Genomic DNA, 144,179 nt, shown 5'->3' with positions numbered 1-144,179 from the left:
TTATGTTTCTGTTAAGGCTGGATTAACTCTTGATGTTTTTGTCGCTAGTTCGATTTTCACAATGTACTCCAAATGTGGAAGCCTCAATGAAGCTTTCCAATTGTTTGAACGAATGGTTGAAAGAGATGTTGTTTCCTGGACTTCCATGATTGCTGGATTTGCAGAACATGGCCAGTCAGAGAAAGCATTTGAATTGTTCAGAAACTCTGTCAGCTCTTTTCATTCTACTTCATCAATTGGTAGTTTTAGACTTTAGTTTAACTCATCAGTCTGAAGGCCAGTATGATTAGATAGGTTATTCGGGTTACTCGGGTCATTTATCATGTCTATATTATTGGGTTGACCCGTTTAATAAACGGGTCCCCGTGTTGTGTAAACGGGTCGTGTTGACCCGATCCGTTTATTAAACGGGTTAACCGGGTCGTGTCAGGTTACCCGTTTAATAAATGGGTTGGGTTCGTGTTTGCCATAGACGACCCGTTTAATAAACGAGTCGGGTTCGTGTTAAGGTATGTTGACCCGCCGACCCGACCCGCCAACACGCCAACCCAACCCGCCAACCCGACCCGATTGCCACCCCTATATTGAATCACTATGAAAGTTTTTTGACAACCTTAGAACACATATATAAGCATGATTTCATCACTATGAAATTGTTTGACTGCCTTATAACACATATATGCATGATTGAATCACTATGCAAGTTTTTTGACAACCTTAGAACACATATGAGCATGATTTTATCACTATGAAAGTTTTTTGATTGCCTTATAACACATATATGCATGATTGAATCACTGTGAAAGTTTTTTTATAACCTTAGAACACATATATAAGCATGATTTCATCACTATGACATTGTTTGGCTGTCTTATAATACATATATGCATGATTGAATCACTATGAGAGTTTTTTGACAACCTTAGAACACATATAAGCATGATTTCATCACTATGAAAGTTTTTTTACTGCTTTCTAAAACATATATGCATGATTGAATCACTATGAAAGTTTTTTTACAACCTTAGAACACATATAAGCATGATTTCATCACTATAAAAGTTTTTTGACTGCCTTATAACACATATATGCATGATTGAATCACTATGAATGTTTTTTTACAACCTTAGAATACATATAAGCATGATTTCATCACTATGAAAGTTTTTTGACTGACTTATAGCACATATATAAGCATGATTGAATCACTATGAAATTGTTTAACTTTCTTATAACACATATAAGCATGATTTCATCACTATAAAAGTTTTTTGACTGCTTTATAACACATATATGCATGATTGTGATACATAACACATTTATTTGACGGCCTTATAAACCATATATGCATGCTTGAATCACTATGACATTTTTTGGACAACCTTAGAACACATATCTGCATGATTGAATCACTATGATTTTTTTTTTGTTAGCCTTAGAACACATATCTGAATTCTGTTAATGTCTTTCACTTTATTGCTAGTCTATGTGTCATTCATTCATGTTACTTTGATTGCCTTAGATTAGGTTCATTGCATATAATTTATTTCATTATATTTTTTTTATCAATACTAACCTTTTGGTTCTCTTGTAGGATACTAGAGATAATCAGCGTACAGGAGCTGATAGAGGCATGGATGAAGGGGCAGATCGAGACAATGAAGAGGATGATGCTCTGAATCTTGGCGATGATTAGATTCATGTGTTGAATTTGTTGCACCTTATTGTTGTTTTAAATGAAACTTTTTGTATATGTTCACTTGTAAATAATTAGAACTTGGTGAGGATTATAATGGATCGATCAATTTTTTCCCCTTGTAACTTGTGTTAAATTTGTTTCACCTGCTTTGTATATGTATTTTTTATGTGTGCTTTATTTTTTATACACAAGATATATAAATTGTATAACGAGAAAATTTTTCTTGATATTTATATTTTAAACAAATTTTTTAAAATTTTTTAAATTTTTTTAAATTTTTGCGATGGATTAGCGATGGATAGTATCTGTCGCTAATTAGTATCAGCCTTCAATTTAGCGACAGATTAGGGATGGATATTTATCCATCACAAAACTGAATCGATCGATGTTTTGTGATGGATTGTAATCCATCGCAAATTTGTCGCTATAATAGCGACAGAATTAGTGACGGATGTGTATTTGTCGCAAAACCAAATCACTACAGATTAGCGATGGCCTCGCGATGGATCATGGCATTCGCTAATCCATCACAAATTAGCGATGGAAGTAGCGACATATATGTTCTGTCGCTAATTAGCGACTAGAAAATTGCGATGAAAGTTATCCATCACTAAATTATTCAGTGATGGATTTACGATGGATTAGCAACGAATTATGTCTGTCGCTAATCCACAGATTTCTTGTAGTGAGATGACACTACCTATTAGTGGACGACATAATTTGCAGACATGAGGGTCTGACATTACATGTCAGTGGACAACATAACCTTCATATGCGAGGATCTGCAGATGGCCCTGTCTGTCAGCAGATGGTGGTGTTGTCAGTCAGCAGACAGTCAAACTTGCATACGTTGAGGTCTATAAAGCGGCCAAACATAACTGGATAGTGTTGTCAGCAGACGACACTGTTTGGTAGAACTTTTCAGTAAACATTGTCGGACGGCAAAGTTCGGATGGCTAAAGGCCAACGGACGACAATTAGCGGATGACCAAATCTCAGTGGATGGCAAAACCGGGATTGTCGTCCGGACAGAGATAGAAAATCTGATAAACAAAGTTTTTAAAACAAAAAATTTATAATGCAATTCTATCTGCGAAAAAATAAGTAAAACCATCAAGGTCGCCAAAAACTTGTTGATGAATAAATATTTAAATGTTGAGAAGATGCGACTTACTTGGATTCGTTGAAATTGTATGAGATGTTATTACAAATTTTGACCATCCTTCGCTTGATGGGAAGGTAAGGACGAGAGAGGTCTTCTCAATCTTTGTGGCTCGAATCATGTCACTGCGGATTCTGATATGCAAATCAAAAGATATAAATGTGTATATGTAGCTAGTCTAAATATTAAATAAAATAGAAATAAATAGATTAGGGATCTGAGAAATACCATTTTCAGACTTGATGGTCTGTTTTATTATTCAAGCTCATTCTTTTGTCTGTTAGCTCTTTCGTGTATGTATGAGCGTGTTGGCAAGATTGAAGTAAGTGTGTTCTTGCATAGCCAGCACGTACGTATAGGATTTCTAGATAATTTTCAATTTTTTCAGATAATTTTCAGATACTTCAGAGTATAGGGGTGAGTTACTATTTATAGAGTTCAGCACACTCATCTAAAAGAGTTTTTTCCGTGCAGAAACTCGTCCAAAGAAGAGTGGTCTTGGGATACATACCAGGTAGTTAGAATTGGATAGGGATAAGCTCAGGCTTATCCACTCATATTCAGTACAGTAGACGGCAGACTGATTATGCCATTCCCTAACGAACGATACTCCTTATTCTACCGTCAGCAACGGGCGGAGTTCCTGGTTTGCCATCCAGTAATGGACGACAGTGCCTGTTCTGTTGTCCAGTAGGAGGGGGCCCAATTCTTGTACCTGCACACTTATCTTGAAAAGCATTAGCGCTTGGGCATCATAAAATTTTGGTGTCTACAATAGAGAAGAGAGAGAGGGTAGTCATGCTTGTCGAGAAACAAATTTTTTAAAATTTTTTTCCTCTCATCCATGTTATTTTTGTAACAGGGAGGTGAAACGATTTTAACAAGCATTTATAGACAGGATGAACGACATTACATGTGTCTGCTACATCCAATGTTTGCCACAAATTGTGGTCTTTTTGGCCTTTTCATCCGGCGGGACACGCCATCAAACAACGCCTTAATTACCAACTCATTGCAATTAGTTTCAAGGTGTAATTAACAAAGAAATTGAAAACAATTACAATGGGGCCTAGATGAAAGCAAGTGAGCTGGATCTGTATTTATATTCTAGTTTTCTTAAACTTAAAAGAAATGGCAATGAAGAAAAAATAGTCAAACATATTGCTAGGCACTCTACAAGGCTAATGTAAAAATAAGGAGGTTAAGGTTAGTTATAACGTCTTAAATTTTGGTTGGGATCTTTCAGTTGTTAACATCATCCTAGCACTTTTCACATGTCGTATCAATAATTATCTTCATGTTTCTGACATTCTCTTGGCAGACTGATAAATTAAATTCTAGTATGTTGTTCTTTGTCCTTGCTCATGTGCAAACATGGTGTCCTCTACTGAACAATAGCTCCAACTAGGGATTGACTCATATGCTTGGCTCGAGGATATCCAATTCCACAGTCCATCCATGGGTCTGAGATCTGCATCTATGAATTGAAGGGTCCGAATGATCAACTCTAGAACCAGTTAAGAGACTGTTAAATTGTTTATTTAAAAAAAATTGACTCACTTATAAGATAATAATTATATTCTTTAAAGATGAAAATTCTTAATCAATTAAAAAACAATATCACCATTTTTGCTCAATAACAAACCTATTATTCTGTTGTAACTCTATGGTAGAGGGTTAGTCGTTAATTTGATTGGTCGTAGGTTTCAATCCTATTTGAGAAGAACAATGAAGGAGCCTACTTTGACCACTACGAGTAGGTAACTCATTTTGTCTTTATTTTTATTACACTTTGTTAAGGTGACATTGGATTCATGTCTAATCCAAATGAATCCAATGACTCACTAAGATAAGGACAAGAGTCAAATGCTAATGAACAAGACTCAAGGATCCAATGATTCATCAAGATAAGGGTAGCATGCTAATCAATAAGGTTCAAGTCTACCCAAATGCTAAGACTCAAGGAAAATTGAGACAAGTCTAACATGGAGTCTATGACTAATGAGGATCAATTTCTATTAAAAGAGGACACCGACAAGGATGGGAAGTCCTTTTGGGCTGGGCTAGGCTGGGCTGTATTTAATTAAGGAAATTAAAATCTCCTAAAAATTCTATATAAAGGAAACTCTCCTCTCTAGAAATTATTGTAGAGAGAGAGTTGCATAAGGTCAAACCAAGTTAAAATCTAGTCTGTGTGTGCTTGTCAAATATGATTCATGTGTATGAGTGTTCATATTATCTTTCATGTGGTATTAGTGCTACCCGATCCACTGATCTAATCAAGCTCTCCCACCTAGTCATACACAGTCCTCACTTGCCTCAATGCGTTATTTTCATAAATCGATGTCAATGGTTGCACAAAACAATAATACCACAACAGGTGCAAATGACCATTTTCCTTTGCTCTCGGCTCTTACGAGCCTACAACACTTCCTTTCTGTGAAGTTGTCCGCATAATTTTCTTTTGTAAGAATCTCAATTTATCCCACTCTTGAAAAGCTATGATCTTATGAAATTTGTAGATGGAACAAAACTCTACCCTGAATATTTGAGTGTGCCTAAAAAAGAGGTCAAGAAAAACCCTTAATACATTAAGTGAAAACACATGGATTAGTTGCTACTAAGTATCCTCACTATCTGACACTATACATTGCCAAGTTATGGATTTAACCACCTTATACAGTGTGCAAAATACATTAAGAAAAATGTATGTTGCTCGTTCTAGAGTCAAAGTGCAATAACTTAAATCTCAATTACAAAACCTAAAAAAGGGATCGGACATTACCGGTTATTTTCATAAAGCCAAATGCATATTACATAAGCTTGCAATGGCTGGGAAACTCATTTCAAATGAGGACCTTAATATGCATATCCTTGTGGGTCTCCCTATGAGTGAATACGGGTCCTTGAGAACAATTTTGAACACTAGAGATGATCCCATCACCATTAAAGATCTTTTGGGCATGTTACTTGTTCATAAAGCTCAGTTGCATGAACTTGAAGAATCTAAACCACCCATAGCCAACTTGACCTATAAGTCACCCACTCAAGGGCAGTCTTAGGGAGGTCGTGGTAATCAAAATCACTTTAACCCCTCAAGTGGTAGAGAAGAGGGATGATATCCAAATCGATCTGGTCTAAACCATGGAGATAATCTCATGACTCCTAATAGTTCATGCAATCCAATAGTATGTCATACTTGCGGGAATCAAGGTCACATTATTGCATAGGGTCAAACCACATGCTAAGCATGTCGAAAGCAAGGACATGTTTGTCTTCCATGCAAGGTCTTCAAATTTCAAAAAGAATATGAAAATTCGAAAGCAAGGACATGTTTGTCTTTAGTACAAGGTCTTCAAATTTTAAAAAGAATTTGCAAATTTTGAAGCATATAATGCCACTATAATGAGTCCCATAGAAGACAATGCATGATTTTCTGGCTTCGAAGCTACTCATCATGTAACAACGAAACTGAATAATTTATCACTTCAGATACCATATCAGGGCAGCGCAAGTACATGAAAATCGGTAATGACTCTCACCTCCAAATAAAGCATATTGGTAATATAGTTTCAATACTTTAGATTATGAGTTTGCTTTGAATGATTTACTTCATGTTCCTGCTATTACTCATAATTTTTATCTGTCCAAAAATTTGCTAAAGACAATGATGTACTTTTTGAATTTAATTGTGATTTGTGTTATGTTAAGGATCACAAAATGGAAAAAGTAATGCTTTAGGGTATAAGTGATCAAGGGCTATACATACTGAACATTCCTAAGCTGACAAAGATAATGTGTGGGGCATCTGCTTATGTTGGTAAACAAGCATCCATTGAACAATGGCATAGAATGATGAGATCATGGGACATCCCATGTTTCACATAGTTCAGCAAGTTTTGAATAAGCATGGTCTTTCTTTTCTACATAATAATGACAACTTTATGTGTGAAGTGTGTCAAATGGGTAAAAGTCATTATTAACCCTTTGAAATGTCTACACATCAAGTTAAATGACCACTTGATTTGTTTATTCTGATGTGTGGGGCCATGCATTTGTCCTCAGCACTAGAGGACATTTATCTAATGTTAGTTTTGTGGATGCTTTCTCTATATTTATAAAGTTTTCAAGAACAAGTGAAGACAAAATTTGGTAGATAGATAAAATCTCTCTAGAGTGATTGGGGAAGTGAATATAGGTCAGTTTTCACCTTTTTGACATCCTGTGGTATTGAGCATTGTATCACTTGACCACACACACACGAACAAAATGAGTGTGTCGAACGCAAACATCGACACATTGTTGAAACTAGCCTTACCTTGTTGGATCAGTCTAGGTTACCACAAAGTATTGGGATTATGTCTTTTTAATTATTGTCTACTTGATTAATACACTCACATCTGACATCACACACAAGAAGTCTCCTTTCCAAATCATGCACAAAATTGGCTTTGATTATAATTTTTTCAAAATGTTTGAGCGTGCTTGTTATACTTGTCTCTGGCCTTTCAACAATCACAAACTTTAATTTAGGAACAAAAATGTCTTTTCTTGGGGATATAGTGATTATCACAAAGGATATATTGGCCTAGACTGAGAAAAATATTATCAATGGTAATGTGTAGTTTGATGAAACCAATTTTTCCTATAAAACCTTCTTTCATCCTCCTCCTCCTATATATACCTATGTCCCTCTTGTTCCAATTCCCCTCTGACCTACACAAGTATCCCCTACACCACTTGACACACTTAATCCCCCTTTACCAAATCCTCCACAGTTATTGCCCCCTATTGAGGATCCAGATTCGATCACTGGTCAAACCTGCTCAGGACTCACTACAGACTCCTCATGCTCCTGCATCTGGTCCTGCTCCTACTCCCACCAAGAATCAGCCCACTACCCATGCTCATCACATGATTATCTGTTCCCAAATCGACTCCCTGAAACCCAAGACTTACCTCTGCACCCAATATCCTCTCTCTCAAGTTTTTATCACTAAACTTTCTCAATATTATGAACCTACTTGTTTCACCCAAGCCCAAAAGGACCCCACTGGCATTAGTCTATGGCATATGAGTTTAGTGTTTTGTTAAAGAATGGCACCTAGAGCTTAGTTTTTTTCAATCTCAATACTAATGTGATCATGTGTAAATGGTTTTTTAAAATCAAGTGTCATGTAGACAGTTTCATGGAACGGTAAAAATCTTGGTTGGTTGCTAAAGGTTATAGTCAGGAGAAAGGATTGATTACTATAAAACTTTCAACCCCATAGTAAAATCCTCTACTGTTTGTTTTGTCCTCACTATTGTTGTTTCCTTAGGATAGACTATTAGACAACTGCACAATGTGTTCCTACATAGAATTTTAACTAAAGAGGTCTACATGACTCAACCACACGATTTCATTGATTATCCGTTTTCTAACCATGCATGTAAACTACACAAGGCTCTATATGACCTCAAACAAGCCCCGCGCACTTGGTACCAGAGTTTAAGTTTTCTTATGAGTCTTGGCTTTGTGGGGGTCATGGGTCGACACTTCGTTATTCGTGCTTCACAAGGACTCTCTTTTGGTATATGTCTTCATTTATGTTGATGATATCATCATTATAGACAACTCTAATAGCTATTTTGGATAACATTATTGACATGTTGGGTGATGAGTTTGCTTTTAAGGATCTTGGTGGCCTACACTTTTTCTTGGGCATTGAATCTATTGTTACCTCTGACGGTTTGTTCCTATCCCAAATCAAGTACATAGATCACATCCATACGGTCAAAATTTAAAATTAAAATGAAAAATACCTGAAAAAACCTATTAAGCATGTATCATTAAGCATATATCATTAAGCACCTATGATCTACTCTATGCATACATAGTAGAGTGTAGGTGCTTAATGATAAATGCTTAATGGGTTTTTCTGCACTTTCAGTATTTTTTTTCACCATTCTGACTCCATAAATGTGTTGGGCATGGTCGATTTACAAGGAATCCACATCTGGATCATGTTTTTGATGAAAAAAATGATATTTGGAGCCTCAAAAATTTATAAAGATTTTAAATCATTGATTTTTCTAACCTTATAAAAACCCACCCATGTGTCGGAATCGAACACTTCAAGAGCTGATCCCTATAAAATCAAGTACATAGATCACATATCAGAATTTAAAAATAAAACAAAAAAAAATCTGAAAAACCTATTACGCATGTATCATTAAGCACCTATACTCTATTCTATGCACACATAATATTATATATATATATATATATATATATAATATATGTATGCAAAATATATATGCATACATATTATATATATGTATACATAATATATATTTTATATATACACAATATATATGTATATATATTATATATGTATATACACATAATATATATATATAATATATATATATACATATACATTATATATATGTGTGTATATATATATATATATATATATATACATACAGGCTGAGCTAAGGCCTGATTTATGAGCCCTAGCCCAGCCCAAATACCATGCTAGTGAGCAATAGTATTTACAAGCCTGAATCCTTGAAAAAGTTGTTTATGCTTCCATACAAAAGGAGTCCACAACTCTCTCCAAATCTATTTCTCTTGATTCCGGTAGTTCTACTCTCCCCAACTCCTTGCAACTCCCCCCAACACAGGTTTCAAAACAGAGGGTACAGGTAGGAGGGTGATGATAAGTGGAGAGTTGCAGGAGTTAGGGCATTTAAGCGGTGGGTGAGGCGAGATAGGCGGTTCAGTACTGTGAGAGGATGAGATGGCATATATGGAGAGAGATAGAGAGGTCCTTTACGGGGGCCAACCATTGGGGATGGCCATAGTGGCCACCACAAATGGCAGGCCAACATTTGGGAGGCCTCTACTGGTAGAACTGATTGCACCAGAAGAGGATCTTTATTTAGAGCTCCAATTAGGGATGCAAATGGGTCAGGTTTTGGATCCCAAAATACTTTGGAGAATCGGGTCGGAACAGCCAAATTTTGCAAGTTCCTCTTCTTGGACCCCCATTTGCAACCCTAGTTCTAGAGGTGAGCAACGGTCCGGCCTGCAGGCCACCCAGCCCATTGCTATTTTTGCAATATTTTGCAAAAAATATGTTATTTTTGCAATATTTTAGAAAACATTGTGATATTTGTCACTATGGTGTGATGATGCATACGCACACGCACATTTTCTTTTGAGATATTCGTTAGGAACTAATATTGATAGTCTTTCAAATACAACTTACAAAATGAGGTAGACATGTTAGTATTTTAGGAGAGATGTTTTTAGAAATGTGAAGTAAAACTAGGAGGAAAAGGCCAAAAGAGTATACGTATTTAACTAGGTGTTTGATGAAACAGCTTTCAAAAATTCTTCCAGTTCTAGGAGCTTGTATTGGATGTCTTTCTTTGGAGGGAAGAGAGGGGGAAGCTATCAAAGTTCAAGCCCTGCACAGATTGTTTTTCCACTAGATCTTGCTATGGAATGAGATCTTGGTGACAAATTAAACCGAAGGTTATGAGGATTCTGTGTAAGATTTAAGAGAGGACCACCCTAAGTAATTTCTAAACCACGGCGAACCCCATAAGTTTCAAGAACACATTATAAAAATGGTGAATGGTGCATCTTCTTCTTTTTTTTACAGCTAAGATATAATCCAACAAACACATTAATGATAAGCAAATGTACATGGGGAGAAGTCAATGAAGTTCCGATATTCCTACTAAAAAAGACACTAATCTTATAAGGTTATGGTTCAAATGAAGCAAGCCATGGGTGATTGGAAGAAAAGGTTGTGCCCTATGTCACAAAGATACGTGTCCATGAGGACACATGATGCGGGTTCAACTTGTAAATTCAAAAAAAAATAAAGAAAATAGGACATGAGGACATGGAATTATAAAGTTTTAATCAATAAAAAACTAATTTTTGATATTTTAATTTAAAAAAAGTATTCTTATTGAAAAATACTAAAAATATTAAAAGTATTAAAATAGTGATAGTACATGCCAGTGTCCGCCTCCATACGTCAGAGCATGCTCATGTCAACACCAAAATGGCGTGTCCCTGTGACATAGGTTGTGCCCAGCTTTTTCTGGTCCATCTAATCAAGCTGAAATTTTACCTTATAGCTTATCCAAAGGCAATCATGTATTAAACAAGCTAAAAATCATTAGGGACATTGGCCTGCAGTACCTACCTCTTGGACGCAGTCCTAATGGAGAAATATGGCTTTGTAGATGGACCCGTCATATAACCTATCAACTCATTGCACAACTAAGCCTGGTCCAAGCATAGCCAAGAGCCTAGAATGTGGGTTGCCCATGGCCAGGAAGCTGCCCTATCATAACTAAGGGATCTTGGGTTTGAGCCCCATGGAGGCTATACCAGGCTTGCCTATTAAAAAATCATACTATTCAGTTTCCAGGATAGTGAAAATCAACAGCTCACAATCAATAAAGATGAGAAAGGCTTAACAATAACTCAAGACCTTAAGTTAGAGTGAATTTAAAACGCATGAAAATGTAAACGAAACATGCTAAACAGAATTCAAAGGTTAGTTTTTTTGCTTTTGCAAGTTAAATGTTATGGATGTGATCTACATGGTGTAGGAAACTTGTTTTGTATCATGTGATTATGACAAGTAATTAGGTTTTTAAATGGTTTCAGAAATCAACGGCCCATAATGTACCAAAATTACATAACTTAAAAATCACATTTTTGCATCATAAAAACAAGATCCCCACGAACCCCTACTGTCTTATTAAATAGAAGAAAGACAAAAGAAATATATACGGTATAGAAGAGATCAATGTCCTACCTATCTTACACGTTAAGAACAAAAACTTTAATAATTTGGAAAGGCAAAACAAATCTGAGAACCTTAATTTGTGCAACCATACAATCAAGGGTGACAAGCCCCCACGACCATCTTAAGAATAATCAACAAGGAAACAAATGCAAGGTAAATAATCTTCAGGATAACAGCATATATGGTCCCAAGTGAAAGTGAAAATTTTGCTGCCTTCTAAAAGTCTCCCGCTTGGTCAATCTACATTAAGCCTGAACTTTTTTTTAAGATAAACATGAATTGTTTGAGACCATTGATCTTAGAGATGTCCTCCAAAAGAGTTGGTAACAATCCCTAAGCCTCACGAAAAATCTACCAAACAAGACAATCTCTTCTTCTTCTTTTTTTGGATTATCAAGCTAGGGTTAGGTAGATCCTTACAAGTTACATAGAATTTTCAAGTTACATGTCCTGACATGAAGGAAACCAGTCTTGGGGTTTATCCTTCTAGACCATATCAAAATCAAGGGCCCCTAACTTAGCAATATTGAATGAAACAATGTTACACTCTAGGGATCCATTTACATAGACAATGCTGCTTATCTGCAAAAAATTTAACAGTCTGTTCTATGACTCTGATCTGGTTGAAACGACCCTCTAAAGCTTTGTTGAAGACCTCCACAACGTCCTTCCTTGATGACTCAATAATCAACCTTTGTCACTCCAATTCCCCAAGCAGCTTTTTCCACCATTTCCACTCTCTTTCTCCTGCATTAAACCTCCTCACAATCCATCCCATAGGGAAAAAGGATCCACACTGGTTCCTCACAGCAAACCCAAATCTCCTTTTACTCGTACCTTCCTGCCATAAATGTTAGTCAATCAGTCCAACGGTTCACGAATAATTTACTCTTTTCCAAGTATTTATAAGGTTAAATGTCTTAATATAGATTGATGCGTCTCTTATTTTTTTATGAAAGTTCTAGTATCCAAGTCAGACTCTAATTTTGAGTCAAACTTTCAATCAACTAATTTAAAGCATAGTGTAACTCATGGAACATAATGACCTTATTTAAAATTATTAACTCAGTAAGGGCCATTAAATTGCCATGAGCTGATCCATTTGGAAGAAATAAAAACGTTAATTTGGTCAGACTGGCTTGACCTAAGTTTATTGAAGCTCAAATAAAAAATATAGCTCTTTTGGAGGAGCAACCGAGCAAGGAGTAGAATTTGTTTGATGTTTGTTGGTTGGTCTAGAGCACTCTTTGTCTTAAACACCATTTACTTATCATATTTATTAAATGCTTACTTAAAGAAGATGAAGATATCTTTCAAAGCTACTTTGTCAATTAGCTCCCTTCAAAGAGAGCATAATCTTTGTGTTGCAAACCTAAGTACGTGTCTTGTCATTACTGTTGTTCTAATGCACGTTTAATATTATTCTATTATTCCACTACCGACCTCACTTAAAAATCCAACGTCGGTTGTTCGTATTTATTAGTGTTTGCTTTAGGTCAAAACTGCTTGTTTGAAAGCACAGTATTATATGTGTTCCAAACTGTAGGGCATTCACACGATTTAACCAAGCAATGAGTCTCCGAGCAGGCTTTATGCTGTTGAATTAGGCTTATATATATATATATATATATATATAGAGAGAGAGAGAGAGAGAGAGAGACCAGTGTTCCCTAGGATAAAAAAATGGAGCAGGGTGAGGTTATTTTTTTGTAAAAGAGATAATTACTGGGTCATGGCATTGCCTTGAAGTGCGTGACACAGGATATGTACAAACATATATGCGCACATGAATTGGGGTTGGGTCTAAAACTGTTGAAATGTGTGATCAGATTGTCATGAGATCATTTAAATCTGGGTGGGCCCCTCACTGACTCGTGATGTTGCCCACCTTAAATCCCTGCTCGATGCATTTAACAATATCTCTCTCTCTATCTATCTATCTATATATATATATATATATATATATATATATATATATATATATATATATATATATAAAGAGAGAGAAAAGTTAGAATATAAGAACTGAAATATGAGAACTAGAAATATGAGCATTTAAAAAAATATGATTTTTGAATGCTTAATTATTTATGAAGATTATTAGTCACTGACATAGGCAGAGCGGGGGGGGGGCAGAATGGCTGTAGCCCAATCCTGCCTCCCGGCCCAGTAAAAAAAAAAATTTAAAGCCCAGCCCAGCCCTGACTGCAGCAAATAGTTTGATTTGTCCATATGAAATAGATTTTTATTAATAATTGTAGCCATTTTTTTTATCTAAAAAAAAAAAATTCCGAGCCGCTGCCCCCAAACCCCAGACTATCACACACACAAAAAAAAGTGCTACACCCCTGTTTGCCCCCCCCCCCCCTCACATGAATCCTAGCTACGCCCCTGGCCACTGATTTTAAAACCTTACAAAAGTCGGATGACTCAACAGCGGGTTTTTATAAAACCAAACATGTAGATTTCAAGAGAAAAGAACAAAAATCCATGAAAACATTAGTTCTCTCTCTCTCTCTCTCTCTCTCTCTCTCTCTCTCTCTCTCTCTCTCTATATATATATATATATATATATATATATATATATATATATATTCTGTAGTTCAAAACATGGCAACCATGCATCAAGTTTCACTCTCAAGATTTTTTATTGTAATTTTGGTTCGCTTGTCCTTGGTTTCATTTTGTTATGGTAGGGGTCTGACCAACCTCAGCTTAATTATCCAAAAAAAAGACGAGATATTTCTGGGATATGCACAACTATGAAGAGAAATGCAAGGACTTACATTGAAAACGTTAACTACGCAAAATAGCTTGCACGGGAACACGCGCATGTCCATGCGTGTGTGCGTGCACCCCACGGCTGCAAACGGATTGGATATGGTCACATATCCTATCCGAATTTGACATGTTATTTTTGGATTTGGATCCTTTAGGTATGATCTGAATGAGCATTCAGATCAGATTCGGATCTGTTCAATCGGAATGCTTTTAGATTCATATCAGTATTTTATATCGGAACTAGAATTGATCCAAATTAAAATCCGACCCTATTGCATTTTTTAATGTAAATAGCTTGTTTTTGTTCTTATTTTTCAGATCCAGTATTACTACATGTATTTTGGATTTGGATTCAACTTTTCCTCTTCGAATCTGTTTCAGATCTGCATCTAAATTCAGACCGACTATTTATATTTTGGATTTGGATTTGGATTCAATCTAGCAAGATCTGACCTGAATCCGACCCGTATGCACCCCTAGTGCACTTGTGCATGCATGCACATAGTTCCTTTTGGTTGAGCCGGGACAAATATGGCGATATAACATTTTTCTTAAAAAAAGATTATACGGGTCATCTTAAATACCCTAGCTTTATTGAGTTTTTGTTTTTTTTACTCTTCCTTGTTTTGGTGACATAACCTATATATTATATTCTTAACTTTGTACCCGTTTTTTTCAAGGCAACAATAACGGAGCACCTTTAATATAATGGATAAAAAGAGATTAAACAAATAAACCAAAGGAAGGAGTCCTTTTGAGAGCGAGGTAGATTGGAATCAAAGCCGATAGTGACGAATAAAGTGATATGGGGATTTAGATTTTGTTTAGAGAATATCTCACAATAATTTGATACTTTTGTCCATAAGAACAAAAAAGAGTTTGCCCATCAAATTTGCGTGTAAACATACAACAAAAAAAAAGAAAGAAATTAAACAAATGAATTTAACGTGCATCACAATGTTGGGAGATTGTTATTGGGATTTTGATGAACAGGGTGACTCTTCTTTTTACTGTTTTCATTTCCTTAGTTTTAGCCTAATGGGCTGTCATAACTAAAATTTAAGACAATGGGCTCTGCAACACTTATTTCCTATAATTGAAACAAGAAATTAATAAAATCATTTATTGCCTCATTTTCAGCAACATTAAAAATCCAGTCCTAGCATTTAATTACTTCTATCAGAATGGTTTCATTTACTAAATGTGTAGGTTGGGGTGCTGTTATTTACTTCACGGAAACCAAGTTGTTGCCTCTGGTCTGTGCTCATATCGTAAAAAGATTGCATCATGTAATTACTGTAGTCGGCCATACACAAAACCGAAGTAAATGAGTGACGATTTCACCGAGATAAACCCATCCGCCCACACAAGATATTTCGGGGCATTTACCCATCTTTGAGCTAGAGCACAACAAAAGAATTACCTTGCCAACCTTTTCCATCAAAAAAGGAAAAATAAAATAAAAAATGTTGCATTCTTCAAGTATTCGGATGAAAACATGATGAGTATTGCTATGCCACTATAAGTATACTTGCTATTTTAGGATTTATTATTTGAAGTTTCAAGGAAAGGAATGAACTAAGCCAAAAGGACACTAGCGGCAACATCCCTTGGTTTTTTGTTTAATTACTGTTTCTTCTACATTTGCTCCTCTTTGGCTCTTGGGTAGCGGAAATATAGCACCTTGCTTGCATGTCCAAAGAAAGACAGATCGTGGTACTAGATAATTTTAGAAGGAAAAACAACACAATATTAAGTCATTCATGGTTGCATTTTTTTAGGGGGATGGGGAACAGAAAAAAAAAATTAATGTTACTTTAAAAGCCCCCAAATTTTGTCTCTTAGCACCTTCCTTGTTTTTAACTGCCATGGTCAAAACATACATAAAATTTAGAGAGGGACACTTTTCTTTTGATCTTTACTCTTCTTTCTTCAAATTTCTTGGGTCTATCTACAGGATGAAAAATTAGTCTGAAAAGTATTAAAGTTGGTAGCAGTGAAAAATAAATAAAGAAAGAAGACTGTACTAATTAGTCTCTCTCTCTCTTCTGACAGACTGCCCCTGTATGGCGTAAGCTTGATGCCTGATAGTGCAAGCAAAGCAAGCAAAACCTACTTTTTTTTATCCCGAGAGTAAAACTCTGTCCTCCTGTTTGTCTCGTAAAATCTGCTTTTCTCTCCTCCATAACCTCTCTCTCTGAGCACAGATGTAATGGCTGACCAGCTAAACCCACCCACAATAACTTCTTATTTTCCTCCTTCCTTTCATCTCCAACCTCAACAAACTCTCTCTCTCTCATAGTTCTTAAACCATCTTAAAGAAACTGGCCTCATTACAGCAGGAAGTCCAAGGAGAGGTAGTTCAGTCATTCATTCATTCATGTCCAATATCACTCGTGCACTCTGAGAGGGAGATACCGCTTGTCACCACCTGAATCCCGCTGATTTGCATTCCAAACTATCGACTTCTTTGTCTAATCCGTGCGCGTGTGTTCGCTAGCTTCTGTAGTGCAATCCCGAGCAAACCACCAATTTTTGTCCTCTTTAGTTGGGGGGTGTCCCTTGTTTTTTGTCTTTCATGCTGAGTGGCGCCACGATGTTAGTGCCTGCCCTTTCCTTCACAGATTTGCAACTCTCTGCCTTACATCTCAATCCCATTAACTGACATCCAACTTCAATTCCTGTTATAGTTTTTCCTCTTTAAAAGTGCACACAATCGAAGTTCTACCCTTTAGTACCTTTCCACCGTGGATAGCTCCTTCAAATGTTTTGTCTCAACAGAGTCGCAATATTCTTCAGCTTCATTGGGCTCGTTTGTTACTTATTCTCCCCTCTTCTCGGACTAAAAAGAAACTGTTAGTCTTTGTTAAGTTTGTACAGTGTCTCCCGATCTCCTGATTCCTGGAAGGCCCTGTTTTCCTAGTGGCAAGAAACGGAAAAGAGAAAAAAAACTTGTGGATACATATCTTTTCCAAAAGTCATAAAGTTGACATCCTCTGACCAGCAACAACCACAATTTCTTTGTACTTGGTAAATCTGTGTCTGGGAGGAGGAAATGGAGCCGTCTGGTCATGGTGGTGGAGGGGAGATTCCAGTCCCCATCAGCAGCACCTATGGAAGTGGTCACATTGTGGCACATGGGTCAGTACCCCCGCCCTCAAACGGCACCTGCAGCCTGCACCATGACCATGACCTGCCCTACAAGGAGGAGGGGGTCAAGATCAAGTACAGGGAATGCCTCAAGAACCATGCAGCAGCCATGGGTGGCAATGCCACCGACGGTTGTGGGGAGTTCATGCCCGCTGGCTCCGAGGACACCCTCGATGCTCTCAAATGCTCCGCCTGCAACTGCCACAGAAACTTCCACAGGAAAGACGTTGATCAAGGTGGTGATCACATGCCTTCTCCATGCGACCTTACCTACCATCTCAAGGTGGGGAGGATGGTGGGCAAGGGCGTACTCATCTCCACTGGTTCTGAAGCATACGGATATGGGTACCCCACCAACGGCTTGATATCATCAAGGCCACCGCAGGTGGTGATGTCCTACAATTTAGGGGCACCCTCAGAGTCTGATGAACAGGAAGGTGGTGGTGTTCTAAGCGGGCCTCCTCTCGTGAAGAAGAGGTTCAGGACGAGGTTTACTCGAGAGCAGAGGGAGAAGATGCTGAGCTTTGCGGAGAAGGTTGGTTGGAGGATACAAAAGCAGGAGGAGGCAGTGGTGCAACAATTATGCCAAGAGATCGGTGTCAAGAGGAGGGTGCTCAAGGTCTGGATGCACAATAATAAACACAATTTGGCCAAGAAGAACTCCAACACATCATCATGAAGCACAGCACAAGTTTGCCCTTCTCTAATTTTTTTTCTGTCTAGGATGTGCTTGTTGTCTGAGAAGTCCGGTGTCAAACTAATGTTGCAGGGTAGGGAAACACTCTTGAATAACGTTTTTCGATTTTAATTTTGATGCAGGCTAGAGTTTTCCGTTTGTATTTCTGTTTTTTTTTTTTCTCCTCTCTTCAGTTATGTACAAGTCCCTGAATTGTTGGATTCTGGGGTTTACGTCTCTAATAATAATCCTTCCACATTAGGTTTGTGTTCTTATCTGTCTGCCATTTTGTTCAAACCTTTGTAGTATGACTCTAATGCTCTGTTTGGGAACCTTGCATTGGCATGGGAACACAATTTCCATGTGTTAACAAAATATGATTTTGCCAAAATGTGGTCTTGACGATGGAGTTGCCAAAAACATCAAAGGTGTTGAAAGATAGTGTTGGCTGTCAACATCATTCCCAATGCAAGAAAGCATGAAAGGGGAAACCGCAACACACCTGATTCAAGGCTCCCAAACAGAGCCTAAATAAACCTGCTGGTTGCTCGTGTGTTTAAAGGAACCAACTTCCTCTGCACTCACAATGCTCTCGACGCCACTCCATGCTATTAAAATTTGATGTTGCAGTTTCATTTACCACATTACCCAGTATCATACAGATAATCTGAAAGTAACCATATACTTCATCAGTGAAAATGGTATTTAGTTTGAAGTTAAGAGGGGGTTTTTTTTGCGTGTGGTGTAAAAATAGTCGCAGAATCAGCATGCAACTCTTTTAGCAGCTTTTGAGAAATCTTGCAAGTTGAAATACATGATGAAAGCCTAGGATGTTGTTGGCTTTTGCTATGCTGTTTGGTGGAGCCGCTTCTCACTTTGAATATTGATTAAATTCCCAATACATAGTTTGGCTACAAAAATTCCTGTAACTGGTTTTATGATAATCATACATTTTAACCCTCATTATAAGAATCTGTACTAGGGCGTGGTTACCAGTCCCTCAAAGCTGGAAATTTCATCTTGGCCTTGTTTTTTTTTTCTTTTTTTTTCACGGAGACATTGCTCTCGGGATCGGAAACCTGGCCACGCTGATACCAACCTGTCATACCTATGGTCACCTTTTTGGTGGAAACTCCGTTGGTCCCAGGGAGCTCTTGCTTCTCCTTGCAGAAGGGGGTACCCACATGAAAACTCAAACTTGGAGTAGGAGATATCTCCCTATCCACAAGCTTGAGATCATGTGGGCAACCCCTTGGGGTCTCATCTTAGCCTAGTTAGCTATACTTTATTTTGGCTTTTGTCAATACTTCACATTATACGCAGTGTGTTGCACGGTGGGCATACAACAACCTGCCTGACAACCATCCATCTTGGCATTTTTCTAGAAATATTGAGATGGATGATCAGCAACAGTTGAGCTGTATGCTAAGCATACAGCGTCACTGCATAAAAAAATGGCTTCTTCCTGCTCCAAGATGAACAAATCAGCTATTCAAGAAGAACGTTCGCAAACTCACTGGTGGTTAATAAAAAAATAAACACACACAATGAGTCGTTTTAGACTTGGTTTGCAATATTTTCTTCTCTCTCATGTTATAACTATTTTCTTTCATTTAAAAGATCAAAGAACCCCCATCTCAGGGCCCAAATGCGGCTGAGGAGGGCTCGCACTCATACCTAATTTTTCCATTTCAAGTAAATGTGGTCAAGGCAACCACCTTAGCCATCATGAACTATCTGTTTATGGGTAGTCTTTTTCTCTACTCAACTCAACACTCTTCTGCTAAATTTAGACAGTTCTTCCTTGGGAATTCTTACTTCTTTCCAACCAACAATCATAGCCATTGAGAAACAAAGAACAAATTTAACATAAAACAAAGAACACTGTTTTCTGGTGCACCAAGCAAATGTTGTCTCACCTATATAGCTAGTCAGGCATGCAGCCTCTGTGTCCGTGTCATAGAATTCAAGTCACTATTCTTTTACAAGTTGTGACTTATAATTCTGATATGAGAAAGGAAACAAGTTCCCACTTGCAATGAAGAGCCTGAACTACAAATTCAAATGTTTCTGACATGTTTGAATGAGGTTCACTCTGTGTAAAAATTATTATTGCCATCATCTTTTTTCATTTTTTCTTCTACTTAACCTACTAGTTAGTAGTCCCATAGCATGTGCAGAAAGGGCATGCGTGTTAATATCTTAGAAATTTAAAACAATTATTTGGTTGGTGTCAAGCGGTGATTAGCCATTTCAAAAGCCCGTTTTAGGCTTGGGATACCTACGACGACTATAGAGGAAGGCATAGAGCACTAATTAATGTTCCCATAATGCTCATTTGTTTATATGCTCACAGCCACCCCTAATTTCATTTCCCACCGGCGATCACAGAGTATACTTTTGGGGTAAAAGTTTCTTTTGCTATAGGTTTTCCTTTTCTTTTCTTTTTTGTTAAGTCAAGCTGGTGAGCCTCAAGGGGTTGGGCCTAGTGGGAGGGGGCCTTGCCACTAATGGGTGGTCAGGGTTTCATTTTCATGAGCATCAGCTCCTTGCATATAAGGAGCAACGGCATTATGTCCCTTGCTTGTGCTGAAGCAAGGCGACTCCCTAGAGAAAATTGATGTGCCACAAGTGTACACTACTGGGAAAGTGATAGTATTTCGTAGGCATAGCTAGCGTGACTAGGCCTATGATCCTCGAGGTAGTTTTCGGGTTTCTCGTGGGAAAAAAAAAAGTCAAGCTGGGATATAAGGTAACCCTTAAACATCCACCTCCACCCATTCGACCATCCCCATGGAGTAGTACGTTTTTGGCCTTCAACTCCGGGCAGAAATAGAATCCTTTCAGGGAGTTCCATGAGAGATGGTCACTCAGAAGACAGGCTTCCTCTAAGAATAAAATATTATGTGCGTTTCACAGGTACAGCTGGGTTCTGGTAGGTCCAGTCAGATCAATCAAGCTGTGATTCCCAACCAGACAACAAGCTTGGGGCTAACCAAAGTCTACGACAGCAACAGTGTGACAGATACTGGACAAAGTTTTGAAAACATCGTAAACAAAAAAAAAAGTGACATTTGATACCTGTTTTAAAAGTCGAAAATATAGGTAATATGTTCATTTAAAATAAAGCATCCCGACTTTTCGTTGTTAGTGTTAAAAGCTCCGCAAAACATTTGTTTAAACTTATTTTTATTCTTCTTTATAATTTAGAATTTTTAACTATTATTTTATTTTCCCAATATTTTCCTCATAAAAAGCAAGAACCAAATTGAAATTCTCACGAAATTGCAGTTTTAACTTCACCATTCATAAAGGACGTTTATGGCAAGTTCATCCTTGACACCACATTTTGGCAAAACCATATAGTGGGAACACATGGAAAGGGTGGTTCTATCTCAATGCAAGGCTCTCAAGCAGAGCCTAAACAATGAACCATGGCGAAGCAACTCAAATTAACTCAAACAAAAAAACGAAAATTTGTAAAAAAAAAATTTAAGCGAAAAAAATAAAGAATAAGAAGGGCAATGAGGTGATAGGCTACAAGAATCAGCACGAAAAAACAGGAAGTAAAAAAGGTGCATGGGCTTGAGCAGAAATACGATTGTTCATATGGTCTTACAATTTGCACGTTAATTTGTTGAGTGAATGCCATCATTGGTCTGTAACACCAAGGTCGGATCAAGGATGCAAAGCTATGAATGATTCTGAATCCATTGCCCATCCAAAAAGACGTACCTTTTAGTTGTTTGCCAAAGTGTTCATCGGAGCATGCTTACCAGGACACATCTCTTGCTTATAGTTTCATCATTCAGCTCAAAAGCAAACCTGAAGTGACTATCGGTAACAAGGTTTGGAGCTCAAGTACCCCATGCAGGAGACTTGTGGACCCAACTCAGATTCAATACGGGTAAAGAGCCAGGACTCACACAACCCACAAACCCAAAGGACTATGCCTGTCATTGATCAAATTTAGTAGTGGATAAAAGACAGCCAGATTATGGATCCGACCCAAAAGCCTCTGACATGCTCACTCTCCTACTTCTCCAAGTCTTGTAATTTTTCTTCAGTGATGGTATTAATTGCAAGAGTCACAAGCCTGAATGCTAGTGACATAAGCAGTCTGCATATCACAATCTAAATGACGATCCACTAGAACGATGGATGCTTGCCTAATAAATGAGATTCAAACAAGGAGAGATGAAGGATAATAATCTAATGCATTGGCAATATGGATTTCCTTCCACTAATCAGACCAAGCTCAAGATTATAGATCTCAACAGTTTCCAACTCCAAAGTTATATGCTTTTATTTGACCAGATAACAGTTCTCATGTAAATTAATCCGAAATTAATTGGTTGAGAGAACAAACAAGATGTCAACTAGAATGTGTGTATTTTGACAAGGAAATCAGAAAATCCATCATGATATGAAAGAGAGAAACTCTGGCTGACGGCTCAACAATGAGTTGTCAAATAAAACATATTTGTTGTACAAGTAAATCAAATGAAGCTATATGATGATATAAGAGCAAAAATAAGGCAGAATAAGCAAACATGCTAACCTCCCAATTTTTTCATTTTCAATGCAAATAAAAATGCCCTCAGGCTGCAATTACGCCTTTTCATCTGACCACATGACAATGCCCTCTGGTCTCAAGTTTCAATGATTGTCACCATTAAGGCATCCACTCTTGGTAAGAACCTGGTCAGTAAGCATAAAAATTAGAAGCATCAGATACTCATGGTCAAAGTACGCAGCGAGTCTATAACCTAAGAACTTAAAACCAGGTGGAGAATCACCGAAGACAAGTTCTTAGATGGCCAAAACTTTCTAGCATACAGAGGGATGATTGATTAAATACGTGTTGTCTCTGTGGCTGATAATACATTTTTACAACCTGAGGAAACTACTTTTTCCACTACATAATATCATTTTTGGTATTACATGCCTTCACGAAAGATTGACCGTAACAAACTGAAGATTTTTATGCTCAGATATCAAAAGAATGGGTGCATTCAGCAAGGGAGAAGTCTCCAGGCTTGACAGTTGAAGACCAGTTTAGCTTTTCAGATCAACAATCTCCTGCTATCAGATTGTCAGCAGCATTCAGCAACTCAGTTATCCAGCTTAGTACTTGCGTCAAAATAATCTTCTCCATGTTTGTTAAAACAAGGGTGAGCATAACCGAGCTCGACCAGGGTTAAGTAGTGACTCCGACATCGTCCACCCCTATAAAGAGCAAAAGGAATGGCTGAATTAGAAAATGAAAGCTAATTTTCATACACCACATAATGCCAATGAAACAAAAGAGAACGTTGTACTAAATCTAGCATGTGCTCAATACAATAGCACACCATGCAAGAATTTACCTGCTCTGCTGCTTTCCTTTTGAAGAGTCCATATGAAGTAGAAACTATTCTGCAAGATTCTGCAATATGAACTCCAAAGTCACCAATTGTAGGCATAGGGCTTTTTAACAAGATTTCATCTGTTTCTGACTGATCAGCATCATGGTTCCTCGAAAAACCTTTCCTTGTTGATGTTCGGATGAAATGTAAAAGAACATGGGCCTGCATTGCAAGAATTCAGCTACCCTTTGATGGTCAGATGAAATTCAAGACTGAAATGGGTTGCATGTTGGACTTACATGGAAAGCAGCCTTTAGAATATCATCTGGCTTTGCCCGTTCCTTGAGCAGTGCATACACATAACCTTTCAAGGGATTATAGGTAACAATGTATCCCTCTTTCTGTCATCATTTAATTCTTAGTGAACCATAAATGTGGAAACTTAAAATGTGTGTACAAGAGATCAGAAATTACTTCGAAAAGAGGTTCAATTGCCAAAAAGGAAGCTGGCTCCTGAAAAGCCTCTTTAAATCTTGATCCTACCAGTCACCAAATAGAAGAAGCACAAAATAAGACACAGAGAGACAGCAGAGCAACAAAGATCTACGGAAAAATGGATGGCATACCTACAATTATTGGTCTATCTTTATACCAAGGAGGACTGAAGATGCTCTCCTTCATATTGCCCTCCTTTAGTGACAGAACTTGGCCTGCAAGTTAGAGGTGCAAAGAAAGCATACTAAGCAGTGAGAGAAAGCTAGGAAATGAAACAAAACGACATGTACAGCAAACATTATTCAAAGAGTAAGAACCATCTATCACAGTGCAAGTTATTGCATTAGAGGAATTAATTGACTGTGAAATCATTGAATGTGACCCAAAAGTGTTGCTTCGCTATGAAGATAAGCTATAGAGATGTAGACTGTGCAGTCCTATTGCCCACAAGATAACACAAATCTGTGGAAGTCATGCCCTAGGTATATTTGTACCCTGCAAGGTAATAAGCAGAGAAAGGAAGAAAGAGGACAGAAATAATAGCAGCCAAGAAAAGACGTCTCCAATGTGGGCTTTTCCAGTTAGAATAACCCGAGTCAGAACTTTAAAAAGAAGGTATGAACACAAGGACAAACATCAATGTGGAAAAATAATAAATTTGTGCACACTTGTACAGTTGAAAGAATAATCCTAATTCATATGGAGCTTGTAAAATTGCTGAAGCTGGTAGATTAAAGCAACAACAAAAAGGAGATAGAGGTTTTCAAAATCATATATATGGGACCATAATATTATTGGAAACGAGTAAGCATAGGGCAGGTTTTGCCTTGATTTCAATAAATGACCAAATGAGGAAATTGCAATAATAGAGATGCTTTTTGTTTTTAGAATTTTCAATAAAATCCACCATTATATTACTGTTGTCACATTTGGCATACAAAGTCATAAAAGCTACAGTAGATCCTACATGATAAAACATGAACCACTTGTGTGATAACATTCTTATTAAGTCGATAAGACCATATGTGATGGAATTATACACATTTCCTAAGTTAAATAGGTCAGTTCTCATAGTAGCAACATGCTTTTAAGCAGGTCAAAATCATCAATTCTAGTCTCCATGATTAGTATCCATTTTTTCCATACCCGATTTTAGAAAGGATTCAACAGCCACATTGAATCTTGCTTTGTTTAACGTATGCAACACAACAGACTTCACCTGAAAATACATACATTGGCTCTTATATACAATTGGAGCAAATTTTGCAAGAGATAATATAATACAACATGGGTGTCATGAAGATAGGTGAACCTCTTTATACGCACTGAGAACGTATCCACATGACAAAAGTGAGAAAGTGGCCACCAATGAAGGATTTTGCTTAGATATCATGATACTTAGCCCAGTCCCCAACTTTGCACAAAAAGATGTTCAATTCAACATCAGCAAATGTCACAAAGCCAAAAATAAGTTTTCCCTGAATAAAACAGAAGAAATGGAAAAGAAAAGGAAAAGCATCTGATAATTGTGAAAATTTCATATAGACATTTAAGGATAACCTTAATACTAAACATAGCCACTTATTTTCCCAGCAAACAGACATGCACAACTCACATAAATAATGCGTATCCCATTTCCTAAGTGATATGGTATATTTATAGGAAAAGGTCAGTGTCAGCACATCATGATAACATTTTCCCACATGAATATATAGATATGCCCATTCAAAAACTAACTGAGAATATTATGAACTCTTTTAACTATGCATGGCCAGAACACCTCCCTGACATAGAAGAAATTCTTCTCCAGCTCCATATTTACTTGTTACATGCTTCAGCAAAAATTTCAACATAGCATAGACACCTAAATTTTCAACTAGCTCAGCAAGGTCTTAAGTATATCCTTGGTGAGTTTTGTTTCAACTAGTTTCTTCTTCTTCCTGATTGTTTCAGAGTTAAGATTGTTAACTTGCATCAGTCTATGCATACTGATAAAAATCTAAACTTATATTAGATTCAGACAGATTAGGTTTGGATACGATCTGTGGATCAGTTTAGAATTTAATTTTCTACGGACCAGCATCTAGAATTCAAAGGGTGGATATAGATTTTGTGAATTTTTCATGTCAGAACCTGAATTCTTTACAAAGTATCTCATATGTGAAAATTCATGCAAAATACCAAAAATATCCTTGAAGAAAGTGGTTTGAAAATTATGAAAAATGCAAGAAAATATATTCTAAGTTGAACTTAGGCTTAACCCACATCCATTCCGGGGTATTATGTGGTTTCCATTGTTAAATTGTATCTCTTTTATATATATATATATATATATATATATATATATATATATATATATATATATATATTTCTCTCTCTTCTTGTAAAACCCGCAAGGGTATTATAGTCATTTCCCCTCTTTTGCGCATATTCATAATTATGAATATGCTGTAATGTATTTTTGTATCTTTGTATTTTTATTTTACCTTTTTTTCTTTTCTTTTCTTTTCTTTTCTTTTCTTTTTTTTTTCTTTTTCTTTTTCTTTTTCTTTTTCTTTTCATTTTCTTTTTTTCTTTTTGTTTGTTGACTAAAGTCAACTTGGAGGGGGCTCAACACTAGCTGTTGGGCCCCTCCAACGGTTAGAATTCTAACTGTTGGAGGGGCTCCAACAGCTAGTGGAGCCCCTCCAAGGCTTCTTGTTAGCTTATAAATAGGGGAGATCCCCCTTTGTATTTTTTACTTCTTGGAGCCTTTGTTCTCCATTCTTCTCAAACAAAGATTCTTTATTTTATATGCCTTTGTGCATTTGCATTTCTCTATTGTACCTTTGTGTACATTTGTTCTAAGTGTTCTTGTGCCTTTGTGCATATACCTCTTGGTGGTCTTGTGCTTATAGTACACTTTATCTCTTTTTGAGATATTTTCACATCCATGAGTTTTCTACCAAAATGATCAAAATACCACTAATTCAATGATTGATTTCCAAAAAGTAACTCCAACTGCTTCAAAAGGCTCAAAATATTTTTAATTATAGTCTCAAAACAAGAGTTGTCAGTTGAGGAAGCGAAAGCGAGAAGCGAGGCACTTTCAAAATTTTAGGAAGCGGGAAGCATGGGACAACTTAGAAGTGAACCAAGAGTCGTCTCGGAACTGACCTAGGAAGCAAACCGGAAGCGAGAGGGAAGCAAAAAAAGAGAAAAAAATATAAATATAAAATAAAAATACAAAAAATAAAAAATAAAAAAAAGGGGAAAGTGAGGGGGAAGCGCGCTTCCCATTTAGGGGAAGCACTTCCCAGCATGTTTCGGAAGTGCGACATTTTGCTCTTCCGAAACGCGCTTCGGGGAAGCGCGCTTCCCCAATCCTAAGGACACTTCTGGTAACTCTGCTCAAAACTCATTAAAATCTCCAAGGTACTACTAAATTCTAAAACCTTTAAATCTCCAAGATTTAGTCTACTTGTCAAAAGCCTAAATTAATCATAGAGGAGCTTTAATCACTGAAAAACATAAAAGGTGTCTACATTTGTTTTGATTTCCTTAAAATAGGAGGTTAGGGGTCTCAACCATGTCCACTCACTCAGGAAACAGATGGAGAGGGCTTAGGAGCACATTTGGATCAATACAAGGCCACAAGACAGAGGTGAAGTCAAACATTTAGTTAAGAATGACAAAAACCAATGTTTACTACAATAAATTGGAAAAAGAAGTTACAAAAAGGCCTTAGAGTGTTGGGGAGAGGAGGAAGAGGATTTTGAAAGTAGGAACCAATTTTGATGTTGGGCATTTACTCCTCCAAACAAGAGAGAAAAGGGAAAACTCATCATCATGGCATGCACACATCACCATCGTACACTACAAGAAGGGAGACCTAGAACGGTGTTGGATCTCCTGAAGACTGTGAACACTAGATGTGATATGTCGACCTCTCTTTGATACTTGAATTAATTTTGAAAAGAAAAAAGCTAGCACAATTTTAAAGGTCTTAGGCAAGACCAGTGCATGTATGGATGACCAAATGCACATTTCAATTTCACGGAAACCTAATCTCTGGTCTACTTGATCATAATTTGTTTGACTGAATATTGTTTTACTGGCGACTGTTACACATAGGCACTTCCACTGTTATCCCAAATATTGTGGGCCAAACCTTTTCTTCATAGTCCAATCAATTACCTTTCTACATCATCCCATATAGGACTAGATATAGCTGAAAGACATGTAACTCAAACACATGAAATTAGAGGTGTTCAGATTTCGGATAAAAATATGAAGTTAACAGCTAGCTTCCAAGATAATGAACAATAGTCATTCTTCATTCTTTACCATAGGGAGTATTTTTTTCACCACTACACATGTTTGTATGGTGTATAGTAACTGCAAAGATAGACTAAACATGTAGAGTATAGAATTGTAGATATTGACTGTTCAGATAAGTTGACCAATTAGAGTTTATCCTTGCTTAAGGTGGTTTATTGTATTTTATAATAAATAATGGACCTAAGTGTAATTTTTTCTTTTAAGGCTAATCACTACTTAAATAGTTGATTAGACCTAATTGCTGAATAAGAAGAACGACTCTCTCTCTCTCTCTCTCTCTCTCTCTCTCTCTCTCTCTCTCTCTCTCTCTCTCTCTCTCTATATATATATATATATATATATATATATATATATATATATATATATATATATACTGCACAGGCATACCATTCTACATGGTATCAGAGCAGACGCTCCTGGAAACATGACCTCTGGATCTTCTCCAAATCCTGCGTGAAGAAAATCGTGTGACTGTGGATTGGGAGACCACGTGTAAAAGGATCGGGTAAGGTACGTGTGAATCTGAAGATCGCGTGAAGGGAGATCACACGCTGACGATCGGGGTAAGGTTTATTTGAATGGTTTTGTTTTGGTACAGATATGTACTCTGACAAACGTCATGACTCAGATCTGTAATCAGATCTACAAATCGTGGCAAAGCAATGGACCTTTAGTCGACCCGATCTGGTGAGTGTGGATATGCACACTGCGCTGATGTCGTGGAGTGGGCGACAGGGATTAACTTTGTTCGTGTTTGGTGAGGATGGTCTGACAGCGTGAAGTAGACGTTTTGTTGTTGATCTGTGTAAGGAAAATCATTGTCGTCCATTGAAGCAGACTCTATTTTCGTTGTTGATCTGTGTAAGGTCTGACACAGATCTGAAGGTTGAGCCTGCGTTTTGGGGAACACAGATCAGTTTTTTTTTTTTTTTCAAATCTGACACAAATCTGGGTGTCATGGTGAAGAAAAATCATCCTCGTCCATCTGTGTATCGTGCAGCTGCAATTTTTTTTTAGTTCTGAGTAACTTTTGGTTTAAATATTATGGGTGAAGCTTCCAAATCTGATTACAAGAATGAGGCTATTGGGGAATAACTTTGTTCGTGTTTGGTGAGGATGGTCTGACAGCGTGAAGTAGACGTTTTGTTGTTGATCTGTGTAAGAAAAATCATCGTCGTCCATTGAAGCAGACTCTGTTTTCGTTGTTGATGTCGTGGAGTGGGCGACAGGGATTAACTCTGTTCGTGTTTGGTGAGGATGGTCTGACAGCGTGAAGTAGACGTTTTGTTGTTGATCTGTGTAAGGAAAATCATCGTCGTCCATTGAAGCAGACTCTGTTTTCATTGTTGATCTGTGTAAGGTCTGACACAGATCTGAAGGTTGAACCTGCGTTTTGGGGAACACATATCATTTTTTTTTGTTTTCAAATCTGACACACATCTGGGTGTCGTGGTGAAGAACAATCATCCTCGTCCATCTGTGTATCGTGCAGCTGCAATTTTTTTTGAGTTCTGAGTAACTTTTGGTTTAAATATTATGGGTGAAGCTTCCAAATCTGATTACAGGAATGAGGCTATTGGGGAATACAAGGCCTTTGTCAATCCTTTCTCATATGGTTCTTCCGTTAAATTGAATGAAACAAACTATGCAAGGTGGTCCAGGATGTTTATGATGTCGGTGTCTGGACATCGTAGAAAGCATATTTTATTGGAATCCGAGCCAAATGATAAAAGTGAAAAATATACTACTTGGGAAGAAGATAATGACATTGTTATGTCGTGGATCATGAATAGTATTGAACCACATATTATAGATGGCCTAATTTATTATAATACAACTAAACAGATGTGGGATAATCTTCGAGATACATATTCTCAAGAGACGAATGTGAGTCGTATTCTCCAAGTTGAACAGAAGATATAAAATTTACAGCAGGGTGATCAGACCTTGTCCCAGTACTATGCATCTATTAAGGCTGCCTTTGAGAGACTGAATGCTCATAGACCTCTGTGTTGCTCAATCCAGAAGGACTATCAAGAACAAACTATGGTTGCTCGGTTCCTCACAGGCCTATCATCAGAATTCACAGTTGCTAAAGTCCAAATGTTGACCGGGTCGGATGTTCCTACACTTGCTGATGCATACAATCGGTTGAGTAGACTTGCCATCTCTCTTCCACAATCTCAACCTGCATCTCAGTCATCTGCTTTAGTTGTTCCATCTAGTTATGGACAAGGAAATCCTATGAATGTTAGAGGCAGAGGTCGTGGAAGAGGTATGGGAGGTAAAGGTAAACTCCAATGTACATATTGTGGAAAATCAGGATATTTAGAAGATCGGTACTGGGATAAACATGAACGGCCTGCAGTCTCTCCGTTTAAGCAAAATGCTCCAAAAGCTAATGCTACAAAACTGGAGGTGGAGCATGAAACCAATTCTCCTAGTGAATCTATCACTCTCAGCCGTGCAGAATATGAAGAGTTGATCTCTCATCATCCTTCAAGTTCTTCTTCTCCTGTAGTTGGTGTGGCCTACTCTTTCGGAGACCATCTTTCTTCCACTGATAGTAAGTGGATTATTGACTCTGGTGCATCTAGACATCTTTGTGAAAACTCTCAAAAATTTTCAGATCTAAAAGTTGTTACTGCACATCAGGGAGTCTCATTAGCTGATGGGAGTTCCTCCCGGTTATCGGTCAGGGAAATGTCTCTATAACCTCTTCATTGCAGTTGGAAAATGTCTTTCATGCTCCTTCATTTCCTCAAAGTTTACTCTCAGTGAGTTGTCTTACAAAAGAACTAAATTGTAGGGTGATATTTGATCCTGTTTGTTGTCATTTTCAGGATTTGCTGACGGAAAGAAAATTGGTGGAGGCTATGAAGAAAATGGAGTCTACTACCTACATCACCCTGTGGTAAACAGCTATGTTGCAGTCGATTCTCCCTCGAGTCCTATTCAGTGGCATCGTCATCTCGGACATCCTTCATTGTCGAAGCTTCGTCGTGTCATTTATCAAATTCCGTCTACTACATCATTCCAGTGTGAAGCATGTCAGTTGGGCAAGCATCATCGGAGTTTGTTTCCTTCTAGTCAGAGTCAGTCCAGTAATAAGGTCTTTGAACTTCTTCATGCGGATGTATGGGGTCCTAGTAAGATACTTACCAGGACCCAATGTCGTTATTATTTAGTCATTGTCGATGATTTTTCTAAGTTGTCTTGGGTGTTCTTAATAAAAGAAAGATCTAAAGTTTCAAATATCCTAAAATCTTTGGTCATTGAAATAAAAACTCAGTTTGATTCAGTTGTCAAGATTATTCGCACTGACAATGCTCTTGAATTTAAAACCACAGCTCTATTGCAATTTTACCGGGATCGTGGAATTTAACCTCAAACCTCCTGTGCCTATACTTCTCAACAAAATAGAGTGGCTGAACAAAAACATAGGCATCTCCTTGACATAGCACGCACTCTTATGATTCAATCCAATGTTCCTGCCTCATATTGGGGTGATGCAGTTACCACAACTTGTTATTTAATCAACTGCATGCCTTCATCGTCTGTGGAAAACCAAATTCCTTTAAAAATTCTATATCCTAGTGCACCTCTCTTTCCTCTTTTGCCCAAGGTATTCGGCTGTGTTTGCTTTGTGCACAGATTTGGACCTAATCGTGATAAGTTAGCACCTAAAGCCACTAAGTGTATATTTATAGGCTATCCAAAAAACCAAAAGGGGTATCGATGTTATGATCCAATCTCTCGTCGGGAGTATGTCAGTGCGGATGTATCTTTCTTGGAGTCCATTCCATAGTATTCTAGTACTGGTACTCGGCTGCAAGCTGATCAAAATGATTTTTTTCCACTTCATGATCCTCATTTTCCTTTGGAATCGGTGCCCTCTTTTTCGCATACAACTCCACCTACCTCACGGTTTCACAATCCTCCATTGGTGTATGTGCGTAGATCTCCATCTCCTCCGGTGCTTCCATCTTCTTCTTCCCCTGAGGTAAGTACTCCTGATAGCAACGATATTCATGTTGATGATGACAGGCCAATTGCTCTGTGGAAGGGGACACGGCAATGTACCTTACACCCTATTTCTAAGTTTGTGTCAGATGCTAGACTCGACAATCAGATGAAAGCTTTTATTTCAGCCTTATCAGCTGAAACTATTCCGATGAGCTATCAAAAGGCAGTCCTCGATAGCCGATGAAAGCAGGCTATCCAAGATGAAATGGATGCTTTACTATCTCAACAGACATGGGACCTCGTTGATTCCCCAGGAGATGTGGACATTGTTGGATGCAAATGGGTATATATCATTAAGTATAATTCAGATGGTTCAAATGAGAGGTATAAAGCCAGATTAGTAGCAAAAGGATATACTCAGACATATGGGGTTGATTTCTTTGAGACTTTTTCTCCTGTTGCACGAATGGGCACCATTCGTCTTGTTTTGTCTGTAGTTGTTCACCATGGATGGAGTTTGTGTCAGCTCGATGTGAAAAATGCATTCTTGTATGGAGATTTGTCTGAGACAATTTATATGCAGCAACCTCCTGCGTTCGAGGTTGAGGGGGAGTGTCAGAAGGTGTGTAGATTAAGAAAGGCGATATATGGTCTAAAGCAAAGTCCTCGGGCATGGTTTCAAAAGTTGTTTGAGGTGATGTCAAAGTTTGGTTTTAATAGATCAGCGTCAGATCACACATTATTCATTAAGAAAACTAACTCAGGAATAGTTGTTATGGTGGTATATGTGGATGACATCATCCTTACAGAAGATAACATGAATGATATTGCAACTACAAAGGCTCATCTTCAAAAACATTTTGTTACTAAAGACCTTGGGTCCCTTAGATATTTTCTAGGCATAGAAGTGGTCAGGGGCAGTGAGGGTGTGGTTCTGCCACAACGGAAGTATGTTCTTGATTTACTAAAAGAAATAGGAATGTTGGGAGCTAAAGCAGCAAATATTCCTATGGAGAGCAAAGTTCATTTGTTGGATGATGGGTCAAAACCTGTTGACAGCAAGAGCTATCGCTCATTGGTAGGAAAGTTACTTTATGTGACAGTCACTAGACCCGACATCGCTCTGGCTGTAAGCAAGACAGTGTTGATTGATCTTCATGTGAAGGTCCTATCTCCTATGGTGATGATGTGTGATAACAAGGCAGTCACATATATAGCAAATAACTCGGTATTTCATGAGAGGACAAAACATATTGAAGTTGACTGTCACTACATACGAGATATGGTTCAAGCTGGACATATCTCTACTAAGAATGTAATCTCTGAGGATCAAGTTGCAGATATTTTTACAAAGCCTCTTGCCAGGCCCAGCTTCTCAAAATGTTGCGGCAAGCTGAGCATGATTGATATCTATGCTCCAGCTTGAGGGGAAGTGTTAAGATAAGTTGACCAATTAGAGTTTATCCTTGCTTAAGGTGGTTTATTGTATTTTATAATAAATAATGGACCTAAGTGTAATTTTTTCTTTTAAGGCTAATCACTACTTAAATAGTTGATTAGACCTAATTGCTGAATAAGAAGAATGACTCTTCCTCTCTCTCCCTCTCTCTCTCACTTTCCTCTACTGCACAGGCATACCATTCTACATTGACAGTTCACTTCTCTCATCAATGAAAGTTAGTCTTCATGCCTTTTCTAACTAACCTGATAAAAAGCCTCAACCCATCAAGAGTATCTATTATTTTCACAAAATCATCTGCTACATACAATAGGTTTTTTTTAGCATGTTGACGTCCACAATCCTTACTAGAGTCAAATGGTGTCAATTGTCATCTCCTTATATGGTTGACATTATCAAACCCCATATTTCTTTCGTTTACACCTAGTGAGACACTTGAATGTAAACAAATGCATGCACGCACATGCATGTGTGCACAGTGATATAATGTTTAGAGTTTAACAACACATTCTTACATTAGACTATATTGACACATGATGTAAATTGTAAGCCTTAGATTGAATATCCCTCAGATGAGTCTTGGTAGAAGCACAATGGGCTGTCCTTGATTGGAACCAAAGGTCAATGATTTGCAACAATTTGCAATGAGAAGTACCAAGCAGAAACAGGTTCAATAATGTCCCATAAGCAGTGATGATTCAAATTCAAGAAGTCAAGGGAACAAGATAGGCCAATAATCTTCCAGCCTCGGCCCACATCATGCTGCTCTACTCTCGCATTTTTTGAAGAAGAAGACAGGACACAGGGATAGAGGGCGAATAAGAAAAATGACTTCAAGGATGTCCACCCTCCACGGAGACCCAAAAGCAACAGATTCATCTATTCCCTGTTGATTCCAACAATGCCTCATCCAGTTGGAGGGTCCATCATGATAGGGAGAACTATTCGGCTAGAAGAAGTTTATATGGATCCACCGCCTGAATATGAGATTCCTGTTGGTAAGGTGCTTCACTTAAAGAAAGCCCTTTATGGTCTGAAACATACGCCTAAAGCCTGAAATGATTGATTTAGTTCTGTTATGATTAAATTGGGTTATACTTCTTGTTATACTAACACTATTATGTTTATTAAGAGATCTAATGCAGGTATGGTTATTCTTCTTCTTTACGTTGATGATATGAGCATCACTCAAGGAGACAAACATGGAGTTAGTCTTATTAAGAATGTTTTAAAACAAAGCTTTAAAATAACTTGTTTGAGTTTTCTTAGATATTTTTTAGGGATTGAGGTTATATATTATGCTCGTAATTATTTTCTAACTCAATCCAAGTTTGCTTGTGACATCATAGACAGGTTTGAAATTACAAATGAGAAAAGAGTGGACACTCCTGAAGTGATAAATGTAAAAATGAAGATAGATGATGGCACATCTCTGGACGATCCTACTCCCTACTGCCAAATGATTAAGACTCTCACGTATTTTACCATCACTAGACCTGATATTTCACATGTCCATGCAACAAGTCAATTTCATCATTTTCCTACCACTCTGCACATGAGTGTCGTTATGCTTATCATTAGATATTTACAAAATTTTGTTTCTAAAGGGATTGTTTTATCTTTCTCTTCACTCGAATTAATTGTTTATACTGACTCTGACTGGGGAGGAGATCTCAATGATAAATGCTCAACTACAAGTGACTCATTGGTATCCTGAAAATGCAAGAAGCAGTACAAAGTATTGTTATTGTCTACCAAAGCAGAGTAACACGTCATGACCACTATAACATCTGAAATTGTGTGGTTGAGAAGATTATTAGAAGACATGGGGATGCATATGCAATTGCCCTCAAGGTTATGATGTTACAACAAAAGTGTTATCTACATAGCTAGCAATCATACGTTTCATAAGCGCACCAAGAATATTGAGATGGATTGCCACTACGTTCATGAAGACTACCTGAAGAAGACCATCATCCTGCCCTATGTAACATCAAAATTTCAGTTGGCCGACTTCTTTACGAAGGTTCTCTCTTCTCCTCGATTTCATTTTTTGCTTGACAAACTTTTGGTGATTACACCGTAAGTTTGAGGAGGAGTGTTAAGTTGTATGTATATATATATATATATATTATTTATTTATAAATTATGTAATAGGTAATACCCAATAAAGGTATTTTGGTTATTTCAGTGGCACATTAGTACTATTACTTTATTTTTCTTTTTGTCCTTTTATGTTTTTAATAAGGACTATTTGGTCAAAGACCAAATAGAACTCTTGGGAGCTCCCAATGGCTATATTTAGAGTCGTTGGGATGTTCCCAACGACTATTGAGTCTCTCATGTGTATATAAAAGGGATTCCTCCCCATTTGTTTGTAAGGCTTTCTCAAGCACTTCTCTCTCAATAAGATTCTATATTTTTATGTTTGTTGTTTGGCCCCTAAGTGGCTTATGTGATTGTAATCTTGTATTGACCCATAAGAGGTCTTTGTGTTATTTGATGTGTTCTTCTAAGCCCATAAGAGGCACTCTCTTATATTACAGAGGAGAGGATGTTAAGATAGCAGCACCAGAAATATGAGTGGAGAATGTTTTAAGGAATTGTTGAAGTGCTTCTGTTAATTGGTTGATGGTATCCTTAAGGTCTCCTCCTTTCTTATGTGCTTCATCACCTTTTTTAGATGATTCTTCAACGGTTGTCACCTTCTTCTTGAGCATGGGACAATCAGGTTTGATATATCCTAGTTTATTACAAAAATGACATTATTTTCCTCCAGCCACCATAGTTATTTCTCCCATAGTTATTTCTCTTTAAATGAAGTGGTTTATATGTCTTAACGTAATTGTTGGGTCTAAATATGGCAAGGACTTTCTCACTTCCTTTGTTCATGCCAAGTCGAGTTTCGGCTTGGTATACTTCGACAAGGGCATCACTAAGTGAGGTAGATCTGACTTGCACAAACATGGATCTTAACCCGAATGGGAAAGTAAGGAGTTCTTCCTAATCCAATTGCTTTCGCCTCATTTCAAGACCGGATCCTACCCATTGAGGCTCAAGCATGGCCAACCTTTCCCTTAGAGGAGAGAGAGAGAGAGAGAGAGATCCAAGGTAATCTCTCACACTGTTATCTCCTTGTTTTGTTGTTTGAACAACAACAACAACTACGCCTTCATCCCAAAAGAATTGGGGTCGGCAATATGAACCAAAAAAGAAAATCATTCTGGGTCTTCCACATGAATCCTTCTCCTCCAATCATTTCTATCCAATGCCATGTCCTCGGTGAGGTTCAAAGCATTCATATCCTTTCCTATCACCTCCATCCATGTCTTCCTAGGCCTACCCCAACCTCTTTTAACCTTAAAGGAAATATTGTTTTGCCAAGTCTTTTTGCATGAACGTATACCTTAAAAAGACCCATGTATCACAAGCTTTCTTAAATTTAACAATGTTGGTGGCTATCTTAAGTTCCATGCTATTTAGGAACCAAGACACGATTTGAGTGTTCTCAGCTTGCCAATGCTCCACCTTAATATGATATTCTTTTAGGGATTTTTCTCTTTCACTACCATCAAGGGTTTTGATTTGGTCTCCATCTTTTTTGGTATGAGTTGTGGCTCATATGTAGTTTCACGTCCATACCCCTATAGCTTTTTACCTTTAAGATAATTTTCCATGGCAGCGGCCCACATTAGATGAATCATTGAGTTTGAATGTGACCACCGTCATGGGTTATTTTTCACCCATCTTTTTAGAGAAAAAGAGAGAAGATATAAAATAGTAGAAGAGAATAAGTAGGGAAGAGAAAAGACAAGAAGCTAAATGGAGAAGAGTGTTGATGGTGAGTTTTACAAAGCAAGAAAGTCCTTAATCACACGATCCTCCTCCAAGCAAACTTGTTTACCGCGCTCCTTCACTTTAAGATCACCAAGGCTCTTTAATCATGAACACGAACTCGAATCAACACACTCCAAGAGCCCAAGGCTTTGATATCATGTAATCAAACAAACGAAAGTAATAAAGCCTCTAAGGGCATACAAAGAGCAAAAGGAACAACCACAAGTACACAAAGGGACAATACAAAAAGGCAATCAATGGCACACACAAGAGCACAAGTGCATACAAATGGCACACACAAGAGCACAAGAAGTGCATACAATAGCCACTGACAATCACAAGAACATAAAAAATAGGATCTTTATTGGTGTTAAATGCTTAAGAAAAAGCATTAAAGAACAAGCGAGGATTTTAACCCCTTTATATAGGCTATACAAGGACTCATATAGTCGTTGGGACGACTATATTGTGTTAAGTTGTATCATATATATATATATATGTGTGTGTGTGTGTTCATATCTTTGTAATAGGTAATACCCAATAGGGGTATTTCAGTCTTTTCACTGTATAAGTTGTGCCCACAAGGGGCACTAGTATCTTTTTATATTTTTTGTTTCCTTTATTTTTTCTATTTTGTAAATTCTTGTTTTTGTAATGAGCAATATTGTCATTGCCCAAATACAGCTGTTGGGAGATCCCAACAACTATATTTATAGCTGATGGGATGCTCCCAACAACTATATTGACTATCCTTTGTGTATATATAGGGGGTGCTTCCCCTTAGATGGGTATTGTTTTCTCAAGCACCCAATCTCTCAATAATATTCATTATTTTTACTTGTGATTCAAGCCCATAAGTGGTTTATGTGTATGAGTTTTGTATCAACTCATAAGTGGTCATTGTGTTCTTGTGTTCTTGTAAGCCCATAATAGGCATCTATTTGTATTTTTTGCTCTTCATTACATATTGGACATTGTCCAATATGCCCTCATATAAGAGGGAAAAGACAAAAAAAATAAAAAAATGTAAAGAGACAAAACTGCCCCTAATGGGCAGTACCTATTACATATTTGCAAAAGGACTAAAATGCCCCTACAAGGGCAAAAACCAATTATAATAAAAACAGTTGAACAATATATACATATGCATTCATATACTAACATATATATAGCAATACATTTTAACAGAGATATGAGTAAATTCTCCCCAAATGTGATTTCAAATCACATTTCATTTCTCATGGCTCATTTTCTGATGTTTGGTTAGCTGTCTCATTTTCATTCTCTCATTTGCATGAGTCTTAATCTCATGAGACATTACCAAACATGCCCTAAATGTAACTACACCTAGACCTTCGAACCTAAGGAATCCATCAGGGGAGAAAGCCTATAGAGGATAGAACAGGATGGAGCAATAAAAGCTATAGATGTTGTGTGTAGATTGTATGCAGGCAAAAACCTAAAAGAGTTCTATAAGAGCACAATATACAGACATAATGAGAGTTCAACCAAATCAGATATAGAAAATTAAAAGGGAAAACCAAAGAAGATCAACCAATTTTAATTGCACGCTTTAGAGAACCACGGCAAGAAGCAAATTCAGAAAGCGGACACAGGAAGCAGATGCAAGAGATGCACATCGTCATAAAGTCAATGCAGGAAGCTTAAATATTTAAGAAACATTTAATAGAAGTGAATGCATGGAAGCGATCATGCAAAGATCAAAAAGAAAATGGCACTGGAAACATGAAAGCAAGATTGTTGTTGATTTCTCCTTGTAGCAAGATAGTACTATATATTTTTTTCACCTTTTTTTTTTTTACCAAAGCACAATAATACTGTAACAGACATATTAAATGCAATATTCATGAATCCACAAAGTAGTCAACTCCTGCAATGACATCAGATCATGTGTTAGCATGAAATGGCGCAGGGCAGATTGCCCAGACAGGTCTAGACTTTAGATAGACCAGATCAGAAAGCTATCCTAACACATCATCATGCTGTCAACTTGATTTCTTCTCTCTTGCCTGTCTTCTGGGCATTGAATGTTCAATATGAAACTTCTTACTATGCCCTTCCCATAAGCAAATTCTTTGACTGGCCCCGGAATGAGCATCCATTAGATGGACGCATGGTGGATGGAACAAATGAAAGTCACCAAAAGCAATGGCATAAAGATCAGCCTAAATAAATACCTTATTCATTCAATGGAAGGTTCATGGACAAAGGAAAATTGGAATCTTGTCTTTCATAGAGGATGTGCCTCCTTATGTTTAAAGGACAATATACATCTTGATTCCTGGAAAATGCACTCCTAAAAGGTAAAATCCCATGTGCTTATAAAGGGAAACTGATAGCACACCTTTTCTTTTGTCACAAAGAAATAAAAGTGTGAATTTAGAACATGCTGTTAACCCCATTTCCAGATGAATATAGCCTAGCATGCAGCCTAACAAATATGATAACCAAAAGAACTGTATCAAGGCAAATAATCAACTGCTGCCATAAAGTAGCTCACAGATATCAGCATTTATAGCATGACTAAAACACATAGCAGCCCTCAAGCATAGAAAATAAAATAAGGTTATCTATAAAATACTCTATAATTTTCAGATCATGGACTCAACAACCTCATGTTTGCCAAAGATGCAAAAGAGGCAAAAGCAATAACAGGTAACAGTTTGACCATCTCTCTTTTCTGGATGGGTTACTTTTGTAAAGTAAAATTGACAGATGCATCCATTTGAGCATAATCAGATTTCATATCTGATATTCTCTAAATATATTCAACAAATGTATACACTTGTTTGAAGTTTGAACTAGCACAGTCAAGTCCTGTGTGGATCTGGATCTGTAAATAGATCTACCAAATACACAGACTTTTCAGTTCAGCCATGTCCGCACATGGACATACCTGCACAGAAAACACATGAAACACGTGCAGACACAACAGATACATGCAATGCATGCATGTGAACATACCACAACAAAAGCATATTGAAAGAATAAGTTAAAGATCACGAAACTGTGAAAATATCTCAAAAAAGAGATAAAGTGTGTGATAAGCACAACACCACCAATGTGCACAAATGCACAAGAACACTTAGAACAAATGTACACGAAGGTACAATAAAGAAACTCAAATGCACAAAGGCATACAAAATATAAAGAATTTTATTGAGAAGAATGGAGAACAAAAGCTCCCCAAGAAGTGAGTTTTACAAAGGGGGAACTCCCCTATTTATAAGAGGAAAAGAAGCCTTGGAGGGGCTCCACTAGCCCCTCCAACGGTTAGAATCTAACCGTTGGAGAGGCTCAACAGCTAGTGTTGAGCCCCCTCCAAATTGACTTTGAGTCAACAAAAAATAAAGAAATAAAAAAGTGAAAAGAAAAAGAAAAGGAAGAAAAGTAAAAATACAAAAAGTATTACAACATATTCATAATTATGAATATGCGCAAAAGGAAGGGAAATGACTAAAATACCCTTGCGGGTTTTACAAGAAAAAAAGAAAACAAATATATTTACATATATATATAAAGATAGATACATATACATTATGTATATATGTATATGTATCTCTCTTTATATATATATATATATATATATATATATATATATATATATATATGTAAATATTTACATAAAGAGAGATACATTTTAACACCCTCCCTCAAACTTAGGGCACAATGACCGAAAGTTTGATAAGGAGAAAGTTGAATCTTGGAGAGCAAAGCGCCTTGGTGAAGAAATCTGCCAACTGATATTCTAAAGTCACATAAGGAAGATCGATGACTTTTTGTAGATATGCCTCTCTGACATAATGGCAGTCCATCTCAATATGCTTTGTCCGCTCATGAAACGTGTGATTCTTAGCAATATAGATTGCACTATTATTATCACAACACAACTTTGTGGGTTCTTGAATTGGAATTCCCATGCCTTGCAGCAACTGATGAATCCAGACAATCTCCATAGTTGTAGAAGTCATGGCTCGATATTCTGCTTCGGTGGACGATAGAGACACCTTTTGTTGTTTCTTACATCTCCATGAGATCAGGGATTCACCTAAAAAATGCAAAAGCCTGTAGTGGAGTGACGATTATTTGGGTCACCTCTCCAATCAGAGTCAGTATATACAATTAAATTTAACTCAGAAGATGAGGAAAGGAAAACTCCCTTGTTTAAAGTTCCCTTTATGTATCTGACAACTCGGAGAACGACACTCATATGAACGGATGTAGGAGCATGCTGAAATTAGCTTGCAGTATGCACGGCATGAGAGATGTCCAGCCTTGTGATGCTAAGATACATTAGAGATCCCACAAGTTGCCGGTAGGGGGTAGGATCCTCCAAAGGTTTCCCATCATCGATCTTCATTTTTTATCCCACAATTTCAGGGGTCTCACAGATTTTATCATCAGTAATACCTGATCTGTCAAGAATCTCACAAGCAAGTTTAGTTTGAGATAAAAAATAGCCTCTATGAGAGTAGGCTACCTCGATACCAAGAAAGTAAGTCAGATACCCCAGGTCTGACATTTCAAACCTTTCTTTGAAAGTGGTTTTAATGTTTCTGATGCCCTTTATGTCACTACCTGTTATCAACATATCATCAACATACAACAGTAAAATCACAATTCCTGCATCAGACTTTTTGACGAACAGAGCAGTGTCAGTGTAGCATGAGGTAAAACCATTTTGAACCATCATACCAAGCCTTAGGGGCTTGTTTTAAACCATAAAGCGCTTTTTGCAAACGAAGGACTTTCCCCTTTGGTACGTTCATACCAGGAGGAGCATCCATGTAGACTTCTTCATTAAGGTCCCCATTTAGAAAGGCATTTTTAACATCCATTTGGTAAATATTCTATTTTTTAATAGATGCAATGGTGATCAAACACTTGACAGTAACCATTTGTGCAACAGGAGCAAAGGTTTTTTTGTAATCGATGTCGTTTCTTGACTATATCCTTTTGCGACAAGACGGGCTTTATATCTTTCGAGAGTGCCATCACTCTTGGTTTTGACTTTAAAAACCCATCTACATCCTATTGTTTTATTTCCTTCTGGAAGACATTGAAAAACCCGTGTTTTGGCTTTGTTGAGGGCTCTAAGTTCGTTGTCCATGGCATCCCTCCACTCTATCATTTCCTTAGCTCCTTTAAAATTTCTAGCTTCTTAATATGAGTGAATGGCACTAAGACATGCCCTATGCTTTGGAGAAAAAGACTCATAGGATATAAATCTAGAAGGATTTTTCCTAGGTCTTTCAGTTCTTCGAGAGTGATTGGAAGATCCACTAAGGTCACTATATTTCTCTATTGCACTTCTAAAAGTGCTTTTATCTCTATGTGTATAGGTCTATGTGTATAGGTAATTGGTTCATTTATCATTTCTTCTTCATCATGAATGGTTTGAGGAATACTTTCACTTATATCCTCATTCTCATTTAATTCATCATCGCTAAAAAAATCTTCATTTCTAGATAATAGTTCAAACAAAAAAAAGTAATCGGCATTATCTTCATGAGTTTTGTGTTCTTCAAACCCACTTATGTTTTCTAAAAAGGTTACATTTCTTGAAACATATAGTTTATCATTTTTAATATCATAACACCTAAAACCTTTTTGGGTTTCCGAATATCCCAAAAATGCACAAGGAATAGCTTTGGGAGATAAATTATCATTCTTATCGGTGAGAACAAAACATTTACAACCAAAAATTCTTAACCTATTGTAATCGAGTTCTTTTTTATACAAGATTTCATATGGAGATATTTGATTCAAGTTTTTGGAAGGAAGTCGGTTGATGAGATAAACCGATGCAAGAGCCGCTTCGGCCCAAAATCTTTTTGGAATTTTTTTAGAAATTAGCAAAGTTCTTGTAGTTTCAATTATGTGTCTATGTTTTCGTTCGGCCAACCCATTTTGTTGAAGAGTTTTGGGACAAGACCTTTGATGAACAATCCCATTATTTTCAATATAACTTTTGAAATCATTTGAGAGATATTCTCCCCCAGAATCGGTTCTAAGAATTTGTAATTTACTATTGAATTGATTTTGTATTAACATGTGAAAAACCTTAAAAGTAGAGAAAACCTCATGTTTATGTTTGAGGAAGTATATCCAACTATACCTTGAGAAATCATCCACATAAATAACATAATACGAAAAACCTCCCTTAGACACAATGGGTGCCGGTCCCCAAACATCCGAATGCACAATTTCGAAAGGCTTAGTTGAAAACATAGTTCTTTGTCCAAAAGGTAAGCTTCTCATTTTACCAAGAATATAATCATTATAATTGAAATTGTCTTTACATAAGGTTTTAGCAAAATGTAAATAAGAAAGCTTGACAATATTTGGATGCCCAAGGCGTTTATGCCAAACATTTATATCTTTATGTTGGACAACATTACAAAAAGAGGTTTTTGGAATTTGAAGAAATTCCATGAGATAAAGATCTCCCTTCCTAGAGCCTTCCCCAATCAACTTCTCGGACCGGCGATCCTGTATCCAACATTTATTTGATGAGAATTTGATATCACACCCATGATCCGATAGTTGAGAGACAGAAAGCAAATTTAAATTTAGTTTTGGTATAAATCTAACTTTAGGAATAGAAAAACCTTGTCTTTCAAAATCACCAATTCCTTTTATTTCAAGAGAAGCCCCATCCGCGGTGGAGACAAAAGAGGGTGACAAATTTTTTGAGTATTTAGAAAGTGCAAAAACATTTGGAGTCATATGAAAGGATGCACCCGAGTCTAAGAGCCAAAGAGTCTTACCGGGAGGAGAGAAGGTGGTCATGGCGGCTCCGAAAACGGATCCTTTGAGGAGTGGTTGAAGAGCTTCCATGATTTGATTGAGAGACAAAGTAGCATGGTTGGAAGTTGATGGACCTTCCTCCTTAGTTGATTGGAAAGTAGTAGACATAGCCACCATCTTCTTCCATTTAGGGCATACCGGTTTAATGTGACCCGGTTCTTTGCAAAAATGGCATATGATCTTACTATAATCTCTTCTTCCATAATGCCCACCATTTTCTCTTCCTCCTTGATTTTTGTTAAAATGAGGGGGTTTATAGGTTTTAACATTATTTCCTGGTCTTGAGACGGCATAAGCACCCTCATCCTCATCTTTAGAGGGAACGGCCAACACACTTAGATTGGTTTTATTCATTCCCAATCTAGTTTCTTCTCCACTTAATTTTGTAAGCACATCTTCTAATGGAGGAGAAGAGAAAGAAGATAAGAGAGAGGATCTAGTTTGTTCAAACTCGGGTCTAAGCCTATTTAAAAAGTTAAAGAAATGATTTTCTTCTAATTGTTTGGCCCTCAATTCAATAGCCTCACCACTCCATTTAGGTTCTTGGAGTGCAAGCTCGTCCCAAATAGTGGATAACTCGGCGAAATACTCTCTAACGGACATTTCTCCTTGTTGAAGGGTTAAAGCCTTCTTTTGGAGATAGTATTTATGGGACAAATCTCTTGAAGTATACATTATTTCAAGATATTCCCATACTTGATATGCCTTTTTGAACTTTAGAATGTTGGCATTAATTTTGGTCTCAACCGAAGAGAAGAACCATGAGAGTATTTTGTAATTTTTCATTTCCCACTCTTCATGCTTCTTATTGTAATCTTCAAAAGCCTTTTCTCTTTCTTCTCCCTCAAGAACCTTGATCTCCCCTCTCTCAAGGATAGTAATTTTAGGTTCGGGAATAGTTCCTTGAACATATCCCCAAAGACCCTTTCCTTTTATATGGGCCTCCATATTCCCGGCCCATACATGATAATTCGTTCCATTTAATTTGAAGCCAAGAGAGAAGTGTGAATCCTTTTCGCCCATTAGAGAGGATACAAAGAGAAATAAATGTGTACCACAATGCGAAATGAGTCCCTTCTTGATGTAGGAAGCTTCTAAAATATAGGATGAAGAACCGAGTCTTCACTCCAACCACCACAACTTAATGACACGCTTTACGAGGTACTCCAACGAATAGAGAATAAAGCACGATCTTCTTTTCCTTTAAGCCTAGCTCTGATACCATGTGAAAATATCTCAAAAAATAGATAAAGTGTGTGATAAGCACAACATCACCAATGTGCACAAATGCATAAGAACACTTAGAACAAATGTACACGAAGGTACAATAAAGAAACTCAAATGCACAAAGACATACAAAATATAAAGAATTTTATTAAGAAGAATGGAGAACAAAAGCTCCAAGAAGTGAGTTTTACAAAGGGGGAACTCCCCTATTTATAAGAGGAAAAGAAGCCTTGGAGGGGCTCCACTAGCTGTTGGAGCCCCTCCAACGGTTAGAATTCTAACCGTTGGAGAGGCTCAACAGCTAGTGTTGAGCCCCCTCCAAGTTGACTTTGAGTCAACAAAAAATAAAGAAATAAAAAAGTGAAAAGAAAAAGAAAAGGAAGAAAAGTAAAAATACAAAAAGTATTACAACATATTCATAATTATGAATATGCGCAAAAGGAAGGGAAATGACTAAAATACCCTTGCGGGTTTTACAAGAAAAAAAGAAAACAAATATATTTGCATATATATATAAAGATAGATACATATACATATATACATTATGTATATATATCTCTCTTTATATATATATGTAAATATTTACATAAAGAGAGATACATCTTAACAGAAACTACTGAAAAGTGAAGCCCACAATCCAAAGGTACCAAGGAAAGTAGGCCATCATTGGTTTTGCTTTTGTTTCTATCTTGAGAGAACAATGCTTGGCAAAAAGTTACTTACATATTACTTAAAACGCAGGCTAGCATTTGGGTTACATGTACAACCACATGAAATGAGAAAAGGATAGGGTAGCATACCAGATCTGCAATATTTCCCACACACTCCCCTTTAGCAGTGACATCACCAATATTTTCTCCTTTGGCAAAAGCTTTGTATATTGGAGCCCTGGTTGATGTTGATGTCACAGCAGCAGCATTCTGCAAGAAAATACATTAGGCAATGCATGATCTCTAATAAACTTTGAAGAAGAGAAAAAGAGGTAAAGAGAGAAGTCTAAAATCGTGTATTAGGTCTAATCTCTACTTGTTTAAATAGAGATCAGCCATAAGAAAGAAATTACATATGGGTCCCTCATTATTTAGAGAATACCAAAAACAGACTTAAGTAAAACTTTAAGAGCTCAATTTATTTAGAGGTCAACTTATTTTAACACTCCCCCTCAAGCTAGAGCATAAATATCAATCATGCTCAGCTTGCCGCAACATTTTGAGAAACTGGACCTGGCAAGAGGCTTTGTAAAAATATCTGCAACTTGATCCTCAGAGATTACATGCTTGGTAGATATATGTCTGGCTTGAACCATATCTCTTATGTAGTGGCAATCAACTTCAATATGTTTTGTCCTCTCATAAAATACCGGATTATTTGCTATATATGTAGCCGCCTTGTTATCACACATCATCACCATAGGAGATGAAACCTTCACTTGAAAATCAGTCAACACAGTTCGAACTCACATCAATTCAACTGCAGTTTGGGCCATAGCCCTATATTCATATTCGGCACTCAACCTAGCGACCACGGTTTGCTTCTTGCTTCTCCAAGAGATTAAGTTTCCTCCAACAAATACACAGAATCCTGTGGTAGATTTTCTATCTTCTACAGACCCAGCATAATCAGCATCAGAGTAAGCAACTACCTTCAGAGTACCCCCCTTTTTGAATAATAATCCTTTTCTAGGGGAAGATTTTAAATACCTGAGTATCATCATTGTGGCATTCCAGTGTATCTCTATCGATTTGTCCATGAATTGGCTAATCTTGCTTACAGCCACAGCAATATCAGGTCTAGTCACTATCACATACAGTAACTTCCCTACCAACAAGCGATAACTCCTGCTATCGACGGGTTTTGACCCCTCATCCAATAAATGAACTTTGTGATCCATGGGAATATTTGCTGGTTTAGCTCCCAACATTCCTGACTCTTTTAATAGATCAAGCACATACTTTCGTTGAAACAAAACCACTCCCTCACTGCTCCTGGCCACTTCTATGCCCAGAAAGTATTTAAGTGTACCAAGGTCTTTGGTAACAAAATGTTTTTGAAGATGAGCCTTTGTAGCTGCAATTTCTTTCATGTTATCTCCTGTAAGGATAATGTCATCCACATATACCACCATAACGACTAGGCCTGAGTTAGTTTTCTTAATAAATAATGAGTGGTCTGACGTTGACCTATCAAAACCAAACTTTGACATCACATCAAACAACTTTTGAAACTATGCACGAGGACTTTGCTTCAGCCCATATATCGCCTTTCTTAATCTGCACACCTTTTGATACTCCCCCTCAACCTCGAACGCAGGAGGTTGTTGCATGTATACTGTCTCAAACAGATCCCCATATAAGAAAGCATTTTTCACATCTAGTTGACACAAACTCCATCCATGGTGAACAACTACCGAGAGAACAAGACGAATGGTGCCCATCCGCGCAACAGGAGAAAATGTCTCAAAGAAATCAACACTATATGTCTGAGTATAACCTTTTGCAAATAACCTGTCCTTATATCTTTCAATTGAACCATCTGAGTTGCACTTAATGGTATATATCCATTTGCATCCAATGATGTCCGCATCCACTGGGGGATCAACAAGGTCCCATGTCTGATGAGATAGTAAAGCGTCAATTTCATCTTGCATAGCCTGCTTCCACCTGCTATCGAGAACGGCCTTGTTATCATCAACATGAATGTCATTGCTATCAGGAACACTTAGCTCAGGAGAAGAAGAGGATGGAGGCTTTGGAGGAGGTGGAGTTCTACGCGCATACACCAATGGAGGATTGTGAAACCGTGAGGTAGGTGGAGATGAAGATGGAGTTGGATTCGGTAATGGGGGCACCGATTCCAAAGGAAAAGGAGGAACAGGAAGAGGAAAGGAGTTATCTTGATCGGTTTGCAACTGAGCACCAGTACTGGAATAATATGGAATAGTCTCCAAGAAAGATACATCTGCACTGACATACTCCCGACGGGAAATCGGATCATAACATTGATACCCCTTTTGATTCTTTGGATAGCCTATAAACATACACTTAGTGGCTTGAGTGGCTAATTTATCACGGTCAGGTCCAAGTCTGTGCACAAAACAAATGCACCCAAATACCTTGGGCGAAAGAGAGAAGAGAGGTACATTAGGATACAGGATTTGCAAAGGAATTTGGTCTTCCACGGATGATGAAGGCATGTGGTTGATCAAATAACAAGCTGTGATAACCGCATCACCCCAATATGAAGCAGGAACATTGGATTGAATCATAAGGGTGCGGGCTACATCAAGGAGGTGCCTGTGTTTTCACTCAGCCACCCCATTTTGTTGGGAAGTATAGGCACAAGTGGTTTGGGGTTGAATGCCATGGTCTCGATAAAATTGCAATAAAGCGTTGGTTTTAAACTCAAGAGCATTATCAGTGCGAATAATCTTGACAACAGATTCAAACTGAGTTTTTATTTCAATAACTAATGATTTCAAGATACTAGGAACTTTGGATCTTTCTTTTATTAAGAATACCCACGACAACTTAGAAAAATCATCAACAATAACAAGGTAATAACGACATTGGGTCCTGGTAGGAATCTTACTGGGACCTCATACATCCGCATGAAGAAGTTCAAAGACCTTATTACTGGACTGACTCTGACTAGAAGGAAACGAACTCTGATGATGCTTGCCCAACTGACATGCTTCACACTGGAATGATGTAGTAGACTGAATTTGAGGAATGACACGACGAAGCTTCGACAATGAAGGATGTCCGAGACGACGATGCCACTGAATAGGACTTGAGGGAGAATCGACTGCAACATAGTTGTTTACCACAGGGTGATGTAGGTAGTAGAGTTCATTTTCTTCATAGCCTCCACCAATCTTCTTCCCCGTCAGCAAATCCTGAAAACGACAACACACAAGATCAAATATCACTCTACAATTTAGATCTTTTGTAAGGCAACTCACTGATAATAAACTTTGAGGGAATGAAGGACATTTTTCAACTGCAAGGAAGAGGATATAGAGACATTTCCCTGACCAAGAACCGGGGAGGAACTCTCATCAGCTAATGAGACTCCCCGATGTACAGTAATAGCCTTTAGATCTGAAAAATTTTGAGAGTTTCCACATAGATGTCTAGATGTCTAGATGCACCAGAGTCAATAATCCACTTACTATCATGGGGAAAAAGATGGTCTCCAGTAGAGTAGGCCACATCAGCAATAGGAGAAGAGAAACTTGAAGGACGATGAGAAACAAGCTCTTCATATTCTGCATGGCTAAGAGTGATAGATTCACTAGGAGAATTGGTTTCATGCTTCACCTCTAGTTTTGTAACATTAGCTTTTGGAACATTTGGCTTCAATGGAGAAAAAATTGGTTGTCCATGTTTATCCCAGCAGTGGTCTTCTAAATCTCCAGATTTTCCATAATAGGTACATTGGAGTTTGCCTCTACCTCCCATACCTCTTCCACGACCTCTGCCTCTAACATGCATAGTATTTCCTCATCCATAACTAGGTGGTACAGCTAAAGTAGATGACTGAGATGCAGGTTGAGATTGTAGAAGAGAGATGGCAAGTCTACTGAATCGATTGTATGCATCAACGAGAGTAGGAACATCTGACCCGGTCAACATTTGAACTTTTGCAACTGAGAACTCTGATGATAGACCTGTGAGGAACCGAGCAACCATAGTCTGTTCTTGATGATCCTTCTGTTTGGAACAACACAGAGGCCTGTGAGCATTCAGTCTTTCAAAGGCTGCCTTAACAGAGGCATAATACTGGGCCAATGATTGATTACCTTTGTTGTAAATTATATATTTCATGTTCAACTTGCAGAATACGACTCACATTGGTCTCTTGAGAGTACGTATCTCGAAGAGTGTTCCACATTTGTTTAGCCGTATTGTAATAAATTAAGCCATCTGCAATATGAGATTCAATGTTATTCATGATCCATGACATAACAATGTCATTATCTTCGTCCCAAGTATTATATTTTCCTGTTTTATCATCAGGTTCAGATTCCAATAGAATATGTTTTCTACGATGTCCAGACACGGACATCATAAAGGTTCTGGACCACTTTGCATAGTTAGTTTCATTTAATTTCACAGAAGAACCATAAGAGAAGGGATTGGCAAAGGCTTTATATTCCCCAATAGCTTCATTCTTATAATCAGATTTTTTAGCATCACCCATAATGAATAACACGAACTAAGAAGCCACAACCAGTGACACTGCTGCAGTAGATGTCCACGTGCACACACAAAAAAAACTTTGTCACAGTTCGTAAATGACCAGATACACCATGAACCGATCCACTATAGAGATCGGCCTTCACCACAACACCCAGATCTGTGATCAGATCTGAATCAAACTGAACATAAGGTAGAAAACCATATGCCGATCCAAAACAAAACGACGATATACGCTTCACAGCCACCTGAACATATGATCAGATCCAAAGAAATATGCAGATCTACGACTATAAAAGTTCCTGGGGGGGGTTTTTTTCGACAGCCAGAACATAAAAGAAGATCCAAAACAAACGACGATATAAGCTTCATATTCAGCTGAACATACGATCAGATCCAAAGAAATAAGCAGATCTATGACTATAAAAGTTCCTGGTATTTTTTTTTTCAACAGCCCGAACATAAAAATTAATGGCGATATAAGATTTTTAATCTTCACAACAACCTGAACATACGATCAGATCCAAAAGAATATGCAGGTCCATGACATACAACAAGATTTTTCTTCACGAAAAAAAAAAACACACACACAAGTCTGGTCGTCACCCACACCCACGACAAAAAAAAAACTGATCGCCACCCACTTCACTACACCATTACTGCACCGTACCTGTACCGACTTCCACCTCGACATTTAGATCTGATTATAGATCTGAGTCATGACTTTTGTCAAACTGCAGATCTGTTATCAGATCTATACCACTCGTTTCCAAAAAAAAAAAATCGAACACACCTTAGGTCTAGTCCTCTTCACGCGATCTGGTACCCTTCACGCAAGCTTTGGCGCAGACCCAGAAGTCATACCCCTTCACACGATCTGGTACCCTTCACGCACACTTTGGCGCAGACCCCGAAGTCACGCCCCCCAAGGTCGATGGCTTTGATACCATGAAGAAGAGAAAAAGAGGTAAAGAGAGAAATCTAAAATCGTGTATTAGGTCTAATCTCTACTTGTTTAAATAGAGATCAGCCATAAGAAAGAAATTACATATGGGTCCCTCATTATTTAGAGAATACCAAAAACAGACTTAAGTAAAACTTTAAGAGCTTGACTTATTTAGAGGTCGACTTATTTTAACAAACTTCATCCAAGAACATAGAAAATAAATTGCATCAGGTAATAACATGCAAAAACAAGTTCCTACTTTAGCAACATTAGCTACACAGGCAAATGGTAGAAAGAGATGAGGCACTGCAGTAGTTGCCAACTCCATCCCAGCACCCAACTCCATCAATAGGTCCCCAGCAAAACGAAGCTGCCAGATATGCACACCTCAAAGTGAATATTTCAGAAATATGGAAAAAAACAACTTAGAAAGAGAATTTAAATCTTATTTACTTGTTTCAGATCATAATCAAACTTATTTCCTTGACGTGAAAAAAGCATCTTTCCGAAACGGCCTGCACCATCCTGTAGAAGATAAAAAAAAAAATCTTATAAAAGGGTTCACATAACATGGAACCCATGGAACTATTTCCAAGAAAACATATACATTTCATATGTAAAAAGTAATAAAACATGGAATGCACGTAAAGAACCTCACTTTTGAGCTGACACCAGCCATGGTAATTTTTGAAAGTGAATCATTCCCTGATGTTCCATATGTTAGATCTCCCCCAAATGCGATACATGCTGTTTGCATTAAAATTTTTATTTTACAGCCAAAGCAACTTTGCATCTCTCCGTTTATGAATTTGGATCATCTAGGACTTTCAAAGGTACCTACAACAGTTTTTGTTTCCGGATTGTGTTTCAAAGGATGTTGTAGTTCATCATTTCATGTTGAGTGTTTTATTTGTTTGCTTTGGACCCATCTTGGCTTGTTTTCAATTTCGCATGGATATTACGTTTTAACTCCCATTCCCTATCCCTCTTCCTTAAAACTCCACAAAAAAGTAATCTTATGCCATAATCATATCCCTGTGATAAAGCCACAGTCTGATTAGAATCTTCAGTTGATGGTGCGATCATTTTTTTATTTTTCACAGCCTTGTGTTTGCTTTTCCTCTGGTTGAGCTCATTGCCGTCCGTGTGCTTTACTGGATGAAATCTAGTGTTCTTAGCTAACACTATCAGTGACGAACTTGAACTCTTGTTTGAATGTTCAGCATCTTGACTGGTGATTCCAATGGCATTCCCCAAGACTGGTTTTTGTGTCTGGTACTTTGTTTGGAGCTGCTTGACAGGGAAGATGCAAAGTGCATATATATCTCCTCAATGGTAATTGGAGGAGTTACATTATTCTCTTCTCTAACTTCAGTAGGCAGTATCAGATCCCTTGGTGGTTCTAGAGAATCTGGTAGGTCTGGTATGCATTGTATAATTCTGGATGACAGTTTTTAATCTACATGCATCATAGTCCTCCTGATCCCAAGCACTCTGTTGTCCAATTCCTTCTTTTCTGTCTCTTCTTTTCCAGTTATGCCATTGAATGATGAACTGTTTGTTTTCTAAGTGCCTATTAAGTATCCTCCATTTTCCATCATCTCAGGGACATCCATACTAGGACCAAAAAGTTACCACTGTAGCTACTTTTGTGATGATTTTTATGTTTGGAATCAATATATAAAGCTGTTAGGAACAACCAACGTAAAAAAGGCTGTGTTTACCCAACAGAAATTGAAAAAGTCTACCTTGAGAACCCAGTTAACAGCAATAGCTGCAGAAGTAGCTCCATTTCCAGATATGCCAACCGAATGCAACAATGAATGTGTTGTAAAAACACCCATAGCTCCACCAAAGAAATGCTTCATAAAATGTAGTATGTTAGCACCAAGCTGATAACCAGAAGAGAAGAGATTAACAAAATTTAGAAAAGCACTATCTATGTTTGGCGTGGAGGTTTTACCTACTGTCATCCTCACAGGAGTTAAGCAAAAATGATTACTTAGAACAAATTTTAGACAAAAACAAAAAGAAAAATAACAGTGCAATGAAAAATGCAGCTTGACACAAAAACACATGATGCCAATACCTAAGCTCAGTAAATATCCAAGAAAAGATCACTATCAAAGACACAAGTTCCACAATGGGTAATAATATACCTTCAAAGCTCTCCATTTCATGTAAGGTACATAGGAGGAGCTGACACTATCTGGAAATCCTTCTGGTAGTACATAAGACCTGACAAAAGAAACTAGCTCCTGCAACAAGAGAAACTACAAACTCTCAGCGTCAAACACTATGTAGAAGAAAGAAATGAGTGATCCTACAGAGAAAAATAACAAGGACAATAAGTTTTGTACTGCACGAGCAAACATACAAGCTGCATGGATCAAAGTTAATTGGAAAGTGGTTTTTCACAAGAAATGAGCAGGCTTGAGGCTCAAGGCAAGGTGGAGGCTTTTCATTTCATTTACACCAGTTGTGCAAATATTATGATTTTTCAAATTAGAGTTTTGTGATATTTCTATTATGAAAATCCTGCTCAAGTTTCATTTCCCAAAGTTATCATCATAAAAATTACTTACCTTGCACCATGTGGGATGCCTTCATGTTCCCTGCTCTATGCATCTAGGCATTACTTCTGTGTGTGTACATATACATGTATTTATGTATGTATGTATGCATGCATGCATAAATGAACGTGTGCTGGTATTTATGTTTGTCTTGGAGTCTCTTATTAGTCTATAGCCTAACTCAGTATTAGTAATGAAATCAGTGGTTAGAGTGGCCCAAAGATAGACGAGAAAGAGAAAAACCATCCTTGACAAATGCAATGATGTTAAGATTAGCTCCTAATGACTTCTTCAGGCTGATGGTTGTCCACGAGAGTCACTCGAGCCTTAAGAAGAAACAGGCGTATCAATCTCAGAGCACACATCTAATTGGACTTATTACTTGTTTCAAATTGGTTCTTAGAAACCCAAAAAGACAACCAGAGCATAAGAACTCATGCAGTGTCTGGTAAGAAAACAAGCAAAGCAAAACACTCGAGCAGTCCCACTTACTTTATTTAAAGCTCATGTCTATCATAGTATCATAAAATTCCTCTAAACCTTCCAATATGTGCCACAATACCGATTTGGACCCGCGGGTTTGTCAAATTTCACACATAGACACAGAAAAGCACCATTTCCTACTCGCTATTTAATCATTTAGGAAGATGCCACAAAATGCCATAGAGAATGCCTCAAACTATGGTTCCAAATGCACAATTGAGCTAAATTCAGAAGCTCAAATGAATGGAAAAAAAAAAGTAAAGAAAAGATGATATACATTCTCACCAAAAGGTTAAAACACATATAAAGTAAAACAGCCACTAAATTGAACATCAATACCCATACAAACTTCCAAATTCTGGAGAATAAACGAACTTAGAACCATCGAAGAAAAAATCGACCCCTACAAATTCCGAAAATCCACAAGCGATGGCAAACTTTAGAATCAAAACGAAGAAATAAACACAAATTCCGGTCGGTGACCTCGCATTTCAACAAGGAAGCAACGCACTTCAACAAGATCGACCATAAAAATCCTCCATATCAAACCAAAACTTAAAAGCGCAAAATGCAGAACGAAAAAGGAAAAAGGCGAAGGGGATCACATCGATGGGGTTCTTGGGCGTCTGGAGAGCGATAGCATGCATCGAAAGGCTGAATCTCCCCAACGGATCCGCCTCGACGACGTAGTTCCACCTACGACCGTCCAATTCCTCAGAACAAATCACTCTGGTCTCCGGCCTCGCCTCGCCGACGAGTCCCAACCGCATCTCGGGGCGGACGAGGGCCGCCTCCGGTGCGTCGAGGCTCGCGTTGGCGGAGGCGAGGTTCGCGCTGAGCCGCATCGTCTCCCTCACGAGCATTCTCGCGTCCTGGCTGCCCGCGAGCGTCTGAGCCGTCGCTTGCTTGTACCGGATAGGGGCCATGGCAGCTGGCTTCCTTCCTTGTTTGGCTTAATTACAGTGTAAGAAGAAGAAGAAGAAGAAGGAAGATGGATCATTGGTTTCGTCGTGGTTTCTGCAGCAGCAGCACCTCCAGTTGTCCACCCATGGCGGAGCCAACGAGTGAACGGGCGGCTGAGATAGCGCGCGACTTTTTTTCTTTTCTTTTTTTAAGGCAAGCTGAGGTTAGGCAGACCACTACCAGTTACACAACATACCATTGGGTTTTGAACTTGCAACGTCCCAACATATATGGTGACCTACACTGACTAACAACTCCTACGCGCTTCTCGCTCATCTGGTAGGAGCGACCTGTTAATGTCACCAAGTTAAACGGATGTCATAAGTTCGAAACCTGTGGGTGGCGTCCATTTACAGAACTGAGCCTACTCTTAAGTGGGAAAGGGAGACCACAGACCACATGGAACCGGTGGCCCGCCTGTGGTCGATAATGGAAGGAATTTTCTCATCGATTCACCAAAAAAAAAATCTCCATCGCCAGAACATTGGCTGGTCTTTGGTATGAATTTTCTTGGAGAGATTTTAGAAGGAGAATCCTTTCCTACTACTAAAAACAATTTTTGACAAGCAAATTCTAAAACTAAATTTCTCAGGTATGACAATTTTCTTGAAGAAAGCTTTCTTCACGTAGGGATACGTTTGAAAATGAGGAAATGATGGGAAAATTGCAATTCAAAAAGGAAAAGTAGCAACTTTTTTAATTCATTTTAAGTACTAGAAATTTTTTCAAATGAACAATTTTCTATTTTGTCATGATTTTGATAGATAAAAAATCTTCATCTCTTGAAATGGAGAATTTTTTTCTATCAAAAGTTTTTTGTTTTAGGTACAGTTTTCACCCTAGTCCAAGTATACTAATATTTTTTTCAACTGGCTTTCTCATGTTACACAAGAGAAAACTTTTTATTAAAACAAAGTTATTGTATCAAAACTTCTCATAAGCAACATTCTACTTCGTATGAGTTTTTCCCCATAGATTTTTTTAGTGTAAGTTTATTGGATGCATGGTGAGGCTTGCACAAAAAGATCAGACATTTTTTTTCACAACTTTCTCCATACAAATAAATACATTTATAATGCACATAAGCCATTGATTGAAAAAAATTGAATCTTTTCAAGCTTAAATTTTAGCTAGAAAAAGCCATGAATTCATGGATCAAACGACTGCCTGGTCAGCCTCACGAGTTCAAAACCTCTTGGAGTTGTCCCTTTAGCTTGCCTACAGTGGAACAGCTGGTTTTAGACATTCTAGATCAGTTGGCCAAGTGAACTGGTGTCTATGTAATCATAAAAAGACGACCAATTATTTGTTTCTAGTTGAAAATATATATAACTTTCATGATCCTGACCTCGGAGTTTTACGCTGCAGTAGGTATGACAGGCGTCTTCATGTCGGTGCAGTTTTTTCGAGTTATAAATCCAAAAAAATAAAACTTTCATGTTTTTTCTTATGAAAAGAAAGCCCACATGTTGCTCCAAATAATTCATTTTGAACAATCATTCTTAAATATTCATGGCATTTAAAAACCAAATAAAAAACTTAAATTCTAAAAAAAACAAAGATTTAGATGTTTAACCAACGGAGGGCTCCGCTTGTCTGGCAGGACCGGTTAGTGCATGTTACCTTGTATTGAAAAGTTGCACGTTTGAATCTCTATGGTATAGTTGTATTTAACTCGTAGGGGTCTCTCTAACCCCAACTTTCTCTGTCAAAAAAGAAGATTTAGATGCTCGTTAAGTGATAAGCAAAATCAAGCATTCATTAATGAAATTATAATAAATGATATATAAAAAGAAAAATAACACAAAACCCCAAAAATTATAATTAAACATTCTGACACTCGTTGGTTTGAATGCACCGTGAGCCTATGGGATAGGTGTTGTTAACATACCAAATAAAAAACTGGTTTTCATCTCTTTCAAATAGTCAACTCTATTGCCTTAGAGGCATGTTTTCTGTAAACCCCAGTGTGGTGCTTGGGTTCTTGAAACCATGGGTTGCCCAATAGAAGCAGGTAACATGATTCTAAATTAACCAAATTAATAAGATTTATATTCTCATCCAGTGTTTGGCTACCTTAGAGATGTTAGATGATACAAACTTTGTGGACTATTGTTGTTAAAACATACAACGTTCTTTATCATGCTATGAGTAGTAATAGCTCGATAATCCTCCGCCTACAAGAATTAGAGGACATGTACTACCAAAATTAAATCCTAGGCGGATAGGTCCAAAAACTTCTGCTGAAGTTTGATACATCTTGTTATCTCGACCTCTAAGACTTATCTCTCAGTCATTATACTGTCTCTTTTGGAATCTAATCCAGATAGTCAACTAGAGTATTAAACTACTCAAAGAATAATAGACTCTCAATTGATCTCATCTGTATCAATGTATTTGTACTGCGTATACCCGCAGGTGTTTAATCAAGAGAAACAAAATCATTATTGTATAGTTTTATATTCTGCTTATGACATTGCTTACATGAATGAAATGCCTACTATTATGCGTGTGTCAAATATTCTTCTTATGAACTTCAATGTATTTCTAGTTTGTATAAACTTTATTATGTTCTTATGTGTTGGCATTTATTTATATGTCTTGGAAGGAGATTTTCTATTTGGGCTTGTGAAATTTGGCCCCTCTAAATAATAAATATTCTTTAGGTCAGGAATAATGATTCAAAGTTGTCGTGAGGTACTAGGATCGGATTTGTGATGTTCATCTTTTTCTTGCCGATCTGAGTAGTTGATTTGATGTTTCTTATTATATTTTAAAACTCTTTGATGTAATGGTTATTAAAACTTGATGAAATGGCTTTATTTTTAGTAGCTTGGTCCAAGATGCACGAATCTATAATTTGTTATGATTTTTCATCTGCAATTAATTGTTTTTGTTGTGTGTTTAAAAAAAAATCCTAAAAAATTGGATTAAATTTTGGGGTGTAACATATAAGGTGTAGGCTTGAGGGTTGGACCCTTCCTAAGCTGAGAGGGGAGAGAGGTGCATGTTGTGCAATGTGCACTGAAGGCTACCAAAAGATGATGAATGGCCAGATGTCCAAAGGAGTGGTGCAGGCCAACATTGGAGTTTCAAGGGGAGACAAAGAGGACATGTGCGGACGGTAAATGGCCTGAGGGTGGACCAATAGAGGCAATGGTGTCTCAGTCTCCTCTGGTCTGGTGGCATTGAGGCAAGAGATTGGTGGCAAGGTGGGGTCAGTAGGGGAATCCCGAGAGAGTTAGAGTGAGAGGTGGAGACAGGGGGCACACATATTGTGTCGTGCCAATCTGACCATTGGGTCAGGCCAAGGTGTTGCCACTCTGACCCAAGGCACCTCTAATAGGTGTCGTGGGACATGGGTTGGGCACCGGATATCCCCTTGAATTTGTTCGGGTCAGGGTGAGCACGCGCCCACCTTCCCATAAAGTAGCTTCGCCTTTGGGTTAAGCCCAACCAACTAAGTAAATGGGCTTAGGCTTTTGTGTAAAGTATGCAAAGTCCAACATACATGGACATTAACTGGGTTGGGCCTAAAGGGCTCGGTTCTGAGCCCACTTACAACCAAGTTAGGTTGGGCTCATGCACAAATATAGGTCGGGCTTGTCAGGCCACGATGTCCACCCTTATTTGTCTCGCATGGGGCCTTTATGCTTTAAGGGTTCAAAGTTGTCCCAAGCATATTTCGTTCTTAATGGCAACCATGTAAAGAGTAAAATGGAAGTGTGGCTACAGTTTTTTTTTTTTTGAGGGATTGGCAAGATGGGGTTAGCCAGAGCCTAACCAAAGTACAAAATTTATTAGAAACACATTACAACGACGAAGGAAACCAGTCAGGTGGTTTATTCTTCTAAAGAAAGAAAAATACTCAAAGCAAAGATTTACGTGGTTCGGCTATAGCCTACTCCACGGGAGAAGAGAGGGAGAGATTGTTATTCATTGTGTCTTAATGAAGATCACCGCAGTGATACATATAGTTACAATGAATGTAGGATGTCAATACTAAAGCAACTTATTTTAGCAACTTCCAATTTCCAATTTTCTGAAGTAGCAATTACTAAAAAATGTGGTCAATCATATCAACCCACAAATAGCAACAAAATTCTCCAAAAATCTCCCTTCTCCACCAACACTCTCCCTCAAGTTGGTGCAAAAATATCGATAGAGCCCAACTTGGACAATATCTTTTGAAACTTGGTAGAGGGTAATCCTTTAGTGAAGATATCTGCTAAGTGTTGGTCAATACGAACAAAAGGGGTACAAATAACATTAGCTTGAACATTTTCTCGAACAAAGTGATAATCCACCTCAATATGTTTAGTTCGCTCATGATAGATTGGCTTTGAAGCAATGTGTATTGCAACTTGATTATCATAAAACATTCTTGTTGGTTGAGATGAACCAAAACCCAAATCCTGCAATAAAGCTCGAAGCCAAATAACCTCACTAGTGGTTGATGCTATCGCTCGATATTCAGCTTCTGCACTTGATCAAACAACAACATTATGTTTTTTACTTTTCTATGTTACCAAGTTACCTCCAACAAATGTACAATATCCTTTGGTAGATCTTCGATCAACTGGACATCCAGCCCAATCAACATCAGTATAGGCAATAATGGAACTATGTCCATTCTTACGCATCCAAATACCTCTTTTTGGTGACCCCTTCAAATATTGTAGAATTCGGTTGACTGCATTCATGTGATTGACTCTTAGTGCATGCATAAATCTACTGACCAAACTAACAGTATAAGAGATATCTGGTTGAGTAATGGTTAAATAAATTAGTCTGCCAACTAATCTTTGAAATTGACCAATATCAGACAATAATTCACCATCATTACTAAGCTTAGCACCATTGTCAGTACGAGTGTATGAAGGTTCTACTCCTAATTTTTCAGTTCCATGTAACAGATCTAACATATATTTTCGTTGATTAAAAAATATGCCTTTTTTTGAGTAGGCAATTTTTAATCCAAGAAAATATTTTAAAATGCCCAAGTCTTTGATAGCAAATTGCTTATGTAAAAGAGTCTTGAGCTTTGACATTTCACATTGATCATTGTCGGTGATCACAATGTCATCAACATAAACCAGAACAACATTAGTACCATAAATACCTTTCTTAACGAATAGAAAATAGTTTGAAGCACTTCTTTTGAGCCCATTAATTACGAGAACAGAACTTAGTTTTGCATACTAGGCTCATGGTGATTGTTTTAGTCCATAAATTTTTCTTTTCAGTTTGCACACTAAGCCAGTTTTGGATTTCTTTGGGTGACCAGGTGGTACACTCATACAAACCTCTTCTTCAAGATCACCATGCAGAAATGCATTTTTAACATCCATCTGAAATAATTTTCAGTCATGATTTACTGCTAGAGATATAAAGACTCGAAACGTGTTCATCTTCACAACAGGCACAAATGTCTCTTTGTAATCTTTTCCATAAGTTTGAGTAAAACCCCTAGCAACAAGTCTCGCCTTATGTCGTTCCAGAGTTTCATCACATTTATATTTTATTTTGTATACCCAATGACACCCAACTGTTTTCTTCCTTGGAGGCAATCTAACAATGTCCCATATTTTATTCTCATCAAGGGCCTGCAATTCTTCATTCATAGCATTTTTCCAAACATTATTGAAATTAACTTCTCAAAAAGACTTTGGTTCTACTAGATACTGCACTCAAAAAAAGCATAGTAAGATTGACCAACATTATCATATATGAGATAAGATTTTATAGGGTAAGAGACAATATGATAAATGACAAAATCTTTCAATCTTTTTCGGAGGACAGGTCTCTCTGTTTGATCTCCATTGAATTTGAGGTGCTTCTATTTAAACTATTGTTTCAACTGGAGGAGTTGCTTCATTCTCTAGATGTATAACATCTATATTTAGGGCAATGACATCATACGTAATTGTTGGAAGCGATACCAAATCCGACACGTACTCTCCCTGAGACTGATTCCCACAATCACTCTGTGCTTGGATATATAGTTCAGTTTCAGCAAACCGTAAATCATGAGAAATAACAAGCTTTTGGGATGCCACATCATAACAAATATACCATTTTTTGTAGAAGAATACCTAAAAAATACACACTGATTTGATCAAGCATCCAACTTATCATGATGGATTGCTTGTTGGTGCACGTAACAAACACAACCAAACACCCGCAAATGAGATATGTCAGGTGTTCGATTCTTCAAAACTTTCAAAGGTGACTTAAAATTGATTACTCGACTAAGAAGTCGATTAATCATATATATTGCAGTTAAAACTCCATGAGACCAATACCTTTTTGGGACATTCATTTGAAACATAAGATCTCTCGTGACTTCAAGAATGTCTCGATTTTTTCTCTCTGTCACCCCATTCTGTTGTGATGTTCCAATAGAACTAGTTTGGTGAATAATTTATTGGCTCTAAAGAAATTCAAAAAAATGATCCCTTAGTGTATTTTGTACCATTGTGAGACCTGAAAATCTTAACCTTGGCATTGAATTGAGTAAATACCATATTATGAAAAACTTTGAAAGCAAATAACACCTCATTTTTTATTTTAGCAAGTATAACCATGTAGCACGAGATCGATCATCAATAAATAACACAAAGTATGTATATCCATCATATTAATCAATTGGAGCAGGACCCCATAAATCAGAGTGGATTAGTTCAAAGGGCTCAACAGACATAGACATAGAACTAATGAATGGTAAGCGAGTTTGTTTGGCAATTTGACAAACATCACACACACTAGACTCAATTGAAATGAAAGGAAAAAGACTTAACGAAACATGGTTGGATGGATGTCCAAGCCGTTTATACAAGATGTGACTTTCCACACAGCTATTGGTATGACACGCTTTATTAGTGGGTTTGAGCAAGTACAATCTATGTGAATAAATTCCTTCACCAATCGTCTTCTTCAACTTTCAATCTTGAAATATGACAGAATTAGGAGAGAAAATAACATCACAGTTCAAGAAATTAGTAATTTTTTCAACAAAAAGAAGTTGAGTTGGAAAGGACGGAACAACAAGAGCATCGAAAGTAATACTAATTAGAAAAAAATCAATTTTGCCACTTCCTAACACAGGAACTGTAACTCCATTAGCAACAAAAACATTATGCTTATCAAACCTAGGAATAAATTCATGCATAGATGGATTATTGGCCATGTGATCAGTTGCTCCAAAATCAATAATCCGAGAATTAACTTTAAAAGACAAAGTAAGGCAAGCTTGTAAATTACCTTCAGCAAGGGTAGAGGCAGAAGAACTTTGTTCAAAAGACATAGACTTACTGATTTGTTGGAGAAGATGATTCAACTGATTCACTGAGATGGATGTATCAACTACTACAACATGATCTCTCTTATTCTTATCAAAAATCAGTTTGAGGTGAGGATATAATTCCCAACATCGATCCTTGATGTGCCCATTTTTACCACAATGATCACAATGGTAAGACTCTTTTTTTCTTTTATTTCGATAAGTATTCTTTCCTTTTTCAGTACCAAAAAAATTTCTTTTATTGTCTTTCTCTACCAAAAGAGTATTTGATTCAACTTTCTGAGATGGAAATTTTAATTCAATATTCATAATCTTCTTTCGAGTTTCTTCACGTTAAATAATGACACAAACACTGAAAAAAGAGGGAAGGATAGCATCCATAAGAATATTACTCCTGATATTTTCATATTCAGGTTTCAGGCTATTGAGCAATAAATTTTTTTTATCTTCCTCCACCCTTCGCAAGTGTGTCTTGGCGTCAATAGTACATGGACGATATATGTTCAATTCGTCTCATATTCTTTTCAAATTTCCAAGATGTTCATTGAATGTTTTTTCATCTTATTGTGCTGCTGCAATCTTAAGCTTAAGTTCAAATATGCGAGTAGTATTATTTTGACTGCCGTACAACTCTACTATATAATCTCACAATTCCTTTGCAGATTCAAAGAAGGTAAAAATTTCAAAAATTTGAGGTTCCATGGAATTGAGAATCCAAGATCAAACAAGTTGATAACTAGAAATTCAATATTCATAATCATTATCATAGATGCTGGACAAGTTTTCGTTTCATTGATGAAACCCAACTTTTTCTTACCACCAAGAGACAATGTCATTGCTCTCGACCAATGTATGTAATTAATATCATTCAAGAGAACAGAGGAAAGCTTCTAACCAGGATTATCGTCTGATTCACCAATTGGTAAAGAGAGGAACACGATCAAGCACAAAAAAAAAAAACAAGAGCAAAAAAAACCAAATCTGCTGACTTTGTAGAAATACAATTCTGTAGAACCTTGCAGAAAAACAAAAAAAATGAAGACAACACCTTGTCTTCCTTCTCAAAGCAGAAAATTTTCTGGAGCTAATTTTGTGTTCAAGAAGTGCTGAAGACTAGTGGGTACATGTAACATAGGTAGAGTAATCAGACTTTTCTGCGAAGAATTGCCTTAGATTTGTCGGGTGGAATAACAATCTGGATTTATGTTACACACTGCATTACAAAGACGACACCTATGTGTATGTATTTATATATAATATAGATAAAAATAAACTTGATTAAGGTTAACTGAATTTATTTTCGGATAGAAATCAACTTCAATGCATTAGACTTCACCTAACACAAAGGAAGTTGTGTTCAAGTATCGCACCCTCCTGTGTGCAGATGCGACACGGGTGTGGTGCCTTATTAAAAGAGTCTGTGTGACATAAATGTCAAGTCCAACATCTAATGCCTAATGAGAGAAAGAAAAGGAGGGATCACATGGGGAGCAAGTCTCTCTCTCTCTCTCTCTCTCTCTCTCTCTCTATATATATATATATATATAGAGAGAGAGAGAGAGAGAGAGAGAGAGAGAAACTGATAGAAGAAACTTTTTCATTGGATATTACAGTGAACAAAAAAAGAAACAAAAAATATGGTATTTCTATGATAAAGTTTGAAATAGATCACAGTCGGATTCTCTTGTAGGGATTGAAGTATAAAACTGACAAATATGATATGGGTTTAACCTTGCAGGGAAAATTGTAATAACAGATCCCTGATGTCCGTTAGTACGATATAATTAGGGACCAGATCCTTGATACAGGAACCAATCTCATGAAGGCACGTGTCCGCTCAATACAGTAAGCAAGCATGAGATCTTTCAATGGAAAACGTGCAAACCTCATTAGATTGTCTTATTACTCAGAGCTCTATGGGATGGCCGGACGACCAAATCCCATCTCTTACTGCATGTTGTTATGATGTAATTCGTGGGCAACATGAGTGGATATCATACTATCATAGCTCGAAGTGCAAGCAACTGTTACGAGTGTGTCCGAAAGCATTTAGGTTGTCTGCAACTGCAGTCCCTGCAGTCCCTAGTGATCCATTGATTCATTGGGTTAAACTACTTCCAATTTCTGGGTCCAACACCTATGACATAAAGATGCACTAGACTCGTTTGTTTCATTTCCATGTAAAGGAAAGGTTTACATAGGAATGTGCACTGGTTTCTAAAAAGGTACTGTCCCTTTAGCCCGTGTGAAAGTTTTTCATGTGAAAGCTTTCATGGAAGGAGGTGCTAATGGATTTACATGTAAAAAGTAGTTGGTGGTGGAAAAAACTGGAGCCCACTTGTGCTGGCATGTTATGTTTGTTTCATTCGTGATGGAAAAGGATTACATCGGGTTGCCAACTCAGCATTCTTCCGTGTAAGTTGCATGAAGCAACCGAGAGGGTTCATTTGTTTCAAGTAGTTTTTGTAGGAAATTGTTGAGCTTGATTTCTCTTTCCCACCCACCATGGATGAAACAAACTTCATACCATCATGGAAAAAAAGTGTTCTGCTGGCACAAATAAACCCCAATTCTACCACCTTCCTCTTTCATGTTTTAATCCCTTCATAGCTCTCCAAACATAAAACGACTTTCAAGGGAGGGCTGAGTAGTTCCCATGAAAAATCTTTCCCTTCCATGGGAATGAAACAAAAGAGGTCATAGTTATCGTTCTAATTTTAAAATATTTGGTTTTTGTGTCTATTTTAATCAACTTATTTCAACGTGTATCCTCAGTTTGGACTCATTAGAATTTTGGTGCCAACACTACAAGAAAGTGTGTTGTTAAGGCCACTCTTTAGCCGCGACCAAAAAGTCATCTTTAAAAACAAGGCAATAACAGCCCTACAAATGTTGCCTGTTATAGACGCAAGTCTTTGCTGTACCTACATACATGCGTATATATGTGTCTGTGAAAGTATTTATAGACTAGAGAGAGCACTTTCTCTATCATTTGCTACTGGTGATAATTTTTACATTTTTTGTTTTTCATGAAAATCTTTTGATTGTAAAAAAAAATAATGTTTTTATTGGTGCAAAAACTACACCTGTAAAAATATAAATTAAAAAAAAACTTTTGCCGATAATATTTATCATTGGCTATTTCAAAGACAATGGTGATGATATGTATCATCGGTTTTTTAATATATAAATGATGATAAATATCAGCATTTATATTAAATATAGTTAATTATATTTATTATCGAATTTAATTATTATAACTAATGATATTTATCATTGGTTATTTGAACATATATGAATTTTCAATGTATCTATGATGATAATTATCGTTGACTTTAATATCTACGACAATATTTATCATCAACTAAAAATAATATAGGCGATGATATTTATGGTCGGTTTTAACTTAGTCGATGATATTTGTTGTCGACTATTTGGATACATGAATTTTTAATATAAATATGATGATAATTATCATTGCCTTTAATAAAGAACCGATGATAAATATTGTTGTTGATATTAAATATAATTGATATTTATTGTTGAATTTAATTATTATAACCAACGATGTTTACACATATATTTTTTTAGTATCTCTATGATAATAATTATCATCAATTTTTAATATATAACAAGTGATATTTATTGTCGATTTTAAATAATATAGGCAACAATATTTATTATCGATTTTAATTAGTATAGTCGATGATATTTATCATCTGCTTTAAATAGTATCGGCGATGATATTTATCATCATATTTTACTAGTATAGTCGATGATAATTATTGTTACCTTTAATTACTATTATCGATGATATTCTAGAGTTGGCCGTTTTATACCGATTATATCAAATTATTGAATTTATTTTTGTAAAAAGGATGATAAATAAATATCATAAAAAATAATAATATAAATCATCATAGAAATTGATGTGATGATAATATTTATTATTGTTTATGTTATTGACTACCATAAATCATATATTGATGATGTGGTCAGCAATGACCTGACATGTCTTCTTGTAATGACTCTCCTGATAATCATGTCTTTTAACTGTTACCTTAGCATACTTTATAAAAAATATACATTCTTGAAATTAAATGTACCTCCTACTCAAGCTGCATTGAAACTTTGGGATTCGAACTTGCAACGTCCCAACACAAGGTGACATGCACTAACAGCTTCCACCGTTGGTCATCTTCTCTACATCTAATAAAAGAAATAAGTGCACCTCCAGCACCATACACAATTCAACGTCGGGAGAGAGAGAGAGAGAGAGAGAGAGAGAAATCTTGTTAAAACGTTTTGTCTTCCTTTTCAAACTCAAAAAAGAAGGCTGAGAATGGGACGAAAGAGTCCCCATGCCTTTCCCTTTTGAAAGGGACTCTACTTGTTGCACCCAAAATCTCGGAGAGCCTTGCAACGTGCCATAGGTATGGGACTTGGTGCGGTGCATGGGGTTGAAGAGACGTGTGCATGCCACTGATAGTGCCGTATGCCTGAGCTTGACACTGGGCTGTGCAAAGGGGTGTGGCGTGTGCACGGGTTGGTGCAACGCAGGTGCTGAAAAAGATGTGTGCATGTCACTGATTGCGTCATGTGCCTGAGCTTGGCACTAGACAGTGGAAGGAGTGTGTGACATGTGCACTGGCAAGGTGCAGTGCACATTCATAAGAGGCACGTGCATGCCACATATGGTGTCGTGTGCTGGAGTGGGGCACAGAGCTGTGCAAGGAGTGTGGCATGTGCTTGGTGTGGTGCAGTGCAGATGCGGCAACAGATGCATGGATGTGTGTGAAGTGCGGTGGAAGTGCCCCAAGAGTGATGGATTGGTTGGTTGCGGCGTGCATGAGGCAGTCGGGCCAACCCCGTGGCAAACAGGCCTTGCCCATGTGTGCAGAGTTTGGTGCACATGCATAACAGTGGTGTCGTGTGTTGCACAGACCATTGTCATGCGTTGTGCATGTGGCGTGCGAAGCACATCATGCGGTGGGCACGCAGTTGCGGTGAGCATGGTCAGAGCTTGGCATGTGCAGCAATGTGCGCAGTGTGGGCACAGTTGCGTGCACAATCTTTGAGGCGATAATCCAATGAGCATTTGAAGTTGTTTGGGGCCAAGATCGAAGATTCACCGTGTAAATGGACTATGGGGAACACGTGGGTGAAGGCGGATTTGAAGAATTCCGAAGTTGAGAAATTTATGGTTCTCCAAGTGTTATTCGGGTTCCTCTTGCTGGCAGGGGCCTGGCTCCTAAAACACCTATATAGGGGACCTCCTGTTTGAGCTGTTTGTCACATGTTGCAGCAGTTTGGCATAGGCACCCCCTATATCGCACGGGCAGCACTGGGAGTGCATGGGGGTGTCCGTGTGTAGTTCAAATCCCCCATGGGGCGTAGGCAAAGACCTTGGGTGCGTAGGCAGGCGGCCCTTGGTGCGGCGATGCGGTCCCAACCATGCCAAGTGGCATGGGGTTGTGCAAGAGAGTGCACAACGCCGGCGAACGAGTTTGGGTGGTGCTGTTCGCTATGGCAGATAATCATCAACTGGTCTGCGGACTGGGGGTCGAAAGATCTTGTCCCTTCTATGGTGAGGTTATGTTGGGGGCGTGCCCATGGGGCTGCTATCTGCTCCATGGCACGCGAGGCTAAGGCATCCGTGCGTTGTTGGCTCGGATGGTTGGGCTTGAGGAAAGGTGGCTTGCAATGATGGTTGGAGGCATGATATGCATCGGTAAAGGCTTTGGGATGCGTTATGCTCCCATGACCCGTGTTGGATGTTGGTTAAGTCGGTAGTGCTGCGAAGGTACGTTTCAGCCCTTGTCAACGTGCGCTTGCTTGTGGGAGTGGTAAGGCACGTTTGGCTTGGTGGTTGAAGGTGTTAGCCGGTATGGGACGGCTATGCACGTAAGTGGCTATCAGATGCACGATGGACCATGTTCGGAAGGATCTCTTGAAAAGAAGAGCTTGTTAAGTTGACGTTCCGCTGGGTAAGAAAGTTACGTGTGGGAAACACGTGCTGTGAGGCTGACTAGGTCGTGAGGCCTAGTGCCGCACGGGGCTTCCTTGGCTTGAAATGCGAAAAATTTGGCCTTGGAAAGTTAGCCCGTGACACTACTGGTGGAAGCGATTTATTGTCAACGTTCTGTGGAACCCCCAGGTGCTCCTAAAATAGGCTTTGCATGAAAATACATGCTCGGCTTGGTTCGACTTACTGAGAAATATATTACATATATTTTTATATGATTTTTTTTTAATAATTTTCTTTTTTTTCTTTAAACTTTAAAACAATGTATTTTTTCCTATAAACAAGCCAACTCGAACTTGGCTAAGCTCGCTACATGAATGAGCCACACTTCAAGCTCATTTTGTTTGGCTTGTTTACCAGCCCTAACCCTAATGGTCCCAACAGCATTTCGCTTTTTAGGGAATAAAAAAACATACTTTTATATTGTTGAAAAAGTGCTCATGTTAGAAAATTTGCATTTTTTTTTTTACAAAACTATAAACAATGCAACAACAACAACAACTACACCTTCATCCCAAAACAATTGGGGTCGGCGATATGAACCAACAAAGAAAATCATTCTGGGTCTTCCACATGAATCCTTTTCTTCCATTCATTTCCATCCAATGCCATGTCCTCGGTGAGGTTCAACGCATTCATATCCTTTCCTATCACCTCCATCCATGTCTTCCTAGGCCTACCCCGACCTCTTTTAACTAATATATTTTCCCATTTCTTCATCTTTTTAACTGGAGCATCATTAGGCCTTCGTCAAATATGTCCAAACCACCGTAAACGATTCTCTCTTGTCTTATTTTCAATGGGTGCAACGCCTACCGCATTGAAACTATAAAAGATGCATTTAAACAAAATCACATGTTTTATAACTCACGCCACTTCTTGCTTGCTCAGCTTCCCCTATGCATGGGATGTCAACTGATACGATTTTATCCGATTTTCAACGCAATCCTACTCGGTTAGTTGGATATGGTAAAGCCAAAGCCATATTATATTTGATTATGATCGGATTCATATAATTTTTTTTTAATTTTTTTTGGATTTCACGGATATCTGAATCAGATTGCATGTAAAAAATCGGATTTGGTACGAGCTTTTGACCATTGAAAGCTGTATCAAGATCTGAATCTGCTTAGCAATCATTCAATTAATCAGATCTGGTATCGGATACATCCAACTCGAATCCGAACCGTTTACATCCAAATGAATCAGACCACGGATTCGAACCCGAGACCGTTCGTTGGCCGACTGGGAGTCGGGCTGCCCACCGCACCACACGAGCCGGGCGGAAGAATACCGCGATATTCTTTCGGTGCCCCAGCCAGGTTTGGCGAAACACGTGACACGGCACGTGCGAGCCGCCCGGCCCGGTTCGCGGGCGGTCAACCGACTCAACCGTCAAGCCGAGCTCTCGGTCTCCCTCCCTCTGATGATAATCCCACGATCGGCGATCAACGTAGATTCCTCCCCTTGTCTCTATCCTTTCTTCTTCTTCTTCTCCGGATCTCCATTTGTTTTTATCCATCGGACTCCGTTGGTTCCCCTCGCTCTCACTATCCTCTTCTCTTTTTCACACGAAAGAAGAAGAAGAAGAAGAAGAAGCAGAGCAAGAGGACAAAAGGAAAATTCAGAAACCATATCTCACTCCCTCTCTGTACCATGTCAGGCTTCCTCCTGTGGAGAAGACTGAGAGATACCGCCAAGTCGAACCAGTTCGTCGCCGTCTCCCTGACGAGCCCCAGAGCGTACCCGCCCTCCTCCTGTTCCTCTCCCTCTTCGTCTTGTTCGCGTGAACTGCCTCCCTGCCTGCTCTTCTCCTATTCGCAGAGGTGTCACATCTCCACCAGGTTGAATTACCTGAACGTCGGTTCCTTCCAGAGGAAGGAAACGTCTCCGGGGTTCCAGGATCGGAACAAGTGGGAGGGCAGCAGGATCACGGCCGAGACGAGCTGCCCGCGATGCTCGAAGCAGATGGACGTTCTCTTCCACCGCCGGGATCGTGGGTTCCAGGCTGTCAATCTCTGCCCTAACTGCAAGACCGCCTACTACTTCCGCCCCTTCAAGCTCGGCCCTCTCCAGGGGAGCTTCGTCGAGATCGGCGGCGCCGCAGGGCGGGATCCCGAGCCCGATTCTGAATCTGGTGGACCCAGGGAAGACGATGGAGAGGAGAAAACGGCGACGAAGCTGAGGATCTCGTTCAGATCATCCGTCGGAGATCCGCCGGAGATTTGGCAGCCCCCCGGCAACGGGCTCGCGTTCCAGGTGCCGCCCAGCCCGCCTTTGCCTCCCGGCGTCAATGTGGTGCGGTCGGTCGGGAATGGCGGCGGAGGCGGGGCTTCCGGCGGGTCGAAGGAAGGTTGGGCCGGATCGAATTTGGGGAAGGATTTGCCCACGCCGAAGGAGATATGTAAGGGCCTCGACAAGTTCGTGGTCGGCCAGGAGCGTGCCAAAAAGGTACGCCCTTTTTTTTTCTCTTCCCTCTCTCTCTGGTTTGAAGAACTAAAAGCCCATCAAGCCAGAATTTTAGCTTTCGTACATGGTGTATGATTGTATGAATTGCACACAAGGATAAGGAAAACTTACTATTGTCTAATACTTAATGAGTGCCTTTTCCTCATCTGCGTGGAACATGGATTTTGTATTTCATGTTTTCACGAAGCAATACTCTCCACTCATGGATGGAACTGGGTTCAACTCCATAGTACCAAGTGTATTATTAATTGGACTATTTCATTGTGGAAAATGAAGCTTGATTATTGACATTTAATAACATCACGTCGAGTGTGTAAGTTCCAATATGAATGCTTTTGCTAACATGATTTTCCTTTTGTTATTTTAAGTCTATGTTGTTGATGTCAGCAAAAAAATATTTTACTGCGATTTCTTGGTCAAAAAATTAGATAATAAAGCACAATACATTCAACTTATCACTTTTCTCTTTTAATTATATCACATTTTTAATGCAGATTTATCAAGATTCTTTTTTTTTTGTTTTCCTTCAATTTTCCATATTTTATTTTTTCAGTCTACTCAAGATTTATCCAAGAAAAAAACAAATTTTTTTGAATAACCAAGATATTCCCTCGCTGAGAATATCCTGAGAACACTATTTGTGACACTGGTTTAAAACAGTAAGTCCTGTACCATTGGCTATTACGACTTCTCATGTTTAGCCTGTCTCAGCCGTTTGTGTAAATGCTTGGTGAAAGCTTCTTAATGCTAATACAAAATAATACATGTAATTCTTCTCTTCTTTGTGTACAGATCCTTTCTGTGGCCGTCTATAATCACTATAAGAGGATATACCATTCGTCATTTCAGAAAGGGTTAGTGAAACTATCCCTCCTGCAGCTCACACACTTCACATAGTTCACATTTGCAGAAATGGTTGATCAATTTATTTTGTAAATTGGTTGACTGAAGCTCTTATTGTTTTGTCATGCTTTTGTTCCTTTAGATGTAAAATATATATTAGTGTGTTGTATGCATGTGCTTGACGGTGGGGCATGTCATCTATTGGTTCCTGCAACCATCCTCTGATTTGCGCATTTGTTGATTTGTAATTCCAGTGCCGGAGTAGATTCTGAAAACACTGATGCTGAAGCTGATGATGATGATTTGGTGGAGCTTGAGAAGAGCAATGTACTTTTGATGGGTCCCACAGGCTCAGGTATTATGTGTTCTTATATTATGTAAAAAGTTGTAAATTTATTTATTTATTTATTTTTGTGCATTAAGTGGGGAGATGCTTGTGCATAACCAAATGGTAACAGTCCATGTTATTTGCTCCCAATGTTATTTGACATGGACCTATATATTTGTTTATTTTTTGCTGATGTTACTGCTTGTTGGCCTGTCTTACATGCTGCTATATTTCTTGTAAGGACAGGGAAGACATTGCTGGCAAAAACGTTGGCTCGATTTGTAAATGTGCCCTTTGTAATCGCAGATGCAACAACATTAACACAGGCAAGTCAATGTTTTTATTTTGTTTACTCAAGTATCTTCTTACTGAGGATTGAGATATTTGTGAGCATAAAATATTCAATGTTTCAACTACCTTTAATCTTATGTTCTTATTCTTCCACATAATGTGATCCTCTGAAGCTGAACCTTGTTTGAATGATGCTTTATGTATAAAGAGATGCAATCAACACCTCTTGTTCACCTAGCTCAAATGGCTTGCTATCACCGGCTCTGCATTTTCAAGCATGTTTCTGTGGCGACTTTCTTCCAGATAAACTTTTTTATGCCTTTCCTTCCATGTCCATTTTCCCCTTCTTGTACTTGTCAGCTTTGTGATAGAGCTCTATTCTTTTTCCCAGAAACTGATGCTTGATCCTCTCTCCTTAGAATCTCTTTAATTGACAGTGTTGCACTGGGCACTGGTTCTTTGTATACCTAGCAGCAGCATGCTCTACTGTCCTCCTGAAAATCAAGCCATCTCTTGGATGGTAACCAAAGGAAGGGTTACATTTATATGTTTCTGTTCCTGGTGATTGAACTGTGGGTGATATCTGTTTCAGAACCTATATGTTACATGTATCTTGATTTGTTTTTCTGCTTATCACTTTTACCCTATCTTTTTCCATGTTATATAATTCTTTTTTTTCATTGTCTTCCTTTCTCATCTCTTTATTAGTGTGTTTTTGGTGAATTCTTATCAGCACAGGTGACTCCTGAAGATTAGTGAAATTCTCATTTATAAATTAAGAAAATATATAACTGATGAGAATCATTCATTTCCCCATATAATTGGCCAATTTCTTGATGCTCCCTCTGGAAGTTCATACATTTAGTAATTTTTTGTGTGAATATTCGATGGAGGAGGACACTTGACAAAGGAAAAATTCTTTCAGATTCTAGATTTGCAGTTTTGATCAAATTTGGGTAATGCTGCTATAGTAGCTTAAGCTTGTCAAAATTCATCCATCTCATCTTTCTGAGCTTGTAATGATCACTCCTGCAGCTTCAGTGCTTCATTTGCTTTGCTATCATCTTGTTTTCCTAATGAAAATGTTTCAATTGTACTTTTTCATTGTTTTCTCCTTGCCTTCCTCCTTTTTCTGGAAAGAAGCTCAGTCAGTGTTTTTTAGTTATCCTTTCTTGTCCTAGGCTTGGTTACATGGTAGACAAATTTGAATCACATCTGCAGCTTGGATTCTGTTTATGCTATGCCTATCATACGTTGATTGATGTGGGCATAAATTTAACTGGATGTGTGGGTTGGTCCCTGGTCCCACAGGAAATAATTCTGCTCTTAGACACAGTAAAAAGGCTACTTCTTTTTTATCTGCTTTCTTGCTTTTAATGTGTTACCGCTTGCAGTTCTTGACATTACATGCATCTTTTTCCATGTTTGCATGATGAAGCTCTAGGTGCTTACATATTAGCCATAAACCATGAAGGTCTTGGATTATTCTGAACTGTCATCTGGAACTTGACATGGGTGTTTGTATTGGACATAGGTGCGAAGTGCTAGACACAGCGGGCCTTAAAGAATGAATATGTGAATACGAGAGAAAAATAGGAGAAAGAGAAGTAATTAAATTATGAATAAAGGAACCACTTCAAAAAAAGAGGAGACGACCTCAGTTCCCCCTCTCCTGTATGTGGCACCATGCAATTTAATGTGCATTAAGATTGGGAAACGAGGGGAGGGTTGGCTCTTCAATGGGATGACTCGGATGAGTGAGGGCTGACTATGGTAACAACAAAAGGGAGGGAGTCCTTGCGTCAACTTATTTTACCCCTTTCTCCTTGACTATCAACACCAAGAGAGCGAGAGAGAGAGAGAGAGAGAGAGAGAGAGAGAGAGAGAGAGAGAGAGAGAGAGAGAGAGAGAGAGAGAGAGAGAGAGAGAGAGAGAGAGAGAGAGAGAGAGAGAGAGAGAGAGTTTATATGTGCCTAGTTGGGGGCAAGGTTTTCTGACCTGGTTCGTCTTTTCAACATCTTCAGGTATGAAATGAGAGAAAATAGATTTTAAATAGGATAGACACAAAGTGCCTGATGCTAGACAATTTGTGTCGAAGACACTAAAAAATGTAAGAGACATGAAATTGGGTTCCATTTTTTTCGGATATGTTAAAAAACAGGCATTTTATGTTAAAAAATGAAGCATCCATGCAGTGTGCAGGAGTGTTGCTGTTGTTATTTGACACCGACACCTTGACCCTCTAGAAGTGTCAAGGTAACATAGATTCTGGAGTTTGAATTCAATCCCTGACAAGCCCTCCCATTTTAAAAAGAGAACATGAAATGAAGGAAACTGTTCATTGATTGATAATCATGTAATACTCGACAACCTAATTTTATTCTTGACCAAATATTTTTCCACTAATTGTACCTTGAGACTTTTCTTTAATTTTCTCTTTATTGCACTAACATGCAATTATCTTTGCTTGCAGGCAGGCTATGTCGGAGAGGATGTAGAATCGATACTGTACAAGTTGCTTACGGTATGGTTTTTGAACATTATTAGATGTAGTGTTCCTTCCCCAACACACACACACACACATACACACACACACACACACACACACAAACCATGCACCCCAACCTCACCTCCTTTTCCCCCGGCCCAATTTCGTTGTATTCTTGTTCAAAAAGGCTATAATAAACTTCGAATGCATGAGGTAACATGATTGCCATTCAGAGAGAAGATGGCACTTTCTGTTTTGCCCTAGGATGGGAGGGAGAGAAGAAGAAATAGAATATAGTATGTGAGGCATACTTTGTGAATGTTTATATAGCATTATTTGCAACCATGACCTTTTTTTTAGTGAACTATTGCAGCTTTTGATTTCCTAGCACTGATTTAATTTTTGTTCTTTTAGTCTGATGTCCAAAGATAATACCTTTGTCTTGCTAGGAATTTTCTTAAACCGTTTTAGATAGCTTTGGTCCTGCAGCTTAAAAGTTAAGCTGTTACGTGTCTGTTTTTTATTTTTGATACTTATGTTTCTATCTATGTTATCTTATAATAGGTTGCTGAGTTCAATGTTGCAGCAGCCCAGCAAGGCATGGTCTACATTGATGAAGTTGATAAGATAACTAAGAAGGTAGCTATTAGGCCTTAATTGATTCAATGAATTGATGCATTTCAGTTAAAATTCTGCAACAACTATTTATACTTTTTGTCCACTCCCTATGAGTGTAGGCCGAAAGCCTGAACATTAGCAGAGATGTTTCTGGTGAAGGTGTTCAACAGGCATTGCTTAAAATGCTAGAAGGAACCGTGAGTATTTGTTTTATGGCTGGTTTTTATTTCTGTTACTGATGCATTTGCTGGAATGTGGTTTATTCAAGACTCTTGTGAGCATTTTTATGAGCTGTATAATTCAATATTGTGTATGTTGCGTGTGTGTTTGTGGCCATTTACAAATGTTGGTTAAATTGAAGGAAATAAACTTTTAAGTTTTTTCTTATGCATGCCTATGTAATTATATTTTGTTGTTGAATATAGATATTATTTGTTTATGTTTATTGGTTTCTAGCATTTGTTCTGAAAACAATTTGCAATTATGAGTTGTGAAATACCATGAAAATTTCACTTGTATAGATGTACAAATAACACTGAATTCTCTTGCTTTAGAAACAAATCTTATCTTTAGCTTGTTAATAATTCTTTGGTTGCAAGCATACAATTGAGCGTGATGCATATGAATCTGCTATAAAATCACCAAATTGTGAATTGGGGATGGGAACATGTCCCAAAGAGAAGAGTCAGGCTGCTATAGTGCAATCTGTTGTCTGACAATATAAACTAAGCCAAGCTTAATCTTTGTTGTCCAGGCTAATGAGAAGGACCTGGCTTGACCTTGATAATTGATACTAGGCCTGAAATACCTAAAACTTGCAAGGCACAATAAGAACACTTGGAACAAATGTGCACAAAGGCACAATACATTCAAGAGAGCACAAATGCACAAAGGCATATAAAATATGAATCTTTATTGAAGAAGTGGAAGAGCTTTTGCTAAAAAGCTTAATGATTACAAAGGGGGAAGACCCCTATTTATAATACTAATAAAGAGACCTTGGAGGGGCCCAACGTCTATATGTGGGGCCCCAAGGCTATAAAAAGGAAAAAGATAAAAGAAAAATAAAAAAGAGAAAGAAAAGAAAGAAAAAATAAAGGAAAAAAAAATACAATCATATTCCAAGGGGAATATGCGTAAAATGTAGAAATGACAGTTTTACCCTTAAAGGGTATTACAAAAATTATATATATATATATATATATCTATGTATATGTATATGTATATATAGATACATATACATATATATAATATATAATATATATATATATATATATATGTATGTATGTATGTATCTATCTATATATATATATTTAGAATACATTTTAACAATTTGTACCCCTAATTAACTGCCAAATCTTTTGAGCCACCAGTTGAGATGAGACTTACCAATCTTTTGTTCCCTAGGGTTCTTTGTAATTCAACAATTTAATGGTTTTAGAGAGGAGTATTTTCATTGATCAAATGTGATGGAGTACAAATAATGCATAGCCAGATCCTGGGCCAAAAAGGGGACTTCAAGTAATGCATGGCCTCCCTCACTGGGCCATTCATGAACTGAGACTTCTTGCCCTTCTCATACATAAGCCTATTTCCTGCAATCTCTTGAAACCCATGTCAAATAGGTGCAGGTGCGGAGGGTGCGACACGGCAATTTCAAAAAGCTTTGGGTGAGGGGGGGTGGGGAATGCTTATATATATATATATATGTGTGTGTGTGTGTGTGTGTGTGTGTGTGTGTGTGTGTGTACAATATAGATAAAATTGAACTTGGTTGGGGTTAACAAAATCCACTTTTGGACAGAAATGGACCTCAATGTTGTTGACTTTGAAAAGACGTCATTCACGACTGGGCCTGGATCTCAAGACCCAATTCATTTTATTTATTTAAACACATGCTCATTAATGGCATGTTGTAATTTTAGTATATTATGTAATGGGTATTATCGCTGACCCCAATTGTTTTGGGATGAAGGCGTAGTTGTTGTTGTTGTATGTAATGGGTATTTTCGTACCCTAATTACTGTACATGTGTATACTTAATGTAAAGCAAAAACCACAGACCCTGTTGGGTTTTCTTCTGCAGCCATCAAAGCCTCTCTCTCCTCTCTCGTCGTTTTCTGACATGGTATCAGAGCAGGTTCCTCTCCAACGTCTTCTTCCAAGGTATTTCTCTTTTTCTTACTCTTTCTGAATCTCTTGAATCTCTAAGCCAACGTATTCTGCAGAATATCCCTTTCCAGTCAACATATTTTCTTTCTTTTCTGCATATTTTTCCTATTTCTAAAATCTGCATCTCTACTTCTAAAATCTGCATCTAATCTCTTTCTATTTCTAAAATCTGAATCTGCATCTATTTCTTACTCGTTATCCTCCTTATTCTTTTCATATCTAATCTTATACTGTTTGACGTGATTTCATTTTCTTTTCACATCATGTCCATATTGTTCCTCATTTTCTTCAGAAAAATAAGGTCAGATTTAGATTTGAGTAAAATATCAGATCCCTTTTCTTTTCGGGTTTCCTTTCTTTTTATTCCTCTTTGCATTTTTCGAAAAGAAAAACACATTACATTCAAATAACATGTTTCTGTTTTGTATTTCATTGACTGATCTTTATTCATATCAGTTTACTGCATAACCTCGGTTTCTGTCTCGTGTTGGTCTGCTAAAAAAAAAGGCAGCCGAGTTCTCTGGTTCTGACCTTTATTTCTGAATTTTATTTGTTGCTCTTTTACTTCCTTTGTTCTACTCCAGTCTTGTTTCTCATTCTGCCTTGCTTTCGCCTTTAATCGCCTATGAATTCTTTTTCTGTTTCTCAATCTGGCCTTTCTTCCAACTTTTTTAGCCAACTTGTATCTGAAAAACTGAACAACTATAATTTTCTCACCTGGAAAAGACAAATCATCCCATTTATAAGAAGTCAGGACCTTTTTGGATATCTAGATGACTCAGTTTCTGTTCCTCCAGAGTTCATATCACAAGATGGCAAGACTGGGGAGGGTGACACTTTCATTACTTTTGTTAGAAATCCATAATATATATCCTGGACGAAGTGAGATCAGGCTTTGGTTGCCTACATCACTTCCACCCTGGTCCAGGAGGTGCTTGTGGCAATCCCAGATGACTGCACAGATATGCAGTTATGGCATCACCTTGTTCAGGATGTATTCTCAAGTTTCTCAGGCTAGAGTTTTATTTTTAAAGAAAGAGTTTCAAATGCTGAGAAAGGACTCCATGATTGTCATGTAGTATTTAAACAAAATGAAAACTATCACAGATCAGTTGGCTATTGTGGGTTGCGCGGTCAGTGACAAAGATATGGTGCAATAAACTTTGAGCGGTTTGGGACCCGATTATCATATGATGGTTACTTCGTTGCTGTGTTTGCCAGACTTACGTACCTTTGAAGATCTTCGTGCTAAGCTCTTACAGTATAAAATGACTTTGAAATGATTCTCTGAAGGTAATCACAACCCCATTGGAGCACACAAGGTTCTTGCCACAAGAGTTAACTATAGTCGAGGACATGACATGTATGAATCTCGAGAAAGGGGAGGTCAAGAGCGGAATGGACAAGGAGCTCGTGGAATATTACCTACTCCCAGTATGCCTCCTAATTTGCAGAGGCAAAGAACAATACCTACCTGAAAGGGGGCACATAAAGGCAAATTGCTGGTTTAACTCACAAAATAGAGGAAGGCAATTGGAGACAAGAAGGGGAACAAATACATTGAAGAATAATGGAGAAGTCAAAGAACTGTTATTATCTGCCTTGACTGAATTGAATATCAGTGCAGCCACTCATGTCACTGGTGATGCTGGTAAGCTCCTAAATCTTGTTCCTTATGTTGGTAAAAATAGTATAGTCACTGGAGATGGGTCTCACCACCATATTTTGCACATTGAAAATTCTGTAATTCCTATGTCCACCTCTTCTCTTGCTCTTTCAAATGTCATTTATGCTCCTAATATCAAGAAAAATATCATTTTTGTCTCTAAGCTTGTAGATGACATTAATGCTTCAGTTGAGTTTACTCATTTTTCTGTTTGTGTTAAGGACCTTCACACGAGGGAAATGTTCGTTGAAGGAAAACGTCAAAGGAATATGTATGTGTTCCAAGAGAATCCTTCCTCTTGTATTTAACCTGTTGACTCTATCTTGAAGCTCACATCATTATCTTCAGTTCCTCTTGACAGTGTTTTTAATCTTTTTGAATGTATTGAGCCAAATCTTTGGCATGGTCATCTGGGTCATTGTAGTAGTCACTTTATTGATAAGCTTGTTTCAATTTATCTTATTCTCAAGTCAAGTCTGAATTTAAGTGTCGATAATAAAAAATGTTCTAGTTGTCTTCAGTGTAAGAGTCATGTTCTTCCATTTCATTCCATTAATAAAAGAGCTTCAAGACCATTTGAAATTATATGTTCTGATGTTTGGGGTCCGACTCCAGTTCCTTCAATGTCTGACACTAGATATTATCTCATTTTTGTTGACAGCTATTCTCGATATACATGGATCTTCTTTATGAAAAGTAAATCTGAAACCTTCAAGTTATTTCAGAATTTTCATTCCTTTGTTCAAAATCAATTCTCTGAGAATATCATTTGTTTCCAATGTGATGGAGGGGGTGAATTCTCTTCAAATGACTATTAGTTTCCTCCAGAGTCCAGACAAATGAGATAAGTAGGCAGGTGTCTTGCCCTCATACACCTCAACAGAATGGGATTGCTGAACAGAAGAATCGTCATATTGTCGAGAGTGTAATGAGCATGATGCATGATAGTAATCTTCCAGTTACCTTCTGGACAGAGGCTTTTCATACAACAATATATGTCATAAATCGATTGCCCATGAACATCTTGGAAAATAAATCACCCTATTTCTCTTTGCATGGTATGCATCCAAACTATCACGATTTGCGTGTATTTGGATGTGTATGTTATGTTCATGTTGACAATTCAATGCAACACAAGTTTAAGGATAAGGCCTTAAAGTGCAAATTTGTTGGGTACACTGATGATTACAAAGACTACAGATTCTATGATCCCGTGAGCAAGCGCATCAAAATATCCAGAAATGTTGTGTTTGACGAATCAAATTTTGGTCATAATGCTAACACTCCTCCAGAAATTGAAGTTTATCATCTTTGGTTGAACTCGGATCTCTTTTCTAATATTGATGATGTTTGTTCTTCTGAATGTAATCAAAGAGATGAGAGAAACGTATCTACTGTTGCACAAAGAACTCAGGAAAGTAGGATTTCTGAACCACTGTCGGCCCCCGAAAGGTATAAAGGCATTGTTTACTCTAGACGTGAGAAGGAGATACCTCTCAGCATTAATCAGGAGCAGAATTCTCCTTCTGTTTCCATTCAATCACCTGTTCACAGAAGGTCTACCCGATCTCGACATCCAATTGATAGGTGGGTTAGTTATGAGAACTTTACGATGGATTTTCAACTCTTCTTAGCCTCTTTGGGCAAGGAAGATCAACCCACAACATTTTATCAAGCAATAAATTCTAAGAGATGGATTGAATCCATGAACGAAGAAATGAAGGCTCTTCATAAATGTGGCACTTGGGATATTGTTCCCAGACTATACAATCGAAATGTGGTTGGGTCAAAGTAGGTGTACAAGATAAAGTATAAGCCATATGGTACTATCGAGCAATATAAGGCTAGGGTGGTTGCCAAAGGCTTCACGCAGGAGCAAGGACAAGACTATGATGAGACCTTCAGTCCAGTCGTGAAAATGGACACTATCTGCATCATACTATCATTGGCTGTTGAACATCAGTGGACTCTCAGCCAACTGGATGTGAAAAATGCGTTTCTATATGAAACTCTGAAGGAGGAAGTATACATGAAGCAACCCACTGGGTATGCAGAAGGGAACTCTAAAGAATACGTGTGCAGGTTAAAGAGAGCTATATATGGTCTGAAACAAACATCTCGTTCTTGGTTTGACAGTTTTTTGCTTGAAGTAGAAAAATATGGCTTTAGTCGGTCTCTTCTTGACCATTCTCTTTTCATATTCAAATGCAAAGATATAGTTACCCTGCTATTGATATATGTTGATGACATTATCATTAAAGGTAACTCTAATGAACATATTGAACATGTTAAAGAACTTCTGAATCATAGATTCAAGATGAAGGATCTTGGTAAGCTGCAATACTTTCTTGGAGTAGAAGTTGACAGGACTCCTGAAGGCATGACACTTACTCAACATAAGTATACCGTTGATGTTCTTAGCAAGGCAGGTATGACAGATTGCAAGCCTCTAAGTGTTAAAATGTAAACTGCAATATATATATATATATTATTTAATATTATTATATTTTCTTTTATTATTTTCTTTTTCTATTTTTTTATTTTCTTTTTTAGCATCTAGTTCAATAGAAACTAGATATTTTGATCCAGTCAAGTTCCTGTTGGAACTTGACTGTGCAAGTAGCTGTTGGACTGTAGTCCAACAGCTACAATAAATGCTGTTGGACTATAGTCCAACAGCTATAATAATAAATGCTGTTGGACTGTAGTCCAACAGCTATATTAAGAGACGTTGGAATCCAACGTCTCTTTTTGGAGAGCTCAAAATGAGCTCTCCTCTCTCTCCCATTGTTTTGTATATATAGGGGTGAACCCCTTCAATGTAAATGACCATGCTTCTTAAGCATTTTGTTCATGAATAAAGTATTATTTATTTTTCAAGTGTTCTTCCCTTTATACCCTTTCAAGGGTCATGCTTGTAGTGTCTCCAATAGACACTTGTTTGTGAGTTATTTGTGCATTTGTTGAAGACCACCATTTCATTACATGGTATCAGAGCTACGAAATCCTTAGATCTTGAAGTGCTTCCGCCTCGATTTCCGTGCCATATTTACAAAAGGTGTTTCATCACCTTGTTCTTGGCTCAAGAAGATTTGTTTGAAGAAAGGCGAACTTGTGCTACAAAAAAATTTGGTTTTGTATCCTCTCTTATTCCTTTGTCTACTCTTTTTCTTTTCTTTTTATTTTTCTCTCTCTCTCCTCCTATTTATTCCTCTCTTACCCTTGTAAAAGATGGATGACAATGATAAGATCACCATCATTCCTATGAAGCTAAATGATACTAACTATGTAATGTGGGCTTCGATTATGAAGCACCACATTTGGGGAAAAGGTTTATGGGGTATAGTTGATGGTTCCGATTTGGAACCTAAACTATCTCTTACCAAGAAAGAGGGTGATAAAGAGGTTCCTCTAACGGAAGAAGAGAAGAGTAAGGCGTTAGCCACTTATGAAAAGAAATGGAAAGAATGGAGGATAGGGCATGCAAAAATTATGTCATGGCTCATCAATAGCATAGACATTAAAAAATGCTCTAGTCTAGCTAAGTTTGAGCATGCCGATAAGGCTTGGGAATACCTCAAAAACATGTATTCCCTTAAAGATATTGCACATGTATGCAATTTACAAGATAAAGTTCGGACAATGACTCAAAAAGATAAAACTATTCGAGAATATTATAATGAGTTGTCCGAACTTTGGGAAGAGTTGGCTCTTCTTGAGCCCAAATGGCATTGTGCCGAAGACATCGAGCTTCGCCAAAAGCAACTCGATACGGAACATTTCTATCAATTTGTGAATGGTCTAAGGCCGGAGTTTGAATCCACCAAATCGGCCCTTTTATATCGTGGAAAAATTCCTTCTATTGTTGATACTATAGAAGAGCTCACTATGGAGGAAAATAGACTTAGAAAAAGTACTCCAAAAGTTGATGATGACTCCGTTTTAGCTGTATTTAGACCGGGGAGTCATACTCGTACTTACAAGCCGCCTCATTTTGGAAGGCAAAACAGCGACTTTGATAAAAGAAAAGTTATTTGTCATCATTGTCATGAACCGGGGCACTATAGGCCTCAATGTCCAAAGTTAAAAAGAAGAGAAGAAAAAAGAGTTGCATCTGTTGAATCTGAGTCAAAAGATCAAGATGCACCTGTGTCTATAGCTCAACTGATGGAAATCCTTCAACCTCTTCTCAAAGGGGTATCCTCCTCAACCGAAGCCTCAACTGGAGCGGCAATTGCATCTTTCTCCGGTCCAGGTAACTTTCCTTGGCTTTTAGATTCTGGTGCTTCTTTTCATATGACCCCAAATGTTAATAGTCTATCCGAATGTCTTAAAAATGACTCAAGTGTGTCAAAGGTTTTTACAGCCGATGGCACATCTCTCGAAGTAAAAGGAATAGGATGTTTTGAAAATCTTTAAAAATCCAAAAGTTTTTTTATCCCAGAAGTTAGATATATCCCTAAACTTAATTTGAATCTCTTATCTGTCTCGCAAATATCTGATTATGGATGTAATATCTCCTTCTCTTCTCATGGTTGTTGGGTACAGGATCGCCAGTCAGGGAAGCTGATTGGGGAAGGCCATAGAGAAGGAGGACTTTATTACATGGACTTTTTGGAATTACCCAAGAATGCATTTTGTTATAATATTCAGAAATTAGAATTGGATTTATGGCACAAAAGGCTTGGCCATCCTCATATGTCTAAAATTCAATATTTTCCAAGTTTGGAAAAATTTTGTAATTCTGAAAATTTTTCTTGTAAAGACTGCATTCTTGGCAAAATGAAAAGGTTACCATTTCTTAGTAGAACTTTTGTTTCCTCACGACCACTTGAGTTAATACATTCGGATGTTTGGGGCCCCGCACCAGTTATTTCCAAAGGTGGTTATACATATTATGTCATTTTTGTTGATGACTTTTCTAGACATACTTGGATTTATTTTCTTAAACATAAATCTGATGTCTTTGCTAAGTTCCAAATATTTCATAAAATGGTTAAAAATAAGTTTCAAAATGATATTTCTGTTTTTCGCACTGATTCAGGGGGAGAATTTATGTCCAACGAATTCAAAGATTACACATCAAAGATCATGTCCACACACTCCACAACAGAATGGCCTAGCCGAACGCAAACATCGGCACATTATGGAAACTACTAGGACATTGCTAATTGCAAATCAAGTTCCAAAAAGTTTTTGGGCTGAAGCGGTCCTAACTGCCACCTACCTCATTAATAGGATGCCATCTTCCTCATTAAAGAATACAACTCCAATAGAAAAGCTTGTTAATTTAACTCAAGATTATTCTAGATTAAGAGTCTTTGGATGCAAATGTTTTGTTTTCACCAACAGAAATGATAAACTCTCTCCTCGTGCAATCCCATGTGCCTTTTTAGGATATGCTGATAATAAAAAAGGCTACAGGTGTTTCGATTTTCAAAATGACAAATTATATGTGTCAAGAAATGTATCTTTTTTGGAAAAAGAAAGCTTCTTTGAATTTGAAAAATCCAAGGATGTCACTGAATACTCATTTTTAATTGATCCAACTTCAAAATCCAATGAATGTGATGTTGGATGTGACCTTGACAATGATCAAAGTCCTATTGTTGTTGAAAATGATGATAATGAAGAGCAAATCCATAGGGATGTTAGTCTACAATATTCAAGACGTAGAGAGCAAAATCTTCCATGTGCATTACAAAAATACTCTGAAGTCCCACCTAGAAGAACGTCTAGAATCTCTAAACCTCCAGAAAAATTTGTGTCTTATGAATCTTTTTCACCCACGTATAGGGCCGCCATTACATTAATACAATCATATGTTGAACCATCATCCTATTCTCAAGCAAAAAATCATATAGAATGGATAGAAGCCATGAAAATAGAATTGGATGCACTAGAAAAGGCCAATACTTGGACGATACAAGATATTCCTCCGGGTAAGAAACCTATAGGTTGTAGGTGGGTATACAAAGTCAAAACCAAAAGTGATGGGACCCTGGAAAGATATAAGGCCCGTTTAGTAGCAAAAGGATATGCCCAAGAGTATAGCATCGATTATGAAGAAACATTTGTTCCTATGGCCCGTATGACCACTGTTAGAACTTTAATAGCCTTGGCCTCCATTAGAACATGGCCTATCTTTCAATTAGATGTCAAAAATGCTTTCCTGAATGGGAATCTCGTTGAAGAAGTATACATGGAAGCCCCACCTGGTATTAGTATCCCTAAGGGTAAAGCTCTTCGTCTAGAAAAAGCTCTTTATGGTCTTAAACAGGCTCCAAAAGCCTGGTATGACCGATTTAGTCATGTTATGCTTGATATTGGTTTTCAACCTTGTTTAACTCACACTGCTTTGTTTGTTAAGAAATCTGATGCAGGCATCATTATTCTTCTTCTCTATGTGGACGATATGATCATCATCGGAGGCGACAAACAGGGAGTTGCAAATATCAAATCTCTTCTTAAAACTCACTTTGAAATGACTGACTTAGGTTTATTAAGATATTTTTTAGGCATTGAAGTTGCTTATTCCACTCGGGGGTATTTGATATCTCAATCTAAATTTGCTCTTGATATCGTTTCCAGGTCTGGAATTACAGATGATAAGAAAGTAGACACTCCAGAAGTTGTCAATGTTAAAATGAAAATTGATGATGGAGAACTTCTTGATGATCCTACTCCTTATAGACAACTTGTTGGAGCTCTTTCTTATCTTTCCATTACTAGGCCAGATATAACTCATGCGGTTCATACAGTCAGTCAGTTTCAGCATGCTCCCACCTCCGTGCACATGGGAGCGATTTTGCGTATTATTAGATACTTAAAATCCTCTCTTTCACGAGGACTCTTTTTGTCTGCTTCATCTTCATTAAATTTAATTTCATATACTGATGCTGACTGGGGAGGTGATCCCAATAATAGACACTCAACTACTGGTTTTTGTGTGTTCCTAGGTGAAACCTTAATTTCGTGGAGGTGCAAGAAGCAGCAGAAAGTCTCTCTTTCCTCCACCGAAGCTGAATACAGAGCCATGGCAACCACCACTATGGAGGTTGTTTGGCTCAGACGATTGCTAGCAGATATGGGAGCTAAAGCAACGCAAGCTTCAAAGATGTGCTGTGACAACAAAAGTGCGATCTACATTGCAAGCAACCGGACATTCCATGAGCGCACTAAACACATTGAGATGGACTGTCACTATGTCAGAGAGGAATACTTACATGGAACCATTGATCTGCCATATGTTACATCAGAATATCAATTAGCAGACTTCTTCACCAAGCCTCTCGCTGCTCCCAGATTTCACTTCCTCTTAGACAAACTTTTGCTCATTGTACCGTAAGTTTGAAGGGGAGTGTTAAAATGTAAACTGCAATATATATTATTTAATATTATTATATTTTCTTTTATTATTTTCTTTTTCTATTTTTTTATTTTCTTTTTTAGCATCTAGTTCAATAGAAACTAGATATTTTGATCCAGTCAAGTTCCTGTTGGAACTTGACTGTGCAAGTAGCTGTTGGACTGTAGTCCAACAGCTACAATAAATGCTGTTGGACTATAGTCCAACAGCTATAATAATAAATGCTGTTGGACTGTAGTCCAACAGCTATATTAAGAGACGTTGGAATCCAACGTCTCTTTTTGGAGAGCTCAAAATGAGCTCTCCTCTCTCTCCCATTGTTTTGTATATATAGGGGTGAACCCCTTCAATGTAAATGACCATGCTTCTTAAGCATTTTGTTCATGAATAAAGTATTATTTATTTTTCAAGTGTTCTTCCCTTTATACCCTTTCAAGGGTCATGCTTGTAGTGTCTCCAATAGACACTTGTTTGTGAGTTATTTGTGCATTTGTTGAAGACCACCATTTCATTACACTAAGCACACCCAGTGTACTTCATCAGAAACTCAGTTTCTAAGATGGAGATTTGTACGAGGACCCTACAGGATATCGCAAGATAGTAGGAATGCTTAAGTATCTTACCTTCACTCGGCCTGACATTGTCTATTCTGTCAATCAGGTATCTCAGTTCATGTATGAACCACATATTGGGCATATGGAAACTGTTAAACGCATTCTTCGATATTTGAAGGGAACTATTGAAGATGGTCTTCTGTACAGAAAGAGTATGCATGACCATCACATGCATGAACTTCTTACTTACACAGATGCAGATTGGGTAGGAGATCCAGATGCGCGTAGGTCAGTCTCAGGATATTGTGTTTTCATTGGCTTAAATTTTGTCTTCTAGAGCAGTAAGAAACAAAAGGCCATAGTCAGGTCGAGCACAGAAGCTGAATATAGATCAATGACAGCTGCTACAGCCGAAGTAACATGGATCAGACACCTGTTGACAGAAGTAGGAGAATCAATTTCTAAAAGCGTTCTCTTGTGTGACAATCAAAGCGCTATCAACATGTCATTCAATCCTATCTATCAGAGTCGTGCTAAGCATATTGAAATTGATCAACATTTTGTAAGACAGAAGGTCGAAGAAAAGAAAATTGAACCAGAATACATTTGGACTGCTGATCAAGTTGCTGACTTGTTTACATAAGGACTTATCAAAGATAGATTTTGGATGTTAAAAGGCAAGTTGTTCATGGTTCAAAACCATGTACAACTTGAGGGAGGGTGAAAAGACGTCGTCATTCACGACTGAGCCTGGATCTCATGATCCAGACCCAATTCATTTTATTTATTTAAACACATGCTCATTAATGGCATATTGTAATTTTAGTATATTATGTAATGGATATTTTCGTACCCTAATTACTGTATATGTGTATACTTAATGTAAAGCAAAAACTGCAGACCCTGTTGGGTTTTCTTTTGCAGCCATCAGAGCCTCTCTCTCCTCTCTCAGCGTTTTCTGACAGACTTCACCTGAAACAAAGGAAGTTGTGTCCAAGTGTTGCACCCGCATCGGTGTGTTTCCTGATAGAAGTGTCCATGTTACATAGCTTGAAACAGCTAGTATCTATGAAGGTTAACCCCCTCTAAGCATTGGTCCTTTCAACATGAAAATTACCTTGTTTATCCCAGATTCTGGGTAGAGAATCTCTTGAATACCTTGTTCATGTTAAACTGCTGCTTTATTCATGCCTTGCAAGATCAAGCCAAGAAATATAAGCAAAGAAGATGAGAAAGAGAAGAGAAAAAGAAAATGAGACTGTAAAGGTGATTGTTCCATATGCCTTGGGGTTTGACAGTTTATATATTTATATTAGTAAATAACATAATATATAACTTGTATATGAAATACACTTGAATGACTAAAACACACTTGATATAAAATATAAATATATGACCTCATGAGACCTCTATTCCTAACATGCTTCCTCACATTGCACGTGGTTCTTTAGGACCGTGGATAATTTGGCCTTTAAATACTAATATTGAGATGAACTCAAAGCTTTATTAAACAAATCAGCTTCTTGATCTTGTCCATTAACAAATGCTGACTTCATTTTCTTGCTTTCAACATGTTCTCTAACAAAATGTTGCTCTAATTCAACGTACTTTATTTTACCATGCTATACTAGATTAGTTGAGATGGCTATGGCACTTTTATTTATCACACTAGAGTAAATAGATTTTAATGTTTTGATGTATACAACTCAAAAATATCAAATCCAGAGTACTTCAGTTGTCACTGTCACCATCGCTCTATATTTTGTTTCAGTGCTACAATGTTCCATGGTTCATTCTCTTAGCGATCACAAATATACATTATTCCTTGTAATTTATCTTGCAGTTGAAGGTTCACTTGCCCAATTTGCATGAGTATACTATCACTACTAAGATCGTTTTAGATGGACCACACGCCCTCTTCCTATATGTTAAGCCATATGTGATGGTACCTTTGATATATTGAAAACTCCTTTTTATCACTTCTGTATGACTTACTTGAGGAATGCATAATCTGAGAAACTTGGCTTACCAAATCAATTAAGTCTGGTCTGGTAAATGTCAAATACTGCAGCACACTATCCATACTTCGAAATTTTTGAGATCCTTCAAGAATATCATCGGTTTGATCATTCCCCAATTCAGTATTTAATGCCATGGGAGTCTTTGCTTGCTTACAATCCACCATTCTATGTTTTTCTAGCAGATCCAGGGTGTATTTATGTTGCATCAACGTTAGCAATCTTTGCTTTGATCAACCCGTGCCTTTAAAAAGTACCTTAACAGCTAAATCTTTTATGTGAAACTTGAGATTTGAAAAATTTTGTAAGTCTATGTTTAGATCGTTGTCTCCTGTGATATCAATATCATTCACATGAACACGACTTATAGTGATACCTCGAGTGCCATGATTTATGAATAATTGAGTAATCACAGTGACTGGGAGCAAAACTAAGAGAGCACATGACTGCACTGAAAGTCTCACATCACACTGTTAAAATATATTGCCATTATATATATATATATATATATATAGAGAGAGAGAGAGAGAGAGACATATATATATATATATTATATATATATGTATATGTGTTTATCTAAGATATATATTATATATATATATATTTTGTAATACCCACTAGGGATAACATAGTCTTTTCACATGTATATACGCATATCCAATAGGGATATGCTTTTTTCTTTTTCTTTCTTTTTATTTTCTTATTTTTATTTTTTATTTTTCTTTTTTATATTGAAAGAGGGGTCCACCATAGAGATGTTGGACCCCTCCAACGACTCTATGTAGAGCCCCTCTTTGGTTCCTTTTGTGTATAAATATAAGGAGCTTTGCCCCACTACTTAGTAAACTTGTTTAAGTTTTTCTCAATAAGAGTTTACATATTTTTTAGCGCTCTCTCTCATATTGTGTGTGTTAATCAATTGCCACTTTGTGGCTTATTGTATTTTTGCCCATTAGTGGCCTATTGCTTGTATGCTTGTACATCTCTTAGTCACTTAGTGACATTATCCTTTTTATTCGTGTTTCATTACATGGTATCAGAGCCTCGGTTGAGAAAGCATTATTGAGGTACTCTTACTTACATTTGAGTAGTTTTAAATACCATTCACTTGTTCTTCAATTCCCTTCATAATGGCCGACAAAGATACAAAGGTCGATATTTCATTCAAATTGAATGGAACCAACTATAGAATGTGGGCGGCCGTTATGAAAAACAACCTCAAAGGTAAAAGACTTTGGGGGTATGTACGTGAAACCATTCTGAAACCACAATTGAAGCTTACCAAAAAGGAGGAAAACGAAGAAAAAGCCTTAAACGAAGAAGAGAAGGCCAAAGCTATTCAAGAATACCAATCTAAAGTTGAAGATTGGGAAAGTGAGCATGCAAAAATATTGGCATGGTTCATGAATAATGTGGAGCTCAAAATTTGTGTCAATCTTGCCAAATTCAAGAAAGCAAATGAAGCTTGGTTTTTCATGAAAGGTATGTACACTCAAAAAGACCTTTCTAGGCATTTCTTTTTGCAAAAAACAATAAGAGGAACCAAGCAAGAGGATACAAGCGTTAGAGACTATTATAGAACTCTATCTCCATTATGGGATGAACTTGCTCTTCTTGAACCACCATGGAAAGAAAGTGCTATTGCCATGAGGCAAGAGCAAATGGAGAGAGAGGTTTTTTCAATTTATCCATAGGCTTCGTCTCGAATTTGAACAACTAAAAGGGTCCCTTCTCCGTAAGGCTTCTACCCCTCTTAATGAAATCCTAGCCGATTTATGCCAAGAAGAAACTCGCTTGGCCCTTAAGAAAGATATTGATAAGGTCCATGCGGTATCTTGACCAAGAAATAACATGACATATAAACCTCCTCATTTTTGGAAAAATAACATTGGTGTTGGAAAAAAAAATTAATTGTCACCATTGTAATGAACTGGGTCATCTTTGACCGGATTGTCCTAAGCTCAAAAGAAATGTGGCTTCCATTGGAGAGTGTCCAAGCAATTTAAGTAAAGATTCAAAGAGAGATGAAGATATAAAAGACTCCATTGCGTAACTTACCGAAACTCTTCAACAATTCATGAGGATCAATTTTTCCACACCTTCCACCTCTGGTGTCGCGATCTCATCAACTCCCGACATGTCTTCTTGGATTCTTGATTCGGGTGCCTCTTTTCACATGACTCTGAATGCATCTCTTTTATCAAAACCAAGTCTTAATTCTTTTAAATTTTTCGTTTCCACGGCCGATGGAACATCATTAGATGTTGAAGGAATGGGAAGTCTTGAAAATGTGTATGGTCAAAACAAAGAATTTCATGTTCCAAAAATTAGAATCATTCCAAAACTTAATTTAAATCTGTTTTTCATCTCTCAAATTATCGATTTTGGATGTAATGTCTCTTTTTCACCAAACAATTGCTATGTGCAGGATCTTCGGTTCGAGAAGTAGATTGGACAAAGCCATAGAAGAGGAGACCTATATTACATGATTTTTTTGTCTTTGCCATCCAAATCTTTTTGTAATCACGTTAAATCTAAAGATCTTGAGGCTTGGCACAAAAGGCTTGGTCACCCTAGTATTTTCAAGTTGTATCTTTTTTTTTTTGAAAAAAATTTGTAATGAAAAGACATTTACTTGCAATGATTGTATCCTTGGAAAAATGCATTCTCTTCCATATCCATATAGCAAATTTATTTCTAAAAGACCATTTTAACTAGTGCATTCGGATGTATGGGGACATGCACCCGTTATGTCTAAAGGAGGATATTCATATTATGTTGTCTTTATTGATGATTTTACTAGATACACATGGGTTTACTTTATCAAAAACAAATCCGATGTCTTTTTCATCTTTAAAGAATTTCATGTTCTTATTAAAAATCAATTTGAACACAATATACCTATTTTTATATCCGATTCTGGAGGAGAATACATGTCAAAAGAATTTCAAAACTATCTTAAACTAAATGACATTATACATAAAAAATCTTATAAAAAAACTACCCAACAAAATGGTCTCGTCGAAAGAAAACATAGGCATCTCATAGAAATAACAATGACTCTTCTTGTTTCTAAAAGTTTTTCAAAGAACTTTTGGGCCGAAGCCATTCTTACCACAACTTATCTCATAAATCGAATGCCTTCCTCTTCCTTAAAAAATGTTTTTTCCTTTGAAAAATTGTTCAACATTTCTCCGGATTTTAAAAGATTGAGAGTGTTTGGTTGTAAGTGCTTTGTTCTTTTTCAAAGAAAAGATAAACTTTCACCAAAAGCTCTTGAATGTACTTTTATTGGATATGATGAAAATAAAAAGCGTTGTAGATGTTATGATACTCAAAATAACAAACTTTATGTTTCAAGAAATATGACCTTTCTTGAAGAGCAAAATGGTTTTGAAATTCAAAAATCTAAAGAAGAAATTGACTATTCTTTCCTATTTGACTTATTACCTAGAAATAAGTCTAAAAGTGATTTAATTTGTGATCATATTTGTGATGACAATTCTTGTCAAAATGATGTTTTGTCATATCAAAATGTTGATTCTCACAATGAGAATCCTAATAATATGCATGTGTATACTCGGCGTGAGGGCAATGAACATCAAAATGCTTTCGATATATACTCTCAAAACATCTCTTTAGAAGATCAAGTTGAAGAAACCCAACCTAGGCGATCTTCTAGGAATAGTAGACCTCCTTAAAAATTTGTGTCGTATGATTCATTTTCTCCAAATTATAGAACTTGTCTAATGATGATAAATTCCTATCACGAGCCTTCCAATTTTAAAGAGGCTAAGCAACATCCAAATTGGGTTGATGCTACGAGACTTGAACTAAAAGCACTCAACAAAGCTAACACTTGGACCATCCTAAGTCAACCATTAGGAAAAAGAATGTAGATGGGTGTATAAGGTCAAAACGAAGAGCGATGGGACATTAGAAATATACAAAGCTAGGTTAGTTGCTAAAGAATATGCACAATAATATGGAATAGATTATGAGAAAACCTTTGCCCCAGTTGCTAGGATGACCAGTGTAAAAACCTTGATAGCTTTAGCATCTATTAAACAATGACCTATCTATCAACTAGATGTTAAAAATGCATTTTTAAATGAGAATTTATGTGAAGAAGTATTTATGGATCCTCTGTCGGGTCTTGAGATTGATAAAAAAAAAAATTCTTAAACTTAACAAAGCCCTTTATAGCCTCAAACAAGCTCCAAAAGCTTGTTATGATCTTTTTAGTAAAGTTCTTGCTAATGATTTTACCTCTTGTTATATTAATACTGTTCTATTTGTTAAGTCTGCAGGAGATCACATAACTATCTTATTGTTATATGTTGATGACATGATCATTACTAGGATTGATAAAAGGGGCATTGAGCTTATTAAAAATGTTCTTAAAAATAATTTTGATATGTCTGACCTTAGATTTCTAAGGTACTTTTTAGGGATTGAAGTTGCATATTCTCCTCGTGGGTATGTTCTGTCTCAGATGAAGCTTGTATCAGACATTATTGCCAAATCTGTATTAACTGACGAAAAGAGGGTGAAAACTCCCGAAGTAATTAACGCCAAGATGAGAGCCAATGATGAAACTCCTTTAGAAGATCCCATTCCTTATCGTCTGATTGGATCATTAACATATTTGTCTATTACCTGGCCAAATATTATTATATATATATATATTATTTTTGTGTATTTATACCAAAATACCCGATAGGGGTATTTTGGTCCTTTCACTATGTATTTTTTAAAATCTTTTAGTTTTTTAGGTTTTTCCATTTTCTTATTTTTGTTTTTTATTTTCTATTTTTGTTTTTGTTTTTTATTCATGTAAGGGACCATTGGGGGCCCCACTCAAATAGACATTGGGGTCACCAACGTCTATTGTGGGAGCCCCAATGGCCCCTTCTTTAGTGTGCTCTCTTTTTGTATATAAAGGGGTCTCCCCCCTCAAGATTTGTATGAGTTCTCTCAGATTCTCTCCTTAATAATATTCATTTTTGCCTTTTGTCATTCACCCCATAGTGGGTTTGTGTATTTTGCACATTAAGTGCTTGTGTTATTCGGTTCATTTTTTAGCCTTTTGTATTTTCGCATATGTCATTACATGGTATCAGAGCCTAATTGGGTTCTTTGTAATATTGGAAGTTTTTTTAAGATCCTTGTAAGTTCTTTCTCATCTCTACCTTCTTCATCATCATGGATCACGACTCAAGAGTTGAGCTATCCTTCAAGCTCAACGGTTCAAATTATTTGATGTGGGCGTCGACTATGGAGTGTAAGGAAATAGAACTTCAAACGGAACTCCAAAAGCAAGCTCACAAAAGATCTCTTTCAATGAACACAAAGGTTCATTCAATACACTCACAAGAGCAAAAAATACTCAAAAGAGTATATACACCAAGAGGAAAAAGAAAAAATCTCATTCAAGTGGGGAAAACCCACACCAAAAGTAAATTACAAATGCATGGGGTATAGCCTCATATTTATACAAGGAGGGAGTTAGAAAGAGTCATTGGACTCTCCAACGGCTCTAATAGTCGTTGGAGTGTCCAACGACTCTTACTTTGGACTTTGCTTTTTGACTTGGTCAAAAAGCATAAGCTTACAACAACAACAACAACAACAACAATAACTACGCCTTCATCCCAAAACAATTGGGGTCGGCGATATGAACCAAAAAAGAAAGACATTTTAAATTCTAGTTTCAAAGGAATGCCTACCAGAAGCAAAAGCACAGTCTACGAAAGCAAACAAAATAGGCTAAAAGCAAGCATAAGCTTACAATAGTCCAAAAAGTAAAAAATAAAACTAACTAGCTATCTTATTGTAACTAAACTAAAAAAATAAAAGATTTACATATGAGATTGTCTATGAGATTACAACTTTTAACACTCCCCTTCAAACTTACGGTTGAACAACCGAAAGTTTGTGCAAAAGAAAATGGAACCGAGGAGCAGCAAGATGTTTGGTAAAGAAATCCGCCGGTTGATATTCTGAGGAAACATATGGAAGCTCAATAATGCCTTGTAGAAATTCCTCACGCACGTAGTGGCAATCCATTTCAATATGTTTGGTCCGTTCGTCAAATGTCCGATTGCTGACAATATAAATGGAACTTTTATTGTCACAGCATAGTCGTGATGTTTTTGTGCTCCCAACACCCATATCTTGAAGCAATCGCCTTAACCAGAGTACTTCCATGGTGGTTGTAGCCATGACGCTATACTTGGCTTCAGTTGACGAAAGAGAGACTTTTTATTGCTTCTTACATCTCCAAGAAATCAATGATTCTCCTAAAAACACACAAAGCCCAATAATTGAATGTTGATCATTTGGATCACCTCCCCAATCTGCATCAACATAAGCAGTTAGTTCTAATGTGGAAGAAGCAAACAAAAACAATCCTCTAAAAATGAAAGTTTTAATATATCTAATAATGCGTAGCACGACTCCCATATGATAAGAGGTGAGAGCATGCTGGAATTGACTTGCTGTGTGAACAACATGTGCAATGTCGGGTCTTGTGATGGAGAGATAAGACAATGCCCCAACAAGTTGTCTGTAAGGTATTGGGTTCTCAAGAGGTTCTACATCGTCAATTTTCATTTTGATGTTCACAACTTCAGGAGTATCAACATGTTTGTCATCTGTGATTCCTGACCTATCAATAATGTCAAGAGCAAATTGATATTAAGTTAGTAAATAACCTCTAAGAGAATAAGTTACTTCAATACCAAGAAATTTTTTAAAAAAACCTAAATCACTCATTTCAAAATTGGTTTTGAGAAACTTTTTGATATTGTCAACTCTATTTTTATCACTTCCTGTGATGATCATGTCGTCCACATAAAGAAAAATAATAATAATCCTTACATTAGATTTCTTAATAAACAAAGCTATGTCAGTAAGAGAAAATTAAAAGCCAAAATCAAGCATAACCTTACTGAATCTATCATACTAAGCCTTTGGGGCTTGCTTAAGGCCATATAAGGCCTTATGTAAGCGAAGGGTTTTGCCTTGAGGAATTTCAATGCCAGGAGGTGGTTTCATATACACTTCTTCGGCTAGACTTCCATTGAGAAATGCATTCTTGACATCCATTTGAAAGATATGTCATTTCTTTATGGAGGCAAGAGTTATTAGAGTTCTTACGGTGATCATTCTAGCGACTGGTACAAAGGTTTCTTCGTAGTCTATCCCATATTCTTGGGAATAGCCTTTGGCGACTAGTCGAGCTTTAAAACGTTCAAGAGTGCCATCACTCTTAGTTTTAACTTTGTATACCCATCGACATCCTATGGGCATTTTCTCAGGTGGAATGTCTTGAATAGTCCATGTGTTTGCCTTTTCCAAGGCATTTAACTCGGTTCTCATGGCTTCGACCCATTCTAAATGTTCTTTTGCTATATTATAGTTTGGAGGTTCTATATAAGAGTGTAATAGGGCAATATATGCTTGATGTTTTGGTGAAAAAGATTCATAGGATATAAATTTTTTGGGTACTTTTGACACTCTGGATGATTTTCTGGTTCTTATTTGATCCTGTGCTTTAATATATTTTTTCAGAGCACAAGGTTGCTCTAGATCTCCTCGCCTAGAGTATTGCATGCAGTCTGGATGAGATGATTCAATGTTGATTATACTATTTTGATCTTCTTGATCAACTTCTTCTTCGTTAATTTCTGGAACTAGGTCCAACAAGGAGTATTCATCAACCTCTTCAGAGTTTTTAGTTTCAAAGAAACTTTCGTTTTCTAAGAAGGATACATTTTGTGACACATATAACCTTCTAGTTCTGAGATCAAGACTTCTATAGCCTTTTTTATTGCTTGCATAACCAAGGAATGCACAAGGAATGACTCGAGGGGAAAGCTTGTCATTTTTGTTGGAGAAAACCAAACATTTGCAACCAAATACTCTCAATCGTGAATAATCTGGGATTTATTTAAAAAGTTTTTCAACAGGTGATACATTTTTTAACAAAAATAACGACATTCTATTAATGAGATATACTGCGGTTAGGGTGGCTTTGGCCCAATTTTTTTTGGAACTTGATGAGCAATGAGTAGAGTTCTTGTTGTTTCTATAATGTGTTTGTGTTTTCGTTTGGCTAAACCATTTTGTTGTGGGGTATATGGGCATGACTTTTGATGTAAAATACCATATAGATTCAAATAATCATTAAATTCTTTTGATAAATACTCTCCTCCTGAATCATTGCGAAATATAGAAATATCATTCTTAAATTGGTTCTTAACCAGTTTATGAAACATTTGGAAATGTAAAAATACTTCGGATTTATGTTTGAGAAAATAAATCCAGGTATGTCTTGTAAAATCATCTACAAAAATGACGTAGTATGAAAAACCTCCTTCTGATATGACAGGTTACTAACTCAAGAGGTCGAGATAAGATAATTTTTTTTTTGAAAGGGTAATCTCTTCATTTTTCCAATAATACATTTTTCACATTTAAATGTCTCAGAATTACAAAAGTTTTCCATATTTGGAAAAAGATGAATCTTGGATATGTTAGGATGACCAAGTCTCCTGTGTCATAAATCCAAGTTCATTTTCTGAACATTAAAAAAAATGTATTATTGGGGATTTTCAAAAAATCCATGTAGTATAGGCTTCCTTCTCTATGACCTTCCTCAATCAGCTTCCCTGACTGGTGATCCTGCACTTGGCAACCATGAGAAGAGAAGGAAATGTTACATCCATGGTCAGATAACTGAGAAACAGATAAGAGATTGAGATTTAATTTTGGAATATATCTAATTTGAGGAATATGAAATCCTTTTAGGTTTTGAGAAGTTTTTTCAAAATTTCCTATTGTTTTAACTTCTAGTGATGTTCCATCAACACTAAAAACGTTAGACCCATTTGAGTTATGGCATTCAAATAACATTTCAATATTCAGAATCATATGAAAGAAAGCACCTGAGTCAATAAGCTATAGAGTTTTACCTGGATCAGAGGTACTAACGGAAGAGACTGCAGCTCTGGTAGATGAAGATGCTCCCTTGAGAAGAGATCCAAGAGCTTCCACCAATTGTGCCAGAGACATGCTTCCAATGGAAGACTCGTTTGCTTCTTGTGGTGGTCCGACGGAGGTGACCTTTTTCTCATAGGGTCTCTTTAGTTTTGGACAATGGGTTTTTACCTATGTCACATGGGTGCGGGTGCGGGTGCGACACGGGTGCGGCGCAATTTCAAAAATTTTGGACACGGGGACTCGGCTATATATATATTAAAAAAAAAAAAAAAATATATATATATATATATATATATAAGACTCTGTCAAAGTTGTGCCCATTAGGGGACAAGTGATGAGTTGTGAAGGCATTCTGTACACTTTCTTCATACAAGAATAATTCACTTTTGGGCACTTTCTTCATACACTGTAATAATTCACTTTCTTGTAATAATTCACTTTCTTCATACAGGAAAAAACCACAAAAACTTGAGTTGTGCCCATTCTGTACTTAAAACTTGAAAGTGTACATGTTTTTTAGTTGTGATGGGTTTTTTTCCTTACAGCTGTAGCCCAGAAAATTTAAAAAAAAAATTAAAAAAAAAAAAATTCCAAAAAATGGACCAAAATGACCCTGGGTGCGTTGACCGCACCCAGGGTCGGGTTGACCGAGTCCGAGCCGCACCCGTGTCGATGCGTGTCGACGCGGGTGCGGCGACCTTGGAGCCGAGTCCGTGTGACATAGGTTTTTACATGTCCAGGTTCATGGCAGTAGTAACAAATGATTTTTCTTCTCTCAAAATCATTTCCTTGTTTTTCATCATTTCCCCTTCCATAGTGAGGAGGTTTGTAAGTCTTGATTTTGAGACGGCTAAAACTAAGTCGTCATTATTCTTGGAGACTCTACTTTTGAGTCTATTTTCTTTCATACTTAACTCCTCTATTGTGTCTTCTATTGAAGACACTTTTTCACGATGAAGAAGGATAGACTTAGTGGATTCAAATTCCGATCTCAATCCACTAATGAAATGAAAAAAATGCTTCACATTGATTTGATTTTGGCGGAGTTCAATATCTTATGGACAATGCCACTTCGGTTCAAGAAGGGCTAATTCTTCCCACAATTTCGACAAACCATTATAACTCCCTAATGCTCTTGTGTCCTTGAACCATATTTCTTACTTTAATTTGAAGATTGCACACATGTGCAATATCTTTTAGAAAATACATTTGCTTAAGATAATCTCATGCTACATTTTCATGCTCAAATTTTGCTAAACTTAAGCATTTATTCATATCAACACTTGAAATAAGCCAAGACATGATCTTGGCATGTCCCATACACCACTTTTTTCACTTTTTCTCATAAGTGGATATGGCCTTAACTCTTTCTACCTCCGTAAGAGGTATTTCCTTTTTTCCTTCATCCTTCGTAAGAATTAAAGTAGGTTCCTTATCGGTTCCATCTACTAATCCCCATAAACCCTTCCCCCATATAAGATGCTTCATGATTGAAGCCCATGCGACATAGTTTGAATCATTTAGTTTGATGGGCTTAACAGTGACATTATCATTGTCATCCATTTTTCAATATTTGGGAAGAAGGGTTAAGAGAGGAAATAGAAAAAGATAGAAGGATACTCTACCACAAATGGTGAGTATAAATATTTTTTCAAGCTTTTTACGCCTCTACACGATCACCACTTCAAGGGAGATCACTTCCTTGCAAGAAACTCGCGTGGCACGTTTCCCAATGTATTAAAAAAGAACTTCGACCTCGCTTTGATACCATGTAAGGAAATAGAACTTCAAACGGAACTCCAAAAGTAAGCTCACAAAAGATCTCTTTCAATGAACACAAAGGTTCATTCAATACACTCACAAGAGCAAAAAATACTCAAAAGAGTATATACACCAAGAGGAAAAAGAAAATAACTCATTCAAGTGGGGAAAACCCATACCAAAAGTAAATTACAAATGCATGGGGTATAGCCTCATATTTATACAAGGAGGGAGCTAGAAAGTCATTGGACTCTCCAACGGCTCTAATAGAGTCGTTGGAGTGTCCAACGACTCTTACTTTGGACTTTGCTTTTTGACTTAGTCAAAAAGCAAAAGTCTAAAAAGTGTCCAAAATGCTTTTGCTTTTTGCTTTTTGACTTGGTCAAAAAGCATAAGCTTACAATAGTCCAAAAAGTAAAAAATAAAACTAACTAACTATCCTATTGTAACTAAACTAAAAAAATAAAAGATTACATATGATGGAGTATTTACATATGAGATTGTCTATGAGATTACAACTTTTAACATGAAGAACCATCTTTGTGGAAAGAAACTATGGGGCTTTGTGATGGGGGCCACTCTTGAACCAACATTGAAGCTCATCAAGATCGAAGGTGGTGTTGAAAAAGCTCTTGATAGTGAGGATCATATTAAAGCTATTAATGAGTATCAAACAAAGGTAGAAGATTGGAAAAGTAACCACGCCAAAATTTTGGCGTGGTTCATGAACAATGTTGACATAAAGATTTGTGCTAACATTGCTAAGTTTAGAAGAATCAATGAAGCTTGGTTCTTTCTTAAGGGCATGTATACCCAAAAGGATCTAGCTAGACAATTTTTTTGTCAAGAAAAGATTATATCTACTAAACAAGGAGACATGAGTGTCTGAGATTATTTTAGTGCCTTGTCTCCCCTTTGGGATGAACTTGCTCTTCTTGAGCCCAAGTGGGTGGCTCTCGAAGATATTGAAATGAGAAGAGAACAGATTGAAAAAGAACATTTCTTTAAATTTCTTCACGGTCTTAGACCAGAGTTTGAACAAGTAAGGGCATCCCTTCTTCATAGAAGCAATGCCTTACCTATTGAAGATGCCCTTGCCGAAGTCCAAAAGCAAGCTCACAAAAAGATCTCTTTCAATTAACACAAAGGTTCATTCAATACACTCACAAGAGCAAAAAATACTCAGAGTATATACACCAAGAGGAAAAAGAAAATAACTCATTCAAGTGGGGAAAACCCATACCAAAAGTAAATTACAAATGCATGGGGTATAGCCTCATATTTATACAAGGAGGGAGCTAGAAAGAGTCATTGGACTCTCCAACGGCTCTTACTTTGGACTTTGCTTTTTGACTTAGTCAAAAAGCAAAAGTCTAAAAAGTGTCCAAAATGCTTTTGCTTTTTGCTTTTTGACTTGGTCAAAAAGCATAAGCTTACAATAGTCCAAAAAGTAAAAAATAAAACTAACTAGCTATCCTATTGTAACTAAACTAAAAAAATAAAAGATTACATATGATGGGGTATTTACATATGAGATTGTCTATGAGATTACAACTTTTAACATGGAGAACCATCTTCGTGGAAAGAAACTATGGGGCTTCGTGATGGGGACCACTCTTGAACCAACATTGAAGCTCATCAAGATCGAAGGTGGTGTTGAAAAAGCTCTTGAGAGGATCATATTAAAGCTATTAATGAGTATCAAACAAAGGTAGAGGATTGGGAAAGTAACCACGCCAAAATTTTGGCATGGTTCATGAAAAATGTTGACATAAAGATTTGTGCTAACATTGCTAAGTTTAGAAGAATCAATGAAGCTTGGTTCTTTCCTAAGGGCATGTATACCCAAAATGATCAAGCTAGACAATTTTTTTGTCAAAAAAAGATTAGATCTACTAAACAAGGAGACATGAGTGTCTGAGGTTATTTTAGTGCCTTGTCTCTGATAGAAATCATGGGTTCCTTTCTTTATCTACAAGCAACAGCACAGCATGAGGAGAGAGAACGTGGCTGCAACAAAACTCCCTAATCAAGGTATTCAGTTTTGCTTCTCTAATTAAATACACACAGATACAATAGCTAGGGTACAAAAATACCCATTACATGTTATGATAAAATTACCGCATGCCATTAATGAAACATTAATGAGCATGTGTGTAAAATGAAAGGAATTGGGTCTGGATCCTGAGATCCAGACCTTATACTAAATGACAGTATCTTTTCACCCGCCCTTAAGTTGTACATGGTTTTGGACCATGAACAACTTGCCTTTTAACATCCAAAATCTGTCCTTGATAAGTCCTTTTGTAAACAAGTCAGCAACTTGATCAGTAGTCCGCACGTATTCTGGTTCAATTTCCTTCTCTTCAACCTTTTGTCTTACAAAATGTTGATCAATTTCAATATGTTTGGCACGACTGTGGTAGATAGGATTGAATGACATGTTGATAGCACTTTGATTGTCACACAAGAGAATACTTTTAGAAATCGATTCTCCTACTTCTGTCAACAGGTGTCTGATCCATGTTACTTCGGCTGTAGCAGCTGCCATTGATCTATATTCAGCTTCTGTGCTCGACTTGGCTATGGCTTTTTGTTTTCTACTGCTCTAGGAGACAAGATTTAGCCCAATGAAAATGCAGTATCCTGAGACAGACCTACGTTCATCTGGATCTCCTGCCCAATCTGCATCTATGTAAGGAGTTCATGCATGTGATGACCAGGCATACTCTTTCTATACAGAAGACCATCTCCAATAGTACCCTTCAAATATCGAAGAATGCGTTTAACAGCTTCCATATGCCCAATATGTGGTTGATGCATGAACTGAGATACCTGATTGACAGAATAGACAATGTCAGGCCGAGTGAAGGTAAGATATTGAAGCATTCCTACTATCCTGCGATATCTTGTAGGATCCTCATACAAATCTCCATCTTGGCAACTGAGTTTCTGATGAAGTACACTGGGTGTGCTTAGAGGCTTGCAATCTGTCATACCTGCCTTGCTAAGAACATCAACGGTATACTTATGTTGAGTAAGTGTCATGCCTTCAGGAGTCCTGTCAACTTCTACTCCAAGAAAGTATTGCAGCTTACCAAGATCCTTCATCTTGAATCTATGATTCAGTAGTTCTTTAACATGTTCAATATGTTCATTAGAGTTACCTGTAATGATAATGTCATCAACATATATCAATAGCAGAGTAACTATATCTTTGCATTTGAATATGAAAAGAGAATGGTCAAGAAGAGACCGACTAAAGCCATATTTTTCTACTTCAAGCGAAAAACTGTCAAACCAAGAACGAGATATCTGTTTCAGACCATATATAGCTCTCTTTAACCTGCACACGTATTCTTTAGAGTTCCCTTTTGCATACCCAGTGGGCTGCTCCATGTATACTTCTTCCTTCAGAGTTCCATGTACAAACGCATTCTTCACATCCAATTGGTTGAGAGTCCACTGGTGCTCAACAACCAATGATAGTATGATACAAATAGTTCCCATTTTCACGACTGGACTAAAGGTCTCATCATAGTCTTGTCCTTGCTCCTGTGTGAATCCTTTGGCAACCAGCCTTGCCTTATATCGCTCGATAGTACCATCTGGCTTATACTTTATCTTATAGACCCATTTTGATCCAACCACATTCCGATTATGTGGTCTGGGAACAATATCCCAAGTGCCACACTCATGAAGAGCCTCCATTTCGTCGTTCATAGCTTCAATCCATCTCTTAGAATTTATTGCTTGATAAAATGTTGTTGGTATATCTTCCTTGCCCAAAGAGGTTAAGAAAAGTTGAAAATCCATCGTGAAGTTCTCATAACTGACCCACCTATCAATAGGATGCCGAGGTCGGGTAGACCTTCTGTGAGCAGGTGATTGAGTGGAAACATAAGGAGAATTATGCTCCTGATTAAAGCTGGGAGGTATCTCCTTCTCACATCGAGAGTAAACAATGCCTTTATACCTTTCGGGGGCCAGTAGTGATTCAGACGTTACACTTTCTTGAGTTCTTTGCGCAACAGTAGATACGTTTCCCTTGTCTCTTTGATTACATTCAGAAGAACATACATTATCAATACTAGAAAAGAGATCTGAGTTCAACCAAGGGTGATAAACTTCAATTTCAGGAGGAGTGCTAGCATTATGACCAAAATTTGATTCGTCAAACACAACATTTCTGGATATTTTGATGCGCTTGCTCACGGGATCATAGCATCTGTAGCCTTTGTAATCATCAGCATACCCCACAAATTTGCACTTTAAGGCCTTATCCTTAAACTTTTGCCGCATTGAATTGTCAACATGAACATAACATACACACCCGAATACACACAAATCGTGATAATTTGGATGCACACCATGCAAAGAGAAATAGGGTGATTTGTTCTCTAAGATGTTCATAGGCAATCGATTTATGACATAGACCGCTGTGTGAAAAGCCTCTGCCCAAAAGGTAACTGGAAGGTTACTATCATGCATCATGCTCATTGCACTCTCGACAATATGGCGATGTTTCCGTTCAACAATCCCATTTTGTTGAGATGTATGAGGGCAAGACACCTGTCTACTTATTCCATTTGTCTGGAGGAAACTAATAAAGTCATTTGAAGAGAATTCACCCCCTCCATCACATTGGAAACAAATAATATTCTGAGAGAATTGGTTTTGAACAAAAGAATGAAAATTCTGAAATAACTTTGAAGGTTTTAGATTTACTTTTCATAAAGAAGATCCATGTATATCGAGAATAGCTGTCAACAAATATGAGATAATATCTAGTGCCAGACATGGAAGGAACTGGAGTCGGCTCCCAAACATCAGAACATATAATTTCAAATGGTCTTGAAGCTCTTTTATTAATGGAATGAAAAGGAAGAACATGACTCTTACACTGAATACAACTAGAACACTTTTTATTATTGACACTTAAATCTAGACTTGACTTGGTAATAAGACTACTTGAAACAAGCTTATCAATAAAGCGACTACTACAATGACCCAGACGACCATGCCAAAGATTCGACTCAATACATTCAGAAAGATTAAAAACACTCTCAGGAGAAACTGAAGATGATGATGTGAGCTTCAAGATGGAATCAACAGGTTGAACACGAGAGAAAGGATTCTCTTGGAACACGTACATATTCCTTTGACGTTTTCCTTCAGCGAACGTTTCCCTCGTGTGAAGGTCCTTAACACAAACAGAAAAAGGAGTAAACTCAACTGAAGCATTAATGTCATCTACAAGCTTAGAGACAAAAATGATATTTTTCTTGATATTAGGAGCATAAATGACATTTGAAAGAGCAAGAGAAGAGGTGGACATAGGAATTACAGAATTTTCAATGTGCAAAATATGGTGGTGAGACCCATCTCCAGTGACTATACTATTTCTACCAACATAAGGAACAAGATTTAGGAGCTTACCAGCATCACCAGTGACATGAGTGACTGCATTCGAATCAACATACCAAGTACCTTGATTATTCTGTTTGATATTCAATTCAGCCAAGGCAGATAATAACAACTCTTTGACTTCTCCACTATTCTTCATTGTATCTGTTCCCTTTCTTGTCTCCAATTGCTTTCCTCTATTTTGCGTGTTAAACCAACAATTTGCCTTTATGTGTCCCTTTTTGTTGCAGAGAAAGCAGGTAGGTATTGTCCTTTGCCTTTGCCCATTGGGAGGAACATTGGGTGTAGGTAGTATTCCACGACTTCCTTGTCCATTTCTTTCTTGACCCCCTTTGTCTCGAAAATCATACCTTCCACGTTCTCGCCCATTGGCAACTACTGTGGCAAGAACATTGTGTGCTTCAACATGAGCATGAGTATCTTCAGAAAATCCTTTCAACGTCATCTCATACTGTAAAAGCTTGGTACGAAGATCTTCAAATGTAGGTAAATCTGGCAAACACAATAAGTAACCATCATATGATAGTCCGACCCCAGCCCACTCAAAGTTTGTTGCACCATATCTTTGTCACTAACAGGGCATCCCACAATGGCCAATTGATCTCTAATAGTCTTCATTTTGTTCAAATACTCCATAATAGTCATGGAGTCCTTCCTTAGCATTTGAAACACTTTCTTTAAAAATAATACTCTGGCCTGAGAAACTTGAGAATATGTCTAAACTAGTCGATGCCATAATTGCATTGCTGAGCAGTCATCTAGAATTGCCACAAACACTTCCTGTGACAATGTAGAAGTGATATAGGCAACCAACGCCTGATCTCGCTTCATCCAGGATACATACTCAGGATTTCTAACATAGGTAATAGAAAGATCTCTCTCATCATTCTTTTCTTCTTGTGGTATGAATTCTGGAGGAACAGGAACAGAACCATCCAGATGTCCAGAAAGGTCTTGACTTCTTATGAATGGTATGATTTGTCGCTTCCAAGTTAGGAAATTAGAATTGTTCAGTTTCTTAGACACGAGTTGGCTGAGAAAGTTTGAGGAAAGACCAGACTGAGAATGAGGGAATGAGTCCATATTCTTTTGAAGCCAAAAACAAGAAGGAATAAGATCCAACCAAGAGAAGGAATAAGAAATAAGAAATGGCCTTACGACAAAGACCCAACCACAATTGAATTCTAATATAATTCAGAACATAAATTTTAATATCAGAGAAGTCTAAAGACCAGACTAGTTTTTTTTTTAACTGATGAACACGAGGCAGAAAAACAGGACTGCGCAGTAAAGAATCTGTTCTGAATAAAATTCAATCAGTAATAGGTACGTTATTTTGAAAATAACGTGTTTTCCTTTTAGAATAATGAGAAAAGAGGCAAAACAGAGATGAAAATGAATTCGAAGATGAAATTATTTTAATCAAGACAAATCTGGGCGTGCAGATCACAATCTCATCTGCCGTCAATATGCAAATGAGTTTGGCGTGATCCTTTTCAACTCTTGTAATCACGCATAGATCAAAAAATTGATCTTGCGTGATTATTTTGGTTATGGATGGGTAAGATCACGTGCAACAATGTGAAAGTAGTAATAGATATGACAGAAGAACAACAAGGAATGAAAGGAGGAAATATGCCAACGTGACCAAATTTCAGTTTTGGATTTTGGAAATAAGAGAAACACGTTGGCTTAAATAAAAAAGGGGAATCAAAAGGAGGTACTTAAAGAAGACAATAAGCAGATAAATGATGTATTTCAAAAGAGCAAAAAGAAAGAGGAGAGTACGAAGAAGAGATTTCAGTCCGGACTGCAGATTTGAATACAAGAGAAATCGATAGGAAAAATGAGGAAACAAGTACCTTAGAAGGAGACAAATCAGTCATAGAAGGAACCAATCTTCAATATTGAACCTGCTGCTCTGATACCATGATAGAAATCATGGGTTCCTTTCTTCATCTACAAGCAACAACACAACATGGGGAGAGAGAACGTGGCTGCAGCAAAAATCCCTAATCAAGGTATTCAATTTTGCTTCTCTGATTAAATACACACAGATACAATAGCTAGGGTACGAAAATACCCATTACATGTTATGATAAAATTACAACATGTCATTAATGAAACATTAATGAGCATGTGTTTAAAATGAAAGGAATTGGGTCTGGATCCTGCGATCCAAACCTTATACTAAATGAGAGTATCTTTTCAGTCTCTCCTTTGGGATGAACTTGCTCTTCTTGAGCCCAAGTGGGTGGCTCCCGAAGATATTGAAATGAGAAGAGAACAAATTGAAAATGAACATTTCTTTCAATTTCTTCACGGTCTTAGACCAGAGTTTGAACAAGTAAGGGCATCCCTTCTTCATAGAAGCAATGCCTTACCTATTGAAGATGCCTTTGCCGAAGTCTGGCAAGAGGAAACTCGTCTTGGTATGACTCATAAAAGTGATAAGATCCTGGCCATTATTAGGCCGAGATCCAATGTTAAGCCTTATAGGCCTCTCCACTTTACCAAGAATAATGGTTTTAGAAAGGGCGTTATTTGTCACTATTGTAATGAACCGGGACATATTAAACCAATTTGTCCTAAGCTTAAAGAAAATGTGGCTCCTGTTGGTGAAAATGTTTCAATTGAAAGCATTGGAACACTTGATTTAAAACATTTTCAAGAATTTTTTGTTCCAAAAATAAGGGTGTTTCCAAAAATCAATTTGAACTTATTTTCGGTCTCTCAAATTACCGATCGTGGTTGCAAAGTCTCTTTCTCACCTAAAGATTGCACCGTGCAGGATTTCCAGTCAAGGAAGCTGATTGGGCAAGGCCATAGGAGGGTTGATCTATATTTTATGGATTTTTTGAATCTAGCATTCAAGTCATTTTGTAATTTTGTAAATGCCAAAAGTATAGAAGTTTGGCACAAAAGACTTGGCCATTCGATTTTTTCAAAGATGTCTCTTTTCTCGTTTTTGGGAAACTCTTGTAATGAAAATGTTATGACTTGGAAAGACTCTATCTTTGGTAAATTAAAAGCTATTTCAGTTCCTCAACGAAGTTTTGTCTCTACATGACATTTTGAATTGGTTCATTTCGATGTGTGGGAACCCTCTCTTATCATATCTAAGGGAGGTTTTTCATATTATGTAATTTTTATGGATGATTTCACTAGATACACATGGATCTACTCTCTAAATCGAAAATCTGAAGTGTTTTCCGTCTTTAAAGAATTTCATGCAATAGTTAAGAATCAATTTCTAAGTAATCTATCTATTCTAAGATAAGATTCGAGAAAAGAATATATGTCAAATGAATTTTAAACTTATTTACGACAAAATGAGATTTGTCATCAAAGATCTTGTCCTAACACACCGCAACAAAATGGTCTTGCGGAAAGAAAACATAGGCATATAATAGAAATAACTAGAACTCTTTTAATTTCTAAAAACATTCCAAAATCATTTTGGGCCAAAGCCGCTTTAACCTCAACATATCTAATCAATAGAACTCCTTTGTCATCTTTAAAAAATGTTTTTCTTTTTGAAAAACTTTATAATGTCTCTGGATTTAAAAAGGCTAAGAATTTTTTGTTGCAAATGTTATGTTCTTACTCAAAAAAATGATAAGCTTTCTCGAAAGGCTATTGAGTGTGTTTTCTTAGGATATGGTGAAAAACAAAAAGGATACCGATGTTTTGACTTATAAAATAATAAACTTTATATCTTAAAAGATGTTACTTTTTTTGAAGAAGAAAATGGTTTTGCAAATGATGAACCAAAAGAAAACATTGATTATTCTTTCTTATTTGATTTACTACCTCGAAAAGATGAATTAAATTCTATTGAGATTCTTGAGTCTCTCAATAATGTTGAAAATCAAAATGAACAAGCTTTTAATAATGAAAGAAATGACTCTCATGAAAGTGTAGATGAACATGAAACCAATAATACTCAAGTTTATACTAGAAGAAGTGAAAATCCTCATCCATGTGATTTTGACAAATTTTCTCAAAATATGTCTTTGGAAGAATCTTCTCAAAGAAGGTCAAGTCGTATTTCTAAAGCGCCAAATAGATTTGTGTCTTATGAATCTTTTTCACCACATTTTAGAGCTTATTTATTAACTCTCCACTCTTTTTATGAACCATCTCATTATAATGATCTCTAAACAATATGCACATTAGAATGAAGCTATGGAACATGAATTTAATGCACTTAAGAAAGCTCAAACTTGGGAAATTGTTAATCCTCCTTAAGGAAAGAAACCCATAGGACATAGATGGGTTTTTAAGGTAAAAACTAAAAGTGATGGCTCCTTAGAAAGATATAAGGCTAGATTGGTAGCCAAAGGATATGCTCAAGAATATGTGGTAGATTATGATGACACGTTTGCCCCGGTAGCTCAAATGACAAGTGTTCGAGCCCTTATTCCAATTGCTTCTATTAAAAAATGACATATTTATCAACTTGATATTAAAAATGTCTTTTTAAATGGAGATCTTAGTGAAGAGGTTTATATGAATCCTCCTCCTGGCATGAATTTAAATGAAAAAGTTTTGAAACTCAAGAAAGCATATAAATTTAGTAATGTATTAATTAATTTGGGTTTTGTCTCTTGTTATACTGACATTGCTCTCTTTGTTAAGAAAACAAGTGATTCTATTGTAATTCTTTTTTTTTTTATGTTGATGATTTGATCGATCACAGGAAGTGACAAAGAGGGAGTAAATGACATTAAGTCTATACTAAAGAAAACTTTTGACATGTCTAACTTGGGTTTTCTGAGGTATTTTTTAGGTATTGAGGTAAAACTTTTGACATCGTTCCTCCCCTCCCGCAATGCTCTTAAAGAGCTCGGGGAGGGCGACAAAAGGGGAAACCCCGATGGGTTTCCCCATCGGGCCGAAGGCGCGGTGGGGGGAATGCGGCGCACAGGGGGGTTTTGTTTTAAACAAAACCTCTCCTGCGTCGGGTTATGAAACCCTATCGCAGGCGGGCCCGGGTCGGGTCCGGACCCGACCCGGCCCGGGTCCGCTAAATATTTTTTTTTTTTTGAAAAAACGTGGGTTTTACATCCTACCCCTCTTAAAAGAATTTCGTCCGCGAAATATTTATTAAAAGATTATCTGCGACAATCTGGTTCTTAGTTAATCGTTGTTAACGAGGATACACTATATATGTGAGTGATCTGAAACACGTATGCTATTAAAGTAATCAGGATAGCACATAATAAATTCCTGAGACAGGTTCGAAGCCAACAACTCGATCGAACAAAATGTGGGTAAATTGTTAATAATTTATGTCTTCGCAAGAGTTTATACGGAGTCACAAAAAGGGTTTGGCAGAAGACTGTAAGAATGTTTATTCGTCACCTTATCCTAGATTCGATACGAATGAAGAGACACAACAAGACATTGCTCTAGTTTGTTTACGTTCCTTGAACGGAGTTTTCTGTACTTTATCTTAATCAGGTTGTCGTTCGTTACCCTTACTATTTCTAACAGACTCTATGTCCGGAATAGCCTCAACTTATCCCCATAACCCAAGGCCTTATATGGCCAGTTGTCCTATCTTCGCTTAAGTTATCATTCGTAGAATGGCCCTAACTTTCATAGAAGACAAAAACATAACCTCGCATCAAGATCTAGAATCAACAAGGATCCGATTCTCTAATCTAAAACCAGTATATAATCATGCTACAACATAAAGCCAAATTTAAAGATTCATAACCGACTATAACAAATGCTCTCAAAAGAGCATCATAACACACCATAATTTCCTACGAAATCAAAATCTACAAGTTCCACGCTGGATCACCTGGTCTGGGAAATGTATGACCTCACAAGGAATTACCGCCCTAGATGGTTTACCTGGTCTTGGACAATATACTTCCTCACAGGAATTCGCCGTCTTTGCGGCTACCCGATCTTGGACAGTGTACTTCCTCACAGAGATTCACCACTCTAGTCGGATTACCTGATCTTGATCATACATACCCTTCACAGAGAATCCCTTGCGGACAAGGTCCTCAACATGTACCAAAATTAATGATACATGCATCAAAACAAACGACGACTCTCAGGGTCGATAGCCACCAATAATGGGCAAAAGTATATATATATATCATCAATATGCATCATCACTTCATCTCATATGGTATTCAATTCATGAAATCACCCATTTTACCAATAAGGTTCCATGAACCATAGCTCACTATTGAACTTAAACATATCGCATAGTTTCAAAATTTGAGGTCACATGCATTTCAATCATATCATACAAAAGCATATTATCCTATGCATTATATCATTGCCACCAGGAGCATTTCATTATCCAAATCTAACCTCAAAGCATGAGTTCTATACAATGTGATCGTGTATATAACAAGGATCCACTAAACCTCAAGATACGTAACTTCTACGTAGTTCGAGTTATGCACATAGAATTCAAATTTTATATACATCTAAGACATCAAAATCATAGCACCCTCATAAGCATATATATTTTTACCTCAAAGCACACCGCATTCGATCATATCAGTATGAAACACATGCACATATCTACAAAACATTTTAGTCCAATATGATATCCATCAGCCATGCTATACAGGTATGATATATTTTCACAAACAATCATAATGCAACTCCCTGCAACACCGCTACGTAGGCGTGATATATCATAAAAATTAAGTGTTTGTAGCCGTGAGGTGTCATTCCTCTAAATAGTCTAACTAATGATTTGTAGGCGTATAAGTCAGCAACCTAAAAGTTAATCATTTGTAGGCGTAACAAGTTAACTACTCAAAAACTAATCAGTTGCAGGCGTAACATGTCATTTACCTGCATAAGCATCATAATCATAAGGGTAAAGGCCGGACAAAAATTCATACGAAATTTCATTAATAAACTTTTACTTGACAAGATCTGTACCGGAAAATAAAAAGTCTTACTCGAACTTATTAAAGTGTCTATTTGCTAATTCTCTACCTAGCCCGTCATGACGAAAATAATAATAATAAAAAAAAATGGTTCTCTACTTTCATTGCTACTAGTGAGGCAGCTTGGGTTGTTGTTGCTGACTTTCCTTCGCGGTTCGCTTCTTTAGATCTGCTTCCTTCTTGCGACAAACTCTGGCGAAATGCCCCATCTTTCCGCAATAGAAACAGCCTCCAGTGTCTCGAGGGCATAGTTGTCCCAGATGACCATAATTACACTTCGAGCATTTACGACTAGACGATCGATGTAGTTTGATTCTTTTGCCTTGCTTTTGTTTCTTAGGTGGGGATCCCTGCATTCTATCATTGGCAAGTCGGCATTTGCTAACTTCATTACTACCAACTGACTTTTTGTTCTGAAAATCTTTAAGGATGAATCGTGCCAAATGAGTGGCATTATGACTTAATGTGGCATAAGCGAAAGTACGATAAGTGGCATCTGGCCACACAAGGCTTAGAACAAGGGAGGCAAGTTAAAGATTTTCAGAACAAAAAGTCAGTTGGTAGTAATGAAGTTAGCAAATGCCGACTTGCCAATGATAGAATGCAGGGATCCCCACCTAAGAAACAAAAGCAAGGCAAAAGAATCAAACTACATCGATCGTCTAGTCGTAAATGCTCGAAGTGTAATTATGGTCATCTGGGACAACTATGCCCTCGAGACACTGGAGGCTGTTTCTATTGCGGAAAGATGGGGCATTTCGCCAGAGTTTGTCGCAAGAAGGAAGCAGATCTAAAGAAGCGAACCGCGAAGGAAAGTCAGCAACAACAACCCAAGCTGCCTCACTAGTAGCAATGAAAGTAGAGAACCATTTTTTTTTTATTATTATTTTCGTCATGACGGGCTAGGTAGAGAATTAGCAAATAGACACTTTAATAAGTTCGAGTAAGACTTTTTATTTTCCGGTACGGATCTTGTCAAGTAAAAGTTTATTAATGAAATTTCGTATGAATTTTTGTCCGGCCTTTACCCTTATGATTATGATGCTTATGCAGGTAAATGGCATGTTACGCCTACAACTGATTAGTTTTTGAGTAGTTAACTTGTTACGCCTACAAATGATTAACTTTTAGGTTGTTGACTTATACGCCTACAAATCATTAGTTAGACTATTTAGAGGAATGACACCTCACGGCTACAAACACTTAATTTTTATGATATATCACGCCTACGTAGCGGTGTTGCAGGGAGTTGCATTATGATTGTTTGTGAAAATATATCATACCTGTATAGCATGGTTGATGGATATCATATTGGACTAAAATGTCTTGTAGATATGTGCGTGTGTTTCATACTGATATGATCGAATGCGGTGTGCTTTGAGGTAAAAATATATATGCTTATGAGGGTGCTATGATTTTGATGTCTTAGATGTATATAAAATTTGAATTCTATGTGCATAACTCGAACTACGTAGAAGTTACGTATCTTGAGGTTTAGTGGATCCTTGTTATATACACGATCACATTGTATAGAACTCATGCTTTGAGGTTAGATTTGGATAATGAAATGCTCCTGGTGGCAATGATATAATGCATAGGATAATATGCTTTTGTATGATATGATTGAAATGCATGTGACCTCAAATTTTGAAACTATGTGATATGTTTAAGTTCAATAGTGAGTTATGGTTCATGGAACCTTATTGGTAAAATGGGTGATTTCATGAATTGAATACCATATGAGATGAAGTGATGATGCATATTGATGATATATATATATACTTTTGCCCATTATTGGTGGCTATCGACCCTGAGAGTCGTCGTTTGTTTTGATGCATGTATCATTGATTTTGGTACATGTTGAGGACCTTGTCCGCAAGGGATTCTCTGTGAAGGGTATGTATGATCAAGATCAGGTAATCCGACTAGAGTGGTGAATCTCTGTGAGGAAGTACACTGTCCAAGATCGGGTAGCCGCAAAGACGGCGAATTCCTGTGAGGAAGTATATTGTCCAAGACCAGGTAAACCATCTAGGGCGGTAATTCCTTGTGAGGTCATACATTTCCCAGACCAGGTGATCCAGCGTGGAACTTGTAGATTTTGATTTCGTAGGAAATTATGGTGTGTTATGATGCTCTTTTGAGAGCATTTGTTATAGTCGGTTATGAATCTTTAAATTTGGCTTTATGTTGTAGCATGATTATATACTGGTTTTAGATTAGAGAATCGGATCCTTGTTGATTCTAGATCTTGATGCGAGGTTATGTTTTTGTCTTCTATGAAAGTTAGGGCCATTCTACGAATGATAACTTAAGCGAAGATATGACAACTGGCCATATAAGGCCTTGGGTTATGGGGATAAGTTGAGGCTATTCCGGACATAGAGTCTGTTAGAAATAGTAAGGGTAACGAACGACAACCTGATTAAGATAAAGTACAGAAACCTCTGTTCAAGGAACGTAAACAAACTAGAGCAATGTCTTGTTGTGTCTCTTCATTCGTATCGAATCTAGGAGAAGGTGACGAATAAACATTCTTACAGTCTTCTGCCAAACCCTTTTTGTGACTCCGTATAAACTCTTGCGAAGACATAAATTATTAACAATTTACCCACATTTTGTTCGATCGAGTTGTTGGCTTCGAACCTGTCTCAGGAATTTATTATGTGCTATCCTGATTACTTTAATAGCATACGTGTTTCAGATCACTCACACATATAGTGTATCCTCGTTAACAACGATTAACTAAGAACCAGATTGTCGCAGATAATCTTTTAATAAATATTTCGCGGACGAAATTCTTTTAAGAGGGGTAGGGATGTAAAACCCACGTTTTTTCAAAAAAAAAAAAAAAAAATTTTATCGGACCCGGGCCCGCTTGCGATAGGGTTTCATAACCCGACGCAGGAGAGGTTTTGTTTAAAACAAAACCCCCCTGTGCGTCGCATTCCCCCCACCGCGCCTTCGGCCCGATGGGGAAACCCATCGGGGTTTCCCCTTTTGTCGCCCTCCCCGAGCTCTTTAAGAGCATTGCGGGAGGGGAGGAACGATGCCCCGCCCCCCCTTCTCGTTCCCTACAGGCGGCAACCACGACCGACACCTCCTCCTTCCCTGCGCACGCCGTCGATCGCCAGCCACCTCGCCTTCTCCCCTTTCAGGTACGCCCTCTACCTCGGTCTCCTCCTCCCTCTTCTCCCCCTCCCATCTCCCTCTCTGTCACCTCGCCAGGACGCCGGCAGGCGGCGCACGGCCCCTGCCGCGCCCTCCCACCTTCCTCCTTGCCTTTGGAGACCCGACATGGGGCCTACAGGGCCCCTGTCGTCCCCTTCCCTCTTTTGGGGTGCGTCGGAGTGCCGGAAGGGGCCAATGGCCCCTGCGGACCCCCTTCTCTTCCCCGTGGGAGATCGGGGCGACCGACAGGAGGTTGGTCGTCCCCCTGTCACCCTCCTCTCTTACCTTCCGGCAGGGGCCATCGGCCCTTGCCCCTCTTCTTTTAAAACTCAGTAGGGGTCGATGGCCCCTGCCATTTTTTTTAGACCGACAGGGGCCTTTGGCACCTGCCCTCCTCCTCTTTTAAACACCAGCAGGGGCCGATGGCCCCTGCCCTTTCTCTCCATGAACGACAGGGGCCATTGGCCCCTGCCTCCTCTTTTGAAGCCGTAGGGGGCCTTTGCCCCTGCACTCCCCTCTCTCTGCTCATTTTATTTTTTGGCAGGGCCCATCGGCCCTGCCATTCCTCTTTTTGGTAGGGGCCTATGGCCCCTGCCCTTCCTTTCAAGCCAGCAAGAGCCTTCGGCTCTTGCCTCCCTTTTCGGAAACCCAGCAGGGGCCGATGGCCCCTGCCCCTCTCTTAGTCGTCTGGCAGGGGCCGATGGCCCCTGCCCCTCTTTAAATATCCGGCAGGGGCCGAGGGCCCCTGCACCTGTTTCCTTTGCCGGCATGGGTCATTGGACCCTACCATGCTCTGTTTCGGATTGGCAGGAACCGTTGATCCCTGCCTTGTTTTGCAGAGAAGCCGAAACCCCAGTCCTTTATTGCCGTTTTCCCTATTCATTTAAATGCATGCTATTAACGTACCTTGCAGCTTACGCAACAGGCTCCGATCGTGCTCCGTGGCCCGACCCTCGTATTATCCTCTCGCGTAGGCGTACGCAGCTGCACGACATCCCAAGGTAGGGTAAAGTCGCATAAGGGGCAATAAGATCTAATTAAGTTGGAATAATTAAAATGTCTATGCTAGTTGTACTTAGATTTATGCTGCTGTTGCGTGACTAATTATTCTTGTCTCCATGATTATGAGTCGAGGTACGGTTTTACTCTTCGAGTATTAATTTGTGTATTTGCTTACGTGTTGAAGGTGGTTTCACACTTTTTGAAATACTTATGCCCTGAATTACTTGCATGTATACTTGACTGTACCTTTCTATGGGTGGATGTACAATTTCATTATTCGATTATTATTTTGCGTAGTGTTTATGAATTTGAGGTGTGGTTTCGTATTTCTTGAAATACATATGCCCTTGTTTGCTTGCATCCATTTTTGCCCGCACGTTTCCTTTGAGTGAGGTACGACCTTGTGTCTTGTGTATTACTTATGACCTTATGTGTTTGCCTGTCTAAAGTGGTCAATGTATGGTGTTGGTACCTCATGTATTACTTATGTGCTTTTCCCTCGATATGCGGCATCGCAAGTCGAGAGTTGTTTGTTGACATGTTATAACCTGTATATGCTCACACTCATGGTAAATATGTACTTACATAAATGTAGTCTTGTGCCTATCCTGTTATCACCTGTTTTCAAAACACCAGAAGTTGCACTTGTGCACTATAGTTCTTTTAAAGAGGATTTCCTTCTGCAAACCCAGGGCTCTTCAAAATGCACAACTTTTGCAAAGTATGATTAAGTCTTGCAGGATTGCGAAGTCACATTTGGCCCCTCCCAAGTCCACACGCTTGGGAGAAATGTTTTATAACCTTGACTCAAGTTGCGGCTCATTTTGAATAACCCCGATCAGGGGCATGAGCATATGAATGAGTGGGGTTCTGTTGAAGGACCCATTCTTTATGTATCAATCTAGTGTAACATGTCGATACTAAGATAAATTTTGGATGTAAGATTGATAGTGTTGTGTCTTGTGTGAATGACTTAATGTGGCATTATGGCTTTTAAGGATGAATCGTGCCAAATGAGCACTCCTATATTCTTTGAATTGTTATGAAGTTGTGTGTTGGGTATTCCTTTTGAGAAGCCCACAGACCTCCCTGGTTCAGTATGGCGTACTTTTAGACATGCACAACATGTTAAGTACTTTGTTGATCGGACGAGAGATCCGAGATGACCTTGCATCATGAAATATGAAAAATGTTGTTGAAGTGAATTCAAGATTTATCTTGCCAGGCTGTGTTGTATTAATTCTTTTGCAGATAACATCTGTTGGGGTTTCTTTTGTGGAACCATATCCCTTTCATCGTAGTCGTACTTATGACATGTACGACCGTACTTTTTGACAAGTACGTCTTTGTACGTTGCGATGATTGGATGAGTAGGTTGTGGCAACCTTGATGAGCGCAAATAACAAAATGTTGTGATCACCTAAATAAGTGATGTTTTCGCCTTCACCGGCAAGATACTCGAGTGGGTCGAAAGACCAGAGTATGTAGAATGAGTCTTCAGTTAACTACCCCTGATGTACTCATTCGAATCGCTGACTCCTGTCAGGAGAGAGGACAGGAAGGTACAAAACTTCGATGGACATTAATGGCAGTTACGAGCAAAAGACTCGGCTTCCTTAGTCATTGGAGTTAGGGGAATGAGACTACCATAATTATCCTAGGTGGTAGCTCTCCATGTTTGGGATGCATCCATTGTTTATGCTGCTTTGGGGATTTCTCTCTTGGTCACCGACCGTCCCCTTAGGTGCGGACTCAGTCAGCTATCCGGGTTATCATAAAATACATAGCATAATAAACCCCCGGATCAGTCTAGGCTGTTTCTAGAGTCGTGTCTTGTGCGTACCCGCTTGGCCAGTTAATATCGAAACATAAGTTAAATCTGATCGCAATGTGTTCAGTTATGCACGTATGAAAGTTATAGGGTACAACAGGTTCAATACTTATGGAATTGTGTGTGTGGTTGATGAAGCATTGTATTTTGCTAGTTAACTTTCTTGTGCAGTGCTTTGCTTGTAATAGTTAGCCTACTGGTGCCAGTAAAATGCTTGTAATAATTTTAACATTGTGTTCATGATAGTTGCTCTGTGAATCTGTTGAAATTAAATTGCTATATAATTGCCTGTCTACTTGACATATTAAATTATTCTGCTTAATTATGTTCAATATTGTCATGTCTGTGCACCTACCAGTTTTTAGTGAAACTGACCCATTTTAGGGGTAGGTTTTGGATAGGTAATACAGTCTGCGATGGCGTGATGAGAACAAGATAGAGCTTTTTCCCTGACGTTTCGCTCCTGAGGACATGTTGGTAAATTTGGTATGAAGGGTATTCCAAAATTTCTCTTTTTATTAAACCTTGAGTTATTAAAGCTGTTTTAGTAAACTTCTTTTCGGTTTCAACAAACAAATTCTCCATCATTGAAATTGCATTTCAAAACCATTTGATTTCAATAGTTGTGCCGGATTTGACAAAGGAAAGTTTACACTGTAATGCGCTCAAGGTCCATTGACTTGTGGTTTTAAAAATATTATTTTCCGCTGAAGTATTATTTAAACTCTGATAATTGTATGATTTCAAAGCTTTCTAAACCATTCTAAAAGTTACAAGTCTTGGATTTTTGGGGTGTTACACCTGGCATGAATTTAAATGAAAAAGTTTTGAAACTCAAGAAAGCATTATATGGTATTAAACAAGCTCTCAAAGCTTGGTATGATAAATTTAGTAATGTATTAATTAATTTGGGTTTTGTCTCTTGTTATACTGACATTGCTCTCTTTGTTAAGAAAACAAGTGATTCTATTGTAATTCTTTTTTTTTTTATGTTGATGATTTGATCGATCACAGGAAGTGACAAAGAGGGAGTAAATGACATTAAGTCTATACTAAAGAAAACTTTTGACATGTCTAACTTGGGTTTTCTGAGGTATTTTTTAGGTATTGAGGTGGCTTATTCACATAGAACATATATTATATCCCAAATGAAGCTGGTTGCGAACATTTGTGCTAAGTAGGGGATTTCAGATGATAAGAAGGTAGAAACTCTTGAAGTTATAAATGCCAAATTAAGACTTGAAGATGGTGTTCTACTTGATGATCCTACTCCATATCGTCAATTAATTGGATCTCTTATTTGTTCATCACCCGACCAGATATCGCTCATGTTGTTCATGCAGTAAGTCAGTTTCAGCATGCTTCTACGATAGTTCATATGACAGTTGTCATGAGAATTGTGCGATACATCAAGAACACTATCTCAAAAAGGCTTTTTTTATCCTCTTCTTCATCTTTTGATTTAACTGCTTATACTGATGCAGATTGGGGAGGTAATCCTAATGATTGAATCTCAACCACTGGTTTTTGTATTTTCTTAGGGGATTTGCTTATTTCTTGGAGGTGCAAGAAGCAACAAAAAGTTTCCTTGTCATCAACAGAAGCTGAATATCATGCCATGACAACCACAACCATGGAGATTGTATGGCTTAGAAGTCTTCTTTGTGATATGGGGATCATCATCTCAACTCCTTCAAAGATGTGCTGTGACAACAAAAGTGCGATCTACATTGCAAACAATCATACCTTCCATGCGCGCACTAAGCATATTGAAATGGACTGTCACTATGTTCGAGATGAATACCTCAGAGGAACTATTACATTGCCTTATGTTACATCAGAATATCAGATAGTTGGCTTCTTCACCAAAGCGCTTCCAACTCTTCGTTTTTTGTTTCTTCTTAGCAAACTTTCGGTTTTCTCCCTGCAAAGTTTGATGAGGGGTGTTAAATATATATATATATATATATATATATATATTATTCTGTGTATTTATATCAAAATACCCGATAGGGGTATTTTGGTCCTTTCATAATGTATTTTTTAAATCTTTTAGTTTTTTAGGTTTTTCCATTTTCTTATTTTTGTTTTTTATTTTCTATTTTTGTTTTTGTTTTTTATTCATGTAAGAGACTATTGGGGGCCCCACTCAAATAGACGTTGGGGTCCCCAACGGTTATATTAATGACCGTTGGGGCTCTCCAACTTCTATTGTGGGAGCCCCAATGGGCCCCTCTTTAGTGTGTTCTCTTTTTGTATATAAAGGGGTCTTCCCCCTCAAGATTTGTATGAGTTCTCTCACATTATCTCCTTAATAATATTCATTTTTTGCCTTTTGGCATTCACTCCATAGTGGGTTTGTGTATTTTGCACATTAAGTGCTTATGTTATTCGGTTTATTTTTTAGCCTTTTGTATTTTTGCATATTGCTCATGCTATTCACACTGCAAGCCAATTTCAGAATGCATGATCGTATTTCCACAACAGGTTATTGCGTTTTCTTGGAGAATCATTAATCTCTTGGAGATGTAAGAAACAACAGAAGGTGTCCTTTTCTTTCACAGAGGCTGAGTAAAGGGCGATGAACACCACTATCACTGAACTTGTCTGGCTGAGAAGTTTGCTAAAAAATATGGGCGTTCTTTTCTTTACTCCTTCGAAGTAGTGCTGCGACAATAAGAGTGTTATTTACATTGCTGGCAACCACACATTCCATGAATGAACAAAGCATACAGAGATGGATTGCCACTGTGTTTGAGATGAATTTTTATGGGGGACCATTCAACTACTTTATGTTACTTCAGAGTATCAACTAATGGACTTCTTCACCAAAGCCTTGTCATCGCCTCGTTTCTACTTTCTCCTTAGAAAACTCTCGATGATCTCACCGTGTGCTTGAGGGGGGGTGTTAAAATATATTTCCATTATATATATATATATATATATATATATATATATATATTGTAATACCCACTAAGGGTAACATAGTCTTTTCACATGTATATACGCATATCCAATAAGGATATGCTTTTTCCTTCTTTTTATTTTTATTTTTTTTTCTTTTTTATATTGAAAGAGGGGTCCACCATAGAGCCGTTGGACCCCTCCTATGGTGACCGTTGGAGGGGCTCCGACTCTATGTGGAGCCTCTCTTTGGTTCCTTTTATGTATAAATAAGGGGCTTTTCCCCACTACTTAGTAAGCTTGTTTAAGCTTTTCTCAATAAGATTTTACATTTTTTAGCTCTCTCTCTGTCTCATATTGTGTGTTAATCAATTGCCACTTTGTGGCTTATTGTATTTTTGCACATTAGTGGCCTATTGCTTGTATGTGCATCTCTTAGTCACTTACTGACATTATCCTTTTTATTCGTGTTTCATTACACATTAAGGTCATATATAGTTTTCTTTAGATGAAGGATTGTAGTATGCCCATCATCCTCGGGATACCTATGAGGATGCTTCATGTACACCTCCTCATGTTACCATGCAAGAACACATTTTTAGCATCAAGTGGATATAATTTTCAATTATGTGATGCTGCCATTGGAAGAACCACTTATATGGTCTCTACAGGAATAACTGGACTAAAGTTCTCATTGAAATCCATACCATATTTCTATGTATACTCCTTTGTGATCAATCTTGCCTTATATATTTGTATGCTCCTACCTGCTTTGTATTTGATTATATATATATCCATTGGCACCCACTACATTATCTTTTGGCAGTCTGAAAACAACTTTCCAAGTGATACACTCATGAATTGCAGATATCTCTTCATTCATGGCCTCCACTCATCGTGGGCGATGACTTGCTTCATGATAAAACGTAGGCACTTTCTCTTTATCAAGTGCCACTGCAGATTGTAATTACTGAAAGTGCTTAGAGTAAGTAGCTATATCATATGGATATTAGGGCTGGGAAACAAACCGAGCAGCTCGCAGCTTGGCTCGCCCGAAGCTCAATCATGTTCATAAAATGAGCTCGGCGAGATGAGCTGTGGGCAGCTCGTATAGTGTAGATGAGCCGAGTATGAACAATAGGTGTTTGTCTCGGTTCAGCTCATCTAGGCTCGTATAAAGATAATATATATAATATATATGGGAAACATGTCAAGAAAAGTGCATTTGGTTTGTTGGTCAGTTTGTACGGTTGTGTTAGAGAAGGTTTAAGGTTCAAAACCTAGTGCTGTCAGTGCCTTTCCAAGTGGGATTTCTTTTTGGACGAGCCAGCTCGGGTTCAGCTCGCCTGGCTCGGGCTTGGTTTGCCTAGACCTGAGCCCGAGCTGGGTCCAGTGGTAAACGAGCCAAGCCCAAATAAGCTGTGTTCTGTTCAATCGGCTTGTTTACCAGCTCTAATAGATATGGATATGGAAATTGGATGCAACACTGGTATGAGTAGGGGTGGATATCGGGCCGGGCCAGCCTAATTTGCTTCTCGTTAGGGCCTGATAGACTGCAAGAACTTATGATTGCTGAGAATAATCAGGTTGGGCTGGGCCTGAAATTATTCTGGCTCGGGTTTGAAAAGTCTGACCAATACTCACCAAAATAGGCATTTGTTAAGTTGGATCAGGTTGGACTGACTTTAATTGGTCTGATTGGGTCATGCCGAAGAAATCCACCCATAGATTGTGTAAAGGAAGGAGGTAAATCCCCATATGTTTTCTTAATGTAAATGAAGTTGGATATATAAGGGCCTGACTCGGGCCAACCTTGATGCTCGAGCCTGACCTGATAAGTTATTGGTCAGGCTCGGCCTGACTTTAATTGGGTTGGGTCCTTAAATGGCTGTTGAGCCCCATCCAACTTGGGCCAGGTACCTGAAAACCTGACAATACCTGGGCCCTTGTCCACCTTTAGGTACGAGTCTTACGAATGACAGTTTCAAAGAAATAAGATTTGGATATATATATGCACTTTTTTTATATAACCATTTGTTTGATCTAAATATGCTACTTAAATGCTAATATGTTATTCTACTAGCTAATTGTATAACAGATAAGCATATACTTTGCTAATATTGTATTGTCATGTCAAAAAAACAAAAGTTAAAGTGCATGACCATACCAGCACTGATGCACCAGACTCCATCAAATCTCTGAAGTTAAGCGTGCTTGGCTCATGGTAGTACCAGAATGGATGATTTTATAGGAAGCATAGGTATTTATTACTTGCCTATGTATTAATATGTTAGAATATTAACATGTTATTGTAATAGCCAATCACCTAAGGTGCACTAACTTAGGATCTTTATATCCCTAAGCCTTCTTCATGCTTGAGTTATCACTTATTCCCTCTCAATTAGTTTTGTACCTCAACAAAATGCACCTTATGGTTATACAAACTGGCTGCTGATTTGAATTTTGAAGAGAAGCAGGAATAGGAAGAACTGATAGATTATCATAGGACTCGATGAAGAAAAGTGACACGTGTAATAATTTATACTGATGTTTATGCTGATGAAGACTTTAATATTAATATCATTAATGCTACTGATAGTAATCAAGTAAAAAATAGTGAGACAAGTAAAAGTTAGTGATTAAACTGAAGAACATGAGAGATGGCTTTGATACGTTGCAACCATCGGATTTTTGTCGGAATCTTATCAAAGGGTTTATGCAGGCTGAAAGAAGTAAAACAGTGACTTGGGAAATGTAAAGTCACATGCAGGAAGCTGGATTTGCAAGTAATCTCTAGTTGGTCATATGGTGATGAATTTGTTCCTGGGCCTTGTGTAGGCCTCTGGTCACACTATGAGAGGTGGTCATGCCTGCAGTTGTTATCTTGATTCTTGACTGCATGAAAGGGAATGCCAAAGGTGGGGCTAGTGAGTAGAGTGAAGTTGTAACAAGGTGACTATACTTCCTTTTCAAAGAGAGCTAATGGATTGTGGTCTTGGTAAATCTTCAAATTGGACGTATGCCTTTTACTAATCTTTCCTGCCATGCACAACCCTCTTCTAGTTGTGCCACATAATTTACCCAATTGTTCATCATCTCTTAAAATCCTCCTACTATAATAAATTAATAATAGCTAGTGCCACGGAGTTGGTTTATGATGGGATTTTAGCCATTTAGAAAAATGATAAAATAACTGAAGTTTATGCTTATTATCTAATATAAATGTTTCAGTATTAATCTTTTAATTTTTATATAACTTTTGTGTGTGTGGTAATAAATTTGGATAAAAAAGAGGAAGATTAATTTTTTAGCATTCAGGTAGAATCAAAACCATCTTGAAAAAATAGTAACTTGAGTGGGTTGAGAGAGGTAAGATAGAAAATTATGCCAACTGGGTAAGCCTACTGATTTACTCATCCCTTTGAACTTGCTTACTGACTTCTTTATCAGCTGTAATGGTAGCTGTCTTCTATTCAGATCATTTCTATGTATTTTCCTGGTAAATTTATTGCTGCACTATTTGCCTATGTACTTGATTTAAGTGATATCTTTGAGTTTGTGGTGTTCGTGTAACATTTCATTGTCAATGTCTGTTAGAAAATATTTCTCAATATTTTCTTGTATGCCATCTTTGAAGTGCAATAACAATGAGGAAGCCTAAATTGCCATTGTTGGGCATGCAACCACCAGCACATAGCTTTGTGAAACTTCCCTTAGCCATTTGTGGAAGATGAGAGATGCATGTTATTGATGACTTGAAAATATGAAAGCACGCTAACTTTAATATGCAAAACTACATTTTTAAACTCTCTTAACCTATGGTTTGCCAGGTTGTGAATGTTCCTGAAAAAGGGGCTCGGAAGCATCCTCGTGGTGACAACATTCAGGTATGCTCTGTATCAAGTCAAGTGTTCTTAGTGTCAAATAGGAGCAGCTTCAGTAAAAGTTTTAACACCTCATCATTAGATTTTTACCGTTTCTGAGTTTTATATTGCGTACTATAAGCCGTTAGCAGCTTGTATTCATCTTCTGTTGATCTGCTTTTCTCAGGGCTGTGCTTTAGATGGAACCTTTCTTGTTATGAATGTTTGGTACCATTTGTTGGTTTGGCTTCTTTGCACTGTTGTGTATCTTTTGGTGGAATGAAAAAAATGACTATTGAATAAAGGGAAATTTTCAATAGGCACCTAAATTTTGGGCTATAAAAAGCTTTCTCTTAACCCATTGACATACCTTGAGTTAGAAATAGTCATTATGCACTTACCTCTTCCTCTCTGTGTGTGTGTGTATATATATATATATATATATATATATATATATATATATATATATATATATATGAAATCTATTGTGGTTTTGAACCATGATACCTTACGGTGGCGCACCCTTTTGTATTTGTAGGTGTATCCATCCAATGTTGAATCTAATCACACAGATGTGTTTAACATAGTTTATTTTATTACTTACTATGTTAGTCGGTTTACCTATATTTAATACGCCATAAGACCTAATTCCCATGATTGTGAAAAATCAATGGCTCACAACTCGTGCAAAGCACAATCACTTTCTCAAGTTTTTAAAAACATGATTTGAAAGATGCTCACTTGACAATGCTCCTCCCTTGAAACTGGAGAAAATTGGTCACAAGACTGATCACGTGACCAACTTTCTCAAGTGTGATGGCTCATCCCACCTGTGACCAAGGAAAACATGCCCTTAGTTCATTCTCTCGCAACCCCATTTTCTCATGTTTGCAAAGGCGTGATGAACAAGGGCTTGTGAGAATGATTCCCTCACAAATGTGAGAGAATGATTCTCACAAGGAGCCAAGCAAACGTGCCCATAAACTGAATAATTCCCTAAGCTTGAAGGTGCTTTCACAAATGCCCTAAATACTGTGGTTTGCTTGGAGATGGTTGGACATTCTCTTCATTTGGATGATCTGATCATAATTTATAACTGCCTTCCAACAAATCAAGGGTTCATCTACAGTCCTGTTAATGGTACAGATATTCTTGTGATGAGGCTGTGTACTGTTCTGTTAATGGTTATGAATGTTACCGTGAAGAGTGTACATGACAGTTCAATTTGCTGCTGAGAAAACATTAGGTTGATCTGTTATTTTCATGCTTGTTTCTAAAAAGTTTGCATTTATTGGTTTGACTTTTATAATTGGTGTTCATATGCTTAAAGTTGAAACATTTGCAGACATTTGTAGAATTCTGTTGGTATAGTTTTTAAACAGACAAGTCCTACAGTTTCGCCACCAGATTCACCAGGTGAACCTTATTTTTACCATCTTTTTAGCTTACCAATTTGCATTTCCTGACAGATAGATACAAAGGACATTCTCTTCATATGTGGTGGCGCTTTTGTTGACTTGGAAAAAACCATTTCAGAAAGGTGAGTGTGTAGCATCTTGATATATTCTTGCATTGTTGCAGCATAGTTCTTGCATTTGACCTTAGTCTCCTTCACTCCCTCTCAGACGGCAAGATTCTTCCATAGGGTTTGGAGCGCCAGTGCGTGCAAACATGAGGACTGGTGGGCTCACAAATTCTGCAGTGACTTCATCTTTGTTAGAATCGGTATGAAATATAAATAATTTGCTGCCAAATCTGCTAACTTAAATTGCTATCTCATTGATTGATCACTTAGTCCTTTGCATTCTGGTTTGTTCCAAACTTTTGAAGTCACTCTGAAGAATGCAATTTCTATATTCAGGTTGAAAGTGGTGATCTTATCGCATATGGTCTAATACCAGAATTTGTTGGGCGTTTTCCAATTATTGTTAGCTTGTCAGCATTAAATTTGGACCAACTTGTTCAGGTAGATTCTTCAATTGATTTTTCTGTTTCTCCATTGATTCTTTATTACTTGATCAATTTTTTAGTCTTGAAATATTTTATTCCCAGTTAAACCTAGTTATTGATTTATATATCTGAAAATTGAAATAGATTGTATTTTTTTTCTTGTTAACTCCCTTATCAGAAGCAGTTTGACATTTTATATGTATTATGATGAATACAGTTTGACATTCTGTGTATTATCATAGATTGCTTCATTGATACTTTCAAAATTGGGTTGTACTCTCTATTTGATATTTTTGTAAGAGACTGAAATATTTGCTTATTTCTGCTAATCTCTGTATGGGCTGACTCCCGGCCACCTTTCTAGCATTGTCATTCGCTGTTTATCTCTCTCTCTCACATCAAGAAACATAGTCCTGTTATTTGTATGGACATGACTGAACATGATATGTTTTGCTGTTTATATTACATGGGGCTCGCTGGACCTTAGCTTTAATATGGTGTTACAGTTGGTGAAACTAATACAGGCTAGTACTGTTGTCCTCTGCTTTAGGTTCTTATGGAGCCAAGGAATGCTCTTGGGAAGCAATACAAGAAAATGTTTAGCATGAATGACGTAAGTGCTATTCTACTGAACTTTTGGTCAAGACATTGCTCTAGAATGTTTTTTCTTGTTTCATGTTAAATTTTGTGCTCATCATTAATTCTGATAACTCAATGTTCTTTAAATAAGTAACGATTTTATGTTGCATTAATTTTCAGGTTAAGCTACATTTCACAGATGAAGCCCTTAGGCTTATTGCAAAGAAAGCATTGGCCAAAAATACTGGTGCTCGAGGTTTGCGATCTATATTGGAGAACCTTTTGACTGAAGCTATGTATGAGGTCCGGATGCTTGTGTTAGTGACTTTCTGTTTTAGAGCACTATTGGTGCCGTTGTTCATGTCAGCTTATGTTTATCTTTCCGAAGCTCATTTAGAACTTCTGCACATGGTAGTGGCAAAGATTGGTTTATTTCATGACTAGCCACAGCTTTATTATAAAACAGAGGATTTATATATTCCCTGTGTGTACTGAACAAGAAATTAAAATTATGTTTCTACTTCAATTCAGTTCAGAGCATCCACAGTGCCTAAGATGTTGATTTATTTCCGCAGATTCCAGATGCGAAAACAGGAGACGACAGAGTCGACGCTGTGGTAGTTGATGAGGAGGCTGTTGGATCGGGGGATTCTCCAGGATGTGGTGCTAAAATTCTGCGTGGGGATGGGGCATTGGAGCATTACCTAGCCCAACAGAAACAGGAACAGGAACAGAAGGATTCTGTGGTATGCCTACTTCCCTTTGTTGCTACAATTTGTCCAAGTTTGGATAAACTTATTTAGTGAGTTCAAGATTGGTATTAAATCAGAGATAATGCTACAATTCGTCGAATAACAGGAGTGGGTTAAGCTTGTATAGAGGTTAGTATCAGCATAAATCGGTGATGCTTGTGTAACCACTTGGAATATGTGGTAAATTTGAAAACACCTTTTTTCTCCTTAACTCATGGCAAACGTGGAACATGAGAATGCCTACATGCAAGAACCTTTCATTGTCTGTACAGGAGTTGGACGCTGATAAAGTTGACTGGTTCTTTTTTTTTTGTCTGAAATCTTCGACTGTTAGATTTATACTTGACATGTTGCCCCCTACCTGGTCACCATACCAAAGTGTGCTGGTGACTTCAACTGGATTGAGTTTGGAGATGTCCTTGGCTGACTTCTGTCCAAGTTATTATCAGGTCTACATTTTCAATTTTGGTAAATCTTTAAGTACATTTTTATCTGATGCTCTGCTGTTGTGACCTTGTAGCAGGCTTCTGGTGAGGTAACGGAGGTTGAAGGGGAAGTTGAAACAGAGCACTCTACCAGAGTGATGAACATGTAATTATACCATTCATCGAATGTACAAATAGGTAAATTGCACGCAATGTGATGTAATTATCTTTGTAATGAAGCCGTCTCATCGGTGGAAAATGTAACATGCTAATTTAAGATAGTTCTACAAGGCTGACGAGTTCCTTATTCTTTCTTGCTACACTATATGTATATGAATTTATTTATAATTTTATACTCAATTGTATTATAGTGGAAGATTAGTATCGCTTCAGCGAATGATGAATCACAATTCATAACTTATATGCTACTGTCTGTGAATGAAAAAATGGGTTAGGTCAATGGAGGGCTTGCCTTCAATGGGAATTTGTGATAGTGCTTTAACGTTCATCATTTAATGCAATCAATGTCACGAAGGAGGGAAAATTTCCAGATAAATTAGTTTCTGGGAACAGTATCAGGATAATCAGGATATTTAAGATTTTAAAAAACATATAAGTTCACAAGAGAAATTTTGTAAAATATAAGGGTTATGTTTGCTAAAACCAACTTATCAAATTTGTTTTTTTCCTAAATCCTAAATATTATAAAACCAAAAGTAAGCTTAATAAGTCAAAAATTAGATGCTTCGTTAGTTTTTCTAAATCGACATCCTTGCCATGTTTTCGGACAATGTCACTAAAAATTTGTCAGACCTTTTTTGTATAGTTTTTAAAAAAAAGTCTTACATGACATCTTGTGGGTTTTTAAAAACCCTTTTCTCTCTCAATAGTAGATTGACGAGAATCTCTCTCTCTCTCTCTCCCCTAAAATATGTCCATAAGTCGCTCATCTCTCTTTTCTCGTTGGCCATAAAAAAAACTTGTGCATGAGTTGGTCAGTCTCATGCATAACGTTTTCAACAAAATGTGTTTGAAAAGCATACGTTTTTCTATGCATTTATTCATCTTTTTTATCATAAGAAATGAACACAATCTAGGTCCGTCCATATGGATGGACCGTTTTAATTTAAAAATATATTAAGTCATATACTCCTTTAGTTATTTAGTTGCACATTAAAAATACGTTATCATGTGTTATATATATATATATATATACTTGTATGTTTTTTGACATTAAAAATTAATATAAACATTATTTATCTAGGTCTGACCGTACGGACATGACTAGCCATTAAATATCTAGTTTAGAGTAAATTTAACCTCATAAATGTGATCTACATACTAGTAGAAATCAGTTTTGGAAATTCAGAAATCAATATGTGCAGGTTTTTTTGGCAATGTAAAAATCAATGACCATGAATGCACTAAATTTTTATTACTAAAAAAGTATTTTTCGTTGGAAAAAACGATCGAGGGGCACATTCTCACTAAATTGATCATGTTGAACACATCTGCAAGGTCAAGGTCAGATTGAATCAAAAGGACTTGTATTTTGAGATCCGAACTCGATTGTAGATACAAGTGATTGTAGCAAATATATATCCCATAATTAAAACATAAAAATGCTGGCTGATATCATAATATATTTGTGATACCTTGAAAAAGCTGGGATTTTATTGGGATTTTGTGGTTTTGTTAAATCATTGTGATAAAATAGCAATACCTTCAAAGCACTGCCGATGTTTATGACATAGGTTTAGTGTCTACTTCGTAAACAAATTTGTTAATGGTTAAGCCGCTTTCGGCTTTTACGCTTGCTAAGGATAATGTATAATGAAGACACAATTATGGATTGAACATCAGCTACCTGTTTTTTTTTTTTTTACTAGGAGAAACCACTCCTTGATCATAGACCTAGTCGCGCTGGATCTGCCTGTCGAACTTACTGATGCTGTCCTGGCAGCGTAAAAGTCGGAGGGCTTACCCCTCACCCCCAGGGAGTCACCACTCTTAGGCTTGCACATTGGGTGGCGCTACCTGTTTGGTGCTTGAGTTTTTGTTTTTTGTTTTCCTTTTCTTTGATGGGCTACGAGAAAAACAGCCTCATCATAAGACTACGAATTGACAGGGCTTCGGTTGGTGAACCATCCATGTCCTGCTTGTTACCGTATTAGGAGAGTAATCTCCTCCTAATATCACAACATTTGATCTGTGAGATATTTTCCTTCTATGTTTAGGTTATTCTCTTTCCTATTCGATTTCTGGAATGTAGCTATAATGCTTATCCAGCCATTGTGCCTATTTATACAGGCATTGTATTCTGTTATTCATAAGAATGAACTAGTGATAGAGGGCCATTTTTAGTTGTAGATGTAGGCACGTATGTGCTAAACCATGTTACTTGGTGTTCTTGCGCTTTATTAGGTTCCTGCTTTACTAATCCATATCATCAGATATGTGGATGTTCGAAGTGGTATGCATCATGTTTGAAACCAATGTTTCATTTTCATCAAATCAGAATTTTTCAAAGTCAGGTATGCAAGACTCAAATCCGATTATGAAGATCACCACCATTCTTTTTAATGGTACTGACTACTTGAGTTGGTCGAAGGCTGCCAGCCTTTTTTTGAGTGGGAAGTCAAAACTTGGGTATGTTACAAGCAAGATAAAATCACCTGAAACAACCAGCCCCACGTATGATGAGTGGGACTCAGGCAATCATCTTGTGATGTTTTGGCTCCTCAACTCAATGGAGCCGATCATTGCCATTTTTTTTAAAACAACTCAAGAAATTTGGGAGGCCGTTCGCGAAGTGTATGGAGAACAACAAAACTTGACACGAGTTTATGAACTCCAACAAGACATTGCTAAGTTCACCCACGGTGACATGCCGTTTAATATGTACATAGGCACACTTCGTGGCATGTATGATGAACTTTACAGTATCAACCTCCCACTGTTGATCTCCTAGTTAGTTAACATATTGAGGAAGATAAAATTTGCAAGGCATTTGCTGGTCTAAGCCATGATTATGATGCCCTCAAAAGTTAAATCCTTATGACAAACCCGCTACCCTCCTTCAATGTCGTTTGTGCCATCATTAAACGTGAAGACACCCGACAAAAAGTAATAAATCCAGTCACAAAAAATGTTGAGGAGCAACTAGACAAAATGGTATTTCATGCTGTGTCTAAACCCACTATTGAAACATGTGAGCAACAGAACGTTAGATAAGTTCAAGAACCGGCCCAGAATGAGATGCACTCATTGTAAGAAGTTGGGTCATACCTGCGAGCGGTGTTGAGATCTTGTAGGTCATCAACTCAAAGACAAGCAAAATCAATTCAAACTCGTTGAGATAAACTATGTCACCAAGGAAGACATGACACGGTTTTTCCAGCAGATGGCTAAGACAAATCTAACCACCAATCAGCCAATGGCAGAAAATAGCAAACCAGAAGGTAAAATCTGTGCTTATATCTCTCATAATTCTGGTTGTGAATGAGTTGTTCACTCCGGGGTGACTCATCATATGGCTAGCGATTTATTTAAATCAAACAAGCTTGATAAACTTTGCTATAACTCATTTTTTACGGCTGATGGGTCACCCATGCAAGTTGAAGGGTCCAGAAAAATGCGGTTTTTAAATCAGAACATAGAGTCAGAGGTCTGGCATGTTCCAACAAATTTTGCTAACCTAGTGTATGTTAGCAAATTAACCAAAACTCATAATTGCTTGGCAATTCCCCCCCCCCCCCGGATGATATTTTTCAGGATGTGTCGACGAAGAAGGAGATTGGTAGAGGGATAGAAAGTGAAGGACTGTACATGCTCCATGGGCATGATCGTTCACTGCTTAGTAGTGATCATCAAAGTACCTCTTTCGACGTGTGGCATTCCAGACTTGGACATGTATTCAACCACATACTAAAGTTGTTAATTCCCAGTATAAGTCTTTCTAATCTTGCATGTGACACCTGTGCATTCTCCAAAGCCACTCGGCTACCATTTCATAACTCAGGCCATAAATCAAATGTTTTATTTGAACTAGTTCATTCTGATGCATGGAGACCAACCCCAGTTGATTCTTGTTTTGGATAGAAGTATTATGTCACTTTTATCGAAGATAAATCTCGTGTCACTTGAATATTTTTTCTCAAATATAAAAGTGAAGTTGCCTCTGTTTTGAAAGATTTTTATAACATGGTACTTACTCAATACGGTGCTCATATTAAGTACCTCAGGTCAGACAATGGAGGAGAATATATAAACAACATCTTAGAAAATTTTATGACTAAAAAAGGCATACTTCCACAAAACACTTGTGCCAGAACACCCCAACAAAATGGGGTAGCCGAACGAAAGAATAGACATCTCCTAAACGTTGCCCGATCTTTGATGTTTCACATGTATATGCTGCAAAGGTATTGGGTGGATGCTATTTTTGTTGCCTATTATATCATAAATCGGATTCTCAGCGCTAGTTTAAATGAAAAAATTTCCATGGAACTCTTGAAGAAAAAATCAATTTTTTTGCAACATCTCAAAGTCTTTGTATGTAAGTGTTATGTCCACATTCAGGAGAAAAATTGATCCAAACTTGACAAGCGGGCTGTCAAGTGTGTTTTCCTCGGGTACTTTGCATCAAAAAGAAAATACAAATGTTTTGATCCCAAATCAGAAAAATTATATGTTTCTCGGGATGTAAATTTTTTTAAAAATGAGGCATATTTTTCAAGTTGGCAATCGAATGGCCAACGTGAGGGGGAGAATCAATATGACCAGAATCACGATACCATTCATCCCATGGGCATTCCTCCTCAAAATCCAAACTCAAACCCCTTCTCTCCATAAACCTCCAACTCCATAAATTAATTCGGATATCGAGAATTCTAACCAAAGTCATATTCCTAATACCTCATCAAATTCAAACAATCCTACTTCCTTACCTGACCTAGACTCTACTCCACCTGGCTTGGAGCCAAGTCCTCCAGTTAGAAGGTCAACTCGAGTCTCTAGACCACCAAACTGGCTCGGTGACTACTATACCTATTGTACTTCCCATACTAGTAATCATCCAATTGATCAAACTCTTAACCTCAAAAATTTGTCCCCCTCGTACCTCGCCTACCTTGTGAAAACTTATGCCCACCATGAACCTACAAACTTTCAAGAAGCCAACAATGACTCCAATTGGAGGATCGCCATGAATGAGGAATTGAAGGCTCTCGATAAAAATAAAACATGGGAAATGGTTTCTCTTCCTCAAGGAAAGAAAACTGTTGGGTGTCGATGGATATTCAAAATAAAATTCAATAGTGATGGGACGATCGAGAGATTCAAAGCCAGACTTGTTGCCAAGGGATATACACAGAAGGAAGGAATTGATTTCACTGAGACATTTGGTCCAGTTGCTAAAATGAGTTCAATACGGATCCTTCTATCTGTAGCCATCAACAAAAACTGGGAGACTCTTCAGTTGGACGTAAAAAATGTGTTCATGCACGAAGATCTAGAGGAAGAAGTGTATATGGATCCTCCTCAGGAAGAGAAAATTCAAAAGGCCTAGTTTGTAGATTAAAAAAATCTATTTATGGTCTTAAGCAATCACCTCGGGCATGGTTTTCAAAACTTAGTGATGCTTTTATTGACATTGGTTTTCAAAGGCGCACAACAGATTATACTATGTTTGTCTGTCAGAAGACATCATGCATTATTATTCACCTGGTGTATGTAGATAATATCATCATGACTTGAGATGATCACAAGTTGATGGTAAAAGTAAAAAAAATCTTGCACAAACATTTCGAGATCAAAGATTTGAGGAAACTCAGATATTTTCTAAGAATAGAGGTAGCTCACTCTAACAAATGAATTTTTCTTAGTCAAAGAAAATATACCCTAGATCTTCTAAAAGAAACTGGTACTCAGGGATCAAAGGCAGCTGATACTCCTCTAGGCATAAATTGCAAATTGAAGAAAAACTAAAGAGAAGTGGTAAACAACATTGAAAGTTTCTAGAGATTAGTAGGAAAGCTAATTTATTTAACAGTCACGCGACCTGATATTTCTTATGCAGTCAACGTGATCAGTCAGTTCATGCACAATCCTAGATCTATTCATGTTGAAGTTGCCCACATAATACTTCAGTATTTGAAAGGTAGTCTGGGTAAAGGAGTTCTAATAAAAAGGAATAACCGGTTGGATGTTACAGGATATGCAGATGCAGATTAGGTTGGGAATCCTAATGATAGAAGGTCTACTACAGGACTATCTACCTTTGTTGGAGAGAATTTGATAACCTGAAAAAGCAAGAAACAAGATGTGGTGGCTGGATCAAGTGCTGGAGCTAAATACAGGGTAATGGCGTTATGTGCATGCGAATTAACATGGGTCAAAGCACTTCTATAGGATATGAGAATAGAAGTAGCTCTGCCAATGGATCTTAAAGGTGACAATATAGCTGCTATCTATATTGAGGCCAATCCCGTCTTCTACGAATGCACAAAGCATATTGAAGTTGATTGTCACTTCATTCGTGAAAAAATTCAAAACCGGATCATTCGAACTCCTCATGTTGCAAGCAATGATCAACTAGCTGATGTTTTTACCAAACCACTGGGCAAAGAAAAGCATCATCAGTTCATTAGCAAGTTGGGACAGATTGACATCTGTGCTCCAACTTGAGGGGGAGATCGTTACCGTATTAGGAGAGTGATCTCCTCCTAATATCACGGCATTTGATCTGTGAGATATTTTTCTTCTATGTTTTGGTTATTCTCTTTCTTTTTGTATTGCTAGAATGTAGCTATATTGTTTATCCAGCCATTGAGCCTATTTATACATGCATTGTATTATGTTATTGATAAGAATGGACGAGTGACATAAGGTCATTTTTAGTCGTAGATGTAGGCACGTATGTGCTGAACCACGTTACTTGGTTCAGCACATACGTTGTGCTTTATATCTCGTTTTTATAACGCTGCTTACCCACTGGGGAGTACACTTAGCATCAACCAGGCAGCAGGTGGCACTTCTCGTGGGTTTCAAACTGTGGTTGAACTCAGGTGAACCATAGTTGTCTCTAGCGAGGAAGGTGGAGCCCTTGTGTGTAAGGCTTGTAATCGAGCTAAACGAACTGAGGACAAGATGTTCAGGTTTGAATCATTTGCCACAGAAAGGTGTTCAAGCTTGGGCTTGTATTTAGGCGAGTCGAGCTTAAAGCTCGGCTCCGCAATGAGCCCAACAAGCTGAACAGCTTCTGGCTCGTGCAAAACTAAAACAATTAATGCATTTTGAAGAATGAAGCCAAGGTTATCAGAAATTCTATTTACGTGAGAAACTCATTTTCTAATATACTGTTTTCCATGAGTGACAAACTCGTTTAAAATCACATGAAAAACCTACGTACTTTATACAAGAAACTCGATTTCTTTATTTGGGAAGCATGTTTTTCATAGTTTCTTCCATCTTTTTCCTTAGAAAAATTCAATTTTCAATGAAAAGTGTTAGTACACGTTATTTAAACATTGGGTCCTCTGGATGAAGGCTCAAAGCATTAACAGATAATTTGAAAAGTAATGGTGTCTCGTAAGATGTCCAATCAAGAATATAGTGGCTGAAGGATTACAATGAAATGCACGTTGTAAGTTAAGATTTGGTAACTAAGCCTATTGAGATGGAGAGGTGACTTGAAAGAAAAACGATAGCATTTTCAAGTTGAGACTGATTTATTTCAATGTGTAGTATAAGTTAACACAGAAGTGGTCACACTTACGTGTCTTTGGACATGTTTTTATTTGGAATAACAATTTAGTTCGACTCTCATGGGGGTGTACATGTGCCTTTAACCAGTGGGCTCCATCAGTGACGGTTTACCTTTAAGTGACCTGGTTCTTGGTGAGGATTAGGGATGGCAGTGGACCACGGCGGGGGCAGGCGTCAAGGTCTTCACCCCCGCCCTATCTTAAAATCTGGATCTCCATCCTCGCACGGGTTTGGATTTTAACCTCCATCCCCGTTTCATGTCTTCCATCTCTGGTCCAAACTGGGTGGGTCTCCGCTTTCCCTCGGGTGCATTGCCATACTTAGAAGGATTGGGGACGGGACGGGACGGGACGGGGCGGGGAAAGCATAAGTCCATCCCCACCTTCATTCCCACACAGGTTTTGATTTTAACCTTCATCCCCGCCTCCATACCCGGTTCATGTCCTCCATCCCCCGTCCAAACGGGGCAAGGCGCCCAGTCCACTGCCAACCCCAGTGAGGATTCCTAATCATACAAAAAGTGACATGGGATCAGGTCGAGTCCGGATCAGGTGCCATCACATGGCACATTTTTTGTGCCTTAAGCACCTGATCGCCGTCTATCAGGTCATGAGCCCCCACACCTGATAGGCTCTATCCCGAAAATGGAGGGTGATCAAGTGCGGAAGGCACAGAAAATTGGGCCATGTGATGGTTTGGGGATGGGGAATGAGTGTTTTTGGTTCAATTTGCTTGCTTTTTCCTTTTCTGAACGTCCCTTGATTGGTTTCTCCGTTGGTTTTTTTTTCTTTGGTTTGTGTCTGGTGTTTGGATGATTCTTCTTGCTTTTCATCTGTTTTCCGGGCTTTTCAAATAGTTTTTTTTTTTTGTTTCCTATTGTGATTCCGAATAAGTGGATCATATGTTTTTTAGGTTTTTTGGTGGGTTTTGTTTATGTAAATTTAGGACTATCATCTTTGTTTTTGTTATTTTTTTCCTATATTTCCTTTTTCTCTCTTGGAGTGGGAAATCTGCTGGATGGTTGTTTCTGAATTAGGATTTTTTTGTATATTAAAGGCAATTTGTGTATGATAAGCATGAATAGTTTTTTCTTTTTGGACTTCTTTCTTATTGATTTTTTAGTTTTTGTCCTTTGGTTTAATGAAAAAAAAACTAGCTCAAAGTTCATGAATTGGATTATCTTTGAAACCGTTTATATTCTATAACATTAAATTCATTGTTCACACTTCAGTTGCAATGACATAGCCTGACCAGCTTTGAGGCGAGGGATTTGCATAGAGATCTAGCCCAGCCACATTTTTTTTATGTAAAATGGTGGGTGGATTGGGTCATACGATTCAATTCAAAATGAAGTAATCCGACTCATATTTTATGTTTGTTCAAATTGTTCTCACATCATCATAAATCAATAAACATTTGGAACATAACAATAACATTCGAGTACGGTACAAACAAATAAACAAACGTTGAACTTGGTTACAGTAGTTATTGAAACGAACAAAACCAATGTTGTGTTTCATCTTTTTTGTTCATTTCGTTCAACCTTGGACAAACCATCAAACATACCCTCAAGGTCGTGCATTGCAACAAATCTGGTATTTGCATGAGGACAAAGTTAGTTCAAAAATCAATTCCTGGGATGACCCATATTTATATAAGCCAGCGAGAGTCATTCTTGTAAGGCACGCTTTAATGCCTCTACATCAGCTCGTCTTATTTCATCTACCAAAAGGCATGAAAAATATATAGAATAAATAAAATATTCAGTTCCTTACTATGGAATGGATCTTAATCATCAAAGTCCTTAGTCAATTGGAATCATGTGTTACTAATCTAGTGGATAGGAGCTGGTTGGGTATTAGAAGGCTTCACACACTAAAATAAAGCTCTGTTGTGTCGTTGGTGGTGGAGACTTGCACCAGAGGACTCACCTTGGGCAAAGGTTTTGAGGGTAAAATATAGATTACAGGGGTCGCCCACTCAATGGTCATTGAATCCAAGTTGGAAAAAGGGTTCACAAGTTTCAATGGAAATTACCAGAGCTTTTGAAATCTTTAAAGTGGTTGTGCTATTGGACGATTCATCTAGCCAAGTAAAATGGGTCTTCTCCAATGATGGTCAATTTTCAGTATCATCCTGCTATTTGGTGTGTATTGATCAGAGTATGAGTTGGCTTCCTAAGGAAACAATTTGGTGCAAGGGGCATTCCCCCTAGAGCATCTTTCTTTTCTTGGGTGCTGCTTGCAAGGCCAATAAAGACACAAGATCTGTTACTGAACATGATGATATATTTAGCTAATAGATGTCTTTGCAAAAGGGATTTTAAAATTGTTGAGCATTTACTTTGTTTCAGCTTATACCTTCGCATGGCTAGATATAAAACTTGAGGTTACGTGTAACACCCCGATTCGGGACCTAGTTTGGATTCATGGGTATTAATTTTTAAAAAGAAATGTGCAAAGTGAGCATTGAGAAAACATGGTATAAATTTTTTTTTAATAATAAAATATTTTCATAAAATAACCATGGTCATATCAGCTACATCATCCATGTCAAAAGCATAAATTTACATACGGTTTAATAAATAAAGATAGAAAAGGTAAAGTCTCTACTCAGCTCTCTAGCCATTTGACAGAAGCAACTATATTGATCTGTCTCTGGTGAATCTCTTAGAACCTACGGTTGTAATTATTAAGGTGGTTCTAAAACTCAATAAAGAATAATTATAAACAATTTAAGACTTTGATTTATAATTGTAATGTGCTCTAATCCTCTAGTCTTAGTTTAGTTTTTATTACAAAACACAACAACTTTGTCTCTTTTAAATTCTTTATTAACTTTCTCAAACTTATAAGTTAGCATTCACTCAAACTATATTAGATTGACTATACTAGTAATAGCCTACTATGGTCATAGCAATCTGTGTAGAAAACCCCAATTTTATAGCGTTGGTCAAACTATGAACCACTCTCAGGTGTGATCCACAGATCACGAGGCACTGCAATGCAAAAATGACTTACCTGAAGATGATCTCAAATGATCTATATCTGCTCTGAGGTTCGTGGTTCGTGGTTCATGCTACATCTTGATCTGCCTAGAGTCTTACTCACTGTATAAAAATAATCCCTAAGATATTTATTTTATACAACTCTTGTTTTCCCACGCGAACTACCTCAAGTTTATTTTCTCTTTATCTCAAGTTTCTCGTAATATTTCTAAAGTCCTAATATTCATAAATATCTAAGCATACAAAAGATGTAGTATCTCTATATCGATATAATGTCTCTATATCAATAAATCGTTGGTGGCTCACACTTATGGTGACTCTCACTTTGACAGTCATCAGATAACCATTTTCATCTATCGCCTCTTTCGAGATTTATGGAGTTAAGTCTAGCATGCTAAGATAACTCAACTTGCAATAAGCATAACTAAATGAAGGGACTCAAAGAAATTGCTCTAAAATATAATATTTCTCTAATTATGCATATCATGTTGAAGCTAAAAAATATATGAAATCATTTTTTGCATGGTAGCTAACTCATATAGATCCATTCTATCTCTTGCATAATTTTTAAGAATACAACTACATAACATGCAAGGTAAAAACTGCATTATCAAGCATATATAATTTTATACAACTATCTAACATATGCAAATAAAAATATTATTTATTATTAACTAGATATGCTTATAATATTTTCTAACCTCAAACGCATGGGTTGAACTCTAATATGCAGTCAAGTACTCACAATAGTAGTCGAGTCCGTACATTACACAAAGACTCATTTAATTACTAAACCAACATTTTCTTATATTTTATAAAAATTATCCCTTCTCGAAGGTGATTTGTTCGACCTCGATTTCTATGCTGCGTGTTTGGTTATGAGATTAGGACGATTTTTTTTCTGCGTCCTGATTTCAATGAACCAAACCTCACCCGATTTCGAGTTTAGAGTGAGAAGTTATGACAGTTTTACTAATCCCATGTCATAAGGGTATTTTGATCTTTTTATTATCTCAGGAGTCTGACATGACTCAATTTGGGTTTGGACTGAGCTCAGTCTGGTTTCAGTTTAAACTGAACCTTCAGTCTCAGTCTCTCTTTTTTTGTTCAACAAATTGGGCCTAGTTTCAATTTGGTATAAACTAAACCAAACCCAGTTCGGTTTGGTTTGGATTCAAATTGGACCAGAGACAGAGATCTAGTCTCTAACTCTCTTTCAAGTTAGCAAATTGGTTTCAGATCTAGATTGGTAAGATTACCCCGTTCAGTATGGGTTTGGTACCAACTGGGCCCGGATCCCATTCAATATGGGTTTGGTCCAAACTGCACCAGACTCAAATCAGTTTGGGTTAGGTCCAAACTGGGCTCAAAAACCAAAACCAGTTTGGGTTTGGTCCAAACTGAACCCAAACTAGGTTTGTTTGGTTCGGTTCATGACAGGAAACTGAGATGGTTTCTGTCTCGGAATACTCTTCTTTTTCTTCTAACTTTCTAACTAGACTCGATCTGAGCTGTACCCGGATCGAGTCGGTCCTTAACCTGACTCACGGTTCACACCCAGACCCGTTCAAGTCAGGCTAACTCGGTCCGGTTGAGCCCAGACCAGTTGGTCGGGCTTGAATTTGAAAACGGCCGAAAATAGCCGTTTTTTTTTTTTTTTCTTCTCGGTGTCGATCCACCGTGGCCGAGACGGCTGCCCATCTCTCCCCTTCACGAGGTGGTGTCGCCGGCAACCAAAGGTTTCCGATGACTGGGACAGAGCTCGACCTCTCTCTGTCTTTCTCCCGCGATAGAAGACGTCAACAACCTCCTGGTGGTCAACAGTGGAGACAGAGCATCAACCTCCGTCTCTCGCCCTCTTTCTCACTTCTAAGGGTGCCAGCAGACTGCAGTCATTGCGGTTGTCGGCCCTTCTTCTGTGACCGATCGGCGCCCGAAACCACCATGGTTCTGGTGCGGTCAATTTCTCTCTCTCTCTCAAACAAGGTAACAAAAAGAAAATGAGTGGCGAAGGGTTAACCTGTCGGTGGCTCGTCCCCCTCTCTCTCACCATCTCTTTTCTCTGCAACTTCACCCTTTTTATTTTTTTTGATCTGTCGTTTGAGGAGACGATGGGGTGAAGGGGTGGTGAGGTCCTTAATTAGGAATCTCACAACCGTGGGAGTCTCCACACTCCCTACTCTTTCAAAATCATGGATGGTAATGAGGAACCGTTCATGATTTTCTCATCTTTATCTTTATCTCTTTATTTTTTTGAGTTTTGTTTTATTGTTTACTGCACTTGGGTGCAGGTTTTACATTACGCAATGCTCCTGCTTCAGACAGCTGACAAGAAAGTGTGAAAATGGTGGTTGATCTCGGCCTGGTGGAGAGATTGGAAGGAAATGAACAACAGACTGTTTAAAGGCAAGACAATGTCTGCCAAATCTATTCATTCGGTGGTTCAACTGGATCTGTTTTTTTGCTCCAAAATTGAATTGGCAAGGCTCGAACCTATCGTGGTTGGGCAAACAGCGTATTCGACCTCACTTGCATGTAGTCGATATTTGAGATTCTGTTTTAACAAGCTTTTGTAATCATCTGTTTTTTTTATTTCTTCGGATATATGCTGCGCTAGATGATGCCTCGTCATCAGGCGTATTATATGTACTTTATTTCTATCTTAATGTGATTTTTCTTCTCTCTAAAAAAAACGTCTCTGAAGTTAGTTTAATGAAATACAATAAAAAAAAGTGATTGTATCTTATGACACCATGAACGAATTTCTTCCTTTTTTTATTTATTGTTTATGAATCTATAGATAAATATAAAACATATTCTGTAAATAATAACTTCGTCTTTATTATAATCAAATCAATGTCAGGACTATAAAAGATTTAAACCATGATCAACCACAAAAGTTGGATGGGTGGTGGGTGGAAAATGATGGAACATTAAAAAAGCATAATGATGAAGATTGGGCTTGATAATAATGGCTTTGGTGGTGAAATTTCGGTGGTGGTGGTGATTGTAGCTTTGATGTAAAAAAAAATGTTGCTGGTGAAAATGGTGGGACACCGATGGTGGTAGTGATGGTGTTCATAGGGTTGAAGAATAGGAAATGATAATGGTTCCAATGGAAGTGGTTTTGTGTTAAAGAGAAGTGGCAGTGGTGATAAAGAAAAAGTAATAGCGGAAGAAGGGTGTTGAATAAGGGGCAGTGGTGGCAGCAACAGTAATGGTAAACTGGTGCCAGTGGTGGTAGATAATAGTGATGGTGACCATAGATGAAAGTTTTTTGCTACGTGGAGAAGCTCACTTAGAAATTGGGAAACTCTTCACTTTTTTGGAAAGGATGAGAGGCTTTGAGAAACCTGCTTTGAAATATGGGATATTTGATTACCTGTTATGGGAAGCTTGCTTCCTCCTTGTTTCTTAAATTGATTTTCTTTAGCTTCCTTAATATTTTTTTCTTGCCTCTTGTCACTTCTCACTCACTTTTGTTTTTTATTAAAAATATATTTTTTATAATAAGCTTGCCTATTGCTTTTATATCATTTTATACTTGTGTTAAAGTCATTTCTTATTCGCTTCCGCCTTCGCATCAGGTGTTTCTATGGGCTCCAATGTTGCAATGCATGGGAGTAAGTGCAGATGAGAGTGTTGGGTTTGCTTCACTCAAAAGGAAGCTCCATGGAGAGCTGTTGCTGTGAAGTCTCCTTCCACATGATGCACATGCACCT

The 144,179-nt window shown here is 37.6% G+C and overlaps 2 protein-coding genes and 1 pseudogene across 4 annotated transcripts; 2 read left to right on the top strand and 1 right to left on the bottom strand.

Moving 5' to 3' along the window:
- Window positions 1-17,519: 17,519 nt before the first annotated feature.
- LOC149848439 (zinc-finger homeodomain protein 2 pseudogene) lies at window positions 17,520-18,293 on the top strand (annotated as a pseudogene).
- A 4,806-nt stretch (window positions 18,294-23,099) lies between these two features.
- Window positions 23,100-56,037, bottom strand: LOC149848438 (protein root UVB sensitive 6-like). 2 transcript variants are annotated; one of them, XM_089995443.1, is made up of 13 exons: window positions 55,579-56,037; window positions 54,077-54,175; window positions 53,666-53,809; window positions 52,371-52,442; window positions 52,177-52,287; window positions 46,574-46,693; window positions 25,446-25,547; window positions 25,280-25,352; window positions 24,265-24,348; window positions 24,113-24,177; window positions 23,938-24,039; window positions 23,660-23,860; window positions 23,100-23,519 (listed from the first exon to the last, which is right to left on the bottom strand). In XM_089995443.1, exons 1-13 carry the CDS (start codon window positions 55,897-55,899, stop codon window positions 23,454-23,456), a joined length of 1,560 nt encoding a protein of 519 aa, XP_089851569.1. In that variant the 5' UTR covers window positions 55,900-56,037; the 3' UTR covers window positions 23,100-23,453. The 2 variants fall into 2 exon arrangements, with proteins under 2 accessions (XP_089851569.1, XP_089851578.1); XM_089995452.1 differs by having other exon boundaries at window positions 53,666-53,779.
- A 14,249-nt stretch (window positions 56,038-70,286) lies between these two features.
- LOC149848437 (CLP protease regulatory subunit CLPX1, mitochondrial-like) lies at window positions 70,287-130,104 on the top strand. 2 transcript variants are annotated; one of them, XM_089995430.1, is made up of 15 exons: window positions 70,287-71,715; window positions 72,526-72,587; window positions 72,831-72,931; window positions 73,151-73,234; window positions 75,673-75,719; window positions 76,248-76,322; window positions 76,421-76,498; window positions 125,945-126,001; window positions 127,447-127,517; window positions 127,603-127,702; window positions 127,839-127,943; window positions 128,478-128,540; window positions 128,687-128,809; window positions 129,082-129,252; window positions 129,782-130,104. In XM_089995430.1, the coding sequence occupies exons 1-15, from the start codon at window positions 70,465-70,467 to the stop codon at window positions 129,851-129,853; spliced, it is 2,460 nt and encodes an 819-aa protein (XP_089851556.1). In that variant the 5' UTR covers window positions 70,287-70,464; the 3' UTR covers window positions 129,854-130,104. The 2 variants fall into 2 exon arrangements, with proteins under 2 accessions (XP_089851556.1, XP_089851548.1); XM_089995422.1 differs by having other exon boundaries at window positions 129,779-130,104.
- Window positions 130,105-144,179: the final 14,075 nt, after the last annotated feature.

The sequence above is a fragment of the Nuphar pumila genome, chromosome 1 (assembly GCF_984573655.1).
Source record: "Nuphar pumila chromosome 1, dmNupPumi1.hap1.1, whole genome shotgun sequence".
NCBI classification, from domain to species: domain Eukaryota; kingdom Viridiplantae; phylum Streptophyta; class Magnoliopsida; order Nymphaeales; family Nymphaeaceae; genus Nuphar; species Nuphar pumila.
This window is presented reverse-complemented; position numbering and strand designations above follow the sequence as displayed.

What these genes read in the sequence shown, in the direction of transcription:
- LOC149848438 (XM_089995443.1), bottom strand. Translation starts at nt 55,899, where the DNA reads ATGGCCCCTATCCGGTACAAGCAAGCGACGGCTCAGACGCTCGCGGGC. An exon ending in TTGATTATGATCTGAAACAA is followed by an intron (nt 52,288 to 52,370) that starts GTAAATAAGATT and finishes CATATCTGGCAG; the next exon opens with CTTCGTTTTGCTGGGGACCT. An exon ending in AAAGGAAAGCAGCAGAGCAG is followed by an intron (nt 23,520 to 23,659) that starts GTAAATTCTTGC and finishes TGCTCTTTATAG; the next exon opens with GGGTGGACGATGTCGGAGTC.
- LOC149848437 (XM_089995422.1), top strand. Translation starts at nt 70,465, where the DNA reads ATGAATCAGACCACGGATTCGAACCCGAGACCGTTCGTTGGCCGACTG. An exon ending in AACAACATTAACACAGGCAA is followed by an intron (nt 73,235 to 75,672) that starts GTCAATGTTTTT and finishes GCTTGCAGGCAG; the next exon opens with GCTATGTCGGAGAGGATGTA. An exon ending in ATTTGGACCAACTTGTTCAG is followed by an intron (nt 127,944 to 128,477) that starts GTAGATTCTTCA and finishes CCTCTGCTTTAG; the next exon opens with GTTCTTATGGAGCCAAGGAA.